General features: G+C 43.0%; 2 protein-coding genes and 1 long non-coding RNA gene across 5 annotated transcripts; 1 reads left to right on the top strand and 2 right to left on the bottom strand.

The window, feature by feature from the left end:
- Nucleotides 1-27,288: 27,288 nt before the first annotated feature.
- On the top strand, nucleotides 27,289-32,742 carry LOC115203525 (acidic leucine-rich nuclear phosphoprotein 32 family member A). Of its 2 annotated transcripts, none has more exons than XM_029768289.1 (7): nucleotides 27,289-27,501; nucleotides 29,724-29,873; nucleotides 30,018-30,140; nucleotides 30,453-30,648; nucleotides 30,939-31,051; nucleotides 31,332-31,380; nucleotides 31,541-32,742. In XM_029768289.1, the coding sequence occupies exons 1-7, from the start codon at nucleotides 27,448-27,450 to the stop codon at nucleotides 31,603-31,605; spliced, it is 750 nt and encodes a 249-aa protein (XP_029624149.1). In that variant the 5' UTR covers nucleotides 27,289-27,447; the 3' UTR covers nucleotides 31,606-32,742. The 2 variants fall into 2 exon arrangements, with proteins under 2 accessions (XP_029624149.1, XP_029624148.1); XM_029768288.1 differs by having other exon boundaries at nucleotides 27,290-27,501; nucleotides 31,538-32,742.
- A 286-nt stretch (nucleotides 32,743-33,028) lies between these two features.
- On the bottom strand, nucleotides 33,029-137,346 carry LOC115203524 (coronin-2B). Of its 2 annotated transcripts, none has more exons than XM_029768286.1 (12): nucleotides 137,203-137,346; nucleotides 57,168-57,368; nucleotides 46,549-46,665; nucleotides 43,827-43,976; nucleotides 42,066-42,230; nucleotides 39,984-40,100; nucleotides 39,592-39,696; nucleotides 39,160-39,256; nucleotides 36,913-37,025; nucleotides 36,560-36,650; nucleotides 36,095-36,234; nucleotides 33,029-35,290 (listed from the first exon to the last, which is right to left on the bottom strand). In XM_029768286.1, exons 1-12 carry the CDS (start codon nucleotides 137,215-137,217, stop codon nucleotides 35,150-35,152), a joined length of 1,452 nt encoding a protein of 483 aa, XP_029624146.1. In that variant the 5' UTR covers nucleotides 137,218-137,346; the 3' UTR covers nucleotides 33,029-35,149. The 2 variants fall into 2 exon arrangements, with proteins under 2 accessions (XP_029624146.1, XP_029624147.1); XM_029768287.1 differs by lacking the exon at nucleotides 137,203-137,346 and adding an exon at nucleotides 59,778-60,121.
- On the bottom strand, nucleotides 110,003-110,732 carry LOC115203526 (uncharacterized). The gene is made up of 2 exons (XR_003880185.1): nucleotides 110,701-110,732; nucleotides 110,003-110,508 (listed from the first exon to the last, which is right to left on the bottom strand). It is a non-coding gene; the product is annotated as an uncharacterized LOC115203526 (long non-coding RNA).
- Nucleotides 137,347-144,179: the final 6,833 nt, after the last annotated feature.

The raw sequence follows: 144,179 nt of genomic DNA, 5'->3' as shown, positions 1-144,179 counted from the left end.
AGTGGAGAACGACAGGGTGTTGTCCAGGATCATGCCAAGGTTCTTAGCACTCTGGGAGGAGGACACAAGGGAGTTGTCAACCGTGATGGCGAGATCATGGAACGGGCAGTCCTTCCCCGGTAGGAAGAGCAGCTCCGTCTTGCCGAGGTTCAGCTTGAGGTGGTGATCCGTCATCCACACTGATATGTCTGCCAGACATGCAGAGATGCGATTCGCCGCCTGGTTATCAGAAGGGGGAAAGGAGAAGATTAATTGTGTGTCGTCTGCATAGCAATGATAGGAGAGACCGTGTGAGGATATGACAGAGCCAAGTGACTTGGTGTATAGCGAGAATAGGAGAGGGCCTAGAACAGAGCCCTGGGGGACACCAGTGGTGAGAGCGCGTGGTGCGGAGACAGATTCTCGCCACACCACCTGGTAGGAGCGACCTGTCAGGTAGGACGCAATCCAAGCGTGGGCCTCACCGGAGATGCCCAACTCGGAGAGGGTGGAGAGGAGGATCTGATGGTTCACAGTATCAAAGGCAGCAGATAGGTCTAGAAGGATGAGAGCAGAGGAGAGAGAGTTAGCTTTAGCAGTGCGGAGAGCCTCCGTGACACAGAGAAGAGCAGTCTCAGTTGAATGCCCAGTCTTGAAACCTGACTGATTAGGATCAAGAAGGTAATTCTGAGAGAGATAGCAGGAGAGCTGGCCAAGGACGGCACGTTGAAGAGTTTTGGAGAGAAAAGAAAGAAGGGATACTGGTCTGTAGTTGTTGACATCGGAGGGATCGAGTGTAGGTTTTTTCAGAAGGGGTGCAACTCTCGCTCTCTTGAAGACGGAAGGGACGTAGCCAGCGGTCAAGGATGAGTTGATGAGCGAGGTGAGGTAGGGGAGCCCTGAGGTGCGTGTCTCCAGTCTGGTACCTCCACTACCAGTCCCACGCATCAGGCTTCCAGTGCGTCAGCCCAGTCCAGAACTTCCGGCAACAGTGCCTCATCCAGAACTTCCGGCAACAGTGCCTCGTCCAGAACTTCCAGCAACAGTGCCTCGACCAGAACTTCCGGCAACAGTGCCTCGTCCAGAACTTCCGGGAACAGTGCCTCGTCCAGAGTGTCCGGCAACAGTGCCTCGTCCAGAGCTTCCGGCGACAGTTCCCAGTAGAGAGACGGCCCACTGTCCGTCCAGAGTTGCTTCCAGAGTCGCCCTACAGTCCGGAGCTCCCAGAGTCGCCCTACAGTCCGGAGCTCCCAGAGTCGCCCTACAGTCCGGAGCTCCCAGAGTCGCCCTACAGTTCGGAGCTCCCAGAATACAGTCCAGGGTCTACAGTGACATGCTTCAGGCCGAGGTATTCAGTAGGGGTTGACTGGTCAGGTAGGGGACTAAGGCCTGAGCCTAAGCCACCTCCACTGTAGGAGGTTTGGGGAGGGGGGGTGTAGCACGGGAGCCGTCGGTGTCGGCAGCCACCCTCCCTTCCCTCCCTTTAGTAAGGGGTTTATTTTTGTAGATATTTTTTTGTTGTCAGGTGCATCCGGGGTCTGCACCTTTGGGGGGGGGGGGGGTACTGTCACGTCCTGACCAGTAAAGGGGTTATTTGTTATTATAGTATGATCAGGACGTGGCAGGGGGAATTTGTTTTATATGGTTTGGGGTGTGTATGTAGAGGGGTGTTTGATTTATGTATTCCGGGGTTTTGGTCATTGTTCTATGTTTGTATATTTCTATGTCTGTTCTAGGGTGTTTAGATCTGGGTTTAGGTAATTGGGATTGGGGCCTTCAATTGGAGGCAGCTGTCTATCGTTGCCTCTGATTGAAGGTCCTATAATTAGGGATTTGTTTGTCATGGGAATTGTGGGAGGTTGTTCTTTGTACTGTTGTGTGAGCCTACAAGACTGTTTGTCGTCCGTTCATTGTTTTTTTGTGTTTTATTTTGTAAATAAACATGAGCATTCACGTACCCGCTGCGCCTTGGTCCATTCACTACGACGACCATTACAAGAATCACTCAGTAAGAACAGTATAATCACTCAGTAACAACAGCATAATCACTCAGTAACAACAGTATAATCCCCTAGTAAAAACAATATAATCACTCAGTAACAACAGTATAATCCCTGAGTTACAACAGTATAAACCCTCAATAACAAAAGTCAAATCCTTGAGTAACAGTATAATCAGTCAGTAACAACAGTATAATCCCTCAGTAACAATAGCATAATCACTCAGAAACAATAGTAGAATCACTCAGAAACAACAGTAGAATCACTCAGTAACAACAATATAATCCCTTAGTAAGAACAGTATAATCCCTCAGTAACAACAGTATAGTCCCTCAGTAACAACAGTATAATTCCTTAGTAACAGTATAATCTCTTAGTAACAACAGTATAATCCCTCAGTAACAACAGTATAATCCCTCAGTAACAACAGTATAATCCTTGAGTAACAACAGTATAATCCCTGAGTAACAGTAGAATCACTCAGTAACAACAGTATAATCCCTCAGTAACAATACTATAATCCCTCAGTGAGAACAATATAATCACTCATTAACAGCAGTATATTCACTCAGTAAGAACAGTATAGTCAGTCAGTAGTAACAGTATAATCACTCAGTAAGAACAGTATAATCCCTGTAACAACAGTATAAGCACTCAGTAACAACAGTATAATGCCACAGTATCAACAGTATAATCACTTAGTAATGACAGTATAATCTCTCAGTAACGACAGTATAATCACTAAGTAACAACAGTTGAATCCCTCAGTGACAACAGTAGAATTGTTTCTGATTACGTTTATCAGATTTAATATTTTTGGGATAATCTGAAATCTCAGTGCTGCAAGGGCAGATCAATCTATAAAAAAATTGGTTGGGTGGCAAGAAAATATGAGCATTGGTATTTTTATTTCATTTGCAATGCTATGGTTCGGCTCCTTTTTTTCAATTTTCACCTAAAATGACACGCCCAAATCTAACTGGTCACGATAAAAACACCCACCTATAGCACACGCTCCAGCAGATATATCTCACTGGTCATCCCCAAAGCCAACACCTACTTTGGCCGCCTTTCCTTCCAGTTCTCTGCTGCCAGTGACTGGAACGAATTGCAAAAATCGCTGAAGCTGGAGACTTACATTTCCCTTACTAACTTTAAACATCAGCTATCTGAGCAGCTAACCGATCGCTGCAGCTGTACATAGTCCATCTGTAAATAGCCCACCCAATCTACCTACCTCATCCCCATATTGTTTTTATTTACGTTGCTGCTCTTTTGCACACCAGTATCACTACTTATACACCATCATCTGCTCATCTATCACTCCAGTGTTAATCTGCTAAATTGTAATTACTTTGCTACTATGGCCTATTTATTGCCATACCTCCTCATGCCATTTGCACACACTGTATATAGACTTTCTTTATTTTTTCTATTGTGTTATTGACTGTACGCTTGTTTATTCCATGTGTAACTCTGTGTTGTTGTTTCTGTCGCACTGCTTTGCTTTATCTTGGCCAGGTCGCAGGTGTAAATGAGAACTTGTTCTCAACTAGCTTACCTGGTTAAATAAAGGTGAAATAAAAAAAATTAAAACTGCCTGTAGCTCAGGCCCTGAAGCAAGGAAATGAGTTTTCTTGGTACCATTTGAAAGGAAACACTTTAGTGTTTGTGGAAATGTGAAAGGAATGTAAGAGAACATAACACATTAGATCTGGTAAAAGATAATACAAAGAAAAAAAAGAACCTTTTTTTCTCTTTTTTTGTACCATCATCTTTGAAATGCAAGAGAAAGGCCATAATGTATTATTCCGGCCCAGGTGAAATGTAGATTTTGGCCACTAGATGGCAGCAGTGTATGTGCAAAGTTTCAGACTTATCCAATGAACCATTGTATTTCTGTTCAAAATTTTGTATCAAGATTGCCCAAATGTGCCTAATTTGTTTATTAATAACTTTTCATATTCAAAACTGTGCACTCTTCTCAAACAATAGCATGGTATTCTTTCACTGTAATAGCTACTGTAAATTGGACAGTACAGATAGATTAACAAGAATTTAATCTTTCTGCCAATATATGTCTATGTCCTGGGAAATGTTCTTGTTACTTACAACCTCATGCTAATCGCATAAGCCTACGTTAGCTCAACTGTCCCGCAGGGGACCCACCAATCCTGAAGAAGTTTTAACAGGAAGCCAGAGGCTAGCACTGGAGTAATATGATCACATTTTTTGGTTCTAGTCAAGATTCTAGCCGTGTTGAGCACTAACTGACTAACTGTGCTTTGTCCGGGTAGCCAGAGGGTAGAGCATTGCAGTAGTCTAATCTAGAAGTGGCAAAAGCACGGATTAGTTTGTCTGCATCACTTTCGGACAAAAGGCTTAGGATTTTTGCAATGTCACGAAGATTGAAAAAAGCTGTCCTTGAAATATTCTTGATATGTTCGTCAAAAGAGAGATCAGTGTCCAAAGTAACGCCGAGGTCCTTCATAGTTTTATTTGAGATGACTGTACAACCAACAAGATTAATTGTCAGATCCAACCGCAGATCTCTTTGTTTCTTGGGACCTAGAACTAGGTTCTCTGTTTTGTCTGAGTTTAAAAGTAAAACATTTGCCGCCATCCACTTCCTTATGTCTGAAACACAGGCTTCCAGGGTAATTTCAGGGCTTCTCCATGTTTCATTGAAATATATAGCTGTGTGTCGTCCACATAGCAGTGAAAGTTGACATTGGGTTTCCAAATGACATCACCAAGAGGTAAAATATATAGTGACGAACTGATATCTTTCCGACAGATAAGATCTAAACCAGGCAAGAACCTGTCCGTGTAGACCAATTACGGTTTCCAATCTCTCCAAAAGAATGTGGGGTTCGATGGCGTCAAAAGCAGCACTAAGGTCTAGGAGCACGAGGACAGATGCAGAGCCTTGGTCTGCATCTGTTCTTATTCTCCTCAATTAGGTTGGAAAAATAGGATCATCGAGCAGCAGTGAGGGCTCTTTGATATTGCATGGTACTGTCTTTCCAAGCTAGTTGGAAGACTTTTAATTTGGTGGAGCGCCATTTCCGTTCCAAGCTTCAGGGCTCGGGTATTGTTTTGTATACCAGGGAGCAAATTTGTTGTGACAAATGTTTTTGGTTTTTAGGGGTGTAACTGCATCGGGGGTATTACGCAAGGTTAAATTTAGATCCTCAGTTAGGTGGTTAACTGATGTCCTTGGGTAGGTTGAGGGGGTTTGGAAGGGCATCTAGGAATCTTTGGGTTGTCTGAGAATTTAGAGCACTCCTTTTGATGATCCTTGTTTGAGGTCTGGGCAGATTATTTGTTGAGATTGCAAACGTAATAAGATGGTGGTCCGATAGTCCAGGAATATGATGAAAAACATTTAGATCCACAATATTTATTCCACCGGACAAAACTAAATCCAGGGTATGACCGTGGCAATGAGTAGGTCCGAAAACATGTTGGACAAAACCTACTGAGTCGATGATGGCTCCGAAAGCCTTTTGGAGTGGGTCTGTGGACTTTTCCATGTGAATATTAAAGTCACCAAGAATTTGAATATTATCTGCCATGACTACAAGGTCCGACAGGAATTCAAGGAACTCAGTGAGGAACCATATATAGGGCCCAGGAGGCCTGTAAACAGTAGCTATAAAAAGTGATTGAGTAGGCTGCATAGATTTTATGACTAGAAGGTCCAAAGACAAAAATGCAGTATTTTTTTAAAATGCATTTTTATTGAAATTTGCTGTCATTAATGTTAGCAACACCTCCGCAGGATGTGCGGGGGATATGGTCACTAGTGTAACCAGGAGGAGAGGCCTCATTTAACACAGTAAATTCATGTTTAAGTCAGGCCAATCACATCAAGATTATGATCAGTGATTAGTTCATTGAGTATGACTGCCTTGGAAGTGTTAAGTAGCCCTATTTTGAGATGTGAGATATCACAAATTCTTTCAATAATGACAGGAATGGAGGAGGTCTTTATTCCACTCAGATTGCTAAAGCGAACACCGCCATGTTAAGTTTTGCTCAATCTAGATCGAGGCACAGACACGGTCTCAATGGGGATAGCTGAGCTGACTACACTGACTGTGCTAGTGGCAGAATGTGGGGATAAGCTAATCTTTTGGGAGAGGCAGAAAAGTTTTCAACAAGAGATTGAGTTGTGAGAATCTTCTGTAGAGTTCATCGCTCCCCCTAACTGGGAGGGGGCCAGAGATAATTACTCGATGCTGACATCTTTCGAGCTAATTTACACGCAGAAGCTATGTTGCGCTTGCTTGGTGACCTCTGACTGTTTCATCCTGACATCGTTGGTGCCGACATACAGTAGATAACAATATCCCTATATTCTCAATGCTCACCAGTTTTAGCTTTAGCCAGCACCCTCTTCAGATTAGCCTTTACGTCGGTAGCCCTGCCCCCTGGTAAACAGTGTATGATCGCTAGATGATTCTTTTTAACTCTAATATTGCGGGTAATGGAGTCGCCAATGACAAGGGTTTTCAATTTGGGGGAGCTAATGGTGGGAGGCTTCGGCGGCTCAGACCCCGTAACGGGTGGAGGAGGGACCTGAGAAGGCTCGGCCTCTGACTCGTTGCTTATTGGGGAGAACCGGTTGGAAGTTTCTGTCCAACAGCATTTCTTTCCAGAAGGCTGCGAGGACTGTGCGGTAGGATTTATACTACTATCTGTACTTACTTGTGGCACAGATGCTGTTTCATCCTTTCCTACACTTAAATTGCTCTTGCCTAATGATTGCATCTGAAGCTGGGCTTGCAACAAGGTTATCCCCAACATAAGGCAATAGTTCTCCTGTATATTATGAGTACAGCGACTGCAATTAGATGGCATAGTGTTAATGTAACTACTTAGCTTCTTCGGCTGGTGGACGTCTCCAGAACCATGTCCAGATAAAGCGTCCGGGGAGAAAAAGTCGAACGAGGAAAAAACTAAGACGTTGGTAAATGTATTACATTTTGATTTTGATTAAACGGTTATTAAATGTAAAAAAGAAAAAAAAGAAAGTTTGGCAGGTAGCCAAGTAGCAACATGCAGCACGGAGACAATCAAAAAGTCAAACAGGAAGTACCAGTGACGAGCAGTCACCTAAATCACAATTATTTGTCCCAAATACAATGCTTTTAGTTTTTTAAATATTTAGTACTAACTTATTCCTTGCCACCCCTTCTGAAACTAACTGCAGCTCTTTGTTAAGTGTTGCAGTAATTTCAGTCGCTGTAATTGCTGACGTGTATAGTGTTGAGTCATCCGTATACATAGACACACTGGCTTTACTCAAAGTTATTAGGTTGTTACTTAAGTTATTTGGCCACTTTAGTTGTGATACAAACCTTATCAAAACATATAGGCCTATCTATGGGCTATGCTACATGAGGTGTGCGACTATGATTTGAAAAAGTCACACAAAAAAAAGCCATTGCTGTTTCTTGCTTTAAGCTGAGCATCATTCACAAGTGGTAATATATAATTCACAAGTGATAGCCTAATATTGTCACCCATCACACTATTCTTGATTTAATATTGTCTGTACATATACTAAATAATATAAGTATGAAATTTGTTTTGATTTAGAATGGACCATTATGATGCACCTGTCTCGATGTCATCTATGCACTTAAATAGCGAATGGAAGATGCTTTTCCAGCGGTTCATTTTCATGCCGGACAGGTAGGCTATACTCCTGTTGTAAAGAGAAGCAATGTGCTTAATATGAGGAAAGTTGAGAAATATATATTGTAGGCCTCAGCTGCTTCAGAGCTTGGAGAAGCCTAATTACCATAACTAAACGGTCATGTGGAATTTTACTGCCTTAAGAAGGTCACGGTAACAGCCCTACTCGTGACCACCGGTGTGGCGGTAACAGCCCTAGCCATAGCTAGGTGTTCTGCCAGTCACATTCTGTTAAAGGTCCCCAAAGCACAGACATCCCTGGGTCCCTCCTCTTTTCAGTTTGCTGCAGCTAGCGACTGGAAAGGGCTGCAACAAACACACAAACTGGACAGTTTTATCTCAATCTCTTCATTCAAAGACTCAGTCATGGACACTCTTACTGACAGTTGTGGCTGCTTTGCATGATTATTGTTGTCTCTACATTCTTGCCCTTTTTGCTGTTGTCTGTGCCATGTTTTGTGCTGCTACCATGTTGTCATGTTGTGTTGCTACCATGCTGTGTTGTCATGTGTTGCTGCCTTACTATGTTGTTGTCTTAGGTCTCTATTTATGTAGTGTTGTCTCTCTTATCGTGATGTGTGTTTTGTCCTATATTTATATTTTATATTATTTTTAATCCCAGCCCCCGTCCCCGCAGGAGGCCTTTTGCCTTTTGGTAGGCTGTCATTGCTACCTGTCCCAGACCTGCTGTTTTCAACTCTCTAGAGACAGCAGGAGCGGTAGAGATACTCTCAAAGATCGGCTATGAAAAAGCCAACTGACACTTACTCTTGTGTTACTGACATGTTGCACCCTCGACAACTACTATGATTATTATTATTTGACCATGCTGGTCATTTATGAACATTTGAACATCTAGGCCATGTGCTGTTATAATCTCCACCCGGCACAGCCAGAAGAGGACTGGCTACCCCTCAGCCTGGTTCCTCTCTAGGTTTCTTCCTAGGTTTTGGCCTTTCTAGGGAGTTTTTCCTAGCCACCGTGCTTCTACACCTGCATTGCTTGCTGTTTGGGGTTTTAGGCTGGGTTTCTGTACAGCACTTTGAGATATCAGCTGATGTAAGAAGGGCTATATAAATACATTTGATTTGATTTGATTGTAAATAACAATTTGTTCTTAACTGACTTGCCTAGCTAAATAAAGGTTAAACAATTTTTTTTCCATTGACTAAAAATGCCTCATAAAACTGACCTTATCCCTCCATAAATCCCCAGTTCCACAGTTGTCTCCTACAAGCCCTCTCCGAAATTCCCTAAATGCAGTCAGATTCAGATTGTGCCTGCCCCCTAAGCAAGCATCTCATCGCTTTCCAGCAAACACTCCAGTTTTCCTTGACACCAGAGGGTCTTCCTTCTCGTTAGCACCCAAACACACTAACACAGCACCCGGGGGGAGATATAGCGCTAGGAGAGACAAAGTTCAACTCAGCCCAGCTTGGCTTTCAACACACTGGGGCTGACAGCTGATTGATTCCAGTGTTGCCATGTGCTCACTGCTGCAACCCTCTGTTGTCTTTCATTTTATCTAGCCTCCGAAGGTCATAAAAGATTCATGCGCAGTGCTTACAGTGTTTGTTAATGTACTTTACGCAGAGCATTGCAGGGACCGAGAACAACGGTGTGGAGGCTTTATAAATATTTACAATGCCTCCCTTGTTCCCCTCAGATAGACCTGTTTACCAGGACAGCCCTTATAAACACTGTTGTGGAGACAAGATGGCAGCCAGGTGAGACAACTACAAGTAATAAAGAGGAAGGATGCTAAACTAGGGAGAAATATATGCAGTGGTGGAAAAAGTACCCAAATGGCTTACTGTAGTAAAAGTAAAGATACCTTAATAGAAAATTACTCAAGTAAAAGTGAAAGTCACACAGTAAAATACTACTTGAGTAAAAGTCTACAAGTATTGGGTTAACCCTCCTGTTGTTCGTTTCATGTTAATTAATTCTGTGTTCCCGGTCCAAAATCACCACCCCATTATAGCTGATTATAAATCCATAATAATACATATTATCACCTAATGTTGTATTAGATCTTTTTATCAACTTAAGTTCTTGTGAACATTACAAGTTTTGAACTTCTATTTGCTATTTTTATGGCCTGTAAGCCTCATTGAGCTGAGCTCATACAACTCAGGTTTGAGTTTTAAAAAAAAGCACAATGCATGGTTTATTTTGACTATAACAAATACTCAGAATAAACATATTGTGCTATTTATCAGACTACTTTGTGTCAAAGTTTAACAAGGACTTCCTCCTCACTAGTGTCATGATCAAAGATATGATCAAGAGCCTCACATACAGCATATCGTTTTGTCACGATTCTCTAAAGCTGAACCCAGAAGCAGACCAGGACAAGGTGAGTAAAATGAAGGTGAGTATTTATTTACAGTCTCGAGGTGAAAATAGAATAATCCAGGAGACGGAGCGGCGGTGAGTTGATGAGAGTGAATAGGCAGATCCAATGATGTCACTGAAACCACCGACGGCCAGGCAAGGGAGTTGAATGTTCCGGGAGGATGACTGTAGACAGAGTAAACGGGGGTGAGTAACCGGCAAAAAGTACAGAACAACAAAACTAACTCTGGTAACATGAGGCTTGATACGCTGACACAACATACTGTTCGTTGCTAACGATCCGGCAGGGAATGGATGTCAGATCAGAGCTTATGAAGAGAAGAGGTGATGATCAGGACCAGGTGTGCAGATGGCTGATGAGATGCAGGTGCGGGTAATCAAGAGTTCTCCCGCCTAGCTTCGTCGCCTGGCAACCAGACAGGGTGCGTTCAGGAACCTCAGGAAACAGACTCCAAAACAAAACAAAAGTCAGCTCAGGCAGAAAACAGACTCAGGAAGCGGGATTCCTGACACGTTTGGCCATTGTGCTGCCACAGAATGAATTGTGAGCAAGGCCTCAATAAAGCTTTTACATACCAGATCTGCGAGAAAAGTTCTATACATTATTGAAACAATGTTGCGATTGTTTGTGAGAATGCCAACAGGTGTGGTTCCCGTGGGGGAAAGATTCTATTGAGGAAAGGTTCCCGTGGGGGTTGCCATGGAAGCCAAGAAGGGGAGTGAGGTGTGTGTGTGTGTGTGTGCTCAAACACACATGCATGTGAGGATCTGGGAGAGTGTGTACATCTGATGAATGGGCATGTGCCTGAACTCAATTTTATACACTTATTGTAGTCTCACACATTAATTTCTATTGACCGGTCATTTTTGATCGGAACACCACAGGTGTACAAAAGTTAAATAAAACACCCAAAATGTTATGAAAATCATCTAAATGTATTTGGTGTGTTCAGATGCCCTGTGTGGACAAAGTCATGGAACCTTATGACAATCAGATTAAATTAACTAAATTTTTCAGAGAGAAAACTTGTAAATTGGTCCAATTTGACTGGAACACAGCAGGAGGGTTAAATATACTTAAGTATCAAAAGTTAAAGTAAAAGTATAAATCATTTCAAATTCCTTATAATAAACCAGACGGTATAATTTTCTTGTTTTTAAATTTACGGATAGCCAGGAGCACACTCCAACACTCAGACATAATTTACAAATGAAACATGTGTTTAGTGAGTCCGCCAGATCAGAGGCAGTAGAGATGACCAGGGATGTTCTCTTGATAAGTGAGTGAATTGGACCATATTGCTGTCCTGCCTGAGCATTCAAAATGTAATGAGTACTTTTGGGTAAAAGTAAATGTTGTCAAAAATATAAATAGTAAAGTAAAGTACAGATACCCCAAAAAACTACTTAAGTAGTACTTTAAAGTATTTTTACTTTACACTACTGAATACATGGGTGAATAAGTGGGCTACGCCTGACTGTGTGAGGGTGTTTGGCATCGCTGAATTCATACAAAGAAGTCTGGAAATGGCAGTATTCAGTTAACTGTTCTCCTGACTCGGAGCATCATAACCTTATTTGTTTCCCAAATGGTGGGCTCCCGAGTGGCGCAGTGGTCTAAGGCACTGCATCTCAGTGCTAGAGGCGTCACTAAAGACACCCTGGTTTGAATCCAGGCTGTATCACAACCGGTCGTGATTGGGAGTCCCGTAGGGTGGCTCACAAATGGCCCAGCATTTGGCCGGTGTAGGCCGTCATTATAAATAAGAACTTGTCCTTAACTGACTTGCCTAGTTAAATAAAGGTTAAATTTAAAAAATGACTGGTGTTGCAGTGGGTCGTGGCTTAAGCCAGTATTGTAGCCAATTCAGTGGGAACAGCTTGTCATTATTCTGATCACCTAGGGCCTAGTCCTCCTACTCATCTCAGTTTCTTCATTTCAGAATTGCTGAAGCAGCCCTTTGTGAGATCTGAACTAAGACCCTGCTTTATCGGACACAATCTCATCTCTAATCCACAGCATCAACCTGACACTCAAAAAGTCTGTGCCTGGGTCTCCTGCTTCTGTTCTGTCCTGTACCAGCGCAGTCCCTGTTGGGCTGCTGGGGAGTTGAAGTGAGTGGGTGTTTAGAATCAGTTCACATTCACTGCATGTTAAACCAGAGAGCTGCCTGCTACACTAGCGTACTCCATTAGTCTCTCCGGGTGATGCCTCTGAGATCCAGGCGTCAGAGTCAGCAGCGTCAGGGGGATTGGCTCCGCAGCCTCACACAACTCCTCAAAAGCCGTCTGTCCTCCTACTCCTCAGATCAGTCATCCTTTACCCTGCTGGGCCCACCCGCCTAACCCGCCCAGCCTGCCTGCCAGCGGGAGGAGGGCTGGGTCTCTGAGGACCACTGGCGTGTCTGCCTGAGGCTGTCTCCCTGATTCATGTTTATACGGAGAATTTAAAAAATGAAAAGAAGTGTTCTTCTATCACATCTACCATGCAAATGCTGCTCCTTGGTTTGTCTCCTCCGAGGCAGGCGGTAACCGGGGTGATGAAGTTTGTCTCCTCCGAGGCAGGCGGTAACCGGGGTGATGAAGTTTGTCTCCTCCGAGGCAGGCGGTAACCGGGGTGATGAAGTTTGTCTCCTCCGAGGCAGGCGGTAACCGGGGTGATGAAGTTAGTTTCCTCCGAGGCAGGCGGTAACCAGGGTGATGAAGTGGAAAGTGTGTCACACTGCTTGTGTACAGATGAGAGAGTTATCCATACTGTGTGATCCAGTGGAGGCTGCTGAGGGGAGGACGGCTCATAATATGGATTCATGCAGTGGACTCATGCAATGGATTCAATGGAATTGCATCAAACACATCAAAGACATGGTTTCCATGTGTTTGATACCATTCCATTGACTCCATTCCAGCCTTTAATATGAGTCGTCCTCCCCTCAGCAGCCTCCACTGGTGTCATCTCACTGCTGACGTTCACTGTTGTCAGTAGCTATGCAGACAGGCAGCGGGAGGAGAATGAAAGAATTTAACTAAAACATGGCCTCCAGATAGAAGAAGCTTTTCAGTCAGCTGACAATGAAAATATGAAATCCCCCTCACGTCTTTCAGATGAGTCCATCTGTGTCTCAGTGCTTCAAGCCTCAAACACAATCCATTCTTCCGCCCATTTTGTTGAATTACAGCAACATGAGTTTTAAAATAGATTCCCGAGCCCAGTAGGGAGTTAGCCTGGAGGACCATAAAATAGCTCTCTGATGAATTAGAACTATCTTCTATGGCAATGTTCCAAGTATTGTCGCCAAGATTCCTAACTGCACGTAAACTCAGAAACATCACTAAAGAAAAATAATAGCATGGTAAGCTTTTTAAAGACTATTGGATACTACTTAGAAGATGTAACTGTATTTTTGGAATAATTAATTCTATAACTTATTTAAATGTAAAAGGCTTGGTTAGTACTACTGTTAACTGAATCAACCTTACTCCACTGTGATATACAGTGCATTCGGAAAGTATTCAGACCACTTCACTTTTTCCACATTTTGTTACGTTACAACCTTTTTCTAAAATTGATTAAATTAAAAAAATCCTCATCTACACACAATACCCCATAAGGACAAAGCAAAAACTGTTTTTTTGAATGTTGCAAATGTATTTAAAAAATGAAAACAGGAATAGCTTATTTACATAAGTATTCAGACCCTTTGCTATGAGACTCGAAATTTAGCTCAGGTGTATCTTGTTTCCATTGATCATCCTTGAGATGTTTTTACAACTTGATTGGAGTCCATCTGTGGTAAATTCAATTTATTGGACATGATTTGGAAAGACACACACCTGTGTATATAAGGTCCCACAGTTGACAGTGCATGTCAGAGCAAAAACCAAGCCATGAGGTTGAAGGAATTGTCCATAGAACTCTGAGACAGGATTGTGTCGCGGAACAGATCTGGGAAAGGGTACCAAAAAATGTCTGCAGCATTGAAGGTCCAAAGAACACAGTGGCCTCCATCATTCTTAAATAGAAGAAATTTGGAACCACCAAGACTCTTCCTAGAGCTGGGCGCCCGACCAAAATGAGCAATCGGGGGAGAAGGGGCTTGGTCAGGGAAATTACCAAGAAGTCTTACAATTTTTTATTTATTTAACCTTTATTCAACTAGGCAAGTCAGTTAAGAACAAATTCTTATTTACAATGATGGCCTACCCCCAGGGTCTGTAGTGACGCCTCTAACACTGCAATGCAGTGCCTTAGATTGCTGAGCCACTCGGGAGGCCTCGATGGTCACTCTGACAGAGCTCCAGAGTTCCTCTGTGAAGATGGGAGAACCTTCCAGAAGGACAACCATCTCTGCAGCACTCCAACAATCAGGCCTTTATGGTAGAGTGGCCAGGCGGAAGCCACTCCTCAGTAAAAGGCACATGACAGCTCGCTTGGAGTTTGCCAAAAAGCACTTAAAGGTGGTGGCAGCGTCATGCTGTGGGGATGTTTTTCAGCGGCAGGGACTGAGAGAATAGTCAGGATCGAGGGAAAGATGAACGGAGCAAAGTACAAAGAGATCCTTGATGAACACCTGCTACAGAGCACTTAGGACCTCAGACTGGGGCGAAGGTTCACCTTCCAACAGGACAATGACCCTAAGCACACAGCCAAGACAACGCAGGAGAAGCTTCGGGACAAGTCTCTGAATGTTCTTGAGTGGCCCAGCCACGGACTTGAACCCGATCGAACATCTCTGGAGAGACCTGAAAATAGCTGTGCAGCGACGCTCCCCATCCAACCTGACAGTGCTTGAGAGGAGAAACTCCCCAAATACAGGTGTGCAAAGCTTGTAGTGTCTTACCCAAGAAGACTCAAGGCTGTAATCGCTGCCAAAGGTGCTTCAACAAAGTACTGAGTAAAGAGTCTGAATACCTATGTAAATGTGATATTTCAGTTTTTTTCCCCTAAATGTACAAAAAAAATCCAAAAACCTGTTTTTGCTTTGTCATTATGGGTATTGTGTGTAGATTGATGATAGAAAAAAACGATTTTATCAATTTTAGAATAAGGCTGTGACGTAACAAAATGTGGCAAAAAAGTGAAGCGGTCTGAATACTTTCCGAATGCACTGTACATTACACTAACAAGATTGAGAGTGGAATGTCTGTTTTTTTAGAGTGTGGGGGAATTAATCAATTAATTAAAAAGAGAAAGTTATTGTGGTTTGGCAAAGTTCAGCTCCTTTTAATAGAGGATAATTGAAATTATGCAAATTAAGTCTGTCAGTGAAAATATGACACAGGGAGAAGCCATGCAAATCAGGAAAGCCCCTTAAATACCAGAGAATTTGAATGGTGTTTACACCCGTGGCCCTCATTCCTATCATTATATTGATTAAAATATTAAAGGGAAGGTTTGGGGAAATGGTCACACCAAAAGAGGTGAGAGTAGGCCTCTTTCACACCGAAAGCAGTGAGAGGAGCAGGCCTCTTTCTTTCATGAAGTTGAAGATTTGATGCTTCCACGGCTGCAACTTCTGAGGACTCCCCCCCCCCCTCCACCTCATGAATCAGGCTGCTTATAAAAGTGAATCATGCCATCATGATTGTGCAGATTAGTACAGCTACTGTGAGGCTGAGACAGAGCCAAGGTATAAAACTGAAAGAGAACGTGTGCAAATGTTCCATAAGTCATATTTGTATTGGGTATCATTTGACACCCCCATTACACATCGATAGTACACATTCAACAATGGAATAGTATCCAAGACTTTAACAGCAGTTAGAGAAAGGGCCTATCATTCTTCATATTATAACTGTAGGATATTCACCCTGTCTTTTGACTCCTTGTGATGATGGTGGACCGAGCCTGGTCCCAGATCTATTTGTGCTGTCCAGTTAACTCCTATGGTCATTATCATGCCATGCCAAACACGCGAAACGACCATAGGAGTTGGCTATACCGAACAAACAGACCTGGGACAAGGCTAGATAGTGGTAGCTTGCTGCAGGGATTTGTTACCGGCCCTGTGCAGATGTCGGTTGTGACTACGCCACTCAACCCTCTGGTTAACATGAAGACGGTCCACTTAGTGATCGAAACCACTGCAGATCGGTGAGCAGTAAATATGTAATTATGTATTCCTCCTCCGCTCTAACACAATATGATTAGCTACAGGGCAGGGCAGGGTGTGTGTGTGTGTGTGTTTGGCATTCAGCTGAGCAGCCAGCTGAGCTTGATATAGAGGATCTCAGGAAGGTTAATGAATGTTCAACATTAGTCCCAGGGAGTTGGTCCACTGTTCTGGATAGAGCTCAGTGTGAATAGGATGAACCCTTGATGGGCAGGTCTGTGCAGTCATTTACAGAGGGGTGAAGGGATGCTGAGGGCCACATGGTTGGGGATTATCTTGAACAGTGGGAATCACATCATGGGCTGGTTTCCTGGACACAGATTAATCTCAGTCCTAGACTAGAAGGCATGTCCAATGGATATTCTCCATTTAAAGTGCTTCTTAGTCCAAGACTATGCTTAACCTGCTTCTGGAATTATTTTAAAGAAGAATCAGCTTTGGGGAGTCAAAATCCTAAAACAGCTATATATAACGTAAACAGTTCTGCACCAGATCCAGTATTTATATGAGAGTAGGTCAAAAAAACATCTTAACCATGAGAAGCCCTTTAATAACAATAGCACAACTAATGTTCCAACAATCATACTCTGAAGAGTATTCAGGAGACTGGGTGTTAGGGAAGCGAGATAAAGACAGGGGGAGACAGGGAGAGAGGCAGAGAGACAGTGACAGAGAGAGACAGGGAGAGAGCAACAGGGAGAGAGAGAGGCAGAGAGAGACAGGGTACATCTCTATATGCAACATGTTAGATGGCTGAGTTGGAATGAGTAAATCTCCATATACAACATGTTAGACCTTTGCCTCTCTCCTTAAAAACAAATCCATCTAGCCATCTGCTTTTTCCTGCTAAAACTTAAGAAAGGTAAAGGCTAATACAGCAGAGTAGCAGTAGTAGAGTCTATACTAGCTCTATACACACCTCTCCTACAATCACTGTTGCCCTCTTACAGTCCCCTCTTCGCCTTTCACTCTCTCAAGGGTTGCTTTCCTGTCTCTCTCTTTCTCCAACAAGAGTTGCTTTCCCGATCCAAAAAATACCTCACTCAACCAGAAATGAAACATCTTCTGAGTGGCACCTCCAATTCAACTTGGGCTGTAGTTTGATTGAAAATGTGGGTTGTGGTGCTTGTGTGCTACAGGCAGTTCTCCAGGGGCTGCTATTTGATTAGGTGAGAATATAACACTGGTTACCCAGATAGATGTGGGTGCTGCTGTATTGTAATGTCACCAGCAAATGACAAATGTTGCTCTGGACTTTTCAGTGATATGCCTGCCCACCGGCATCTAGCAAGAGGTGAGATGCCTGAGTGATGGGATGTAGAGGATTAATCAAAAGGCTTGCCTTCAATAGACTGAACACCGATATTCCCCAACATCCATATAACTGAGAGAGAAACGTGGTTCTACAAGGCCTTGTGCCCCCCATTCCCGAAAAGTACTGGGGGTATCCATATAATATGTAGACCTTGAATAACGACACAGGGCGAGACCCAGATGGTTAAGAGTCTGATATTTATTAGAATACAAGGGGCAGGCAATAGGCAGGTCGAAGACAGGAAGAAGTTCATTAACCAGGTCGAGTCCGAAAGTTACAGGGGGGTGGGCAAGCTGAATGGTCAGACAGGCGGGCTCAGTGTCAGGGCAGGCAGAACAGGTCAGAACTGGGAGGGCTAGAAAACAGAGACTAGAAAAATCAAGAGCACAGGGGGGAAACACGCTGATAGGCTTGACCAGACGAAATGGCAACAGACTGAGAACACAGGTATAAATACACTGGGGATAATTGGGAAGATGGTCGACACCTGGAGGGGGTAGAGACCAGCACAAAGACAGGTGAAACAGATCAGGATGTGACACCTTGGTAACATACAATAGATTATAATCAATGGTTTTGAATAATGATGCTATCAAAATAATGATTTACTAAACCTAATTGCAGCTGCTTTGGGAGTATCACACCCTGATCTGTTTCACCTGTATTTGTGTTTGTCTCCACCCCCTCCAGGGGTCGCCCATCTTCCCCATTATCCCCAGTGTATTTACACCTGTGTTCTCTGTCTGTCACCAGTTTGTTTTGTTTCATCAAGCCTACCAGTGGTTTTTCTGTGTGTCTGTCTTGCACTAGTTCCTGTTTTCCCAGGTTTTTGACCATCCTGCCTGCCGTTCTGTACCTTTCGGACTCTGTTCTGGATTACTGACCTCTGCCTGCCCTTGACCTATCGTTTGCCTGCCCCCGTTTCTGTAATAAACTTTTATTACTTCAAAACTGTATGCATCCGGGTCTTCTCCTGATGAGTGACAGGGAGATGTATAACCTTAAACAAAAAAGAAAACTGAACAACATTCACTGGGGTAGTGGGTTTATAACCATTGTACTATAAGATGTACATTTCCTTTCACTAGGGTCTTGTGTGCAAGTTTGTCGTGTGACTGTTAAATGGGCTCTTTAGTATGCATGTCAAAGGAAATTAGTGTGCATTTCTCATCCCTGTCCTCCATGGGTGTTGCATTACAAGGCACTGTCCTCAAAACTGCCAAAATCAATTAATATGAATAATGAATGTAGAGCAACTTGAGTTACCCTGTGAACCGTAGAACCTTCTCCTGGCTCCTACCATTGTTCTCACATCACTTGAATTTAGCAGAAGAGGATCCTCAGCTAATTATTTAGCAAAATAGGGGTCAGAAGATTTGTTGTCTTGGTATGACATTCAAATAGTTCAAATATAGGCTACCATACATGTGGTGGATGGAGAGAATGTTCTCCTCCACTTATAAGACAACTTTCTTAGTCCATTTTGCAACAGAAATGTCTATTGTATATCCCATTCTCCCAGGTGGACGTACACATACAGTACTGTATATACACACAGAGAAGTAGGGGTCAGAACCAGGGACAGACTGGACCAGTTTTGGGGTTAAAGGGCACAATGGCGGTAGTTAGCTCATGGGATTTTGAAGGACCCTCCAGATTCCCCCATCAGCTTGGGGATTCAAACAGGCAACCGCAGATTATCTTTGTGTCATTTAGTCAAACTCTGGTCCCCGCGTTGGTATGAGGAACAGTCCACTGATACTCCATCAAGATTACCCCCCCCCTCCCCACTCTGGTCCCCACATTGGTATGAGGAACAGTCCACTGATACTCCATCAAGATTACCCCCCCCCACTCTGGTCCCCGCGTTGGTATGAAGAACAGTCCACTGATACTCCATCAAGATTACCCCCCCTCCCCACTCTGGTCCCCACATTGGTATGAGGAACAGTCCACTGATACTCCATCAAGATTACCCCCCCTCCCCACTCTGGTCCCCACGTTGGTATGAAGAACAGTCCACGGATACTCCATCAAGATTACCCCCCCACTCTGGTCCCCACGTTGGTATGAGGAACAGTCCACTGATACTCCATCAAGATTACCCCCCCTCCCCACTCTGGTCCCCGCGTTGGTATGAGGAACAGTCCACTGATACTCCATCAAGATTACCCCCCCTCCCCACTCTGGTCCCCGCGTTGGTATGAGGAACAGTCCACTGATACTCCATCAAGATTACCCCCCCACTCTGGTCCCCGCGTTGGTATGAGGAACAGTCCACTGATACTCCATCAAGATTACCCCCCCTCCCCACTCTGGTCCCCACGTTGGTATGAGGAACAGTCCACTGATACTCCATCAAGATTACCCCCCCTCCCCACTCTGGTCCCCGCGTTGGTATGAGGAACAGTCCACTGATACTCCATCAAGATTACCCCCCCCTCTGGTCCCCACGTTGGTATGAGGAACAGTCCACTGATACTCCATCAAGATTACCCCCCCCCTCCCCACTCTGGTCCCCACATTGGTATGAGGAACAGTCCACTGATACTCCATCAAGATTACCCCCCCCCACTCTGGTCCCCGCGTTGGTATGAAGAACAGTCCACTGATACTCCATCAAGATTACCCCCCCTCCCCACTCTGGTCCCCGCGTTGGTATGAGGAACAGTCCACTGATACTCCATCAAGATTACCCCCCCTCCCCACTCTGGTCCCCACGTTGGTATGAGGAACAGTCCACGGATACTCCATCAAGATTACCCCCCCTCCCCACTCTGGTCCCCACGTTGGTATGAGGAACAGTCCACTGATACTCCATCAAGATTACCCCCCCTCCCCACTCTGGTCCCCGCGTTGGTATGAGGAACAGTCCACTGATACTCCATCAAGATTACCCCCCCTCCCCACTCTGGTCCCCGCGTTGGTATGAGGAACAGTCCACTGATACTCCATCAAGATTACCCCCCCACTCTGGTCCCCGCGTTGGTATGAGGAACAGTCCACTGATACTCCATCAAGATTACCCCCCCTCCCCACTGTGGTCCCCACGTTGGTATGAGGAACAGTCCACTGATACTCCATCAAGATTACCCCCCCTCCCCACTCTGGTCCCCGCGTTGGTATGAGGAACAGTCCACTGATACTCCATCAAGATTACCCCCCCCTCTGGTCCCCACGTTGGTATGAGGAACAGTCCACTGATACTCCATCAAGATTACCCCCCCACTCTGGTCCCCACGTTGGTATGAGGAACAGTCCACTGATACTCCATCAAGATTACCCCCCCCCACTCTGGTCCCCACGTTGGTATGAGGAACAGTCCACTGATACTCCATCAAGATTACCCCCCCTCCCCACTCTGGTCCCCACGTTGGTATGAGGAACAGTCCACTGATACTCCATCAAGATTACCCCCCACTCCCCACTCTGGTCCCCACGTTGGTATGAGGAACAGTCCACTGATACTCCATCAAGATTACCCCCCCTCCCCACTCTGGTCCCCGCGTTGGTATGAGGAACAGTCCACTGATACTCCATCAAGATTACCCCCCCTCCCCACTCTGGTCCCCACGTTGGTATGAGGAACAGTCCACTGATACTCCATCAAGATTACCCCCCCCCCTCTGGTCCCCACGTTGGTATGAGGAACAGTCCACTGATACTCCATCAAGATTACCCCCCCTCCCCACTCTGGTCCCCACGTTGGTATGAGGAACAGTCCACTGATACTCCATCAAGATTACCCCCCCTCCCCACTCTGGTCCCCGCGTTGGTATGAGGAACAGTCCACTGATACTCCATCAAGATTACCCCCCCCCACTCTGGTCCCCACGTTGGTATGAGGAACAGTCCACTGATACTCCATCAAGATTACCCCCCCCACTCTGGTCCCCACGGTGGTATGAGGAACAGTCCACTGATACTCCATCAAGATTACCCCCCCACTCTGGTCCCCGCGTTGGTATGAGGAACAGTCCACTGATACTCCATCAAGATTACCCCCCCCCCCACTCTGGTCCCCACGTTGGTATGAGGAACAGTCCACTGATACTCCATCAAGATTACCCCCCCCTCTGGTCCCCACGTTGGTATGAGGAACAGTCCACTGATACTCCATCAAGATTACCCCCCCCCACTCTGGTCCCCACGTTGGTATGAGGAACAGTCCACTGATACTCCATCAAGATTACCCCCCCCCCCTCCCCACTCTGGTCCCCACGTTGGTATGAGGAACAGTCCACTGATACTCCATCAAGATTACCCCCCCTCCCCACTCTGGTCCCCACGTTGGTATGAGGAACAGTCCACTGATACTCCATCAAGATTACCCCCCCTCCCCACTCTGGTCCCCACGTTGGTATGAGGAACAGTCCACTGATACTCCATCAAGATTACCCCCCCTCCCCACTCTGGTCCCCACGTTGGTATGAGGAACAGTCCACGGATACTCCATCAAGATTACCCCCCCTCCCCACTCTGGTCCCCGCGTTGGTATGAGGAACAGTCCACTGATACTCCATCAAGATTACCCCCCCTCCCCACTCTGGTCCCCACGTTGGTATGAGGAACAGTCCACTGATACTCCATCAAGATTACCCCCCCTCCCCACTCTGGTCTCCACATTGGTATGAGGAACAGTCCACGGATACTCCATCAAGATTACCCCCCCTCCCCACTCTGGTCCCCACGTTGGTATGAGGAACAGTCCACTGATACTCCATCAAGATTACCCCCCCTCCCCACTCTGGTCCCCACATTGGTATGAAGAACAGTCCACTGATACTCCATCAAGATTACCCCCCCTCCCCACTCTGGTCCCCGCGTTGGTATGAAGAACAGTCCACTGATACTCCATCAAGATTACCCCCCCTCCCCACTCTGGTCCCCACGTTGGTATGAGGAACAGTCCACTGATACTCCATCAAGATTACCCCCCCTCCCCACTCTGGTCCCCACGTTGGTATGAGGAACAGTCCACTGATACTCCATCAAGATTACCCCCCCCCCCACTCTGGTCCCCACGTTGGTATGAGGAACAGTCCACTGATACTCCATCAAGATTACCCCCCCCCACTCTGGTCCCCACGTTGGTATGAGGAACAGTCCACTGATACTCCATCAAGATTACCCCCCCTCCCCACTCTGGTCCCCACGTTGGTATGAGGAACAGTCCACTGATACTCCATCAAGATTACCCCCCCCCCCTCTGGTCCCCACGTTGGTATGAGGAACAGTCCACTGATACTCCATCAAGATTACCCCCCCTCCCCACTCTGGTCCCCACGTTGGTATGAGGAACAGTCCACTGATACTCCATCAAGATTACCCCCCCCTCCCCACTCTGGTCCCCGCGTTGGTATGAGGAACAGTCCACTGATACTCCATCAAGATTACCCCCCCTCCCCACTCTGGTCCCCACGTTGGTATGAGGAACAGTCCACTGATACTCCATCAAGATTACCCCCCCTCCCCACTCTGGTCTCCACATTGGTATGAGGAACAGTCCACGGATACTCCATCAAGATTACCCCCCCTCCCCACTCTGGTCCCCACGTTGGTATGAGGAACAGTCCACTGATACTCCATCAAGATTACCCCCCCTCCCCACTCTGGTCCCCGCGTTGGTATGAGGAACAGTCCACTGATACTCCATCAAGATTACCTCCCCACTCTGGTCCCCACGTTGGTATGAGGAACAGTCCACTGATACTCCATCAAGATTACCCCCCCCCCACTCTGGTCCCCACGTTGGTATGAGGAACAGTCCACTGATACTCCATCAAGATTACCCCCCCCCACTCTGGTCCCCACGTTGGTATGAGGAACAGTCCACTGATACTCCATCAAGATTACCCCCCCTCCCCACTCTGGTCCCCACGTTGGTATGAGGAACAGTCCACTGATACTCCATCAAGATTACCCCCCCCCACTCTGGTCCCCACGTTGGTATGAGGAACAGTCCACTGATACTCCATCAAGATTACCCCCCCACTCTGATCCCCACGTTGGTATGAGGAACAGTACACTGATACTCCATCAAGATTACCCCCCCCCCACTCTGGTCCCCGCGTTGGTATGAGGAACAGTCCACTGATACTCCATCAAGATTACCCCCCCTCCCCACTCTGGTCCCAGCGTTGGTATGAGGAACAGTCCACTGATACTCCATCAAGATTACCCCCCCTCCCCACTCTGGTCCCAGCGTTGGTATGAGGAACAGTCCACTGATACTCCAAGCTTTAGGTTATAACTATCAAAATATACAAGGAAGTGACATCTAGTGTTATGCCTCAAAATTATCAAGCAACTTTATCTACTGACATAGAACGTAATGTTTATATATGTATAGACTTGATCATATTAGAATATATAATTTACTTGGACATTTCTAAATGTACTGAATAATAATTTGCAGAACACTTCACTTTCACTGGTTACCAACATTACATGTTTGATAGTAGACTATACATAGTGTGTGACTTTTCTGTTTCCGTTAGTCAGCACCTCAAATACTTTTGGGTATGTGTCCACTCTATTTGTTTATAAGGACGCTTCACCATAATCTTGTTTTCTCATCAACACCCCCCTCTTCTGGTAAAATTATTTTACTACAACATTATACTTTGTCAGGTCTCAATATGTTCAAAACTATTCTCTACCCTAAGGTTCCATCTAGTGGATAGAAATACTACCTACATATGGTCTAGTGCAGTGGTTCTCAACCAAGGCTACTAGGACCCCTGGGGGTACATGGTCTATCCACAGGGGGTACTTGAGAAGACTCATGAGACCATAGGCTTACTGGTAAAATGCACATGAAAGGGTACTTCAGGGGTACTCCAGGCAGAGCAGAATTCAGTTAGTGGTACAGTAAGTGAAAAATGTCAGGAACCACTGGTCTAGTACATAAAAGAGGAAACATACTTTCAAGGTTGAACATACTTTCAAAGTGAAAGATAGTTCATTTTTAGACCTTATGTATGAAATGTCTCTGATTTCTTGATTAAAATGTTTCCGCTTTAGAGTTAAAAGTATTTTTTAAGCCAGCAGGTCAACTTCAAAACCTTAGGGTAGAGGAGAGTTCTGAACATATTTAGGCCTGATAAAGTATACTGTTGTAGTAAAATCATTTGACCAGAAGAGGGGCTCCCGAGTGGCGCAGCGGTCTATGGCACTGCATCTCAGTGCTAGATGCGTCACTACAGACCCTGCTTCGATTCCAGGCTGTATCACAACCGGCTGTGATTGGAAGTCCCATAGGGCAGCGCACAATTGGCCCAGCGTCATCCGGGTTTGGCCGTCATTGTAAATAAGAATTTGTTCTTAAGTGACTTTCCTGGTTAAATAAAAACACATGGCTGCATCATCCTCCAATAATTGCTATGTCACCCCCAACAATTTCAAGTTGTGCTCTTGCAGCCATACTGGGCTGGCACATTTCCTTCTGGTGTTTCCAGCTCTTATATAAGAAATCTCATACCCTGCTGATCTATAATAATTACATCATGCTGCCTGTCTGCTACATACTTAGAAATAAAGTAGGCAAGGCACTGTATCCACCACTAGATGGCAATGGTGTGGAGCTGTGCAGCTGTGACTGAACAGCCTAAATGAACTCAACAAAATGTGAATACATTAACTTTTTTTGATAGGCTTATTGAAGCAAAAGGTATCTAGTCAAGCTAGTTGCAACATGACAACTAGGCCGATGTAAAAACGAAATATCCCAAGCTCTTAGTATAGGCCTATAGGCTGCAAAACTGTCTTTGTGTAGGTCCTGAATCAACTTTAATCAAAACGACCACATCACACAGTTATATTACCTTCTAGGTAGGAGGAAGGACTGGAATGTATCTGGGCCTTTGGGATTTAACATTACGTTTGGGAAGTGGCATCTCATTCATACACACGTAGTACTCGTAAATGTTAATTTGTTAACTCTAGGCCACCATTCAACCTGTATTCATTTTGTGCCAGGGGGCTACTCCTGTAACGTTGTTTCAGTTCAAACCAAAATAGATGGGAGTGCCCTTAAAGATAGCATACAGGCTACATTATGTATGCCTGTGAATGCACTTTACATTTCCTCCAATTGTCGTATCCCTGTGTAGTAACAAGGTAATTCCTACAAAGTAGCCTACTGGAGTTATACTGTTTAGTAATATAAGCCTAGAATTTAGAATGTTTGGCTACAGTTTAGCTACATAAGTGGCCACTATATTAAGCAACATATTCCTCTTGTGTAACCAAAACCGGCCACTCCTCTTCATAGGCAAGTAGGCTTTTTTGTAATGCATTTACAAAAGTAGCCTACTATGAAACGGCATGATAATAATACGATGTTGCTACAAATGTACACATCATCAGAGCAACCTGACCTGGTAGTTACCTGGTTGCTATCTCCCTAGTCTCAAGCGGAAATGTTTGAGTTTGAGCTCGATTCGGAGCAAGGGAGGGAGAGATGGTTGCGGGAAAGGTCGAGCGACGTGGAAAACAGCTCTGCGCACAAGAAACACGCAGTATGCAGTTCTCTTCTCACATTCAAGGCAGAACAAGGGCATATAGTCAGAGGGACACACCCAGCGGAAATATGGTGCTGGCAAATGCGACAAACAGCAATACCCAAAAATGGTTCCAAATGATCCTGCAGGCACGGTGCGGAAACTGGCCAGGAAAGTGGAAGAAGACTGTCGAGAACGAAATTACCTGAAATGTACATGACATGAGCGACAGATTCTCATGAAATGTGTTCTCTCAAGCCAGCAAAGTCGGTGCATTTGAGAAAAAACAATTAGTAGCGCGCAAAGCTTTACGTTTTCCATGCTTTTTAAAGCAATGTCGGAGCGCCATACAGAACTGACCTCAATGATAGGTAATGTTAATGATTTTTGTTCGTTTTAATCATCAATAAATTACATTTCACTGTATTGCATTTTGCTGGCAAGATGGCGCCGGCGTAGCCAAGTCAGGTGACCTTGTTTTTCTCCATCACCAATGCATGATTGTTGGTTCATAAGAGATGCGGAAGTCAATGTAGCCTATTGTAGCCTACCTACACAATTGCGTAGCTGGTTGGGATATGTGGCGAGACCATTGTTTCAACCGTGCACATGTAATGGCGGCAATGGGGGTCTCTGATGCGACCACTTTATAATGTGTGAGTGGTTTCGGTGTCAATAAATTTTGGTGGCAACAATCCTGCATTCCACACATTCTTGGATATAAAAAACAGGAGTTTGGCCATGCATAACCACTATGGCTAGGCTTACATGTCACCAGATGTGCCGCAGTTGCATGCTGCTCGTTCTTCATTAGCATGTGTTGGGAAACTGCGCTTTGAGTTTTCCAAGGGTGAAGTGCATACAGGCGTACTTATATAATTATGATGTTGTGGCCAAGGCCCAATGCCAAAATGATGTTGGCAGCAGACTCGCCGACACAATGATAAAATGAAGAAGACGTCAAAAACGTCGATTGAAAGGTTGTAAGCACCGCACCTGCGTGCGTAATTAGCCCATCATTGAAGGTGTCCATAGCCTACTTCAAAATTAAGGCAACATTTTGACAATATCAAAATCAATTGCTAAGGAGAATATTCACTGTTAAGCCAAATTTCATTATTTAGTTGTGTGCTAAGTAAATCCTGATGGACAGAGTTCAATGTTGATGTGCACATACTTTGGATGTCAACTTAAATACTGAACATACAACCAAACATTGTGTAGAAAACCCCACCCAATTTTATAATCGCCTTTTATTGGTGGGTGATATTTTGTAAATCCTGTCCCCCTTTTTGTTGGCGATTGTAATTGGTCAATGGTGACGACAATCCCAACTCACATTCCCGCCTACCGAGGAGATCAAGTTTGAATGAACAACAGCAGTCTGTTCAAGGAGTAGTAGTTGCAATTTCAGTAAAAAATACTTTTACGTCTGTATACTTGGTTTAGAAAATCGGTGGACTGGTTTTCTCAAGATGGATATGAAGAAAAGAATTCATCTAGAATTGCGGAATCGCACGCCATCTGATGTAAGCTAACGTTGAGATCGTATTGTTTGCAATTGTTTTAATGATAGTGTGATATGCAAAGGGTTACAAAGTTTTTTCGCGAGTTAGCAATGTTGCCATTACCGGAGCAGTTCGTGTTACATTGTTGCTGATATTTATCACCGTAATTGCCGCTCTAGACTTCGTAGCCAACTTAAAACGATTAGAAGGTAGCATGTCTGAAAGTGCAGTTGGTGAGAATGCACCAATACACCTCATTTTCATATCTGTATTTAAAAGGCAAGCGTGAGCCATATTGCCTGATGGTAACTTTGTAGTCCTGAACGCGCCCTTTTCCTTCCCATCAACAAGGCGCATTCATAGCCTCTTTTCAGCTAATTCATTGTCAGTTCTCATACAATTAACGTTACTATTTTAGCGCATGCATAGGCTACAAAATGTCCTTGATTTTTGTACCCTGGCGATTGCTCGCTCACAACTTATTACGCAGCACAGGCTATACCTATTAGAAATGGTTTGGTAACCGATCAATGGTCTGTCTACGGATTGTTTATCCAAAGATAAATAGACGTGTATCGTTCGTTGGGTCGGCTATATTTACCGTGCATGGTAGGCTAGGCCTACTTTTTGTATGTGTTATAATAGCCTAGGTATTAGTAACGTTAAGTGCATAGCCTACACAACTAATTTAAAACCGCAATGAAAAGGTTTTGTCCGTCCTAGGATTTTAGTGCAGGTTATCACGTGTGAAGAAACATCTATCTCGGCTCATATTCTAAACAAGGTGCACATTCAGAGAATATCAGACTGTTGCCGAATAAAAATTTAAAAAAAACATGTTACAATATTTTACATTATGGCTCGTTTGGTTGCATAGGCTATACGCATGCTTGGATTCCCAGTTGAAAAACGATGAGTTTGACCCTGGTTTCAGTATCAAACAATACGAATAATTTTCTGTCAAGCTAAGCACATAAAAACCGACAGGCAATTTCGGGCTGCGGTGCTCCAGTTTCAAGATCTAGGACAAGCCGCCATTTTACCGAGAAACAAAGGCAACGGTTTCTATCGAAGATACCGTGTACATTGCTGTGCGTTCATTTAACACGAACGATAACAACTTTTTCCTTCATACCTTTAAACATATTGCAGTAGGCTACAATCCAAATCGTCAACTCTTTATGAGTAAGCCATAATGTAACGATTGGTTTTCTTGCGCCTGCTGCCAACTTCTAATCGGCAGCCCCTCCTACTCGCTTGATGACCCATTGCACGACTCGTAGCAGGTTGTTTTCGCTTTTAGAGCAAAGAAAATCGACAAATACACCCACACGTCGATCATTGTGCGTAGTTTACCCCTTATTTAGTCGAATTTGTTACGTGCGTAATACGTGCATAATTTGCGGATTTGGCTCTCACCAGCAGCACAGATGGTCTAATCCAGGGTATAATATAATGCCAATGGTGTCCACTCAGCATAATGTTCATTTCAACCGTGAACAGAAGTTGTTTTCATGCCAAATTTAATATACCAGAGGTGTCTGTGTTTTGCCTATGAGCTGGTTGGGTTAATTTGTGGGACTACGACAATGCAATACAAGAAGAAGCAGCACCACCAATTAGAAAATCTTAATATTGGTCTTTGTCCTCTACATACACTAATGAGAATCCTGGTCCTGTGCAAAACATTAGTCTGCATTCTGTCCCCAAAACGTGGGAATTACAGAGGAGTGTACAAGCTGGGTACTGTCATAATCATCAGATATGTTTAATGTGAGTTCAATCTAAATGTGTATGTATTACTACATGTACTTTCCTGTTAGAAATCAACTTTATGTATTTACAAAATAGTGATCCGTGGAACAACAAGTTACCTGAAACTACCACCCAGATTCTGAAGAATATGTTTAATAAATGATCAATTCATTAAATCCCAAGCAACACACCATCTGTTATGTAACATTTTCTGCACCAGACCAGTGTCAGAGGAGGCTGGTGGGAGGAGCTATAACAGGACGGGCTCATTGGAATGGAATAAATGGAACCAAGTCAAACATGTGGATTCCATGTGTTTGATAGCGTTCCGTTCCGGCCATTCCAATGAGCCCGTCCTCCTATACCTCCTACCACCAGCCTCCTCTGGTGTCAGATATGCCCTCCCTCAAATGGACTGACAGGCATACTATAGTTATAGATTTGGAGTAAAGAATCACTTTACATTTCCTATTCCTCTTGTTTTCCAGGTGAAAGAGCTGGTGCTTGATAACTGTCGCTCAAACGAAGGCAAAATTGAGGGCCTCACAGATGAATTTAAAGAGTTGGAATTTCTAAGCACAATCAACGTTGGGCTGACGTCGGTCTCCAACTTGCCGAAGCTGAACAAGCTGAAAAAAGTCGGTTTTCTATAAAAAAAAATGTAACAAAGTATTATTGTTGCCATGCTATTACCACTTTGTGCAGTAAAGTGAAAATCTGTTTTATGGATGTCCTGTTATGATTACTCTGCTCATACAGTTGTTGCATTATTTTCTCCTCAGCTTGAACTCAGTGACAACAGGATCTCAGGTGGGCTGGAAGTACTGGCGGAGAAATGCCCGAACCTCACACACCTAAACCTCAGTGGCAACAAAATTAAAGACCTCAGCACGATAGAACCTCTGGTATGCAGCGGGTGTCATGACAACGTAGTAGCTCTGTGTGTGTGTGTGTGTATATATATATACTATACTGAACTCTTGTCGCAAGGTGCTATTGGGTCTGAAAGGGAACCCTAAATGGACATAACATTGTCCAGAAAATACCTCATTCATCAAATGCACCTCCATAACTTATATGTAAAGCTTTGAGGTAAACAATTAGCAACTAAACCTCCATAGTGTATATTTTAATCTAGTTGGAGTAGTCAGTATTAAAGAAAACAAACGAAGCCTAAATATTCATATTTCATCATCAAGACTTCTCTTCTTTCACAGAAAAAATTAGAGACCCTGAAAAGCTTAGACTTGTTCAACTGCGAGGTGACCAACCTCAACGACTACAGAGACAACGTGTTCAAGCTCCTCCCCCAGTTGACGTACCTCGACGGCTATGACAAAGACGACAAGGAGGCGCCAGATTCGGACGCAGAGGCCTATGTGGAGGGACTGGACGATGACGATGACAGTGATGGTACGATTTAAGATCCATGCTATTGTATACTATATACAAATGTTGGTAAATAATAATCGGATTGGGCTGTGATTTAAAAGATGGATATGAACCCATAGAGCTCTGACATGACCTCTGTGTTTTTCTAATGGTAATTATGTTCATGATGTTGTTCAACGTTTCCTTTTGTAACAACGGTATTATACCAAGTGGCTGCAGTGAATGAGTTGCATTATAACTATTGTAACTTTGTAGTGGCCCTTATGCATTTTTTGATCACCTTAATAGGCTAATTCTATTTTCAACTGCAGAGGTAGACGAGGAGGAGGATGAGGATGAGGATGAAGACGCCCCACCAAGAAAAGCGGAGGATGATGACGATGAGGAAGGTGAAGAAGAGGAAGAGGAGGACCTAAGTGGAGAGGTGAGACTTTGAGGATGGGGCTGCAATGATACTTATATCTTGATCGACGCCTGCATGATAAGTTGAATGATTTACAATAAATGAATAAAGAGCCACACAAAATGATCTTATACCTACCTTAAAGTGATGCAGACTGGGCTGATGTTTGCTAAACCAGCAAATACCTGGTGCCCCCCCCCCCCCCCCAAGGTGCATCTCAACCACTGCACTGTGACATCATTATTTGAATATGACCCATGGCACATGACAAGGGAGATTCTGATCTGCATTTGTCTCTTAGGAGGACGAGGAGGAGTTGGACGGCAAGGAGAGTGATGAGGATAATGAAGGTGAGTGTGGTGGAATCTCACTGCTGTCACCAAATGTGCATGGTCACAGTATCGTGTGTAGCTTTAATGTTGGGACTGATTTTTAAAATAACACGTCTACTTAAACCAAACTCAATGCTTTCCTGTTGAACGTGACCATTGACTTTTGTTTTCCTAGAAGAGGAGCGAGGTCTGAAGAGGAAAAGGGATTTAGACGAGGAAGCAGAGGAGGAGGAAGACGACTGAAGATGTGCTCACCACCAAGCTATGTTCTGATCAGACTGTTTTAACCTTGTATTCCCTGTCTCCCCCACCCCTCTGTATTTGTCAGTTGTCATATATTGCAGTAGGCATGGTAGTGTCATGGGCCAGCTGGGTAAAGGGTTGGTGGAAGGAAACAGTTGTCATTTGATTCTTTTTTCTTTACATTTTTTTGGGGGTACTTTTTGATTCCTTGTATTCTACTCATATCTGTCCCCTGCAAACCATTGGAAGGGCAGAAGAGAACATTTTGTAAAAGTCCAATATTATTAGCTCTAACCTTTGTAAAGGTTTTGTTTTCTCTGTGATATTGATAGCTTCTGTGTATACAGATTTCTGATGATGATTTATGTATTTAAAGAGACAAGCTACCAAAAAAACTTTTAGAAATGCATGTCTGAAATAGATTTTAAAGTCGACTACTGGATTTCAAGTATGACAGTTTCCTATACCCTTTTCTTATTCAGTGTCTTTTTCTTTGTGTACATGAAGCGTTTTGTGGTGTCATCCGTATATCATTATATGCGCTGTTTTCATCATGGAAAGGGTGTTTAAACATTCATAGAATGGCCTGTATACAGGGCATCTTTTTAAGCATAGTAAAGAATGTCTGCCCTTGTCAGAATGTTTCTCCTTAACCCCTAGCTTTGATAGTTCGGAAATTACGTGTTATTTGTAAATACTGACCAAATCTATTTTTTTTCTATTACTCTTTGATAATGGCAGACATTTACACTTAATTAATTGTAACGATGAACTGTAGTAAGATATTGAATATCTGTGCAGCCGTACCTAAAATAGGCTAATTGAATCTGGTACACGATTTCCATTTTCACCAAATTATATTCACAGAAATACTCACTGAATCCAAATTTGTTATTGCTGTCCAACTCTTCAAGTACATATTCGTTCCCCACCTATATAATACACCGCTGGGCAATGTGCAAAGAAAACACCTTTTGCATTTTCTTTTCTTAAACCATAGGGCAGTTCATGGTCAGATAGGCCTACCTCAGTCATGTTCCCCTTACATGTTTAACCCACTGTCATCAAAGCTAATACCTTACCATGAGACAAACTTTTGATTTTCTCCCTTTCACTTCAATAAATATTTTTTTTTTATACAAGTTGTGGTTTGTGATCTTTTTGAATTGCTTACATCGTCATCTAATAGTTGACAGCATTTTTGATAATCCAGATGCTTGTGCTACGTTGTACCTGCTTCCTAATGTACTGTAGCTTACTACTGACATCATGTGGATAATCCAGGTAGTTCATGCTAAAAGGCAATAATCTGGTTTATCCACTCATTGCATTAACTTAACAAATTGATATTAGTTGTTGGGACTTGTGGATCAATGAGGTGAAACAGGATGTATTGTAGGCAAACTGACACAGTACAATGTTCTGTCTTTCTGAGAGAATTGTCATTCTGCAGTTTCATCAGCACATAGTACAATTAGGCATTTAGATGGTCGTCGATCAGTATTTACTACACCTATAGGCCATCATCATCATCATCTCCACCAAATGGTTAGTTATCCTCCCATTCAAAACAATACTGCAGCGCTGTTCACTCACCTTGCATACTGCTGCATCTTCACAGTGCAACACTGTGAATCCCCTCCTTTGGCCACTTGAGACCTCTGTCATTCTCTACGGGCTGACCTGACCTCATCCACCATGTTCACCTTCACTGTTGCCAGACTAGATGCCCACAGGGTGCTGTGCCTATAGTCTGGTGCTAGCCACCCACACCTGTAAGAGCTTAAGGCAACTTCTCCAATGTCCATATGGCATGACAACGAATGCCAGAGGAGTTGGCTAAAGCAAAATGTAACACCTGGCAACCACGCTACTGTACCTACATTTGTTTGCTTGGTGTCTTCATTGGATAAGGACACACTATTACAGTATAACATTTGAGGGGGGGGGGGGTCTTTACAAGGTATATGTTAGGGTTAAAGATGTAAATAATTACCTTGTGTAAGTAATATTGCTGTTTCATTCATTTAGTCAGTCAACCCCTGCAGAGTATGTTACCGATTATGACAATATTATGACAATGGTACAATTAATGATTCCTCTGTAGAGGTAAAGTATAAGTAACCAGAACTACAGGAAATCTCAGTCTTAACTTGAGTGGAATGGATCATGTGGAATACCACAGATTAACAATGTTGGTAACTTTCTTAAATAGAATATTCATAGCTGAAAGGTATAAAGACAAATATTGTATTAATTTTTCGGTTTGATGTACTGTTTTACATACATAACCTAATTTCATGTTAACTAATATTCCAATTTACCAGATTTAGTATTGTATCGATTCAATCAAGAAAATACTGGATATTTTTGAGTATACGGTCTCAGCCAAATTGCCACCATCTGTGTGAAAACATAATTCAATCACAAGTGTGTCAGCTATCATTTTCATGACCACGATTTCTCCCAAAGACATGAGATGAATGTTCTGCATAAAGAGTTAGCTAAAAACATCAAATATAACAAATAAATAGTAACAATAATACATTTTCCAACAAAACCTCTCCTAAAGATAATGACTGAGGCGACAGACAAACTGCCCGTTAAGACTACATTTGGGTTGCTGTATGCCAGTCTGAGCCAGAGCTGCAGCTTTTTACAGACAACACATTCTTAGGAGAGATGAAGAAAAAAAACTGTCTTGAAATACACCTCATTCATGTCCCTGTAAAACTCATCATCCTCATTCATGTCCCTGTAAAACTCAAACTCATTCATGTCCCTGTAAAACTCATCCTCATTCATGTCCCTGTAAAACTCATCATCCTCATTCATGTCCCTGTAAAACTCATCCTCATTCATGTCCCTGTAAAACTCATCCACATTCATGTCCCTGTAAAACTCATCCACAGTAGTTGGAACTAGTAGAAGACTTCCATTGGGAGGTTGAGATGTTGCAGCTTTGCTGTGAGTTGGTTTGCAGTGGGTAGACCATGGGGGAGGATTGGGGGAGAAGGGGGAAGTCAATCTCTTTCCCCAGGGTAGTCTCTGGTGATGGCAGGGTGGAGGTTGGAGGATTTGGGGGTGGCATTTCTGGGCGATGACAAAGGCTTTGCCACGTGGACTCAGAGGGGCATGGCATGACATGGCAGGTGGGGTGTGAGGATCCCTGGGATACACTGATGGTGCTCTGCAGTAGGGGGGAGGGGTGTATTGCGACTGATGATGTAATAACTAATCATAATGAAGCCAAACCGGATATCAGGATACATCAATGGAACAGAATAAAAAAAAATCTTATAACAATAAATTACATTACCAGTTTGTTATTATGTTATCAATTGAGGGATTTAACAGTGATGTCAATATGATTACATTATCGATAACAAAAACCTTTACACAAACATTATAATCAGTATTTACATTATCCGGTGGCTATTACATTATCAATTGCAACAGGAAGTACAAATGATACACGATGTAAGGGAGGGAGGACGCTGAACGTGGCGTGGTGGTGGTGGTGCCATAAGCTAGAGATCAGAGGTCAGACATTGTTTCCAACGGGGCTGACGTTCCTCAGGTTGTTGAGTTCCAGCTCCAGCTGGCGTATTTTAACGTCCTTGGTGTTCAGCTCCTCCTTCAGCTTTCTCAGCTCCTCCTGCTGCCTGAAGAACATCCTCAGTAGCTACAGAACAGAACAGAGGGATCAGGGTCATATAGCGTCCTGAAGAACATCCCCAGGAACTACAGAACAGAGGGATCAGGGTCATATAGCGTCCTGGAGAACATCCCCAGGAACTACAGAACAGAGGGATCAGGATCATATAGCGTCCTGTAGAACATCCCCAGGATCTACAGAATAGAGGGATCAGGGTCATATAGCAACCTGTAGAACATCCCCAGGAACTACAGAACAGAGGGATCAGGGTCATATAGCGTCCTGGAGAACATCCCCAGGAACTACAGAATAGAGGGATCAGGGTCATTTAGCGTCCTGTAGAACATCCCCAGGATCTACAGAATAGAGGGATCAGGGTCATGTAGCGTCCTGGAGAACATCCCCAGGAACTACAGAATAGAGGGATCAGGGTCATATAGCGTCCTGTAGAATATCCCCAGGAACTACAGAATAGAGGGATCAGGGTCATATAGCGTCCTGTAGAACATCCCCAGGAACTACAGAATAGAGGGATCAGGGTCATGTAGCGTCCTGGAGAACATCCCCAGGAACTACAGAATAGAGGGATCAGGGTCATATAGCGTCCTGGAGAACATCCCCAGGAACTACAGAAATAGAGGGATCAGGTCCACAAAGATAATAATTGTAATTGTGCTCAGGAAGTAATTTGAGCATTTGCCCCCCATTCCAAGTAGTGTTTAATACACTCACCACCCACCAACCAACCAACCTTCTTCCTTCTCTCCCTTTTCTTTTCATTCATCCATTCACCCACCCAGATCTCCATCCACAGTTATCTGATGAACACACCTCATTCTCTGTCCTGGGTGGCACATTTTCCAGCAGGTCAATGCCGTTGACCACCACACCTTTCTTTTCCTTCACCGGTGCCTTGAACACCAGCTGGTTGGGCTTCTGGTAGCCCTTCTTCAGGGACATTAACACTGGGTCTGCTCGCATGCATGCACACACGCACAAACACATACACACACACACACACACACACACACACACACACACACGCACACACGCACGCACGCACACACACACGCACACACGCACGCACACCCACGCGCGCACACACGCACACGCACGCACGCACACCCATGCACGCACACACACACACACACACACACAAACTTCATTAAAATGTGCTACGTACAACTACACACATACACTATATATTGATGTAAACATTTCCTCTCCCACTACTAGGACTATATCAGAAGGTGTACTGAACATTCAAACTAAAGACACATGTGGCGTGCACTGTACCTCGGTTGATACCACTCAACCAGTCATTGGCTGAGAGGGCAGGCTCGGTCCCTGCCGTCATTGGATAGATGTCCTCCTGGTACGTCTCTGACTGCAACACCAGGAGAGACAGAGTGAGAGCATGTTCCAATACTTTAAGATCTCTGTTTCTTCCCAAGGGTGCACATGTTTGTTCCAACCCTGCACTGATTCAACATTCAATCTGATTCAACTGCCCTGGATTAGATTAATGAGGTGTGTTAGTGCAGGGCTGTAACAAATATGTGCACACACCCTAAGGTCTTTCCGGGAATGGATTGAGAAACACTGCTATATGAAGTGAGAGGGAGAAGGGCATCCCCACTGACACTGACCCTCCTTGGTACTATCATGGAGATGGGCTCGATCAGCCCTTTCAGCGTCACCAGCTTGTAGAAGCGAAACACCTCGCAGGCCGTTACGTCCAGCCCATGTTTAGGCATCACACCTGAGGAGGGAATCGCCATAGTCTTGTTACTATAAAACATTACCTTAGATATCCCCATAGTCCTGTTACTGTAAAACATTACCTTAGACATCACCATAGTGATGTTACTGTAAAACATTACCTTAGACATCACCATAGTGATATTACTGTATAACATTACCTTAGACATCACCATAGTCCTGTTACTGTATAACATTACCTTAGACATCACCATAGTCCTGTTACTGTATAACATTACCTTAGATATCAACATAGTGATGTTACTGTAAAACATTACCTTAGACATCACCATAGTCCTGTTACTGTAAAACATTACCTTAGATATCACCATAGTGATGTTACTGTAAAACATTACCTTAGACATCACCATAGTCCTGTTACTGTAAAACATTACCTTAGATATTACCATAGTGATATTACTGTATAACATTACCTTAGATATTACCATAGTGATATTACTGTATAACATTACCTTAGACATCACCACAGTGATGTTACTGTATAACATTACCTAAGACATCACCATAGTGATGTTACTGTATAACATTACCTTAGACCTGTTACTGTATAACATTACCTTAGACATCACCATAGTCCTGTTACTGTAAAACATTACCTTAGACATCACCATAGTCCTGTTACTGTATAACATTACCTTAGATATCACCATAGTGATATTACTGTATAACATTACCTTAGATATTACCATAGTGATATTACTGTATAACATTACCTTAGACATCACCATAGTGATGTTACTGTATAACATTGCCTTAGATATCCCCATAGTCCTGTTACTGTATAACATTACCTTAGACATCACCATAGTGATGTTACTGTATAACATTACCATAGATATTACCATAGTCCTGTTACTGTATAACATTACCTTAGACATCACCATAGTGATGTTACTGTATAACATTACCTTAGATATCCCCATAGTGATGTTACTGTATAACATTACCTTAGACATCACCATAGTGATGTTACTGTATAACATTACCTTAGACATCACCATAGTCCTGTTACTGTAAAACATTACCTTAGACATCACCATAGTGATGTTACTGTAAAACATTACCTTAGACATCCCCATAGTCCTGTTACTGTATAACATTACCTTAGACATCACCATAGTGATATTACTGTATAACATTACCTTAGACATCACCATAGTCCTGTTACTGTATAACATTACCTTAGACATTACCATAGTCCTGTTACTGTAAAACATTACCTTAGACATCACCATAGTCCTGTTACTGTATAACATTACCTTAGACATCACCACAGTGATGTTACTGTATAACATTACCTTAGACATCACCATAGTGATATTACTGTATAACATTACCTTAGACATCACCATAGTCCTGTTACTGTATAACATTACCTTAGATATTACCATAGTGATATTACTGTATAACATTACCTTAGACATCACCATAGTCCTGTTACTGTATAACATTACCTTAGATATCCCCATAGACCTGTTACTGTAAAACATTACCTTAGACATCACCACAGTGATGTTACTGTATAACATTACCTTAGACATCACCATAGTGATATTACTGTATAACATTACCTTAGATATTACCATAGTGTTATTACTGTATAACATTACCTTAGATATTACCATAGTGATATTACTGTATAACATTACCTAAGATATTACAATAGTGATATTACTGTATAACATTACCTTAGATATTACCATAGTGATATTACTGTATAACATTACCTTAGATATTACCATAGTGATATTACTGTATAACATTACCTTAGATATTACCATAGTGATATTACTGTATAACATTACCTTAGATATTACCATAGTGATGTTACTGTATAACATTACCTTAGATATTACCATAGTGATATTACTGTATAACATTACCTTAGACATCACCATAGTGATGTTACTGTATAACATTACCTTAGACATCACCATAGTGATATTACTGTATAACATGACCTTTTAAAATCATTGATGACATTTCCATAGATTTTTCACTCAGAAAAAAAGCAACAACATTACCGAATGAAAGCTAAGATGTGGCTGAGCAAACGAACCCAAACCCTTGGTCTCTGTCTGTATGGGTCGGTCCCTGGTGAGTCTGTCACTTACCAAGGCCTTTCTGTGGGGCAGGGGAGCGGAACTCCATGAGATACTGCAGGTAGGGCTTCTCTGTGGTGATCTCATAGTAACGGATGTTGCCATCGCCCTGTGAATGGAATGGATGTGTTTGTTTACTATGTGACCCAGATGTCTTCCAATACATGTACATATATGTTTTACCTTCACTGTTACTGACGGGGGTTGTTGATGAAACAGAAAGCGAATACCATCATTGAATCAGGGAATGTAAAATACTATTTAAGAATATTTTTTGTTAACGAGTTAACGTTTTGCATACACAATGGTCTCACATCTACTTAAACTTATCAAATGACGTCTCACATCTACCTAAACCAATCAAAGGACTAATTTGTCTTTAAAAAAATAATCCACTACATGAGTCCACACTATTCATTGTGTTGTGTAAGGGGTAGTGCTCACCTTTCCTGCCAGGTACAGCATGTGTGTGTCTGCATCATAGAAAGGAAACAGCAGCCCTGAGAGACCGTCTATTTCCTCTTCTACCATGGGCATAGACAGGTCCTCCTGTGGGACCACACACACACACACACACACACACACACACACACACACACACACACACACACACACACACACACACACACACACACACACACACACAGGGATCAGACATTGTTCCTGAACACACACTAATAAGGACACACATAATCCTTAATTGAGGATATACACACAAGTGCAGCCGCACACACACACACACACACACACACACACACACACACACACACACACACACACACCCAAGGGGACACATACAGTCCCACATCTCAGCAGGGGGTCCCCGGCTGCCTCACCTGATCCCACAGTGCAATCTGTCTGGTGTTCCACCGGGACACACCTGTTGTCAGCAGCCGCTTCATGTTGCCCAGGAACACCACTCTGTTCACCCTGTGGTTCTTACAGCTGGCGTGCTGGTGGGGAACAATCACACAAAGACTCTACTGTAACGGGGCATTATACTCACTCTAAATGTGGGGAACAATCACACAGACTCTTCTATAATGGGGCATTATATTCACTCTAAATGTGGGGAACAATCACACAGAGACTCTACTGTAATGGGGCATTATATTCACTCTAAATGTGGGGAACAATCACACAGAGACTCTACTGTAACGGGGCATTATATTCACTCTAAATGTGGGGAACAATCACACAGAGACTCTACTGTAATGGGGCATTATATTCACTCTAAATGTGGGGAACAATCACACAAAGACTCTACTGTAACGGGGCATTATATTCACTCTAAATGTGGGGAACAATCACACAGAGACTCTACTGTAATGGGGCATTATATTCACTCTAAATGTGGGGAACAATCACACAGACTCTTCTATAATGGGGCATTATATTCACTCTAAATGTGGGGAACAATCACACAGAGTCTACTGTAATGGGGCATTATATTCACTCTAAATGTGGGGAACAATCACACAAAGACTCTACTGTAATGGGGCATTATATTCACTCTAAATGTGGGGAACAATCACACAGACTCTTCTATAATGGGGCATTATATTCACTCTAAATGTGGGGAACAATCACACAGACTCTTCTATAATGGGGCATTATATTCACTCTAAATGTGGGGAACAATCACACAGAGACTCTACTGTAATGGGGCATTATATTCACTCTAAATGTGGGGAACAATCACACAGAGTCTACTGTAATGGGGCATTATATTCACTCTAAATGTGGGGAACAATCACACAGACTCTTCTATAATGGGGCATTATATTCACTCTAAATGTGGGGAACAATCACACAGAGTCTACTGTAATGGGGCATTATATTCACTCTAAATGTGGGGAACAATCACACAAAGACTCTACTGTAATGGGGCATTATATTCACTCTAAATGTGGGGAACAATCACACAGACTCTTCTATAATGGGGCATTATATTCACTCATTTAGATGCACTCTGTAAAGGAGATACATAGTGAAACCTTGTCTCTGTAAAGGAGGTAAATAGTGAAACCTTGTCTCTGTAAAATAGATAAATAGTGAAACCTTGTCTCTGTAAAGGAGGTAAATAGTGAAACATTGTCTCTGTAAAGGAGGTAAATAGTGAAACCTTGTCTCTGTAAAGGAGATAAATAGTGAAACCTTGTCTCTGTAAAGGAGATACATAGTGAAACCTTGTCTCTGTAAAGGAGATACATAGTGAAACCTTGTCTCTGTAAAGGAGATACATAGTGAAACCTTGTCTCTGTAAAGGAGGTAAATAGTGAAACATTGTCTCTGTAAACAAAGTAAATAATGAAACCTTGTTTCTGTAAAGGAGGTAAATAGTGAAACATTGTCTCTGTAAAATAGATAAATAGTGAAACCTTGTCTCTGTAAAGGAGGTAAATAGTGAAACATTGTCTCTGTAAAATAGATAAATAGTGAAACCTTGTCTCTGTAAAGGAGATACATAGTGAAACATTGTCTCTGTAAAGGAGGTAAATAGTGAAACATTGTCTCTGTAAACAAAGTAAATAATGAAACCTTGTTTCTGTAAAGGAGGTAAATAGTAAAACCTTGTCTCTGTAAACAAAGTAAATAGTGAAATTTTGTCTCTGTAAACAAAGTAAATAATGAAACCTTGTCTCTGTAAAGGAGGTAAATAGTGAAACCTTGTCTCTGTGAAGGAGGTAAATAGTGAAACCTTGTCTCTGTGAAGGAGGTAAATAGTGAAACCTTGTCTCTGTAAAGGAACTAAATAGTGAAACCTTGTCTCTGTAAAGGAGGTAAATAGTGAAACCTTGTCTATGTAAAGGAAGTAAATAGTGAAACCTTGTCTCTGTGAAGGAGGTAAATAGTGAAACCTTGTCTCTGTAAAGGAGGTAAATAGTGAAACTTTCTCTGCCCGCTGTAAGACTGACCTGTAAGACTCTCCCGGAGCGGGGCTCGATGACACGCAGCTTCTTGTCCTTACAGCTGGTGGCCAGCAGGCTGCCGTCTGTGTTGAAGGACATACACACGATGACGTCAGAGTGACAGTCGATCATCTTCACCGGCTCACCTATCTCCAGGTTCCAGATCAGGATCTGGATGGGACGGGCAGGGAATCATATCAACTGTCAGATCTGATCTTATCTTAGATCAGATCTGATCTTTGAAGAAAAGGGAGTGAAATGAGGAAAGACTACCCCTGAACTCCAATAAAAACACATTTTATTTTTGTTTGTACTATTACAAACAGTTTTGTTACGTTGTGCTACGGTGTGCGCCAATGAATATGACCCTGTTGTGTATACCTTACAGTCATAGCCAGTGATCTGTGATGATACCTTACAGTCATAGCCAGTGATCTGTGATGATACCTTACAGTCATAGCCAGTGATCTGTGATGATACCTTATAGTCATAGCCAGTGATCTGTGATGATACCTTACAGTCATAGCCAGTGATCTGTGATGATACCTTATAGTCATAGCCAGTGATCTGTGATGATACCTTATAGTCATAGCCAGTGATCAGTGATGATACCTTACAGTCATAGCCAGTGATCTGTGATGATACCTTACAGTCATAGCCAGTGATCTGTGATGATACCTTACAGTCATAGCCAGTGATTTGTGATGATACCTTACAGTCGTAGCCAGTGATCTGTGATGATACCTTACAGTCATAGCTAGTGATCTGTGATGATACCTTACAGTCATAGCCAGTGATCTGTGATGATACCTTACAGTCATAGCCAGTGATCTGTGATGATACCTTACAGTCATAGCCAGTGATTTGTGATGATACCTTACAGTCATAGCCAGTGATCTGTGATGATACCTTACAGCCATAGCTAGTGATCTGTGATGATACCTTACAGTCGTAGCCAGTGATCTGTGATGATACCTTACAGTCATAGCCAGTGATCTGTGATGATACCTTACAGTCATAGCCAGTGATCTGTGATGATACCTTACAGTCATAGCCAGTGATCTGTGATGATACCTTACAGTCATAGCCAGTGATTTGTGATGATACCTTACAGTCATTGCCAGTCATTTGTGATGATACCTTACAGTCGTAGCCAGTGATCTGTGATGATACCTTACAGTCATAGCCAGTGATTTGTGATGATACCTTACAGTCATAGCCAGTGATCTGTGATGATACCTTAAAGCCATAGCCAGTGATCTGTGATGATAGCTTACAGTCATAGCCAGTGATCTGTGATGATACCTTACAGTCGTAGCCAGTGATCTGTGATGATACCTTACAGTCATAGCTAGTGATCTGTGATGATACCTTACAGTCATAGCCAGTGATTTGTGATGATACCTTACAGTCGTAGCCAGTGATCTGTGATGATACCTTAAAGCCGTAGCCAGTGATCTGTGATGATACCTTACAGCCATAGCTAGTGATCTGTGATGATGCCTTAAAGCCATAGCCAGTGATCTGTGATGATACCTTACAGTCATAGCCAGTGATCTGTGATGATACCTTACAGTCATAGCCAGTGATCTGTGATGATACCTTACAGTCATAGCCAGTGATCTGTGATGATACCTTACAGCCATAGCTAGTGATCTGTGATGATGCCTTAAAGCCATAGCCAGTGATCTGTGATGATACCTTACAGTCATAGCCAGTGATCTGTGATGATACCTTACAGTCATAGCCAGTGAACTATGATGATACCTTATAGTCATAGCCAGCGCTGAAGAGGATTCCACTGCTGGTGGGGTGCCACTCGATGAGGCCCACGCGCCTGCTGTGTCCATACAGCTCCATCATGGCCTCTGTCATATTTCGCCTCAGCCCTCCCTCTGGGATCTCCCATACTCGTACCTGGCACACACACAAGTGCACACACACAAGTGCACACACACACACACACACACACACACACACACACACACACACACACACACGCACACACACACACACATGCACGTACACATGAACACACAAACACAATTAGCATAATCTTTAGTAAGCAAATTCACAAAATTCATTTGAATTACTGTTTCATTCTTTGTTAGAGTACCTTTGATACTTCAATGTCAACCTAACGTTTAGACCTTTGATACTTTAGCCAGTCATACACTCGTCTCTCCAATGTAATCATGATCCTATTTGTGATCAGATTGACAGTTTGTATGTGTGTATTGAAGATGTCAGCATAGGGAGCTGCTGTATACTTGATGGGAAATAGACCATATAATCTGTGATGGAGCTCTGTGAGGGAGCTCTGTTATGTAGCTCTGTGATGTAGCTCTGTGAGGGAGCTTTGTGAGGGAGCTCTGTGATGGAGCTCTGTGATGGAGCTCTGTGAGGGAGCTCTGTGAGGTAGCTCTGTGAGGGAGCTCTGTGAGGGAGCTCTGTTGGGGAGCTCTGTTGGGGAGCTCTGTTAGGGAGCTCTGTGAGGGAGCTTTGTTGGGGAGCTCTGTTAGGGAGCTCTGTGAGGTAGCTCTGTGACGGAGCTCTGTGAGGGAGCTCTGTGAGGGAGCTCTGTTGGGGAGCTCTGTTAGGGAGCTCTGTGAGGTAGCTCTGTGACGGAGCTCTGTGATGGAGCTCTGTGAGGGAGCTCTGTTGGGGAGCTCTGTTAGGGAGCTCTGTGAGGTAGCTCTGTGACGGAGCTCTGTGAGGGAGCTCAGTGGTGGAGCTCTGTGATGTACTGAGGAGATTATCCTATAATAAGTGAAAGTACTACGGGACGCAGAACTAACATACAATTGTAGTCGGGGTTACATACACTTAGGTTAGAGTCATTAAAACTAATTTTTCAACCACTCCACATATTTCTTGTTAACAAACTATAGTTTTGGCAAGTCAGTTAGGACATCTACTTTGTGCATGACACAAGTCATTTTTCCAACAATTGTTTATAGACAGATTATTTCATTTATAATTCACTGTATCACAATTCCAGTGGGTCAGAAGTTTACATACACTAAGTTGACTCTGCCTTTAAACAGCTTGGAAAATTCCAGAAAATGATGTTATGGCTTTAGAAGCTTCTGATAGGCTAATTGACCTAATTCGAGTTAATTGGAGGTGTACCTGCGGATGTATTTCAAGGCCTACCTTCAAACTCAGTGCCTCTTTGCTTGACATCATGGGAAAATCAAAAGAAATCAGCCAAGACCTCAGGAAAAAATTGTAGACCTCCACAAGTCTGGTTCATCCTTTGGAGCAATTTCCAAATGCCTGAAGGTACCATGTTCATCTGTACAAACAATAGTACGTAAGTATAAACACCATGGGACCACGCAGCTGTCATACCGCTCTGCGAAAAGTGCAAATTAATCCCAGAACAACAGCAAAGGACCTTGTGAAGATGCTGGAGGAAAAAAGGTACAAAAGTATCTATTTCCACAGTAAAACGAGTCCTATATCGACATAACCTGAAAGGCCGCTCAGCAAGGAAGAAGCCACTGCTCCAAAACCGCCATACAAAAGCCAGACTACAGTTTGCAACTGCACATGGGGACAAAGATCGTACTTTTTGTAGAAATGTCCTCTGGTCTGATGAAACAAAAATATAACTGTTTGGCCATCGTTATGTTTGGAGGAAAAAGGGGGAGGCTTGCGAGTCAAAGAACAGCATCCCAACCGTGAAGCACGGGGGTGGCAGCATCATGTTGTGGGGGTGTTTTGCTGCAGGAGGGACTGGTGCACTTCCCAAAATAGATGGCATCATGAGAAAGGAAAAGTATGTCGATATATTGAAGCAACAGCTCAAGACATCAGTCAGGAAGTTAAAGCTTTGTCACAAATAGGTCTTCTAAATGGACAATGACCCCAAGCATACTAACAAAGTTGTGGCAAAATGGCTTAAGGACAAGAAAGTCAAGGTATTGGAGTGGCCATCACAAAGCCCTGACCTCAATCCTATAGCAAATTTGTGGGCAGAACTGAAAAAGCGTGTGAGAGCAAGGAGGCCTACAAACCTGACTCAGTTACACCAGCTCTGTCAGGAGGAATGGGCCAAAATTCACCCAACTTATTGTGGAAGCTTGTGGAAGGCTACCCAAAACGTTTGACCCAAGTTAAACAATTTAAAGGCAGTGCTACCAAATACTAATTGAGTGTATGTAAACTTCTGACCCACTGGAAATGTGATGAAAGAAATAAAAGCTGAAATAAATCATTCTCTCTACTATTATTCTGACATTTAACATTCTTAAAATAAAGTGGTGATCCTGACTGACCTCAGACAGGGAATTTTTACTAGGATTGAAAGTCAGGTATTGTGAAAAACTGAGTTTAAATGTATTTGGATAAGGTGTATGTTAACTTCCAACTTCAACTGTAGCTGCACAGTCAATGAGTCAGCAGAAACAGCAGTTTACTGTGTGTGTGTGTGTGTGTGTGTGTGTGTGTGTGTGTGTGTGTGTGTGTGTGTGTGTGCACTTACAGAGGAATCTTCAGAGCAGGAAGCTATGATGTTTTCAAAGAAGGGATTCCATTTGATGTCCAGGACATTGCCTTGGTGGCCACACACTTTGGGGTGGTGGGGGTCGATGCGGCCGGCCTGAAATGAAAGAACAAACATACTGATCATATATTGAGGAGAACAGACTTCAATGGCTCTCTATCACCATAATTGATATGTACATGACTATGTATTTTCCAAATGATGACATCACACATATATATATACAGGCCATATGTCAAGGTACATTTTTTTATACCTTTATTTAACTAGGCAAGTTAGTTAAGAAAAAAATCTTATTTACAATGACGGCCTACCCTGGCCAAACCAAGACAACACTGGGCCAATTGTGCACCACCCTATGGGACTCCCAATCACAGCCAGTTGTGATACAGCCTGGAATTGACCCAGGGTCTGTAGTGACACCTCTTGCACTGAGATGCAGTGCCTTAGACCGCTGCGCCACTCGGGAGCCCTCAGAGGGCACCATTGAGTAACACCAGCCATGTAAACAGTTAACACTGCCCTACATATGTCAAGGTCAGAGGGCACCATTGAGTAACACCAGCCATGTAAACAGTTAACACAACCCTACATATGTCAAGGTCAGAGGACACCACTGAGTAACACCAGCCATGTAAACAGTTAACACAACCCTACATATGTCAAGGTCTGAGGACACCACTGAGTAACACTAGCCATGTAAACAGTTAACACAACCCTACATATGTCAAGGTCTGAGGACACCACTGAGTAACACTAGCCATGTAAACAGTTAACACAACCCTACATATGTCAAGGTCAGAGGACACCACTGAGTAACACTAGCCATGTAAACAGTTAACACAACCCTACATATGTCAAGGTCAGAGGACACCACTGAGTAACACTAGCCATGTAAACAGTTAACACAACCCTACATATGTCAAGGTCTGAGGACACCACTGAGTAACACTAGCCATGTAAACAGTTAACACAACCCTACAAAATTGATTGGATAATTTGATGACCCCAGTCAAATAACGTCTCTTTTAAACATTCACCCTTACAGATAAATGTTGACTTAGTGTAACTGAAGATTTGGGGTGCTAAGAAACCATGATGAAAGTGTACTGATTCTGTAACAATGTTATCCCCGCTGATCCTTCAATTACCAAACAAACTCAACACTTGGCTGTTAAAGTCCACAATCAACATAAACACAATGCAGCGGAGAAATACACATTGAAGAACTAACATAATTTCCTTTGTTTAAGAACCAGGGCCAACCAAAGGATTGCTATTGCAATGTGCCTCTACGTCCACAGTGAGGCGCTGGATTAACAGACTTGGATGGATCATGGCTGAGACCTCTCAATGTTGGTCATGATGTCATGAATGTTTGATGTCACTTCAATCCACTGACCTCCTTCTTATTTCCTCAGAGACATATGGCTGAGAGCTTCAGGCCATGCCTGAGTGGAACTGGCTGTGTGTGTGTGTGTGTGTGTGTGTGTGTGTGTGTGTGTGTGTGTGTGTGTGTGTGTGTGTGTGTGTGTGTGTGTGTGTGTGTGTGCGTGTGCGTGCGTGCGTGCATGCATTTTTATATTTATATATACAGTGCATTCGGAAAGTATTCAGACCACTTGACTTTTTCCATATTTTCTTACATTACTGCCTTATTGATTCAATTATTTTTTCCCTCATCAATCTACACACAGTACCCCATAATGGCATTGCAAATGTATTAAAAAACGAAATCTTAAATATGACATTTACATAAGTATTCAGACCCTTTACACAGTACCTTGTTGAAGCACCTTTGGCAGTGATTACAGCTTTGAGTCTTCTTGGGTATGATGCTACAAGCTTGGCACACCTGTATTTGGGGAGTTTCTCCCATTCTTCTCTGCAGATCCTCTCAAGCTCTGTCAGGTTGGATGGGGAGCGTCGCTGCACAGCTATTTTCAGGTCTCTCCAGAGATGTTCGATCGGGTTCAAGTCCGTGGCTGGGCCACTCAAGGACATTCAGAGTCTTGTCTCGAAACCACTCCTGTGTTGTCTTGGCTGTGTGCTTAGGGTCGTTGTCCTGTTGGAAGGTGAACCTTCACCACAGTCTGAGGTCCTGAGCGCTTTGGAGCAGGTTTTCATCAAGGATCTCTCTGTACGTTGCTCCATTCATCTTTCCCTCAATGCCGACTAGTCTCCCAGTCCCTGCCACCGATCGCTGCCAAAGGTGCTTCAACAAAGTACTGAATAAAGGGTCTGAATACGTATGTAAATGTTATATCTCCGTTTTTTATTTGTAATACATTTGCAAACATTTTTAAAAAGCATTTTTTTCTTCGGCATTATGGGGCATTGTGTGTAGATTGCTAAGTTATTTCTGTATTTTTTTTATCAATTTAAAATAAGGCTGTAACGTAACAAAATGGGTCTGAATACTTTCCGAATGCACTGTATATACTGTATTTGTGTGTGTGTGTGTATGTGTGTGACAAACCAAGGCCAGCATTCATAACTTGGAGTATCCTTTTCATGGCAGAACAGATTTACAGCTAAAGTTCCTACCCAGGCTTTTCAGAAAAAGAGTCCAATCTCAACAGCTTCCCACAGTAAAACTTTACCAACTTTAGTCAATTAGTGTGTCATTTTCTAATGTAGACTTTCTTCCAGAGATTTCTTCTATTGGCTAAACTCATCATCTCCTGTTTGATTTCCCATAGGTCCTCAATACTCAACAGACATGACAGATGTCACCGTTTTAATCAGAAATATTCATTCCTCATTAGCTGAGGGAAAGTGGGGAACACATCTGATAAAATATTAAAACAAAGCTTGATATCATTTTGTAGAAGCATATTGGGCCTCAGTGTAAGTCTTACAGGATTATGCCATTATTAAATTGGTTATGGAAATCGAAGTCTTTGAATATGAATAAATAGAGGAGAACAGGAGGGCATCAGGCAGAAGCCAGGGTGAATCTGGATCACAATTCTGAGATGGTGTGAATGAGACCTTGGGTTGAACCAGGTCCTCTGGGCATTCAGTACACTGGTTGGCTCCCTTTAAGGGTTAAAGACAAAAGACTTCCAATCAAAGACATTCTCATGATGTCATCTGGCAACAGCCACACAACACATTATCACCAGAGACTCTCTAACACAGGGCTGTTATACCCTGCTGTGTTCACCAGAGACTCTCTAACACAGGGCTGTTATACCCTGCTGTGTTCACCAGAGACTCTCTAACACAGGGCTGTTATACCCTGCTGTATTCACCAGAGACTCTCTAACACAGGGCTGTTATACCCTGCTGTGTTCACCAGAGACTCTCTAACACAGGGCTGTTATACCCTGCTGTGTTCACCAGAGACTCTCTAACACAGGGCTGTTATACCCTGCTGTGTTCACCAGAGACTCTCTAACACAGGGCTGTTATACCCTGCTGTGTTCACCAGAGACTCTCTAACACAGGGCTGTTATACTCTGCTGTGTTCACCAGAGACTCTCTAACACAGGGCTGTTATACCCTGCTGTGTTCACCAGAGACTCTAACACAGGGCTGTTATACCCTGCTGCGTTCACACTTAGACACACAGCAGCTCTACACACTGATAGGGAAACACATGCACGCACACACACACACACACACACACACACACACACACACACACACACACACACACACACACACACACACACACACACACACACACACACACACACACACACACACACACACACACACACTCACACATTCACACACACACTGATTGGTGAGAAACACACACACACTATTACTTGATAAGTACATTCTCCTTATACAGGTCTACATCATATCTGTAGGACCAATACCTCAGATTCACCTGAAGGTTACATCATATCTGTAGGACCAATACCTCAGATTCACCTGAAGGTTACATCATATCTGTAGAACCATAATACATAATATCTGTAGGTTTAATATCTCAGTTTCACCTGAAGGTTCCATAATATCTGTAGGTTTAATATCTCAGTTTCACCTGAAGGTTACATAATATCTGTAGGTTTAATATCTCAATTTCACCTGAAGGTTACATAATATCTGTAGGTTTAATATCTCAGTTTCACCTGAAGGTTCCATAATATCTGTAGGTTTAATATCTCAGTTTCACCTGAAGGTTACATAACATCTGTAGGTTTAATATCTCAGTTTCACCCGAAGGTTCCATAATATCTGTAGGTTTAATATCTCAGTTTCACCTGAAGGTTACATAATAGTTCACAACTCAACCAAATGTAAATCAAAAGTAGACGTTGAAATGACATCTGTGCTCAGTGGGATATCTCTCTCCACAACGACTGCATCTACCCAGCATGGCAGTGGGATATCTCTCTCCACAACGACTGCATCTACCCAGCATGGCAGTGGGATATCTCTCTCCACAACGACTGCATCTACCCAGCATGGCAGTGGGATATCTCTCTCCACAACGACTGCATCTACCCAGCATGGCAGTGGGATATCTCTCTCCACAACGACTGCATCTACCCAGCATGGCAGTGGGATATCTCTCTCCACAACGACTGCATCTACCCAGCATGGCAGTGGGATATCTCTCTCCACAACGACTGCATCTACCCAGCATGGCAGTGGGGTATCTCTCTCCACAACGACTGCATCTACCCAGCATGGCAGTGGGATATCTCTCTCCACAACGACTGCATCTACCCAGCATAGCAGTGGGATATCTCTCTCCACAACGACTGCATCTACCCAGCATGGCAGTGGGGGTGGATTTTCCGATGGTTAAACTGTGACTGGTGACATCATTTTGCATACCATACTTCTTCTACTCATGTTTTTTCCCTTCTTCACTGAACGAGAGTCATAGCCTCTGTATGCTATTTCCATTCCACTACTCCAGCCCTACTGTCATATAACGTATAGTATTTCCTAAAACAGGGCAAAGTTCAGGTGATGCACACAATATTGTTCCTGTGTGTCTGTGTGTAATGCTGTGAACATATTCATAGACTCAAAATCAACACCAGATTTTTAAGCCAATGAATAACAGCCAACAAAAGTTATTCCAACCATAACACAGAATTTTCAGACAGGTGTGAAGGGATTGTGTATCAAACAGGTGGTTGTTTAGTTTTTCTTTATAGCTAGCTTAACCGTTAGATGACTATACCGTAGTCAATAACCAGAATGAATGTTGACTGAATTATTTGTCTTTTGCTTTTTAACGAAAGACAGGACCTGTTCTGACAGAAGAAGACTATTTTAATTCTACATTTCTTAACTAACTCATCAAAATGCTTCTTTGAAAAGATATAGTAGCTTTTTGTAAATTCAGATGCCCAGATATTTATAAGCGTGGACACGATCAATGAGGGCACTGTCCAAAGTAGGTATGCATAAATCATCAGATACATTTTTACATGATTTGGAAAATAATAATAATAATAATAACTTGGTTTTACCTGCATTAAGTAACCATTTCAGTTCAACAAAAGCTTTCTGCAGGGCAATAAAGACAGATTAAAGCTCTGATAGAGTCTGGTCAGCTGTGGGGGCAATAGCATGCACCACAGTGTCATCTGCATACAGGTGACATTTTCTTTTCTTCTTCTCCAGATAAACAAATATTGTTAATGTAAATAGTGAAAAGAACAGGACCAAGAATCAATCCCTGTGGGACACTCTATGTTAAATCCAGAAAACCTGATTTAACACCATCAGTATATACACACTGTATTCTGTCCTTTAATATAGTTTCAAACCAGCCTGGTCATGATCAATTGATGAAAGCCTTTGAATAAGTAATGCGAAATCCACAGTGTTGAAGGCTTTAGACAGGTCAATAAAAAGGTCTGCATAATGTTTTTTCTCATCCAAACAATTAAGAACATAATTTAAAACCAAAGAAGTATCAGAGATGGTGCTATGACCTGGTCTGGAACCTGACTCCTGTACATTTTGAATACATTTCATAGTTATAAAATAATCTTTGCTAGGCATTGGAGTTTGGAAATGAGGCTATAATTATTTAGGTCATACGGGTCAACACATTTGTGAAGGGGGAGTATATGAGCCGCCTTCCAGACCCTGTGGATGGTACTAGAAATAAATGTAGGGTTAAAAATATGTGTTGAAGATTCTGCAATCAGACGAGCAGAAAGCTGCTTTGAGGAGGGCTGTGAAAGTAGCCCAAGTCTTACACCGAAACACATGAGCCAATTATGAGGCAATCGAACAGATAAAAGCCATGAGCTCAGCCAGATGAATTACAACACAGTAAGCTGAATGACTCTGGATACCCATGACAAAAGAGCCATTGATGCCTGATCCAAGTGAAAGCTGTAGAATGCTTTGGGATCATGACAGGGACAGGGTGGGGCATGCTAGGTAGTGTAGTATAACTTGGCATGAGGTGGAAAAAGAGGGATCATGGCAATAAAGAATGGAAGATCTTGGAGGAGAGCGGTATTGTTCATAGCTTGTCCCCTCAAAGACCATCGTTCATGGAAGTGCCAAGTCAACTAACGGCAATGAGAAATCCCTCAAAACTTTGAATATGGTATTAATACGATATATCTGCAACATTTTAATTGAGTGGCTTTCATATTTCACCATATTTCACGTGGTGAAAATGCAGAAACTGATGAAACTCTGAGAAACTCTCCCATTCAATAAATAGCTGTAAAATACTAGAGCAGAAAATTCCCCACAGTGGTTTTCTATTATAGTGTGTGTCCTACCCATTTCATTCCTATAACTGCTTTTCCTAATTAGAATATTGGTTCCGCAGAGATGTATATTTACACCCTGTAGCAGCTGCAGATCTTCTTGTACCCTGGATTGGACTCTATTCCACTACTTCAAATGAAACATCAATGGGGGAAATGTAAAATGTAACTGCTTTAGTTGATTAGAGCATAGTGCTGCCACACCAAAGCTGGGCTTTAAGTCACTCATGGAACATATACTGTATGTTTACAGAGAGTTGCTTTGGATAACAGCATCTTGCTGAATTACCATATCAAGGCTTGAACTCAGATGTGCACTGCCCTCTGGTAACAGTTTGATTTGGCCTGCACACAGGATAAAAGGCTTTGCAGCCAGAAGCAGTGGAAATATCTTGGCAAAGTCTGTCTTGAAGAGACAGGACTCAGTAAATAGTAGTTGGTCTTTTATATCCCAGGGTGCAGATGGGTTTCATACTATTTACAGCCATTCGGGCTAATAACCATTTTGATAAGTCTCAAAGAGAGGATGTGATTGAGTACAAACATCTACTTAAACGATGATGCCAGAGAAGCCAGTGTTTGGAGGATATATTGGCACAGGTGTTATTAGGCCAGAGATGAAGTCGAGGGCCGGCAAACCGTGTCAATATCCTCCAAACTCCTGCTTCAAGGGCATTATCACATTTATACAACATTCAAATAATGATTGACATATTTTCATACAAATATATATTTTTTATTAATTTATTCATACTGTTTCATCCTTCCACGAGATATATCCCCAACACAAATCTAGGGTTGCTACCCAAACCGGCTGGTCCTTCGTTCTATCGGTTCGGTTGCCAGAGACGCGACCCAGTAGTTAAGTCTTTTTGTTCTAAATCTATGGACGCGACTCAGTCGTTTGTTGTAAATGTTCTGTTGCCATGATGGCTGGCAACGTTCTTATCCCTTGCTTGCTAACTAGCCAACTTTTGCTACCACAGTCACATCAAACAGTGTAGCCAGAATAACAACAAAGTAGCCGCATTTGCATTTGTTTAAGCTGTTTTCTCGTGATTGTTTTTGGGATACATCCATAACAATGAGCTAATGATGTGAGATTTCACCTGGCATAGAACATTTTCTCTCTTGAAAACTAGCTGCATTTTGTGTTTTTCTATTGACATTTGTTCCAATATATCCCTAAAAATTGGTCTGATTCATTATTTCGACTGGCTGAGGAAAGCTGCCAGCTTGTCTGTCTCGTCCCGACTCCCGACACGTTCAGTACCATAGGACACCTGGAGGTCAAATTTCTATATTGAAACAATGTTACAAATGTCGGCAAGACAGACAGCAAGGTTATTACAGATCTCTGCTGTTGAACACCAAATGTTAGTCTAAAAGAAATGTGAGATAACGTCTAGATGCTTTTTATATTGGAGATCAAGTTTATAACTTCCCTGCCTGGGCTGATGAGACATACTGGTGTGCAAAAGAGCAAAAACAGTCAATAAAAACAATATGGTGATGAGGTAGTTAGTTGGATGGGCTATTTACAGATGGGGTATGTACAGCTGCAGCGATCGGTAAGCTGCTCAGACAGCTGATGCTTAAAGTTAGTGAGGGAGATATAAGTCTCCAACTTCAGCGATGTTTGCAATTCATTCCAGTCATTGGCAACAGAGAATTGGAAGGAAAGGCGGCCAACGAGGTGTTGGCTTTGGGGATGATCAGTGAGATATACCTGCTAGAGCGCGTGCTACGGGTGGGTGTTGTTATCGTGACCAGTGAACTGAGATAAGGTGGAGCTTTACCTAGCAAATACTTATAGATGACCTGGAGCCAGTGGGACTGGCGTCGAATATGTAGTGAGGGCCAGCCAATGAGAGCATACAGGTCACAGTGGTGGGTGGTATATGGGGTTTTGGTGACAAAACGGATGGCACTGATAGACTGCAACCAATTGATTGAGTAGGGTATTGGAGGCTATTTTGTAAATGACATCGCCGAAGTCGAGGATCGGTAGGATGGTCAGTTTTACGAGGGTATGTTTGGCAGCGTGAGTGAAGGAGGCTTTGTTGCGAAATAGGAAGCCGATTCTAGATTTAATTTTGGATTGGAGATGCTTAATATATACAATCACACAACACAGTATTATCATAACTCCACGTTAAACCTAAAGGTGAGTGTTTAAAGATCTCCAGAAAAGGTATGCTTTGTAGAACAGTAAAACATAAATATCATATGTCATCCAAATGTATTTCCAGTAATCACTGGAATCATTAATGAAAACCAGACTCCTCTTCAGGTAAAATCAACATTTTCCCACCACAGTCCATACTGTTAAGGTCTTTGAAAGCTACACATTTTCCATTACAACAATGTCCTTCAGGATATTTAAGTGCAAGTCTTGCGTACCATTGTTAGCTACATTGTTGGATTTGGTATCTGGTTGAGGAGTATGAGGTTGGCACTGGTCTTTACAGGGTTAGGGTTGGAACTGGTCTTTACAGGGTTAGGGTTGGAACTGGTCTTTACAGGGTTAGGGTTGGCACTGGTCTTTACAGGGTTAGGGTTGGAACTGGTCGTTACAGGCTTAGGGTTGGCACTGGTCTTTACAGGGTTAGGGTTGGAACTGGTCTTTACAGGGTTAGGGTTGGCACTGGTCTTTACGGGGTTAGGGTTGGAACTGGTCTTTACAGGGTTAGGGTTGGAACTGGTCGTTACAGGGTTAGGGTTGGAACTGGTCGTTACAGGGTTAGGGTTGGAACTGGTCTTTACAGGGTTAGGGTTGGAACTGGTCGTTACGGGGTTAGGGTTGGAACTGGTCGTTACAGGGTTAGGGTTGGAACTGGTCGTTACAGGCTTAGGGTTGGCACTGGTCTTTACAGGGTTAGGCTTGGCACTGGTCTTTACAGGGTTAGGGTTGGAACTGGTCTTTACAGGGTTAGGGTTGGCACTGGTCTTTACGGGGTTAGGGTTGGAACTGGTCTTTACAGGGTTAGGGTTGGAATTGGTCGTTACAGGGTTAGGGTTGGAACTGGTCGTTACAGGGTTAGGGTTGGAACTGGTCTTTACAGGGTTAGGGTTGGAACTGGTCTTTACAGGGTTAGGGTTGGAACTGGTCTTTACAGGGTTAGGGTTGGAACTGGTCGTTACAGGGTTAGGGTTGGAACTGGTCTTTACAGGGTTAGGGTTGGAACTGGTCTTTACAGGGTTAGGGTTGGAGCTGGTCTTTACAGGGTTAGGGTTGGAACTGGTCTTTACAGGGTTAGGGTTGGCACTGGTCTTTACAGGGTTAGGGTTGGAACTGGTCTTTACAGGGTTAGGGTTGGAACTGGTCTTTACAGGGTTAGGGTTGGAACTGGTCGTTACAGGCTTAGGGTTGGCACTGGTCTTTACAGGGTTAGGGTTGGAACTGGTCTTTACAGGGTTAGGGTTGGAACTGGTCTTTACAGGGTTAGGGTTGGAACTGGTCTTTACAGGGTTAGGGTTGGAACTGGTCGTTATAGGGTTAGGGTTGGCACTGGTCTTTACAGGGTTAGGGTTGGCACTGGTCTTTACAGTGTTAGGGTTGGCACTGGTCTTTACAGGGTTAGGGTTGGCACTGGTCTTTACGGGGTTAGGGTTGGCACTGGTCGTTACAGGGTTATATTAGAAGTCAATCACACCTCACCACATGTGTGGTGATCGTTATTACGTAAAATGGCTGCCGTGGCACCACCCAAATGGGTGCTATACATTGGTGGTGGAAGGAGTGAAAGAATGTCATGTGCTTTGACTTTGAGAAAAGGACAACCTAATGTGAAAACATACAAATCATTCTCAGAGTAGATGTTTCAGAGAGATATGCAGCCCAGAGAACGTAATGCCTCACTGTTGGCCTGCTGCCATGGTTACCTGGGAGACAGGGATAACGATAAAGGACCCTCCACCGGCACTCTCCGTGACGATGGCCAGGAACTTGGCATTGACGGCACAGAAGTGGTTGTCATGGACGTTCTTGGTGATGGGAATGCCGTCAAAGCAGTGCTCTCGGTTGGCCACTTTGCCGTAGACGTTTCGAAACTTGGAGCTTCGGTATGTCGGACGCCATGACATCTGATGGAGAAGAAATAGAGAGATTTTAAAGAGGGAGGTTCAGAAAGGAGTTTCTGCAATACCAGCACTGGGCTATATTGAAGGCACCAGTTAGTTGCTGTTTTATCATGTTCAATGTGCTGACATGGTGGTTTTCTGGTTAATGTATATGCTGGTCAATGTCAGCTGTTTAGTTGACAGGTTAGTGGGCATTCATGGTTAATAGCTTAGATCAACCGGCTTGTTGAACATAATTGGATTATTTTAGATTTAGGGAAAAAAACACAAAATGATCATACCACATTAGAGAATTAAAGGAAAACGCCACCAAAAAACAATATTTTGGTATTTTGGTCCATTGTTGAAATAGTCCCAAAATGTTTTGATTGTCAGCAATCAACTTTCAAAATATAGAAATCATCTCTTTGTGATGCATTTTGTATCACATGACGCAAAAAACATCATCATATGGTGAAGATTTCTGTATTTTGAAAGTTATATATCTTGAAAAATTGATTGCTGACAGGTAAAACATTTTGGGACTACATCAACAATGGACTAATGAAACAAATACCAAAATATCGTTTTTGGGTGGATTTCTCATTTAACTTTGAGATTGCTGATCTAAAATCCCTAGAGAATCCCCCATTAGTAAAGATATTAAAGAGGAGTGTTGCTTTCTTCAAAATCCCTTCTGTCCGCCCCTGTAGTTCAGAGGAATTTTGTCAGTACTGTCATGGCAATTCAAATCCCATGTTAGTCAGAGTGTGAAATGTTTGCAGTGTGGCAAACGTTCAATGCCACAAGAAACTATTTCACATAAAATAGCGAGTAAGTAAATAATGATAGACAAGAGCAGTCCCTCACAAGTGATTTGAGTCTGAAATCACCAACTACTAACAAGGAGGCGGCTCCATGAAATGATTCCTCTCTGACACGTATGTCCTGGGCTTGGACCCACCAAGTGGTTGACTCCATCATAAAAACACTCAAACCACTTATTTTGTTTGTCGTTACCCACAAGCATGTACTGACCGAATTCCTGCCTTGCAGCGTGAGATACATCTATCTTCTGGGTCACACTAGACCTAATCACAGGTGTAGAGCTGGATGGCCCTTAGACACTAATCCAAGGCCAGTTTGGAGGTTTGTCCCACTAACGATTGATGATACATCAGGGATGGTGAATAGATCCTAGGTTTGTGGTAAAGGGGAACTTCTGCTAGCAGACAGCGGCAGGTAGCCTAGTGGTTAGAGCATTGGGCCAGTAACTGAAAGATTGCTGGATCGAATCCCCAAGCTGACAAGATAACAATCTATCGTTCTGCCCCTGAACAAGGCAGTTAACCCACTGTTAGGCTGTCATTGTAAATACGAATTTGTTCTTAACTGACTTGCCTGGTTAAATACATATATTAAAAAAAAACAGACAGGAAATCCTTCTGGAAAGGAGATTTATGACACTGTCAGATCAGTGACAAGATGACATCACCACACCCACAATTCAGCATTGTTCGAGGATGGGAACAGTCACAGTGCTGTGTGCAAATAGAGACGTCCCTGTTGCCATGCTGCTATGGTCTCTTCCTGTCCTACAGACTACAGTACATCTGGTCTTCAGCCGGTGGAGACCAAGCGATGCACACAATCCAGTTAGCACACCCATCCCACCCACAGGCAGGCCAGTAATCACTCTCACCCATCCCACCCACAGGCAGACCAGTAATCACTCTCACCCATCCCACCCACAGGCAGACCAGTAATCACTCTCACCCATCCCACCCACAGGCAGACCAGTAATCACTCTCACCCATCCCAACCACAGGCAGACCAGTAATCACTCTCACCCATCCCACCCACAGGCAGACCAGTAATCACTCTCACCCATCCCACCCACAGGCAGACCAGTAATCACTCTCACCCATCCCACCCACAGGCAGGCCAGTAATCACTCTCACCCATCCCACCCACAGGCAGACCAGTAATCACTCTCACCCATCCCACCCACAGGCAGACCAGTAATCACTCTCACCCATCCCACCCACAGGCAGACCAGTAATCACTCTCACCTATCCCACCCACAGGCAGGCCAGTAATCACTCTCACCCATCCCACCCACAGGCAGACCAGTAATCACTCTCACCCATCCCACCCACAGGCAGACCAGTAATCACTCTCACCCATCCCACCCACAGGCAGACCAGTAATCACTCTCACCCATCCCACCCACAGGCAGACCAGTAATCACTCTCACCCATCCCACCCACAGGCAGACCAGTAATCACTCTCACCCATCCCACCCACAGGCAGACCAGTAATCACTCTCACCCATCCCACCCACAGGCAGACCAGTAATCACACACACAGCCAGCCATAGTATATCTGAATTACTCTGCGAAAACAGTCTCCTCAGTGAAACCAATATCTTACCTTAGTGCTGAGTAGAGTAGTGACACTATAACCACGATCTGTCAGGCCCTCTCAAATTACAACCCCCCCCCTTTCCTGCTTTTTATAGACCGGCTGCAGTCTGCCAGTTTCTCCTAGCTTCTCCACGATACATCCAGTCAACCGGCCTACTATGCTCCGCTCACTCTCATCTGTTTCTCTCCTCCCCTCTTCTTACCCCGTCTCTCCTCTTTCTCCCTTCAAGTCCTCTCCTCCTCCTATGAGCTACCCCTCCCTCTCTCCTGCTCCCTCTCAGCCCCAGACCAGACAGCTGCATGCAGCCCTGGAGCAGCAGTTAATGCTCCCTCTATCTCTCTCACTGCTCTGTACTCCTCTAGATGTGGGCTGCACCACTCACTCTCTCTTCCCCTCTCTCTCTCTCTCTCTCTCTCTCTCTCTCTCTCTCTCTCTCTATCCTCTTGCTCTCTCTCCTTCCCTCTCTATATACATCCATATATCTCTCTTTCTCGATGTGTCTCACTGTGGCAGACCTATCACTAGCTGGGACTGTTGATAGCTGTTGATAACTATTGAAATACGTTCTTGGTATTGGATACTTCATACTCTCTTGTTTGCAAATAGAGAGGTCTACGACTATACAGAGTATAAATGTTTCCCTACTCATGTTTCCCTACTCATGTTTCCCTATTCATGTTTCCCTACACATGTTTCTTTATACATGTTTCCCTATGCACGTTTCCTATGCACGTTTCCCTTTGCATGTTTCCCTACGCATTTTTCCCTACGCATGTTTCCCTACGCATGTTTCCCTATGTCTGTTTCCCTACGCATGTTTTTCTGCCTTTGTTCCCTGGCTTTCTTCTCGAAGTTGAATTGTATGTATTTTCACTTGAATGTCCAGTGGGAACTTGGGTCAGTATTTGGTCTGTGATAACACCATGAGGAGAAGTAGGGGACATATTCCAACCATATTGTGTTTTCATCCATTTACATTTCCTGCAAATGGGTGTTGTGAGTCATTCAAGGTCCTACCAAGCAAAAAGGCAGTAACTGCTCATTTGGTCGAAAATGAGTTAATGTAGTTTTTGCAACATTAAATACATGCTTAATCATGTGGAAAAGTATCCTGCCTATATTGTATTGTGTTTTGGAGAAAATGGGGGTCATGTTAGCAGTAACTGGATAAAGTTACTGTGAAACCAAGGTAAATAAAAGCCATTTTTCTCAGTTCCACGCTATGAGCAGTTACTGCCTTTTTGCCTGGTAAGGCAGCGTAGTGCTATTGAACAATGGGGATAGAAGAGGTGAGGGGTGCTATTTCTGCTGTGAAAAGTGAGCAAACTTTTCCGTGCTAAGCTGTTTGGGTGTCATAATCATAATCCAGTAGGAATACAATCAATCTTTTGTGTGAAACATCTGTGATAAGTACTGTCGTTCCAAACATCTCAACCGTAGCAGCTTTCACAAAAGCCCATGTTTTCCTTCCAGGAGATTGCTCTGATTGGGATTTAGTGAAACTAGTCAGGAGGTAAGTTTGGGTCTGTACGCAGGAAAAGGTCATTGCTGGGCAGAGAGAGAGAGCGAGAGAGCGTGAGAGAGAGTGAGTGAGAGAGAGAGAGACAGAGAGAGAGAAAGAGAGAGAGAGAGAGTGAGATAGAGAGTGTGTTTCGTGTGTTTTTGTTGCATTTGTGCGTCTTTTCTCTTCTGCCCTAACGCCTGAGTGGAGCTCAAAGACAGCTTGGACTCAGCAGCCCCTGGTCTCCCACCTCCCGCCTCCTTGGGATCATAAGACCCTCCTGGCTATTACCCAGAACCCCCTGTGGCTCCATCCCTCTCTCTGCCCCTCCCCTCACTCCCTTCCTCCCCCTTTCTTCTCCTCCCTCCTTCTTCATCCCTGCTCTCCTCACAGGCCTTACAACCCTCTTTCCCATACTGAAGTTCCCCCATTTGATAATGTGCATTCTTCCCAGTCTGACATCAAATCAAATCAAATTCTATTGGTCACATACACATATTTAGCAGATGTTATTGGTCAACAAAGTACTGTAATAAAGAGTACCTAGTCATTAAATACAACAGATTACTGTAATAAAGAGTATCTAGCCATTAAATATAACAGAGTACTGTAATACAGAGTACCTAGTGATTAAATATAACAGATTACTCTAGTACAGAGTACCTAGTCATTAATACAACAGATTACTGTAATAAAGAGTATCTAGCCATTAAATATAATGGAGTACTGTAATAAAGAGTGCCTAGTCATTAAATACAACAGATTACTGTAATACAGAGTACCTAGTCATTAAATACAACAGATTACTCTAATGTTGAGTACCTAGCAATTTGTAAGTCGCTCTGGATAAGAGCGTCTGCTAAATGACTTAAATGTAAATGTAAATGTAGTCATTAAATACAACAGATTACTCTAATGCAGAGTACCTAGTCATTAAATACATACAGATTACTCTAATACAGAGTACCTAGTCATTAAATACAACAGATTACTCTAATACAGAGTACCTAGTCATTAAATACAACAGATTACTCTAATACAGAGTACATAGTCATTAAATACAACAGATTACTCTAATACAGAGTACCTAGTGATTAAATACAACAGATGACTGTAATACAGAGTACCTAGTCATTAAATACAACAGATTACTCTAATGTTGAGTACCTAGCAATTTGTAAGTCGCTCTGGATAAGAGCGTCTGCTAAATGACTTAAATGTAAATGTAAATGTAGTCATTAAATACAACAGATTACTCTAATGCAGAGTACCTAGTCATTAAATACATACAGATTACTCTAATACAGAGTACCTAGTCATTAAATACAACAGATTACTCTAATACAGAGTACCTAGTCATTAAATACAACAGATTACTCTAATACAGAGTACATAGTCATTAAATACAACAGATTACTCTAATACAGAGTACCTAGTGATTAAATACAACAGATGACTGTAATACAGAGTACCTAATCATTAAATATAACATATCCAAATGGAGATTTCGATTATATCTCTGACAAGATGGATGACTTATCTTTCCACTAGCATGCCTGTGTGATTTTGTCGCTATTCCTCAACTGGTTGCCATGTACTCTGGACTCAAGACTATCAGAATCCTATTGGTCCTGAATCATCCCAGTAAAACCTCAAGACTATCAGAATCCTATTGGTCCATGTACAATACAATCCATGCTTGTGGTTGATTTACATTTTGAATACTATATTTATACTACTATATTTACTCATAAACCCTATCTGTCCCAGACTGTATTCTCTTGGTATGTTGGCCTCCAGTCAAAAGGCTTTGATTGTCTGAGATCTTTGATCCTGGGTGTATTGAATGTATGCCTACAGGTCCAACACCTCGTGACACCTGGCCTCTCAGGACCATTTTGTGGACGTGACACCTGGCCTCTCAGGACCATTTTGTGGACGTGGCACCTGGCCTCTCAGGACCATTTTGTGGACGTGGCACCTGGCCTCTCAGGACCATTTTGTGGACGTGGCACCTGGCCTCTCAGGACCATTTTGTGGATCTTGGTCTGTTTGAGGGGAGGTGTGTGCGTAGGGGAGCGGCTTTCACCATAGCTACAGGTCATGATGCTGGGGAAGGCGTAGGGCTCACACCGTCTGCAACCTTACATTGTCTGGTATTTGAATGTGTGATTCCTCTGTGCTATTATAGGCAGGTAGTGTAGAGACAGCTCTCTCTCCCTGGGTCTGTAGGGAAGATGGGTATTGGGAGACCTCCAGTATAGGATACCCACAGCTTCACAGTGGGTTTTTCTCTTGGCTTTGTTCTGTTGTGTTTATGTGTGTGTGTGTGTGTGTGTGTGTGTGTGTGTGTAGGGGGGGGGGGGGGGGGCTCCAGAGAGCACTCTGTGTTAATAGAGTTTTTGCCTGCAGTCACTGTTTCTCTTTTACTGTACTCTCTGTTCCTTCCTGAAAAACCTCAAGACTATCAGAATCCTATTGGTCCTGAATCATCCCAGTAAAACCTCAAGACTGTTAGAATCCTATTGGTCCTGAATCATCCCAGTAAAACCTCAAGACTGTTAGAATCCTATTGGTCCTGAATCATCCCAGTAAAACCTCAAGACTGTTAGAATCCTATTGGTCCTGAATCATCCCAGTAAAACCTCAAGACTATCAGAATCCTATTGGTCCTGAATCATCCCAGTAAAACCTCAAGACTGTTAGAATCCTATTGGTCCTGAATCATCCCAGTAAAACCTCAAGACTGTTAGAATCCTATTGGTCCTGAATCATCCCAGTAAAACCTCAAGACTGTTAGAATCCTATTGGTCCTGAATCATCCCAGTAAAACCTCAAGACTGTTAGAATCCTATTGGTCCTGAATCATCGCAGCAAAACCTCAAGACTGTTAGAATCCTATTGGTCCTGAATCATCCCAGTAAAACCTCAAGACTATCAGAATCCTATTGTTCCTGAATCATCCCAGTGTTACTCCAATGGCTGACAGTTTCCTGCTATGACATCCTGGCGAAGGAGGTACATTTCTCCATGAATTTCCAATCCAATATTACTCAGCTGCAGTCAACGTGATATTGGCAGCTCTACTCGCCAGGTCCAAAGACTGTATGACAGTTTCCAGAGGCTGTCGCTTCACAATTCATCGGGAAAATTGCCACAATTCAACTGAATGGCTAAGGATATGCTGATCAATCCTCTCTATGCTGTTGCCAATAGAGGAAGTGGGTCTGTCGGAAACCAACAAGCTGAGTGTAAAAAGAGAGACAGAGATCCCCCCAGGGCTGCTGTCGCTCTCCTCACCCTGCCCGTCGAGCCGTCTTTGTGAAGCTCGCTAAGGGCTATTAACTATTCCTCCCTTCCCCGGGCCACATGGGTGTTTAGTTGGTTCCGATGACATTCACTCCTCGTCACATGGACTAAATATCACAGAACAGTGACATCCCCGCTGGTTCTTTTGGCTGCCACCTCAGTCAGTGACTACATAGGGCCATTCACTGGAACTACAGGTGCAGGATCATACTTTGAGCCAGTTTGCTACAGCAGGAAAATAATCCTGCAGCAACAGGAAATGTGAATTATGATGTGGATTATAATTAATGGACATTTTTGTAGGGGTTGATACATTTTTCCGAGTGAAAATTACAAACTTCAGAAGCCTTTTTTAACCTAAAAAACACTACAAGTTGTATATTTCCTGCACTGCAGGAAAGTTCTCTTGCGACAGGGTGATCAAATTAAGATTGTACATCTGTAGTATCTGGTATGAATGCTGTAAATGGTGCAATTCTTTGATATGGTGAGCATGACAGAGCATGACAAGGCCACAATGGGTTTATGTAAAGGCCATTTGAGCCAATGCTGACAGTAGGGCTTTGTTGTGAGGTCCATGGACTTATTCTACTTAGTAGGCATACTCTGTTCATACTCATCTTTGTCTGGGTCGGGGAAATACACGTGTCCATGCCCGCGTGTGTTTATCCACGGATGGATTCTAATCAACCTCTTTGAAACACATCCATCTATCCCAAAATCCCAACACTTCATAGCACGAGCTGTTATGACCAATGATGAAATTGCCATATAAATCCCCATGACAGTGTCAAGAAGCCCTCTGAACATAGCGCTACCTTGACCCATACACATGAAATATACCCCAACTGTCCTGCATATCTCCATATGACTGCTATCTTTATATAGTCACCCCACACTTGAGTATGTTATAGTTGACCCTGGGCCTGGGGGTAGACAGGACAGGAGCCAGGTCTGTAGTGTGTTATAGTTGACCCTGGGCCTGGGGGTAGACAGGACAGGAGCCAGGTCTGTAGTGTGTTATAGTTGACCCTGGCCCTGGGGGTAGACAGGGCAGGAGCCAGGTCTGTAGTGTGTTATAGTTGACCCTGGGCCTGGGGGTAGACAGGACAGGAGCCAGGTCTGTAGTGTGTTATAGTTGACCCTGGGCCTGGGGGTAGACAGGACAGGAGCCAGGTCTGTAGTGTGTTATAGTTGACCCTGGGCCTGGGGGTAGACAGGACAGGAGCCAGGTCTGTAGTGTGTTATAGTTGACCCTGGGCCTGGGGGTAGACAGGACAGGAGCCAGGTCTGTAGTGTGTTATAGTTGACCCTGGGCCTGGGGGTAGACAGGACAGGAGCCAGGTCTGTAGTGTGTTATAGTTGACCCTGGGCCTGGGGGTAGACAGGACAGGAGCCAGGTCTGTAGTGTGTTATAGTTGACCCTGCGCCTGGGGGTAGACAGGACAGGAGCCAGGTTTGTAGTGTGTTATAGTTGACCCTGGGCCTGGGGGTAGACAGGACAGGAGCCAGGTCTGTAGTGTGTTATAGTTGACCCTGCGCCTGGGGGTAGACAGGACAGGAGCCAGGTCTGTAGTGTGTTATAGTTGACCCTGGGCCTGGGGGTAGACAGGACAGGAGCCAGGTCTGTAGTGTGTTATAGTTGACCCTGGGCCTGGGAGTAGACAGGACAGGAGCCAGGTCTGTAGTGTGTTATAGTTGACCCTGGGCCTGGGAGTAGACAGGACAGGAGCCAGGTCTGTAGTGTGTTATAGTTGACCCTGGGCCTGGGGGTAGACAGGACAGGAGCCAGGTCTGTAGTGTGTTATAGTTGACCCTGGGCCTGGGGGTAGACAGGACAGGAGCCAGGTCTGTAGTGTGTTATAGTTGACCCTGGGCCTGGGGGTAGACAGGACAGGAGCCAGGTCTGTAGTGTGTTATAGTTGACCCTGGGCCTGGGGGTAGACAGGACAGGAGCCAGGTCTGTAGTGTGTTATAGTTGACCCTGGGCCTGGGGGTAGACAGGACAGGAGCCAGGTCTGTAGTGTGTTATAGTTGACCCTGGGCCTGGGGGTAGACAGGACAGGAGCCAGGTCTGTAGTGTGTTATAGTTGACCCTGGGCCTGGGGGTAGACAGGACAGGAGCCAGCTCTGTGGGTGTTTCTGCAGCCATGTGCTGTAACTGTATGTTGAGAAGACAGAGCCACTCCTGCTGTTATGTGATATGGCAGGCAGGAAGTGACTCATCAATAATGACAGCAGATGGAGCTGCTCTGGCTAATGCTAATGGCTGCTCTCAACAGGAGAGGAGAGGAAAGCCCCCACCTCCCACACAGCCTCCCAGAAACGGGTGTTAATGGAGATCAAAGTACCCACAGCCACATGTACAGGACACAGGAAGGAGCCACGGAGACACCCGATTGCACTTCACAGTGCAGTTGTGCAGTGAGGAGTGGGCTGAACAGGCATCCACTACCCACTGCCTCCAGGGACAGTCCTGGCTGGTTATCCTACAAACAGTCCTGGCTGGTTATCCTACAAACAGTCCTGGCTGGTTATCCTGCAAACAGTCCTGGCTGGTTATCCTACAAACAGTCCTGGCTGGTTATCCTACAAACAGTCCTGGCTGGTTATCCTACAAACAGTCCTGGCTGGTTATCCTACAAACAGTCCTGGCTGATTACCCTACAAACAGTCCTGGCTGGTTATCCTACAAACAGTCCTGGCTGGTTATCCTACAAATGCATCATACACCATACCTTTGGGGAATGTTAATTTAATATATAGGTGGGTTTATTTCATGTCATAGTATAGCTGTGTAATGCCAGTACTATGCTAAGTAAGACAGAAATGTGTACACACACACACACACACACACACACACACACACACACACACAAGGTATTTTATCAGTCCACACATCAGTTCTGCCATCCAAAAACCACAGGAGGAGTGGTCTCAATTAATAATGATCTTTGTGCATGTCTCTCTCCCAGAGGATTTCCAGCCTCCTGCTTTTTGGAGCATACAGAGATTGGCTGGCTGGCTGTAAGGGGGAGAGAGAGAGGGAGAGGGAAAGAAAGAGAGTGAGATTGTGTGTGAGAGAGAGAGAGAGAGAGAGAGAGAGAAGGATAAAGACAGCGTGACTCAGACACAGAACAGTTCTCTTCTCTGACCAATCAGAGTGGCTCAGACAAAGAACAGTTCTCTTCTCTGACCAATCAGAGTGACTCAGACACAGAACAGTTCTCTTCTCTGACCACTGACAGACACAGAACAGTTCTCTTCTCTGACCACTGACAGTGACTCAGACACAGAACAGTTCTCTTCTCTGACCACTGACAGAGTAACTCAGACACAGAACAGTTCTCTTCTCTGACCACTGACAGACACAGAACAGTTCTCTTCTCTGACCACTGACAGTGACTCAGACACAGAACAGTTCTCTTCTCTGACCACTGACAGAGTAACTCAGACACAGAACAGTTCTCTTCTCTGACCACTGACAGAGTGACTCAGACACAGAACAGTTCTCTTCTCTGATCAATCAGAGTGACTCAGACACAGAACAGTTCTCTTCTCTGACCACTGACAGAGTAACTCAGACACAGAACAGTTCTCTTCTCTGACCACTGACAGTGACTCAGACACAGAACAGTTCTCTTCTCTGACCACTGACAGTGACTCAGACACAGAACAGTTCTCTGCTCTGATCAATCAGAGTGACTCAGACACAGAACAGTTCTCTGCTCTGATCAATCAGAGTGACTCAGACACAGAACAGTTCTCTTCTCTGACCACTGACAGTGACTCAGACACAGAACAGTTCTCTTCTCTGACCACTGACAGTGACTCAGACACAGAACAGTTCTCTGCTCTGATCAATCAGAGTGACTCAGACACAGAACAGTTCTCTTCTCTGACCGCTGACAGAGTGACTCAGACACAGAACAGTTCTCTTCTCTGATCAATCAGAGTGACTCAGACACAGAACAGTTCTCTTCTCTGACCACTGACAGAGTGACTCAGACACAGAACAGTTCTCTTCTCTGACCACTGACAGAGTGACTCAGACACAGAACAGTTCTCTTCTCTGACCACTGACAGAGTGACTCAGACACAGAACAGTTCTCTTCTCTGATCAATCAGAGTGACTCAGACACAGAACAGTTCTCTTCTCTGACCACTGACAGAGTGACTCAGACACAGAACAGTTCTCTTCTCTGAACACTGACAGAGTGACTCAGACACAGAACAGTTCTCTTCTCTGATCAATCAGAGTGACTCAGACACAGAACAGTTCTCTTCTCTGACCACTGACAGAGTGACTCAGACACAGAACAGTTCTCTTCTCTGATCAATCAGAGTGACTCAGACACAGAACAGTTCTCTTCTCTGACCACTGACAGAGTGACTCAGACACAGAACAGTTCTCTTCTCTGATCAATCAGAGTGACTCAGACACAGAACAGTTCTCTTCTCTGAACACTGACAGAGTGACTCAGACACAGAACAGTTCTCCACAGGCTTCAGCAGAGAGAGAACAGAATCCATGCCCTCTGTCTAACTACCAGCCTGTTGTCCAGGAGACAGACTCCTTTCACCCAGACACACAACACAGTCTTTAGACCCAGATTACCTCTCAACTGGCTGTCATCTCTAGATCAGTCTAACCACCCTACCTCCCACTATCCTAAAGGTACAATCTCACCTCCACTACCAGCAGGGATGTCAATGAAAAACAAGCAGAATTCGCTATACTTGCCGTATTGTGCTGGATGAACTATGTGGTAGACAGGGTATGGCTGTTTGATGTTTGCAGCTCGGAATGTAGCTTATTCACAGACTCCTCTGTGTGGATAGTACACCTTGTCTCACAAAGCGTCAAAGTGAACACAAGAGAAAATATTATAGTACAGAGTCTTCATTAGAGGATTATAGTACAGTCTTCTTTAGAGTATTAGAGTTCAGAGTCTTCATTAGAGAATTGGAGTACAGTCTTCATTAGAGGATTAGAGTAGAGAGTCTTCGTTAGAGGATTAGAGTACAGAGTCTTCATTAGAGGATTAGAGTACAGAGTCTTCATTAGAGGATTATAGTACAGTCTTCTTTAGAGAATTAGAGTTCAGAGTCTTCATTAGAGAATTGGAGTACAGTCTTCATTAGAGGATTAGAGTAGAGAGTCTTCGTTAGAGGATTAGAGTACAGAGTCTTCATTAGAGGATTAGAGTACAGAGTCTTCATTAGAGGATTAGAGTACAGTCTTCATTAGAGGATTATAGTACAGTCTTCATTAGAGAATGCGAGTACAGTCTTCATTAGAGGATTAGAGTACAGCCTTCATTAGAGGATTAGAGTACAGCGTCTTCATTAGAGGATTAGAGTACAGAGTCTTCATTAGAGAATTAGAGTACAGTCTTCATTAGAGAATTAGAGTACAGTCTTCATTAGAGGATTAGAGTACAGTCTTCATTAGAGGATTAGAGTACAGCGTCTTCATTAGAGGATTAGAGTACAGAGTCTTCATTAGAGGATTAGAGTACAGAGTCTTCATTAGAGGATTATAGTACAGTCTTCTTAAGAGTATTAGAGTTCAGAGTCTTCATTCGAGAATTAGAGTACAGTCTTCATTAGAGGATTAGAGTACAGAGTCTTCATTAGAGGATTAGAGTACAGTCTTCTTTAGAGGATTATAGTACAGAGTCTTCATTAGAGGATTAGAGTACAGAGTCTTCATTAGAGGATTGGAGTACATAGTCTTCATTAGAGGATTAGAGTAGAGAGTCTTCATTAGAGGATTAGAGTACAGCGTCTTCATTAGAGGATTAGAGTACAGAGTCTTCATTAGAGGATTAGAGTACAGTCTTCATTAGAGGATTATAGTACAGAGTCTTCATTAGAGAATTAGAGTACAGAGTCTTCATTAGAGGATTAGAGTACAGAGTCTTCATTAGAGGATTAGAGTACAGTCTTCATTAGAGGATTAAAGTACAGTCTTCATTAGAGGATTAGAGTACAGACTCTTCATTAGAGGATTAGAGTACAGTCTTCATTAGAGGATTAGAGTAGAGAGTCTTCATTAGAGGATTAGAGTAGAGAGTCTTCATTAGAGGATTAGAGTACAGCGTCTTCATTAGAGGATTAGAGTACAGTCTTCATTAGAGGATTATAGTACAGTCTTCATTAGAGGATTAGAGTACAGAGTCTTCATTAGAGGATTAGAGTACAGTCTTCATTAGAGGATTATAGTACAGAGTCTTCATTAGAGAATTAGAGTACAGAGTCTTCATTAGAGGATTAGAGTACAGAGTCTTCATTAGAGGATTAGAGTACAGAGTCTTCATTAGAGGGTTAGAGTACAGTCTTCTTTAGAGGATTAAAGTACAGTCTTCATTAGAGGATTAGAGTACAGACTCTTCATTAGAGGATTAGAGTACAGTCTTCATTAGAGGATTAGAGTACAGAGTCTTCATTAGAGGATTAGAGTAGAGAGTCTTCATTAGAGGATTAGAGTACAGCGTCTTCATTAGAGGATTAGAGTACAGCGTCTTCCTTAGAGGATTAGAGTAGAGAGTCTTCATTAGAGGATTATAGTACAGAGTCTTCATTAGAGGATTATAGTGCAGTCTTCATTAGAGGATTAGAGTAGAGAGTCTTCATTAGAGGATTAGAGTACAGCGTCTTCATTAGAGGATTAGAGTAGAGAGTCTTCATTAGAGGATTAGAGTACAGAGTCTTCATTAGAGGATTATAGTACAGCGTCTTCATTAGAGGATTAGAGTACAGAGTCTTCATTAGAGGATTAGAGTACAGAGTCTTCATTAGAGGATTAGAGTACAGCGTCTTCATTAGAGGATTAGAGTAGAGAGTCTTCATTAGAGGATTAGAGTACAGAGTCTTCATTAGAGGATTATAGTACAGCGTCTTCATTAGAGGATTAGAGTACAGAGTCTTCATTAGAGGATTAGAGTACAGAGTCTTCATTAGAGGATTAGAGTACAGCGTCTTCATTAGAGGATTAGAGTAGAGAGTCTTCATTAGAGGATTAGAGTACAGTGTCTTCATTAGAGGATTAGAGTACAGAGTCTTCATTAGAGGATTACAGTACAGCGTCTTCATTAGAGGATTAGAGTAGAGAGTCTTCATTAGAGGATTAGAGTACAGAGTCTTCAGTAGAGGATTAGAGTACAGCGTCTTCATTAGAGGATTAGAGTACAGAGTCTTCATTAGAGTGGAACTGTGTGTGAATTGGTGAAGGACAGAGCTATCTTCAGGCTATAGTTTTCACTCCCATCCCCATTCACTCCCATCCCCATCATTAGAGGATTAGAGTACAGCGTCTTCATTAGAGGATTGGAGTAGAGAGTCTTCATTAGAGGATTATAGTACAGTCTCATTAGAGGATTAGAGTAGAGAGTCTTCATTAGAGGATTAGAGTACAGAGTCTTCATTAGAGGATTATAGTACAGTCTTCATTAGAGGATTATAGTACAGTCTTCATTAGAGGATTACAGTACAGCGTCTTCATTAGAGGATTAGAGTAGAGAGTCTTCATTAGAGGATTAGAGTACAGAGTCTTCATTAGAGGATTATAGTACAGTCTTCATTAGAGGATTAGAGTACAGATTCTTCATTAGAGTGGAACTGTGTGTGAACCGGTGAAGGACAGAGCTATCTTCAGGCTATAGTTTTCACTCCCATCCCCATCCCCCCACTCACACACAACCCCCACATCCCCTCCACACACACAACCCCCACACCCCCTCCACACACACAACCACCCCACACACACAACCCCTGCACCTCCCTCCACACACACAACCCCCCACCATATCGCCCCCTCCAATACACACAAACACACTGATGTGTACTAACATCCTCTTCCTCCCTGCCTTGCCCTGACCACTTTAGTGTCCTTGTTTATCTAATTGACAGAGATGTGACCCGGGGGAGCTGTTTGTCTTTGTGTGGCTCTTCTCCTCTCCTCCCTGGTTGGCCAGGGTCATTAGTGTGCTCAGGGTAATGAGCATAGAGAGTTCAACAGATGGAAGGATAGAAGGATGGATGGATTAAAGGTAGGGAGGCTCTTAGAGGATGGACAGAGCAGGTGTGGAGAGGAGGCCTGGATGGATTTATTAATGGAATATTGTACTTGCATTGAGTAATTGTTTTTGAAAACAAATCTAAAAAAATTGCAGAAGTAAGGAAAAGTGTGTTTATACTTTATTAAAACATATAGGTTTCAGTGACCCATCCCAATAGATTGTTAGTGGTTGTTTTTCATACTCATAGTGGATGAGTTTAGGTGGGTTAACACTAGACTTAACATAGTGCCAACTATACCGCAGTGCCACACCACCAGGTCCAACCAAGGATAATCTGGTGTGAAATGAAAACCTTCTGGGCAGCCGTTCAAACTGAGAAAGCCCTGTTGGTGGCACAGTGCCCAAGACGCAAATAGAGGAAGCAGCTTTTTCATCAGCTATAATATCTTGACATCCATCATTGCTATTGGAGTACCGGGACAACTGTTAAGTACCATGAGCTATAACATCAACAAAGAACCTGGATCCTAGATCATGGATCAACCTTGACGCATATGTTCTTCAAATTGGTACATGGGTGTTTGCCACCACAAGGGTGGTATTCCCATATCGCCATCACCTATTCTAGTGAAGCCAGCTGTCACAACTATAATGGACACGCACAACATTGACTAAGACTAATATTGATGATTCATACTGATTTGACGTACATCATCCTCCTCTCCTCTCCTCTCCTCTCCTCTCCTCTCCTCTCCTCTCCTCTCCTCTCCTCTCCTCTCCTCCACTCCAATAGCCCTCAGCTCTCTCTTCAGCAGTTCAGCCCATCTTTTCTAACGTTATGAAAAGCTCCTCAGCAGGCTAATTCACATCCACATCTCTAACAGCGCCTTTCCACAAGCCTGGAAAAATAAGGAGCCATTTCCAAACGGGACGAGACAATCTGCTTTGAAGTGTAGTGTAGTGGGGACTTTGTATGCCAGGCATTCCTGCCTGTCTGTGTCAATGGACAGCCTGAGCCTGACTCTACATGCTGGAGTGGATTGGTATAGGAGGAGGAAGAGGGGGGAGTAGGAGGAAGAGGAGTGGAGGGAGGAGGAAGAGGAAGAGGGGTGGAGGAAGCGAAAGAGGAGTGGAGTAGGAGGAAGAGGAGTAGGAGGAAGAGGAGTGGAGTAGGAGGAAGAGAGGGGGAGTAGGAGGAAGAGGAAGAGGAAGAAGAGGAAGAGGGGTGGAGTAGGAGGAAGAGGGGTGGAGTATGAGGAAGAGGGGTGGAGTAGGACGAAGAGGAGTAGGAGGAAGAGGGGTAGAGTAGGAGGAAGAGGGGTGGAGTCGGAGGAATAGGGGTGGAGTCGAAGGAAGAGCAGTGGAGTAGGACGAAGAGGGGTGGAGTAGGATGAAGAGGGGTGGAGTATGAGGAAGAGGGGTGGAGTCGGAGGAATAGGGGTGGAGTCGGAGGAAGAGCAGTGGAGTAGGGAGGAAGGGAAGAAGGAAGGAAGGATTAAGGGGGTCCAGACGTGGACAGACTCTAGCCCAGCTTCGGACCATCTGCCTGGGCACAACCGCCAATGACCACACCGTACCGTACCCTCACACCCTTACCCATGGCTTCCAGGGTTTGTCCTGAAAAACAACTCTAGCTAGTACATCTACTGTGCTGTTTGGTCTTAGAACAGAGAGGGGCAGAGAAAGAGGGAGAGACAATTTAATTACACTGAACAAAAATATAAACGCAACATGTTTCATGAGCTGAAAGAAAACATCCCAGAAATGTTCCACACGCACAAAAAGCTTATTTCTCTCAAATTTTGTGCACAAATTTGGTTACATCCCTGTTAGTGAGCATTTGTACTTTGCCAAGATAATCCATCCACCTGACAGGTGTGGCATATCAAGAAGCTGATTAAACAGCATGATCATTACACAGGTGCACCTTGTGCTGGGACAGTGAAAGGCCACTCTAAAATATGCAGTTTTGTCACACAACACAATGCCACAGATGTCTCATGTTTTGAGGGAGACCAACCACCCAGACAGCTGATGAAACTGTGGGTTTGCACAACTGAAGAATTTCTGCGCTGATGTCAATGTTGTAAACAAAGTGTCCCATGGTGGAGGTGGGGTTATAGTATTGGCAGTCATAAGCTACGGACAATGAACACAATACTGTGACGAGATCCTGAGGCCCTTTGTCGTGCCATTCATCTGCTTCCATCACCTCATGTTTCAGCATGATAATGCACAGCCCCATGTCGCAAAGATCTGTACACAATTCCTGTAAGCTGAAAATGACCCAGTTCTTCCATGCCCTGCATACTCACCAGACATGTCACCCATTGAGCATGTATGGGATGCTCTGAATCAACGTGTACGACAGCGTGATCCAGTTCCCGCCAATATCAAGCAACTTTGAACAGCCATTGAAGAGGAGTGGGACACCATTCCACAGGCCACAATCAACAGCCTGATCAACTCTATGTGAAGGAGATGTGTCGTTCTGCATGAGGCAAATGGTGGTCACACCAGATACTGACTGGTTTTTTGATCCCCGCCCCTACTTTTTTTTTAAGGTATCTGTGACCAACAGATGCATATCTGTATTCCCAGTCATGTGAAATCCATAGATTAGGGCCTAATGAATTTATTTCAATTGACTGATTTCCTTAAATGAAGTGTAACTCAGTAAAGTCTGAAATTGTTGCATGTTGCACCTATATTTTTGTATCGTTTATATTTTGACAGTGTATGAAATCAATACATTTTTCTGCACTCTGGTACAAATCACCTAAAACATGTTTCTAATTCTAAACTCTCTATAACCAATCCTGTTACTACACCATTCTAAACTCTCTATAACCAATCCTGTTACTATACCATTCTAAACTCTCTATAACCAATCCTGTTACTACACCATTCTAAGTTCTCTATAACCAATCCTGTTACTATACCATTCTAAACTCTCTATAACCAATCCTGTTACTATACCATTCTAAGTTCTCTATAACCAATCCTGTTACTATACCATTCTAAACTCTCTATAACCAATCCTGTTACTATACCATTCTAAGTTCTCTATAACCAATCCTGTTACTATACCATTCTAAACTCTCTATAACCAATCCTGTTACTATACCATTCTAAACTCTCTATAACCAATCCTGTTACTATACCATTGTCTATAACCAATCCTCTTACTATACCATTCTCTATAACCAATCCTGTTACTATACCATTCTAAACTCTCTATAACCAATCCTCTTACTATACCATTCTCTATAACCAATCCTGTTACTACACCATTCTAAACTCTCTATAACCAATCCTGTTACTATACCATTCTAAACTCTCTATAACCAATCCTGTTACTGTACCATTCTAAACTCTCTATAACCAATCCTGTTACTATAGCATTCTAAACTCTATATAACCAATCCTGTTACTATACCATTCTCTATAACCAATCCTGTTACTATACCATTCTCTATAACCAATCCTGTTACTATACCATTCTAAACTCTCTATAACCAATCCTGTTACTATACCATTCTCTATAACCAATCCTGTTACTACACCATTCTAAACTCTCTATAACCAATCCTGCTACTATACCATTCTCTATAACCAATCCTGTTACTATACCATTCTCTATAACCAATCCTGTTACTATACCATTCTATATAACCAATCCTGTTACTATACCATTCTAAACTCTCTATAACCAATCCTGTTACTATACCATTCTAAACTCTCTATAACCAATCCTGTTACTATACCATTCTAAACTCTCTACAACCAATCCTGTTACTATACCATTCTAAACTCTCTATAACCAATCCTGTTACTATACCATTCTAAGTTCTCTATAACCAATCCTGTTACTACACCATTCTAAACTCTCTATAACCAATCCTGCTACTATACCATTCTCTATAACCAATCCTGTTACTATACCATTCTAAACTCTCTATAACCAATCCTGCTACTATACCATTCTAAACTCTCTATAACCAATCCTGTTACTATACCATTCTAAACTCTCTATAACCAATCCTGTTACTATACCATTCTAAACTCTCTATAACCAATCCTGCTACTATACCATTCTAAACTCTCTATAACCAATCCTGTTACTATACCATTCTAAACTCTCTAGAACCAATCCTGTTACTATACCATTCTAAACTCTCTATAACCAATCCTGTTACTATACCATTCTATACTCTCTATAACCAATCCTGTTACTATACCATTCTAAACTCTCTATAACCAATCCTGTTACTATACCATTCTAAACTCTCTATAACCAATCCTGTTACTATACCATTCTAAACTCTCTATAACCAATCCTGTTACTATACCATTCTAAACTCTCTATAACCAATCCTGCTACTATACCATTCTAAACTCTCTATAACCAATCCTGTTACTATACCATTATATACTCTCTATAACCAATCCTGTTACTATACCATTCTCTATAACCAATCCTGTTACTATACCATTCTAAACTCTCTATAACCAATCCTGTTACTATACCATTCTAAACTCTCTAGAACCAATCCTGTTACTATACCATTCTAAACTCTCTATAACCAATCCTGTTACTATACCATTCTAAACTCTCTAGAACCAATCCTGTTACTATACCATTCTAAACTCTCTATAACCAATCCTGCTACTATACCATTCTATACTCTCTATAACCAATCCTGTTACTATACCATTCTAAACTCTCTATAACCAATCCTGTTACTATACCATTCTAAACTCTCTATAACCAATCCTGTTACTATACCATTCTAAACTCTCTATAACCAATCCTGTTACTATACCATTCTATACTCTCTAGAACCAATCCTGTTACTATACCATTCTATACTCTCTATAACCAACCCTGTTACTATACCATTCTAAACTCTCTATAACCAATCCTGTTACTATACCATTATATACTCTCTATAACCAATCCTGTTACTATACCATTCTAAACTCTCTATAACCAATCCTGCTACTATACCATTCTAAACTCTCTATAACCAATCCTGTTACTATACCATTCTAAACTCTCTATAACCAATCCTGCTACTATACCATTCTAAACTCTCTATAACCAATCCTGTTACTATACCATTCTAACCAATCCTGTTACTATACCATTCTAAACTCTCTATAACCAATCCTGTTACTATACCATTCTAAACTCTCTATAACCAATCCTGTTACTATACCATTCTAAACTCTCTATAACCAATCCTGCTACTATACCATTCTAAACTCTCTATAACCAATCCTGTTACTATACCATTCTAAACTCTCTATAACCAATCCTGCTACTATACCATTCTAAACTCTCTATAACCAATCCTGTTACTATACCATTCTAACCAATCCTGTTACTATACCATTCTAAACTCTCTATAACCAATCCTGCTACTATACCATTCTAAACTCTCTATAACCAATCCTGTTACTATACCATTCTAAACTCTCTATAACCAATCCTGTTACTATACCATTCTAAACTCTCTATAACCAATCCTGCTACTATACCATTCTATACTCTCTATAACCAATCCTGTTACTATACCATTCTAAACTCTCTATAACCAATCCTGTTACTATACCATTCTATACTCTCTATAACCAATCCTGTTACTATACCATTCTAAACTCTCTATAACCAATCCTGTTACTATACCATTCTAAACTCTCTATAACCAATCCTGTTACTATACCATTCTATACTCTCTATAACCAATCCTGTTACTATACCATTCTATACTCTCTATAACCAATCCTGTTACTATACCATTCTAAACTCTCTATAACCAATCCTGTTACTATACCATTCTAAACTCTCTATAACCAATCCTGTTACTATACCATTCTAAACTCTCTATAACCAATCCTGTTACTATACCATTCTCTATAACCAATCCTGTTACTACACCATTCTAAACTCTCTATAACCAATCCTGTTACTATACCATTCTAAACTCTCTATAACCAATCCTGTTACTATACCATTCTAAACTCTCTATAACCAATCCTGTTACTATACCATTCTAAACTCTCTATAACCAATCCTGCTACTATACCATTCATCATCCACACACACTCTTTTCCAGGATGGAACAGAGGCAGTGCATCAACCGTAGCCTCCAACAACAGGTCAGAACCAATCAGAGTTGATGAAAACAGCAGGCTTCAGTGTGGCCAGCTACTTCCTATAACGTAGTTACCCGGAGCATTGATGTGATTTCTGTCCTTCCACAGTGACATCACAGACGTCAATGTCATATTAGGTTGCAGTGTCTGTGTTCTGTAATCCCTTTAGGCCCACTCCTTACGTACCCAAAGTCCTGCTTCAGTCTGGAGGAGAACTACAGACACAACCACCATGGAGACCCGTTTTGACAATGTAAAAAAGCTGCCGTTACCGTCTTGCACCGAAAAGTGCAGTAGCATTCATCTGAATACCTGGTCATACTATTTCAACAACAGCGCCATCAAAATATCCTCCAAGGTGGCTCACTCCATTTTGTCTCGAGCAGACAGCTATGATCTCATACTTATTGTCAATCCTGCCCAACAACAGGGGGCTGGCTGCGCCCAAGTGTTTTATGAGAGCCTGAATGTACAGTAAATAAAGCCAAATAGAAGCTGACAAGCTGTGAAAAGGGAAACAGATTGTGGAAATTCTAACACCTTTCGACTTAACAGCTACCGACTGGTAGGTGGAGAATCTCTTGTCTGTTAACAGCACATGCAGGGAGCCTTTGATCCCCAGATGGCACTGTTTATTCAATGAAAGTGGATGGAGGAGAAGCAGAGAGACTTCATGGGTTTTTCTACTAAGGTAAGCATGTTCCACTAAAACCACTAAAACACTAATGGCCCAAGGTTGTTTTCATATGCTGGAGAGACGTGGAGGGGAAATGGAGCTGGGCTTAAGTCATATGTGTAGTCAGCCAGTGTCTGGGTTAAATCCGTGGCTGCCCGGTCAGCAGAAAGCTGTTTTATGGAGGGACTTTGCTTTTTCCCCTTCATTTCACAACAGAGTCAGGGAAGAGACAGCAACATCTGCCGTTGCTTCCATGTGTGTCTGTTATGGTTCATTTCAAATGACACTATTCCCACAGGGAGGTGAAGGTTATTGCACTGTGAATTTGACCTATTTTAAATGGCCCCAGTCAATGAGATGAGCTTATCCCAAGGGAAAACAAACCACATGGCTAATATGCTAATACTAGCTCTTTGTTTCTTCATATTAACGATCGCCTTGTGTTTATTGTAATTTCCTCCACGTTAAATGTCACATTTTAACATGGAGGAAAGGGACGTATGAATGCACCACTTTAACTTTAAGCGCCAAATGCTAACTCTGTCTCCACTCATGTGTGGCGGTGCTAGCCAGCTACATGTAATTGTCTGTCTGGTGTGGGTCGTTCATGCATGTTCCCAGTCAGTTGCATTGATCGCCTCACTGACGACATGTCAATTCTACTTGTGCAGCGTGTGTCCTAGTTTCGCTGCCAGTCATGCGGCACAGTCCTCTTTTTAGTACTCTCCAGGGTGAGAAATGTGTAATCTTGGCACTGATTCCTTGAATAGGGATTCTTACACAACTCCACTGGCACCTGCCCCGCTCTGCCTCTGCTACTCTGTAAGCCTAGCCCAGCATAGTCAAGCTGCATCACCTCATTGGTCTGTTCGTTAACTTGTCTCATTGAAGAACAGAGTTTAGGCTATACAGTAACTATTTACAGGTCAAGGATACAGCAACTGCAGAGTAATGGGGATATACAGAAATGAAGAGACAGAAATGTCTGCATGCTGGCATTTTTGCCAATACATCTCAATGTCTGTTCCGATGAGCAGAATATCTATTTGAAATGCTAATAGAAGCTAGCGCTGACATGCTGAGTGTTTTACAAGAACCTGAAATGTTTGCTCTTCAAAACAGGCTTAGCCATTGGGTTAACTTCTCCAGCTCTTCCACAGGAGGGCTACCGTTGAAGCTGCAAATGCTACGCCGGTACGAGAAAATGCTTTTTGTACTTTAGTGCTACCCTCAGAACTCCACTGCTACCCTCAACACTCCCCTGCTACCCTCAGCACTCCCCTGCTACCCTCAACACTCCCCTGCTACCCTCAGCACTCCCCTGCTACCATCAGTACTCCCCTGCTACCCTCAACACTCCCCTGCTGCCCTCAGCACTCCCCTGCTACCATCAGCACTCCCCTGCTACCCTCAACACTCCCCTGCTGCCCTCAACACTCCCCCCACCTTAGTGCTACCCTCAGCATTCCCCCCATCTTTAAAACTTCTCTTCCCCCTGACAATGTAGAATTGGCCCTTATTTGCCGAGCTCAGGATTGAAAATAAATCAAATCAGGTTTGAAGCTATTTCCTATTGTCAGGAGGATTACCAGTATATTACACAATGGATTCTAGTTCTATGATATTAGCCAATAGATTATATTTCTATGGTATTACACTATGGCATTACCCTCGCTCAACATGGGGGTTGGAGGATGCAGACACACGGAGAGAGATAAAATCTGTGTTAGCATAGTAGCACCTGGCTAGCAGTCTGGTCAGAACTCAGGGCTTGCTTATGCAGGTCTGGCATGCAGACAAACCAATCATCTGTGAATTTCTCAAAGTGGTAAATTAACATGGGGTGAGAGAGACAGAGCAAGACAGAGCGAGACAGAGCGAGAGAGAGCGAGACAGAGCGAGACAGAGCGAGACAGAGCGAGACAGAGAGAGCGAGACAGAGCGAGACAGAGCGAGAGAGAGCGAGACAGAGCGAGACAGAGCGAGAGAGAGCGAGACAGAGCGAGACAGAGCGAGAGAGAGCGAGACAGAGCGAGACAGAGCGAGACAGAGCGAGAGAGAGCGAGACAGAGAGAGACAGAGCGAGACAGAGCGAGACAGAGCGAGAGAGAGCGAGACAGAGCGAGACAGAGAGAGACAGAGCGAGACAGAGAGAGACAGAGCGAGACAGAGCGAGACAGAGCGAGACAGAGCGAGAGAGAGCGAGACAGAGCGAGACAGAGCGAGAGAGAGCGAGACAGAGCGAGACAGAGCGAGACAGAGCGAGACAGAGCGAGACAGAGCAAAAGAAAGAAAGAAGGGGGTTGTGATGGCTGAAGGTCCTGGTTTTGACATGTCAACATGGATGGATCAGGTATCACATTCTCTTAAGAGTCTATTCACTGTCCACTGGTCATAAACTGTTTGAATCAACGTTGTTTCCATGTAATTTCAACAAAAGCATTGAACGTGATGATGTTGAATCAACCTGTAAACTGATTGGATTAGCAAAAAGTTATCAACGTAAGGGAACTTCATCTTTTTTTAACCTAATTCCAATGACATGGCCACATGTTTTGTTTATTTTACATTTAATTCACAGTTGACAACTCAATCAAATGTAAATCAAAACTAGACGTTGAAATGACGTCTGTGCCCAGTGGGTGATGTTGTAACATATAGCTTCCTCTTCTTCCTGCCACAATCTCCTGTTCTGACGAGAAGGGAGGCTGAGGGCTTGATGCTCTTGAAATCAGTATCAACCCCCCACTACCTCCAACCTCTGTCAGTCCTCTCTGACCGCAAACAACTCTCTTCCCTCTGGGGAACAGAACATTACAAATGGAAAGTGACACTTATGGTGCAGCCACTGTCGCAAGAGTAGACCTTCCAAAAAATCATCAACTCAAATAAAATAATATTGCAATGCCTCCCAGTGTGACTGTCTGAGCACGATGTATACCCCAGTGATCGCTTATGGGGGGTTGGTTTCATAACTTGTGAATGCTCTCTCTCTCCCTTTCAATCTCTCCTCTTTCCTGCAGTCGCCGTTGTTCTAATACAGTCCACTCACTTACTTTCTCATACAGTACACAGCTTAGTATTCTTAGAACTGTACATAGCCTATTGTCTCTTCATCTGTCTATCTGACATTTATTTTATTTCCCTTTCTCTAATGCCTCTCTCTCTCTCTGAACATTCCCTCTCCTTCTCTCTCTCCTCTTCTCCCTCCTTTTCTGCCTTCTCTATTCTCTTCTCCCTCCTTCTCTAAGCAAATAAGGGACCTGGCACAGCTATCACCTCATGTGAACCCTCTCCCTTGCTGGACCCGGGGCCAAGAAGCACTGGGCTGGAATGTGAGGCCCAGCTGCCTCTCAGCTGGCTCATCCCTGGTCGCCTCGGCACTGATGTTGTCTCTATTTCGCTTTGGATAAACAATAACACGGAGGGAAACCGCTCAGGTCCTTTTGCAACCGAGGGGTGTCTGAAGTGTTTGCCCGAGTGGCAGGGATTGTTTTTCCCCATGTGAAGTGTCTGAGTCTACATATCAAACTGTTGGTGGGATTAGAAGAGGGCCAGAGTTGTTTCCCACACTATTTTGGATCCTTTCGCGAATAAGAAAAAGGGTCAGAAATGTGTTTCTAGTAAAAGTCCAGGAAGGAATGTATCAGTTACTACACAAACTGGCCCTGGTCACATGGAAAAGAGGACAAAACAGGGCTTTCTTTTCAGTTGAGAAATTCTGGGAATGCGTGGATGGGGCGTTGATTCCAAGTAACGCTTCAGTCGGAGGGAGGAATTAGAAAAACTAAAAACATTCAATAAAAATCATGTTCAATAGCGTCAGTCTCAGCAATATTAGTGGACGTATTTATGCTTTTGAAAACTGTAGTGGCATACATTTTAATGTCCAATAATCTCAAAATATATTTTGCAGGATTCTAATGTCTCTGTGCTGTTGGCTTTGTGACAGTCCGACATCCTTTCTGTGACATCATAGGGACGTTGATTGGAATCCAGATGACTGCAATCAGTGGCAAGTACTCAGCTCCCATTTGAACAGTCACAGCAAGGGAAGTTGTCTCAAACATCTGTGCAAGTCTCAGACAATCCTGCCCAATAAAAACTCTCTCCAGTTTGTTGACATACGGTAATCATTTCATAATAATACAATCTGCTGCTGTGTTGTCTATCAACATGAAGTATCATGAGACTGGACCATTCTGTGTTGATCTGAGAGAGGTGTCAAAGGGGTGTGGGAGAAAGGTAGACTTGCTGAGGGAAAGAAAAATAGAAATACATTAGCTAGCGAAAGAGGAGACTAGCAGCAGGCCCTGAGTGGAAATAACAGATGGCTATACATCCCCAAGCAGGAACCACGCAAAGGCCAGGCAAGCTGTATGTATGGCCATGACTAAATATATGCCAAGCGTAAGCATGCAATGCATGCATTATTTTCATATCCATATGAGGAGAGACTAGCCCCTACTATGTTAGAGCTAAAAGCAGATATGGGCGTTATCCATTGGGTTGAAAGAAAAAGGTGGCAGAACGCATAGGGGGTTTTACTTCATTTACATAAAGGATGGATTTATGTATTGTATATGCATAAAAGCAGAGCCGGGGCCTAAGGAAGGCAGTTGTTGTCCGCGGACCGGCTCGGCTTTATTACTCTGTATTAAAGTCTATATTGAATTTACAAGTTCTTGTAAGAAGTGTTATTCTTAAGACAATTTTCCACGACAGGGGACACATGGCTCGAACATCTAACTTGTTGTTTACAGTGTATTGTTTTGCTGGCCTTGCAAGATTGACAGCACAAGAATGAGTCACAAGTCTTGATGGCTATTTCTATAAATCAGTCTATTATGAGGCTTACTGACGATGTAGAAAACACGTCACTTTGTTGTTCTTCCTGTGCTGTTCACTGCAAGTGCTTAACTGCTCCCAATTTTACATTCTAATGAAAACCAGGGGGCTGTTTGGCATCCTATCACTGTCCCACACCCAGTGAAAATTCTTTCTTGGGAATTACAATTCTCTAGAGCTGGCACTTTCACAATGTATGATTTACTACAAGGAGCTTATGTGTTTATGTGCAACAGAGTAGGCTATGAATTGAGTCAGGCAATGTCTGGGTTACCCTGACTGACTCTCCTCTCCCTGACTGACTCTCCCTGACTGACTCTCCCTGACTGACTCTCCCTGACTGGCTTTCCCTGACTGACTCTCCCTGACTGGCTCTCCCTGACTGGCTCTCCCTGACTGGCTCTCCCTGACTGGCTTTCCCTGACTGACTCTCCCTGACTGACTCTCCCTGACTGGCTCTCCCTGACTGGCTCTCCCTGACTGGCTCTCCCTGACTGACTCTCCCTGACTGACTCTCCCTGACTGACTCTCCTTGACTGACTCTCCCTGACTGGCTCTACCTGACTGACTCTCCCTGACTGACTCTCCCTGACTGACTCTCCCTGACTGACTCTCCCTGACTGACTCTCTCTGACTGGCTCTCCCTGACTGACTCTCCCTGACTGACTCTCCCTGACTGGCTCTCCCTGACTGACTCTCCCTGACTGACTCTCCCTGACTGACTCTCCCTGACTGGCTCTCCCTGACTGGCTCTCCCTGACTGAGCAGGCATATACTACACTTGAATTAGGATTATTCCGTCTGAGAGGCCGTCTATTTCAGTTTGGTCCACTAGATGATTAGCAATTTCACTATTATCAGCGAGAGTTAGAGGGAGGGATGGAGAGAGAGAGAGATAGACAGATGGAGAGATAGAAAGAGAGAAGTAGAGAGAGAGAGAGCTAGAAAAACAGAAATAGAGAGAGCTAGAAAAAGAAAGAGAGAGAGAGAGAGAGAGAGAGAGAGAGAGAGAGAGAGAGAGAGAGAGGTCTTCCTCCTCCTTAACTAGCCTACATGGTATGTGATGGGTTGGCATTGACTCTTTATCAGTGCATCTGTCTGCCCTGCAAGACAACCTCTATGGTGTAGACACACTGAGATCACTGTTTCATACAGACAGCAGACCAAGACAACCTCTATGGTGTGGACACACTGAGATCACTGTTTCATACAGACAGCAGACCAAGACAACCTCTATGGTGTGGACACACTGAGATCACTGTTTCATACAGACAGCAGACCAAGACAACCTCTATGGTGTGGACACACTGAGATCACTGTTTCATACAGACAGCAGACCAAGACAACCTCTATGGTGTGGACACACTGAGATCACTGTTTCATACAGACAGCAGACCAAGACAACCTCTATGGTGTGGACACACTGAGATCACTGTTTCATACAGACAGCAGACCAAGACACCTCTATGGTGTAGACACACTGAGATCACTGTTTCATACAGACAACAGACCAAGACACCTCTATGGTGTGGACACACTGAGATCACTGTTTCATTCAGACAACAGACCAAGACACCTCTATGGTGTGGACACACTGAGATCACTGTTTCATACAGACAGCAGACCAAGACAACCTCTATGGTGTGGACACACTGAGATCACTGTTTCATACAGACAGCAGACCAAGACACCTCTATGGTGTGGACACACTGAGATCACTGTTTCATTCAGACAGCAGACCAAGACACAGATGTTCATAGATGCAACATGATAGAATAGATTAAAGTGAAATAAAGGTTAAATCAAAAAAATAAAGATGTAATGTCTGGAAACAAAAAGTCTACAAAGCAAAAATGTTCTTATTGAGGTTTTCTATTCAGGTTAATCTCAAGTGAATGTACAATATGTACCTCCATTGGTTTTAAAAGCCCAGTATGTTCACTGTACCACAGAGCAGAGCAAACAGACTGTTGAATAAAGTGCTATTGATATTGTGTAGCAGCAGAGACAGTCTACTGCTATATTTACCCTGTAGTGAAGAAGAATCCCGAGCTGAGGCAGACCCCTAGTGCTTCTCTGGATGGATGGGAGGTGTGGGCGGAGGCATTGCCCTCCCTGGGTGTGCTCGGTACAGTCCACCCACTCCCCACACAGTGCTCTGAAGCACACACTCATCTCCATCCCATTCACTGAGGACTCTCTTACTGTAGAAGCCCTCCAGTTACACAATGCAACACTATTATACACACAGCCAGACATTTTATAGGCTATACCTTCAAAACTGTAAATAATATGTAACACAATCTAAAACCAGCAAACCTCAGAGTAGTACAACACAACACAACCCTACAATTCACCCAGCAACCTGGCATAACGCTATTCCATTCACAACTCACAGCTTCACCCAACACAACCCCAGGAGAACACAGTGCTGTCAGCCCGCTGCATCACAACACGCTGAGGCATAACACTGCTTAACTAAATTCCATGTTGCTTAGCACCAGCTGCTGTTCCAGTGAGAAACCCAACCAATCCAATGCATGCTGCCTGACATGGTTCTCACGTACGACACACGGCTGTACGAGGCATGACTCTGAACTGGCTACAAGGCTACATTATGATTTACAAACAGATTACTAACTGTTAACTAGGGGATTGAGTCTTTTATAAGCTCTCAATTAAATTAAGTGTTATTAAATTCATGCTACTAAACATGGCACTTACTCAACCCTAAACCCCTCCCTCCTCACACACACACTAACACACACACACACACACATACACGCACACACACACATACACACACACACACACTCACGGCACGCAAACACACACGCTGCATGCACACTCACACACAGACACACACACGCAACATTTACACTCTATATGAGACACCAATGATTTCAACAGGTCAGGATAATGTAAGGCCCACATCCGTCTTCCTCCATCATGTCTCTGTGTTTCATCCTCAACAACTGTTTCTAATGACATTGTGTATAAAGCCCCCAGGTGACTAAGCCTTGCTTCCTCTCTCTATAGGACCATGGGTCTGTCAACCTACTCAGTCAGTAATACATGACTGTCTTCCTACTCTGTCAGTAATATATGACTGTCTTCCTGCTCTGTCAGTAATACATGACTGTCTATTTACTCTGTCAGTAATATATGACTGTCAACCTACTCTGTCAGTAATACATGTCCGTCTTCCTACTCTGTCAGTAATATATAACTGTCTTCCTACTCTATCAGTAATACATGACTGTCTTCCTACTTTGTCAGTAATACATGACTGTCTATATACTCTGTCAGTAATACATGACTGTCTATATACTCTGTCAGTAATACATGACTGTCTTCCTACTCAGTCAGTAATACATGTCCGTCTTCCTACTCTGTCAGTAATATATAACTGTCTTCCTACTCTATCAGTAATACATGTCTGTCTTCCTACTCTGTCAGTAACATTTGTCTGTCTTCCTACTCTGTCAGTAATATATGACTGTCTTTATACTCTGTCAGTAATATATGACTGTCTTTATACTCTGTCAGTAATATATAACTGTCTTCCTACTCTGTCAGTAATACATGACTGTCTTTATACTCTGTCAGTAATATATGACTGTCTTCCTACTCCGTCAGTAATATATGACTGTCTTCCTACTCTGTCAGTAATACATGACTGTCTTCCTACTCTATCAGTAATATATGACTGTCTTTCTACTTTGTCAGTAATAAATGTCTGTCTTCCTACTCTGTCAGTAATATATCACTGTCTTCCTACTCTGTCAGTAACATATGTCTGTCTTCCTACTCTGTCAGTAATATATGACTGTCTTCCTACTCTGTCAGTAATATATGACTGTCTTCCTACTCTGTCAGTAATACATGACTGTCTTCCTACTTTGTCAGTAATATATGACTGTCTTCCTACTCTGTCAGTAATATATGACTGTCTTCCTACTCTGTCAGTAATACATGACTGTCTATTTAGTCTGTCAGTAATATATGACTGTCTTTCTACTTTGTCAGTAATAAATGTCTGTCTTCACACTCTGTCAGTAATATATGACTTTTTTCCTACTCTGTCAGTAACATATGTCTGTCTTCCTACTCTGTCAGTAATATATGACTGTCTTCCTACTCTGTCAGTAATATATGACTGTCTTCCTACTCTGTCAGTAATACATGACTGTCTTCCTACTTTGTCAGTAATATATGACTGTCTTCCTACTCTGTCAGTAATATATGACTGTCTTCCTACTCTGTCAGTAATACATGACTGTCTATTTACTCTGTCAGTAATATATCACTGTCTTCCTACTCTGTCAGTATTACATGGCTGTCTTCCTACTCCGTCAGTAATATATGACTGTCTTCCTACTCTGTCAGTAATACATGACTGTCTTCCTACTCTATCAGTAATAAATTACTGTCTTCCTACTCTGTCAGTAATACATGACTGTCTATATACTCTGTCAGTAATACATGACTGTCTATATACTCTGTCAGTAATACATGACTGTCTTCCTACTCTGTTAGTAATATATAACTGTCTTCCTACTCTGTCAGTAATATATAACTGTCTTCCTACTCTGTCAGTAATATATAACTGTCTTCCTACTCTGTCAGTAATATATAACTGTCTTCCTACTCTGTCAGTAATATATAACTGTCTTCCTACTCTGTCAGTAATATATGACTGTCTTCCTACTCTGTCAGTAATAAATGTCTGTCTTCCTACTCTATCAGTAATATATAACTGTCTTCCTACTCTGTCAGTAATAAATGTCTGTCTTCCTACTCTGTCAGTAATATATGTCTGTCTTCCTACTCAGTCAGTAGTATATAACTGTCTTCCTACTCTGTCAGTAATAAATGTCTGTCTTCCTACTCAGTCAGTAATATATAACTGTCTTCCTACTCTGTCAGTAATAAATGTCTGTCTTCCTACTCTGTCAGTAATAAATGTCTGTCTTCCTACTCTGTCAGTAATATATGACTTTCTTCCTACTCTGTCAGTAATATATGACTGTCTTCCTACTCTGTCAGTAATACATGACTGTCTTCCTACTCTGTCAGTAATACATGACTGTCTTCCTACTTTGTCAGTAATATATGACTGTCTTCCTTCTCTGTCAGTAATAAATGTCTGTCTTCCTACTCTGTCAGTAATATATGACTTTCTTCACACTCTGTCAGTAATATATGATTTTTTCCTACTCTGTCAGTAACATATGTCTGTCTTCCTACTTTGTCAGTAATATATGACTGTCTTCCTACTCTGTCAGTAATATATGACTGTCTTCCTACTCTGTCAGTAATACATGACTGTCTATATACTCTGTCAGTAATATATGACTGTCTTCCTACTCTGTCAGTAATACATGACTGTCTTCCTACTTTGTCAGTAATATATGACTGTCTTCCTACTCTGTCAGTAATAAATGTCTGTCTTCCTACTCTGTCAGTAATATATGACTTTCTTTATACTCTGTCAGTAATACATGACTGTCTTCCTACTCTGTCAGTAATATATGACTGTCTTCCTACTCTGTCAGTAATACATGACTGTCTTCCTACTCTGTCAGTAATATATGACTGTCTTCCTACTCTGTCAGTAATACATGACTGTCTTCTACTCTGTCAGTAATATATGACTGTCTTCCTACTCTGTTAGTAATACGTGACTGTCTTCCTACTCTGTCAGTATTACATGACTGTCTTCCTACTCTGTCAGTGATATATGACTGTCTTCCTACTCTGTCAGTAATACATGACTGTCTATATAATCTGTCAGTAATATATCACTGTCTTCCTACTCTGTCAGTAATATATGACTGTCTTCCTACTCTGTCAGTAATACATGACTGTCTATATAATCTGTCAGTAATATATCACTGTCTTCCTACTCTGTCAGTAATATATGACTGTCTTCCTACTCTGTTAGTAATAAATGTCTGTCTTCCTACTCTGTCAGTAATACATGACTGTCTTCCTTCTCTGTCAGTAATACATGACTCTCTTTATACTCTGTCAGTAATATATGACTGTCTTCCTACTCTGTCAGTAATATATGACTGTCTTCCTACTCTGTCAGTAATAAATGACTATCTATACATGACTGTCTATATACTATGTCAGTAATACATGACTGTCTTCCTACTCTGTCAGTAATATATGACTGTCTTCCTACTCTGTCAGTAATACATGACTGACTTCCTACTCTGTTAGTAATATATAACTGTCTTCCTACTCTGTCAGTAAGATATGACTGTCTTCCTACTCTGTCAGTAATATATGACTGTCTTCCTACTCTGTCAGTAATACATGACTGTCTTCCTACTCTGTCAGTAATACATGACTGTCTATATACTCTGTCAGTAATATATCACTGTCTTCCTACTCTGTCAGTAAGATATGACTGTCTTCCTACTCTGTCAGTAATATATGACTGTCTTCCTACTCTGTCAGTAATACATGACTAACTTCCTACTCTGTTAGTAATACATGACTGTCTTTATACTCTGTCAGTAATATATGACTGTCTTCCTACTCTTTCAGTAATACATGACTGTCTTCCTACTCTGTCAGTAATATATGACTGTCTTCCTACTCTGTCAGTAATACATGACTGTCTTCCTACTCTATCAGTAATACATGACTGTCTTCCTACTCTGTCAGTAATACATGACTGTCTTCCTACTCTGTCAGTAATATATGACTGTCTTCCTACTCTGTCAGTAATATATCACTGTCTTCCTACTCTGTCAGTAATATATCACTGTCTTCCTACTCTATCAGTAATACATGACTGTCTTCCTACTCTGTCAGTAATATATCACTGTCTTCCTACTCTGTCAGTAATATATGACTGTCTTCCTACTCTGTCAGTAATACATGACTGTCTTCCTACTCTATCAGTAATACATGACTGTCTTCCTACTCTGTCAGTAATATATCACTGTCTTCCTACTCTGTCAGTAATATATGACTTTCTTCCTACTCTGTCAGTAATACATGACTGTCTTCCTACTCTATCAGTAATAAATGTCTGTCTTCTTACTCTGTCAGTCACATATGACTCTCTTCCTACTCTGTTAGTAATACATGACTGTCTTCATTCTTCTGCTGTAAACCAAGGAACTTTCATGATGCATTGCTCAAAACAATTGGGAATAGCGTTTTCCCAGCAGGTTCTGATCAGGTGGAAACAGATGACGTATGCTTCCTGGTCTACCTCTATGATCTACGCACATAAAGAAAGCCGGATCAATCATGGGAGATGTGTTTAACAGAACTGGTCCTCTCTGGTGGTGACACATTCCCATTGATGCCTCAAAACCAATGCTATTGTTAAATACTGTACATGTCTTACACACTCTAACTCTGAGTCAGTCATAAGGCTCTGTTCATATTTACCTCACAGTCAGGAGTCAGATACAGCTAATGTTCTCCAGATTTATGATAAAAACATCCTAAAGATTGATTCGATACATCGTTTGACATGTTTCTACAAACTGTAATGCAACTTCTTTGACTTTTCGTCTGGACTTAGTGCCTGCGCCTTGTGCATTTGGAATAGTGAACTGAACGCGCAAACAAAAAGGAGGTATTTGGACATAAAGATTAACTTTATCGAACAAAACAAACATTTATTGTGGAACTGGGATTCCTGGGAGTGCATTCCGATGAAGATCATCAAAGGTAAGTGAATATTTATAACACTATTTCTGACTTTTGTTGACTCCACAACATGGCGGGTATCTGTATGGCTTGTTTTGGTGGCTGAGCGCTGTACTCAGATTATCGCAAGGTGTGCTTTCGCCATGAAGCTTTTTTGAAATCTGAGACAGCGGTTGCATTAAGGAGAAGTGTATCTATAATCCTATGCATAACACTTGCATCTTTCATCAAAGTTTATGATGAGTATTTATATAAATTGATGTGGCTCTCTGCAAAATCACCGGGTGTTTTGTTGGCAAAACATTACTGAACCTAACGCGCCAATGTCAACTGAGATTTTTGGATATAAATATGAACTTTATCGAACAAAACATACATGTATTGTGTAACATGAAGTCCTATGAGTGCCATCTGATGAAAATCATCAAAGGTTAGTGATTACATTTATCTCAATTTCTGCTTTTTGTGACTCCTCTCTTTGGCTGGAAAATGGCTGTATGTTTTTTTGTGACTAGGTGCTGACCTAACCTAATCGTATGGTGTGCTTTCACCGTAAAGCTTTTTTGAAATCAGACACTGTGGCTCGATTAACAAGAAGTGTATCTTTAAAATGGTGTATAATACTTGTATCTTTGAGGAATTTTAATCATGAGATTTCTGTTTTTGGCGCCCTGCAATTTCACTGGCTGTTGTCGTGGTGGGACGGTAGCGTCCCACATATCCCAGAGAGGTTAAATGCAGTTTTTGTTATAATATGTCATGATATTTCGACCATTGAAGTATTACATTCTAATTCACCAAGTAAATTGGAAGAAGTAAATATAATGTTTGATTAATTTAGCGTAAAGCACACAACTATGTTTGGCCCCAAAACCAACCCCCTAATTATGTCCCAATGCAATGACCTGATTATGATCAATAGGTCTATGAGGGTAATCGTATGATATTATGCAATCACAATAAAGCCCAGCCTGTTCCATTGTGGCAGGAGCTTCTCACACAAAGTTATAGATTACTGCCCCAGTCATGATGACCATTAGAGCTTTAAGGCTCCCCTGGGGACAGGGTCAAAGAGAGGGATCAAGAAGAAGAAGTGTGTGTGTGTGTGTGTGTGTGTGTGTGTGTGTGTGTGTGTGTGTGTGAGCAGGTGTGTGGAACAGTAAATTAAGTAACACATGGGAGGGGTGAGAGAGAAAAGGAAAACACAAGAGAATGACAGGAGCAGACAGAGACAGAGAACAGTGATAGAGATAGACAAAGTGGAGGAAGAGAGAGAGAGAGAGAGAGAGAGAGAGGCAGAGACAGAGACAGATAGGGGGTCTTTGGAGAGAGTGTGTAGGAAAGAGTCCCCCCAGCTGCTGTTTATCCCCGTTGTCTCAATGCTCTCATCCACCAGAGCCCTAGTGATACAAACAGGAAGTACATCCTGTGACCTGATAGCTGGAAGACACAGGAACACACACGCACACATGGACAGATGGACACACAGACAGACACATGGACAGACTGACAGACAGAGACACACACCACCACAGGAACATGGAGTCTGGAATCTCAGCTGGAGGGGAAATGGCACAATCATAAAACAGCTGCTTTCTCCTCCGTCCCTTTTCCACATGAGGGTATTTATAAATGACATGGTCCCCTGATCTTTCTTCCTGTAGGGTCCCCATGGGCACTCCGAAAAGGACTACAGTCTTTTAGAAGAGGGAGTGGAATGGTTTCCCTTGTGTTACCAGAATGCACTTTGTCCATCCTTCTGTAGAAGTCATACTTTAGGACGATGAATTATATGTAAACAAAGTTCTTAGAGGAATGGAGAATCACACACTCACACAAACACTCCCTGACTTTTTACACAGACACAATACTGTATCTCTGTCTTCCTCTGTCTCACGCACATAAACACACACACACACTCACACACATACACACATTCACATACATATTCACACTCACGCACATACACACAGAGAGTGCTGTGAGGCAACGCTCAGACAGGCAATGAGCTCATCAGATCTGAATGTCTTCTCAGAATTAATGCACTTCTCGTGACCTCTATTCCTCTCTCTCTTTATCCATCCTCCTCCGTCTCTCTATCTCTCTCTCTCTCTCTCTCTCTCTCTCTCTATATATATATATATATATTTTTTTTTTCTCTATCAATTCAATTCAATTGACTTTATTGACATGGCAAGTTAAATGACTTACATTGTCAAAGTATACATACTTGGTGGGACCAACAGCAATAACAAGTAGTAGTGGACATGTGATTACCATTAACAGCAACTACAACAACAATATTAATGAGAATAATAATACATTAATGCAATAGTAGTAGACCAGTCTCAACATGACTGAGAAGACACATGACATGGTATGAATGCCAAAACAAAACTAAATGGGGAATATTATTGACATTACATTGCACTTTTCACTGGCTGTCCATCAGGTTGTGGCAGGAGGACACATATTTTGCTGCCAAAACTGCACATTTTGGCTTTTCACCCAATAAATATTAGATTTTGGATTGATCTTTTACAGTTTAGAATTCTTTGTATTGAATTATAATTTTGTGAAAGAAATATTCTCTTAGGTCTGAGTATTTGTCAGTGGTGTAATAGGAAATGCAGCTCTGTCTCTACCTCTCCCCTGGAGCAGAGTGAGCACAGCCTGTCCTCTCTGGGCAGCCAGGTTGCCTGTGACGACCGGTCTCTATTTGTATTTGTATTTTTGTATTTATTAGTGATCCCCATTAGTTCCTGCCAAAGCAGCAGCTACTCTTCCTGGGGTTTATTATGAATCCCCATTAGTTCCTGCCAAAGCAGCAGCTACTCTTCCTGTGGTCCAGCAACATTAAGGCAGTTTATACAATTTCAAAACATTACAATACATTCACAGATTTCACAACACACTGTGTGCCCTCAGACCCCTACTCCACCACTACCACATATCTACAGTACTAAATCCATGTGTATGTATAGTGCGTATGTTATCGTATGTGTGTGTGTGTGTGTGTGTGTGTGTGTGTGTGTGTGTGTGTGTGTGTGTGTGTGTGTGTGTGTGTGTGTGTGTGTGTGTGTGTGTGTGTGTCAATGTTTGTGTTGCTTCACAGTCCCTGCTGTTCCATAAGGTGTTTTTTTTATCTGTTTTTTAAATCTAATTTTACTGCTTGCGTCAGTTACTTGATGTGGAATAGAGTTCCATGTAGTCATGGCTCTATGTAATACTGTGCGCCTCCCATAGTCTGTTCTGGACTTGGGGACTGTGAAGAGACCTCTCGTGGCATGTCTTGTGGGGTATGCATGGGTGTCCGTGCTGTGGGCCAGTAGTTTAGACAGACAGCTTGGTGCATTCAACATGTCAATACCTCTCATAAATAAAAGTAGTGATGAAGTCAATCTCTCCTCCACTTTCAGCCAGGAGAGATTGACATGCATATTATTAATATAAGCTCTCTGTGTACATCCAAGGGCCAGCCGTGCTGCCCTGTTCTGAGCCAATTGCAATTTTCCTAAGTCCTTTTTTGTGGCACCTGACCACACGACTAAACAGTAGTCAAGGTGCGACAAAACTAGGGCTTGTAGGACCTGCCTTGTTGATAGTGTGGTTAAGAAGGCAGAGCATCACTTTATTATAGACAGACTACTCCCCATCTTAGCTACTACTGCATCAATATGTGTTGACCATGACAGTTTACAATCTAGTGTTACTCCAAGCAGTTTAGTCATCTCAACTTGCTCAATTTCCACATTATTTATTACAAGATTTAGTTGAGGTTTAGGGTTTAGTGAGTATTTTGTTCCAAATACAATGCTTTTAGTTTTAGAAATATTTAGGGCTAACTCTGAAACTAACTGCAACTCTTTGTTGACTGTTGCCGTCATTTCAGTCGCTGTAGTAGCTGACGTGTATAGTGTTGAGTCATCCGCATACATAGAAACTGTGGCTTTACTCAAAGTCACTGGCATGTCAGTAAAAATTGAAAAAAGCAAGGGGCCTAAACAGCTACCCTGGGGAATTCCTGATTCTAACTGGATTATATTTGATAGGCTTCCCTTAAAGAACACCCTCTGTGTTCTGTTAGACAAGTAACTCTTTATCTACATTATAGCAGGGGATGTAAAGCCATAACACATACGTTTTTCCTGCATTAGACTATGAGCTATAATGTCAAAAGCTGCACTGAAGTCTAACAAGACAGCCCCCACAATCATTTTATCATCAATTTCTCTCAGACAGTCAACAGTAATTTGTGTAAGTGCTGTGCTTGTTGAGTGTCCTTCCCTATAAGCATGCTGAAGTTCTGTTGTCAATTTGTTTATTGTAAAAGAGCATTGTATCTGGTCAAACACAATTTTTTCCAGAAGTTTACTAAGGGTTGGTAACAGGCTGATTGGTCGGCTATTTGTGGCAGTAAAGGGGGCTTTACTATTCTTGGGTAGCGGAATGACTTTAGCTTCCCTCCAGGCCTGAGGGCACATGCTCTCTAGTAGGCTTAAATTTAAGATGTGGCAAATAGGAGTGGCAATATCGTCTGCTATTATCCCCAGTAATTTTCCATCTAGATTGTCAGACCCTGGTGGCTTGTCATTGTTGATAGACAACAATAATTGTATATAGCCAGACTGTGCTCACTGAGTCTGTACCCAGTCAGTGTTTTCCTCAGTTGTCTATCAGTCACAGTGGTCAGATAGTCTGCCACCATGTACTGTCTGTTTAGAGCCAAATATCATTGAAGTTTACTTAGATTTTTAGTGGTTTCTTTCCAATAGGCGATATATTTTACTTTTTGCTTTGTGATGATTTGGTTTGGCCAGATTTTCTGAGTTCTGTCCTGATGTCACGACACCGACGGATGGTGGCGCCCCTCCTCGGCCGGGCGGAGCTCGGCGGTCGTCGTCGCCGGCCTACTAGCTGCCATCGTTCCTTTTTTGTTTCACTTTCTGTTGGTTAGGTCTAGGTAGGCACGCACCTGTTTTGGGTTAGTTATTAGTAGGGGGGGTTATTTAGTTTAGCGTAGGATGTCTGTGTTTGTGCGTGATTATGTTTCTTGTCTGTTTTGTGTACTCGAGGAACGTGTGCTGGTTTTCCTCTGCCTGTGGTTGGTTTCTTTGTGTTCACCACCGCAGAAGTATTTAAGGGCTGCGTCCCTATTTTTTGGCGACCACATCTATTTTCTGGAATAATGAAGTGTGGTCAAGAATTCTCTGTCTCCTGCGCCTGACTCTACCTCTCCTGCTTTCTTGAGCCAGCTCGTGACAGAAATCACGCACCAAACTTGATGGAGTCAGCAGGAGCTTCAGCGCCAACCCTGTCCATGGAGGAAAGAGTTGACCAACACTCCACCCTTCTCCACCGTCTGGGGAACGCCATGGATCAGGTGTTGGCGCGCATGGAGAGCTGGGACCGAAGCGCTCTCGGCCCCCTGAACGCGGCAGGTCAACAGCCTGCGCCCCCACCAGCACCCACAGCACCCAGTACCAGTGGGGTGAAACTCGCTCCCCCCAGGGAGTACGATGGGACGGCCGCTGGGTGTAAGGGCTTCTTACTCCAGTTGGAGTTATACCTGGTGACCGTTTGTCCCTCTCCCTCGGGGGAGGAGAGCGTCAGCGTCCTCGTCTCCTGTCTCACGGGTAAGGCCCTGGAATGGGCAAACGCCGTGTGGGACAGTCCGAACTCAGCCAGGGACAACTACCCAGAGTTCACCCGCCGCTTTCGGGCAGTATTCGATCATCCCCCGGAGGGGAGAGCAGCGGGTGAGTGGCTGTTTCACCTGAGGCAGGAGACGAGGAGCGCGCAGGATTTTGCTCTCGAGTTCCGGACCCTGGCCGCGGGAGCAGGGTGGAATGAGAGGGCCCTTATAGATCACTACCGTTGTAGTTTGAGGGAGGACGTCCGCCGGGAATTAGCCTGTCGGGACACGACCATCACCCTGGACCAAGTGGTGGATCTGTCCATCCGACTGGACAATCTGCTGGCCGCCCGCGGACGTCCGACCCGGGCCCTGCTCATTCCACCCTCCAGCCCTCCTGCTCCCACGCTTATGGAGATAGGGGGGGCAGCAGCCAGGAAGACTGGAGGGGGAGTTCGCTGTGGCACACTGTGGACCGGTGCTGGAGAGACTCACCTGGGAGTCCAGAAGGCAGGCAGAGCGCTCCTTTGACACCTCAGGTGAGTCAGCACCAGCCTCACCCAGAGCCCCCTGTCCGTCACATGTATGTGTCAGTGTCTTTTCCTTGTTTCTCCCCTAACTCCCGGTTTAAGGCGCTAGTCGATTCAGGTGCGGCGGGGAGTTTTATGGATCGTGGGGTCGCGGCTAAGTTAGGGATTCCCCTGGTCCAGTTGGACCAACCCTTCCCCGTGCACGCCCTAGACAGTCGACCACTAGGGTCAAGGCTGGTCAGGGAGGTCACTGTGCCACTGGTCATGGTAATGCGGGGGGGTCATGAGGAGCGGATTAGTCTTTTCCTCATTGATTCCCCAGCGTTTCCAGTGGTTCTAGGGATTCCCTGGCTAGCCACTCACAACCCTAAGATTTCGTGGGGACAGAGGGCTCTTAAGGGGTGGTCAAATGAATGCTCGGGCAGGTGCATAGGAGTTTCCATCGGTGCGACTACGGTGGAGAGTCCAGACCAAGTCTCCCCCGTGCACATTCCCTCAGAGTATGCCGATTTGGCTATCGCCTTCAGTAAAACGAAGGCGACCCAAATACCACCTCATCGACGAGGAGACAAATCTCCAGGTGGGCGCTGCACTTCCTCGTGGTCACGTTTATCCCCTGTCTCAGGAGGAAACAGCGGCTATGGAAACATACGTCACTGAGTCTTTGAGGCAGGGATACATTCGGCCATCTAACTCACCCGTCTCCTCAAGCTTCTTTTTTGTGAAGAAGAAGGAGGGAGGTCTGCGCCCGTGCATTGACTATAGAGGTCTAAATGCCATCACAGTGGGTTTCAGTTACCCACTACCTCTCATCGCCTCGGCGATAGAGTCATTTCACGGTGCGCGCTTCTTCACGAAATTGGATCTCAGGAGTGCATATAATCTGGTGCGTATCCGAGGAGGGGACAAGTGGAAAATGGCATTTAGTACCACATCTGGCCATTATGAGTACCTCGTCATGCCGTATGGGTTAAAGAATGCTCCCGCAGTCTTCCAATCCTTTGTGGACGAGATTCGGTCAGGGTGTAGTGGTGTACATCGATGACATTCTGGTCTACTCCGCTACACGCGCCGAGCATGTGTCTCTGGTGCGTAAAGTGCTTGGGCGACTGATGGAGCATGACCTATACGTCAAGGCTGAGAAATGTGAGTTTTCCAAACCAGCCGTCTCTTTCTTGGGGTATCGCATTTCCACATCAGGGGTAGTGATGCAATGTGACCGCATATCAGCCGTGCGTAATTGGCCGACTCCCACCACGGTGAAGGAGGTGCAGCGGTTTTTGGGATTTGCCAATTACTACCGGAGGTTTATCCGGGGCTTTGGGCAGGTGGCGGCTCCCATTACCTCACTGATGAAGGGGGGCCCGGTGCGGTTGCGGTGGTCTGCGGAGGCGGACAGGGCCTTTAGTCATCTGAAGGTTTTGTTCACCGACGCTCCGGTGCTGGCGCACCCGGACCCCTCTTTGCCCTTCATAGTGGAGGTGGATGCGTCAGAGGCTGGGGTAGGAGCCGTGCTGTCCCAGCACTCGGGCGCACCCCCCAAGCTCCGCCCCTGCGCCTTCTTCTCTAGGAAGTTGAGTCCGGCGGAGCGTAACTATGATGTGGGGGACAGGGAGTTGTTGGCTGTGGTCAGAGCCCTGAAGGTGTGGAGACATTGGCTTGAGGGGGCGCGTCACCCTTTTCTCATCTGGACTGACCACCGCAATCTGGAGTACATCCGGGCGGCGAGGAGACTGAACCCGCGCCAAGCCAGGTGGGCGATGTTCTTTACTAGATTTCAGTTTAACATCTCATATATCCCAGGTTCCCGGAACACTAAGGCCGACGCACTGTCTCGTCTCCATGACGCCGAGGAACGGTCCACCGATCCCACTCCCATACTTCCAGCCTCCTGCCTGGTGGCACCGGTGGTCTGGGAGGTGGACGCGGACATCGAGCGGGCGTTACGGACGGAGCCTACTCCTCCGCAGTGTCCAGTGGGTCGTAAGTACGTTCCGCTCGGTGTTCGCGATCGTCTGATTCGGTGGGCTCACACGCTTCCCTCCTCGGGTCACCCAGGGGTTGAGCGGACAGTGTGTGGTCTTAGTGGGAGATACTGGTGGCCCACCTTGGTGAGGGACGTGAGGCACTATGTCTCCTCCTGTTCGGTGTGCGCTCAGAGTAAGGCTCCCAGGCACCTGCCTAGAGGGAAATTACAGCCCCTCCCGGTTCCACAACGACCATGGTCCCACCTGGCGGTGGATTTCCTGACCGATCTCCCGCCGTCTCAGGGCAACACTACGATCCTGGTCATTGTGGACCGGTTCTCTAAGTCCTGCCGTCTGCTTCCGTTACCCGGTCTTCCTACGGCCCTGCAGACCGCGGAAGCCTTATTCACCCACGTCTTCCGGCACTACGGGGTGCCCGAGGAAATCGTCTCAGATCGAGGCCCCCAGTTCACGTCCCGACTGTGGCAGGCGTTTATGGAGCGACTGGGGGTTTCGGTCAGTTTGACCTCGGGGTTTCACCCCGAAAGTAATGGGCAGGTAGAAAGGGTAAACCAGGAGGTGGGCAGGTTTCTGCGGTCCTACTGCCAGGACCGGCCAGGGGAGTGGGCAAGGTTCGTGCCATGGGCCGAAATGGCTCAGAACTCTTTGCGCCACTCCTCTACCAACATGTCGCCATTCCAATGTGTGTTGGGTTATCAGCCGGTCCTGGGGCCATGGCATCAGAGCCAGATGGAGGCCCCTGCGGTGGAGGAATGGGTTCAGCGCTCAAGGGAGACCTGGGACGCTGTGCAGGAATCCCTGGAACGAGCCAAGGAGCGACAAAAGGCGAGCGCTGACCGGCACCGCAGCGAGGCCCCCGTGTTCACCCCAGGGGAGAGAGTCTGGCTCTTGACCCTCCGCCTGCCCCTCCGCCTGCCCTGCCGGAAGCTGGGTCCGCGGTTTGTGCGGCCATTTAAAGTCCTGAGGAGAATAAACGAGGTGTCTTACAGATTACAACTTCCTTCTTATTATCGTATTAACCCCTCGTTTCATGTGTCTCTCCTCAGGCCGGTGGTAGCTGGTCCGCTGCAGGAAAATTAGGTACGGGAGGTCCCTCCACCCCCCCTGGACATCGGGGGGCCCCCGGCGTACACAGTCCGGTCCATCTTGGACTCCAGACGCCGGGCGAGGGGCCTGCAGTACCTCGTGGACTGGGAGGGGTACGGCCCGGAGGAGAGGTGCTGGGTACCGGTGGAGGACATATTGGACCCAGCGCCCATCCGGGAGTTCCACAGCCTCCATCCGGATCGCCCTGCGCCTCGCCCTCCGGGGCGTCCTCGAGGCCGGCGTCAGCACGCTGCGGGAGCCGCGCGTCAGGGGGGGAGTACTGTCACGACACCGACGGATGGTGGCGCCCCTCCTCGGCCAGGCGGAGCTTGGCGGTCGTCGTCGCCGGCCTACTAGCTGCCATCGATCCTTTTTTGTTTCACTTTCTGTTGGTTAGGTCTAGGTAGGTGTAACAGATGTATATCGTACTCTCCTTGCGTTGTGTTTTCTCCTAATAAATCACATCAGCCAGTGGTCCCAGTTGAGCATCATTTATTCCTGTTGTTAAATGAGAAACAGCACGGTAGTTGTGCAGGGCTTAATGATACTGATGGCTGTCGATGGCAAAAGCCCTTGCATCACATTTTCATACTGGGCTCACAAAATACAAAAATACAATACAAAATATAAAATGTGTAAATACCTGTTGTTAAATGAGAAACAGCACGGTAGTTGTGCAGGGCTTAATGATACTGATGGCTGTCGATGGCAAAGCTGTAGCATGAAGACAACTGTGTTAGCAGTGGGCTTATGTGACCATTACAACGGTGTATGCTAGCTAACACTTATCTACAGCAATCATATGCCAAAGCACATTCCAGAAAGCCCCTCAATCCCTAACAGGTACCATATACCCACACATGTATAAATCAGTAACGTACAGCAAACTTGTACACATTGTAAAATATAAAATATAAAACAGTATTCAGAACGTGACCTACCCCTTGCATCACATTTTCATACTGGGAAGACCTGACGTTCGCGATCTCCCCCTATCTGCAAGCGGGGCCAATCACAACACACCTTATTGTCATCAGTTGAACCAACCAATACGAATGCTTGAACATTAACCTGTTAGGGTATAGGGGGCAGTATTGAGAATTTTTTGAAAAAAGATGTGCCCATTTTTAAATGCCTCCTACACCTACCCAGTAACTACAATATGCATATACTTATTATATATGGATAGAAAACACCCTAAAGTTTCAAAAACTGTTTGAATGGTGTCTGTGAGTATAACAGAACTCATTTGGCAGGCAAAACCCTGAGACAGATTCTGACAGGAAGTGGATACCTGATGTGTTGAATTGACTTTGAGCCTATGCCATTGAAAAACAAAGGGGGTGAATTATATTCTGGCACTTCCTATTGCTTCCACAAGATGTCCCCAGCCTTTACAAAGTGTTTTGAGTGTTCTACAGTGAGATCTGACCGAATAAGAGCCATGGAACGTGATGGTCCATCATTCACCCTGGCGCGCGATTTGATGGTGGGTACTCTCATTCCGAAACGTTTTAAAAGAAAACCCAATGGTCCGCCTTGAATTTTATTCATGTTCTGGTTAAAAAAGGCCCTAATGATTTATGCGATACAACGTTTGACATGTTTGAACGAACGGAAATATATTTTTTCCGTTCTTGAAGTGAAGTGAAGTCCGGCTGGCTTAGATCATGCGCTACAACACGGAGGTTTTTCGACATAAATGATGAGCTTTTTTGAACAAAAATACATTCGTTATGGACCTGGGACTCTTTGGAAGTGACATCTGATGAAGAGAATCAAAGGTAATGGATTATTTATATAGTATTTTCGATTTTAGATTCCTCCAACATGGCGGTTAGTCTGTATCGCGATGCGTATTTGTCTGGCGCAGTGCTCAGATTATTGCAAAGTGTGATCTCCCAGTAAGGTTAATTTAAAATCTGACAAGTCCATTGCGTTCAAGAGATGTAAATCTATAATTCTTTGAATGACAATATAATATTTTAGCAATGTTTTCTAATATTAATTAATTATTTTGTCGTCATGACTTGACTGCCGGTATTGGAGGGAAACGATTTCCTGAACATCAACGCCATAGTAAAACACTGTTTTTAGATATAAATATGAACTTGATAGAACTAAAAATGCATGCATTGTCTAACAAAATGTCCTAGGAGTGTCATCTGATGGAGATTGTAAAAGGTTAGTGCATAATTTTAGCTGATTGTATGGTTTTGGTGAGGCATGTCTTTGAATCGACAATGCATTGCACACAGCTATTGTCAATGTACTCTCCTAACATAACCTAACTTTATGCTTTCCCCGTAAAACCTTTTTGAAATCGGTAAACGTGGTTAGATTAAGAAGATGTTTATCTTTCAAAGGCTGTAAGTTAGTTGTATGTTTGAGAAATTTGAATTTGTACATTTATTTGGTTTCAAATTTGCCGCTCTTGAAATGCACCTGCTGTTGATAGGGTGCGCCACAGGTGGCACGCTAACGTCCCAGGTAGCCTCAAGAAGTTAAGTACACATTTCTTTAGAGGCAAGTGGAAACATAACCAACCCTGTTACATTCTCCCCTGCTGAATTACACTTGCACACTATAAAGAAACAAAATGAGGTATGCAATACCTTGCAATACATATGTCACCAAATATTCCAGTGCAAAGACTCTTCTCCAAAGAGAATTAGGGGAATTCAAAGACCCCGTAGGAAAACATGCCTGTTACATGTTCAGCACACTCAGTGACAATAAGAACCTCACAGAAAAACCTTGGTCTACTTGACCTCTGACCCATGACCTCCATGGGGTCTCTTGAATGAGAAAAAAAAGAAAAAAAAGAAAAAAGAAATGGGCTACAGACTTGGATTCTAATCCTACACCCACACAGGTATTCTAATGAATTCTGTATGAAAAACCCTCTGTGTCTGCATAGTCTCTATGAGTCTCACTGGGCGTTTCTTAACCCGACCAGCCTCTGACCTGACAGGCCTAACAGAGTTATTACGTTTAACCTGTTCACCTACAACCACCACTGGTGGGTCACTTTCCACAGTCGGTGGATAGTCAAGGTCAAGGGTTCTGTGACTGTTGCTGGAGCTTGTGCTACCAGCGGCATCTTCAGAATGCCTTTCTTCTTCAGAGGGTTCGGACATTTCTGACACGCTTGTGCCACCAGCGGCACCCTCAGAATGTGGTGAGTTCTGAGGGTCCCTCGCCAGTGGCCCATCTTCCAGCACATCTGGGGTTTCTTTTTCAGAGTGCTCCGGCTGTGCTTCCCCCGAGGTCTGTTCTGATACCCACACACTAGTCCTCTCACCAATGTCCATTTCTGGTATATCGTTCACGGATGAGTCCTCCATCTCCTCACTCAGATCCTCACGGTCTCCCATATTAGGTGTCTCCAAGGCAGTGTCAGGTAGAGGCAAGAAGTTTACAGGCATTATCAGATTACGGTGGACCGTTTTCTCCTGGCCAGTCGACATGTTCTGTATATTGAAGATGTGGATGTCGCTATTCTTTTCCGTAACAATATAGAGGTTGTTCTCCCAACGATCCGCCAGCTTCCTCTTTCCAAGTTCACCCTTATTCGCCAGCAGCACCCGATCACCGACCTCCACTGGAGCCCCTCTGATCTTCCTGTTGTAGAGGCCCGCATGCCTCTTCAGCTGTTTGGTTGCCGACACCTGTACCATCTCCATGGCCTCCCTCAGGTCTCTCGTCAGGGACTTTATGTACTCGTCATAGTCTACAACCTCTGAGTCTTGCAGCACCGTACCAAACATCATGTCGACAGGCAGACGTGGGATTCTCCCAAACATCAACTGGAAAGGGGCGTAGCCCGTGGTTTCATGGACCGTACAGTTGTAGGCGAAGGTCAACGACTTCAGCTTCTGGGGCCACCTGTGCTTCGCTCTTGTAGGTAAAGCCCTGATCATGTTTCCCAGCGTTCTATTGAACCTTTCGACTCCCCCGTTCCCCATCGGATGGTAGGGAGTTGTGTGTGACTTCTGGACTCATGCAGCACTCAACAACTCAGCAATCAATTTACTTTCAAAGTTGGCCCCTTGGTCAGAGTGGATACGACGAGGAAAACCATACACACAGAAGATGTTGTTCCATAGCTGAAGGGTCACTGCTTTAGCTGATTGGTTCGGACACAAGAAGGCATGGGCCATCTTAGTAAAATGATCAGTGACGACCAGGACATCCAAGGATTTGTTGTTGGAGTCTTCAGCAGACCAGAAGTCCACGCACACCAACTCGAGGGGCTCAGTCGTGATGATGTTCTCCAGTGGAGCTCTGGCCTCTGGCTCGGGGGCCTTACTGAACACACACCTCTTGCAGGTCTTGACATACTCTCTGACATCCGACTCCAGACCATGCCAGAAGAACCTCTGTTTCGTCAAGTACAACGTCCGCTGTTGCCCCTGATGACCGGCTTCATCGTGGACACCCTTCAAAACTGTCGCCCTCATTGAGGTGGGTACTACATACTGGTACGTCTTCTTCTTTGACAGCAAACTTTTGGTAACGCGATACAGTACACCCATTTTCAGAGTGAGCTTCTCCCAGGTCTTCAGAATCCGCAGAGCCTCGAGTGGTTCATGGCTACGTTCCCTCCTAGAAGGTCTACGGCCCCTGTCCACGTAGAAGACAACTCTGGCGAGAGTGTCATCCTGGCGCTGCTTTGATATCAGGTCGTCACGGGATAGCACTCTCACATCTGACATCTCAGACGGCACCCGTGACTGAGTGAGCTGAGGCAGTAGCAACGCACAGTTCTGTAGACCAGCCTCCCCTTGCGACCTCAGGACTGCTGACACCGCTTCCTTTGACAGAGAACCAGGAGAAGGATAGGAGGAGGTTTGGCAGTCCATGACAATTTCACAGGCATCTGCCTCAATTGACGGTGAGCAGCTTTCGAGGTCGAATGGGTGGGTCGACCAGCGGAACACATCTTGCACCTTCTCAGCACGTACTCCCGCAGCTTCTTCCAGCAAGGCCTTGTATGGAACCCTTGTGATGCGGTGGAGAGCGCTCGGCTGCACAAATGGCTGTCTACTGAGTGCATCAGCAATGACATTTTTGGGACCGGGAATGTACTTGATGTCAAACTCGAATGGAGCAAGTTTAGCAACACATCTCTGTTCACAGGCGTCCAATTTGGGCTTGGACAGGATGTACGTTAATGGGTTGTTGTCTGTCCATACAGTAAAAGGCTTGCCCCTTAGCCAAAGACTAAATTTCTCACAGACAGCCCACCGTAAAGCAAAAAACTCTAACCTATGGGCAGGATACTTTGACTGTGCATAAGTAAGTGATTTGCTAGCGAATGCTACCGGTCTGTCTGCAGACCCATCCTCTGGCACCTGGGAAAGGACAGCACCTAATCCATTACTAGATGCGTCTACAGACAGCAAGAAAGGTCTACTAAAATCAGGGTGGGCTAGCATGACCTGATCGAGGAGAGCTTGTTTCAACTGACTAAAGGCCTGTTTGCACTCACCAGTCCAGTCTGCTGCTGTGAGTTTCCTATGTATTCCTCTTTTCCTCTTGCCTTTCCCGTGGCGTGGTGCCTTCGTCCCCGTTGTCAGCCCATGCAGCGGCTTAGCGATGGTGAAGCACCCCTCAATGAACTGCTGGTAATAGACTATCATTCCGAGAAAGGACCGAATCTTCCCCTGGGAAGGCACGTCCGTGTTATCCTCCATGAGATCCTTCTCTGTCATCCCTGTAATAGCTGTCACTTTTTCTGGGTCTGTGGCCACACCTCCTTCACTGATGACATGCCCCAAGAACCGCACTGACCTCTTCATGAAATGGCATTTCTTTGGAGACAATTTCAGATTATGGGCTTTGAGACGCTCAAAAACTGACTCCAAGCGTTGCAATCCAAGTTCTTCAGTCGGGGCAAAAACCAGCACATCGTCCAGGTAGCATAGGAGGCTAGAAAAATTTTGATCCCCAAAAATGCTCAACATCATCCTCATGAATGTAGCTGGGCTGTTGCATAGTCCTTGTGGAAGACGGTTATATTCATATAACCCAAAAGGAGAAGTGAAGGCTGTAAACTTCTTGTCGTCTTCATGCACCTCCACATTGTAGTAGCCGGAGGTCAAATCCATTGTAGAGAAGAAAGCATTGCCACCCAGGGCCGCCAGAGCATCAGCTTGGTGAGGTAGAGGGTGGGCATCCTTTACGGTGCGAGCATTGAGCCATCGGAAGTCTGTACACAGTCTCAGATCACCAGACTTCTTCCAGACCAGGACGAGTGGGGAGGCATACTCACTGCTGGATTTCCTGATTATCTCTCGCTCTTCCATCTCATCCAAGGCCTGCCTGAGCTTGTCATAATGGTTAGGGGAGAGCCTACGGTAAGGTAGCCTAAAAGGCTTAGTGTCACTGAGTCTGATGCGATGGACATATCCCGTAGCCTTCCCGCAATCTAGTTTGTGCCGGGAGAAGATAGACTCGTAGCGGGCTATAAGCTGAACTAGCCTGGCCTTACACTGTTGCGACAACTGAGTGGACTCAATGTCAATGTCACCTAACCCTAACTCGTGCAACACCTCACTTGTCACTCTGTGCGGGTTGACGGTACTGTCAACGGTCAAGCTATCTCCACTACCATTGTCAAAGTCTGGATTGTCATCCATTTTGTGTACCTGCTGCACCAGGGGGACCGGTTTGACAGTGGGCCCATCCATATAGTCAGTGTCAAAGTCCTCTAATGCCATGCAAGGAAAAACATCCGCTATCTTGACATTCCGTCTCACCGTTACTGGCTTTGGTGAGGGATTGATAACTTTGACAGGGACCCAGCCATCGCTCCACAATGTCGCTACTGTTCTCCCCACTAGAATGTTTTTTGGTCTTGAGCTCAATAACAACAGCACTGCCCGCGGATACATTTTGCGGCGTACACAGCCTGCCCCAGACTAAATGTTCCTGCATAGGCTCCAATGTGACCGCCCGCTTCAGCCTTACTGTGCCCACTCTTTCTGGCACTTCAGTCCCTTTCCATCTCTCTACATTAGCCAGCAGACGGAACAGTTTGTCATCTCCATTGTGTTCAGATGATGACATCTTCTCCCAGAAGTCACCAGTCGTCTTCAGCTCCCTGATGAGGTGTTTAATCACGTTGCTGCCTAGGATAAGCTCATCACGTTGGCCATCCACTACCTGAACAGGGACAGAGACACTGCTGCCATACACAGACAGATTCAATTCACACACACCTACAGGCTTGGTCTTCAACCCCCCGCAGCCAACCAACACCACTTCAGTTGGACTGAGGGAGCCACTCTTGAGCACACCTGCTTTCTCAAGGCGTGGCACCACTGTTGAGCTCAATGTGCATGCCATAGAACCGCTGTCAATCATAGCGCTCACCTCTATAACATCCCCCAGTAACACACTAGTATAGAAGAGTTCATCGTTGTGGAGCACTCTCTGTGTATTTTGCATAACGACTTTTTCGTTCGACTTGACTTCATCACAAACATTTGAATATACTGACTCTAGATCTACACCACTAACTGATTGGGGCACCTCACAAGGCCCAGCACTTCCCCCCATCCCGTGCGGGCCAGCTAGTTTTCCTGCCGCTGTGTCGTGTTGCTGTTTGATGGAGCGACGGGAGTTACCGATGAAGTGCGAGGGCATTCTTGATGTGTGTGCCCAGCTGCATAACAGAGGAAGCATAGGTGGTTAGAATAACAATGATCCATTGTGCTGTGATTCGCATCACCACACACTTTGCATTGCAAAGACGGGTTCACCCTTTTCCTGGGCCTCCCCTGGAAACGGTTATCATAGCCGCCTACAGGTTGCTGTGGCCTCTGCTCCAAGACCCGTTCAAGCATGCCAATCACCCGATCCAATTCCTCGGATGAGCCAGTTGTGGGCTGTTGCAAGGGGTCCGGACAGTCCGGACAGCTCTGGGTTCGGACAGTGCTTGATGAACATGACAGTCAGAACACGTGATGGATTGTCTAGCTCCTTGTTCTGCCTCTTCAAACAGTCCTCTGCCACCTCTATAGCCCTGTTCAGTCTGATCCAGTAGTCAAATGGAGTCTCCCCTTCCATTGGCAATGTAGAATAAACATCAGCTAGGGGCATGTCGGAGTTGACTGTGTCGCTAAAGTGACGCTTCAGAATGTCAAAAACTGGTCTAGGGCCCTGGCTTAAGTCAACTGGGTTACTGCGTAGGCTTACTCTTACCACGTCACGTGCCCGTCCTGACAGTTTACCCAAAACTTCATCTGACCTCTCCTGCCCATCATAGCCCTTCCTCTGCATGTACGCTAACATGGTCTCCTCCCACTCATGCACTGTGCATTTCTCTGAACCATCCCCCCTGAAACACACTGGTTCCCTGACATCATTTTTCACCACTACATTTAGACTAGAGCTGGCCCCAGCCATGGTACCACCAACATAATCGACCTTCTGTCCTACCCCATCTCCCATAGCCTTTGATTCCAAACAAGAGGCAATATTTTCACCTATGGAGTGACCTATCTGCTTAACAATGTCTGCCAGGAAATCCATAGACACATCCTCCTTCCTAGGACTAGGTGAAACTGGCTCGAATGCACTGAGTTGAGGTAGCTCTAAATCACGTGGAAAGCGCACACTTGCCTGTGCAGTTGGCCTGGCCAGAGGTGTGGAAGCAACTGGAGAAATAGCTGCCCCCCTACCCACTGGCGGTGAAGGGTTAAACATGAAAACTCCCCTACCTCTCCCAAAACCTTCCATTTTTAAAATAAAATAAAAATAAAATATATTGTTTTTTTTAATGTAAATATTTAGACAAAAAAAAAAATTCACAATCAATATGAACAATTCTATCAAATCAAAATGAACATAATCCACTCAAAACAAACGTTCAGTAGTAGATGTCTAACAAGACCAAGAATCAACACAGAAAAGTAACAAGAAACGCCATCATAAATAGCTGTCGCCACCGTGTGGTAGAAAATGGCGTTGCCCTCACGTTAATTGGCTTCGGAAGGTTACTAGCATAACAGCACAATTACATCACTAAATAATCATAGCATGACCACATACAAGTAATAACCAGTACATTATATTTCCCCCACTCACTCATGCTACCAGGAGCTCCCTGAGAATTCCACATGTGCAGACTGCGAAACCTAGGCCTCTGGCGTGCATCAGCAACCACAGTACTTCTTCGTAGCCGGGTCTCGGATCCCTCCACGTGACGTCCGGCGAAGACAAGAAGACGAGTCACGGCACCAGTGTAACAGATGTATATCGTACTCTCCTTGCGTTGTGTTTTCTCCTAATAAATCACATCAGCCAGTGGTCCCAGTTGAGCATCATTTATTCCTGTTGTTAAATGAGAAACAGCACGGTAGTTGTGCAGGGCTTAATGATACTGATGGCTGTCGATGGCAAAAGCCCTTGCATCACATTTTCATACTGGGCTCACAAAATACAAAAATACAATACAAAATATAACATGTGTAAATACCTGTTGTTAAATGAGAAACAGCACGGTAGTTGTGCAGGGCTTAATGATACTGATGGCTGTCGATGGCAAAGCTGTTGCATGAAGACAACTGTGTTAGCAGTGGGCTTATGTGACCATTACAACGGTGTATGCTAGCTAACACTTATCTACAGCAATCATATGCCAAAGCACATTCCAGAAAGCCCCTCAATCCCTAACAGGTACCATATACCCACACATGTATAAATCAGTAACGTACAGCAAACTTGTACACATTGTAAAATATAAAATATAAAACAGTATTCAGAACGTGACCTACCCCTTGCATCACATTTTCATACTGGGAAGACCTGACGTTCGCGATCTCCCCCTATCTGCAAGCGGGGCCAATCACAACACACCTTATTGTCATCAGTTGAACCAACCAATACGAATGCTTGAACATTAAGTACACATTTCTTTAGAGACAAGTGGAAACATAACCAACCCTGTTACATAGGCATGGAATTTCAATTTTAATGTTCCTTTTAATGGCATAGAATGCTCTTCTTGCTTTGTCTCTCAGTTCATTCACAGCGTGAAAGCTATCTGTGTTGCTAATATTTAGTCCTAGATACATGCCAAATTGAATTAAATGCTTTCTTGAAATCTACAAAACACGGGTAGATTGTGCCCTTGTTTTGGTTTACTTGTTTGTCAATTAGAGTGTGGAGGGTGTAACCGTGGTCTGTTGTACGATTTTTTTTTAAAATCCAATCTGTTGTGTTCATCAAGGAAATGATGTAGTCTACTATTTATGATACCGCAGAGAATTTTCCCCAATTTGCTGTTAACAAAAATTCCTCTGTATTTACTTGGGTCAAATTTGTCTCCATTTTTATAGATTGGTGTGATCAATCCCTGGTTCCAAATATCAGGGAGAATACCTGCAGTGAGGATAATGTTGAAGAGTTTGAGTATAGCCAATTTGAATTTGTGGTGTGTATATTGATCATTTCATTTAAAATACCATCAGCACCACAGGCCTTTTTGGGTTGGAGTGTGCACAGTTTTTCCAATAATTCTTCTTCTGTATTTGGGGTATCAACAGGATTCTGATAGTATTTGACTGCTGATTCAAGGATTTGTAATTTTTCTTGAATATCTTCTTGTTCTGGGCTTTTTGTTATATTGCTGTAGAGGTTTGCAAAGTGATTTCTCCACATATCCCCATTTTGGAAAGCCAATTCCTCATGATGAGGAATTCCTCCCTCTCTCTCTCTCTCTCTCTCTCTCTCTCTCTCTCTCTATCATAATCTTGGCTCTATCATTGTCTTGGCTCTATCATCATCTTGGCTCTATCATTGTCTTGGCTCTATCATCGTCTTGGCTCTATCATTGTCTTGACTCTATCATTGTCTTGGCTCTATCATCGTCTTGGCTCTATCATCGTCTTGGCTCTACCATTATCTTGGCTCTACCATTGTCTTGGCTCTATCATTGTCTTGGCTCTATCACTCAGCAGGTTATCAGAGAACGGTGGCCTACAGTTGCTAGGCTGGCCCATCGAAGCTCCAGTATAGTGTGTCTGCCTTGCTACCAGTGGGTGTATCAGACATTAAACTTGACAAATGGCCCATCGTCTGAATCAGACTCAATTAAGATTTATTATGTGGCTGACGAGCCCTTAGCAAAGGGTGGGAATATATTCTGCTTCATTTATTTGGACAAATTTGCCCAGTAAATCCTGCTACTGGCATGAGAATATATCATTCTGTCAGATTATTGGGATGTCCAGATGAGCACATATTTGATTATGCCATAAGATTCCATTGGATATACAAAACACAACTTCCAGTTGAAGCTATGTCATAAACAGCCTGCAGCTGTCAGACTCTACGTCAGGTGTGCTCCCTCTCTGGCCTCTAGGTCACCAGGCTGCTCGTTATGGCGCACACCTGTCACCATTGTTACGTGCAACAGTGCATTATGACACTCACCTGGACTCCATGACCTCCTTGACTACCTGCTCTATTTATGTCACTCCCTTTGGTTCCTTCCCCAGTCGTCATTGTTTCTGTTTCTGTTTCTTGTCTGTGTGCTGTTTGTGTTTCTTGTTATGTTTCGTTTATTCATTAAATGTATTCACTCCCTGAACTTGCTTCCCGACTCTCAGCGTTACACAGGTTACACTCTAACCACATGGGTGCTTTAGACCAGATTATCATGTGACAATCCCATAATTGGGATGTTTGCAGACGCTGAATTGTAAACACAAGCTAAGTAAAGATGAGAATTGAACGCCACTCAGGGTTAAATGTTGACTGTAACGGCTGTTTTCTTCATTAGAAAAGGCACAAGTATGTGTGTGAATTTTTCCTGAATCTTTTCTGTATTTCTGTACTTCGGTGTGTGTGTGTGTGTGTGTGTGTGTGTGTGTGTGTGTGTGTGTGTGTGTGTGTGTGTGTGTCCAGAAGTTGTTAGGGACACTTAGAATCAGTGATCACTATGCTGACTCCCTTGAGTGTTGGTTTGGTGGGTTGTATTGATGTCTAACTAAACAATAGAGCTCTCCAAATCTGTGACCGACCCCCCAGCTAGCTTTCCCTCCCTCCCTCCCTCCCTCCCTCCCTCCCTCCCTCCCTCCCTCCCTCCCTCCCTCCCTCCTCCACCCTCCCTCCTTCCAAATCCTGGCACACAGCTGTGTCTGTTGTATCCAACCAAAAACAAGTATAGTGTTTTAGCTTTCTCTGAGAATCGCAGCAGTTGGAGGAACAGGGTATTCAATATCAACACACAAGAGGTCCATATCACTTCTAGCGCTTGCCTTTTGGGTTGCCTAGTGTGCCACTGCACATTTGAACACTTTGTTTATTTGAATAAATCTCTCCAGCTTGGATTCTGCTTTGAATTTCAAACAGCACTCAAGCCCCCCAAGCCACGGTCTCCGCAAGTTGGCAGTGGGACTGAACGACCTCAACCTTCTGGAAGGGTCAGTTTCCTGTGCTGAGCGGTCTCATGGCGGCCATTACGTGTGTTCCCCAGAGCCCTCAGAGATTCCAAGCCAAGCAGGAACTCACGCAGGGTAACGCTGGGCAACGATTGATGGAGAAGCTAGCATCTATCCCCGTGGTTGGAGGGCATCTCAGTGGGTGATTGAGAAGCAGAACACTACAGATACTATAGAGCTGATTCTTCTTTCAACTTTCAACTGTGAGACGGGAGCAGCTGCCAGCTGCAGTGTTTTCCTTGAGAACTAACATCAAGTTGAATGTGCTCATTAGTGAAAATGTTGAGGATTCACTCACACAGACATGAACACACAGACATGAACACACAGAAACGAACACACAGACATGAACATACAGACATGAAAACACAGATATGAACACACAGCAAGTAGCCTAGTAGTTAGAGCGTTGGACTAGTAACCAAAAGGTTGCAAGATCGAATCCCCGAGCAGACAAGGTAAAAATCTGTTGTTCTGCACCTGAACAAGGCAGTTAACCAACAGTTCCTAGGCTGTCATTGAAAATAAGAATTTGTTCTGAACTGACTTGCCTAGTTAAATAAAGGTAAAAAAAACAGACATGAACATTTAGACATGAAAATACAATGTTTGCACAGACGAACAAACACACACACATTTGCTTACGTTCAAAGGCCATCCGCATTACCCCCCACACACACCTGTACCTACATACATTTACTGATATACGGTCATCCTCATCTTTCATCCTTGACTTAGCTACCGATCTACACACACACACACACACACACACACACAGCAGGTTAGAACACAGTCCCCCATCATAAAAGTGTTTTATCACCCTGAGTCATTGATGACAAATGTTATACGGAACCAAAAAAGAATACATGAAATTCTTTTTTAAATGTTTAAGGATTTTTTTTGCCATTTCTCGAAAAATATACACTGATACTGTTAAGTACACCAGAATATGTTAGAGGCTTATTTCAACTGTCACGTCCTGGCCAGTATAAGGGTTAATTGGTATTTTAGTTTGGTCAGGACGTGGCAGAGGGTATTTGTTTTATGTGGTTAGGGGTGGTGTTTTTCTAAAAAGGGCATTTGATTTAAGTTTTCTGGGGGTTTTGGGCACTGTTTCTTGTTTAGCGTGAGTGAGCCTAACAGGACTGTCTGTAAATCGCGAGTTCGTTTTTCGTTATTTTTGTATGTTCGTTTTTGAGTTTATTAAATGTTCAAAATGAACTATCACAACTCTGCTGCATATTGGTCATCTTTTTCCGACGATGATTTCGCTATATCGTCAAACGACGAAGAAATCCCTGACAGAATCTCCCACCAAACCAGGACCAAGCAGCAGAGGAAGGAGCAGAGGAATTTTGATTTGGACAAACGGGAGAGATGGACATGGGAGCAGGTTATGGCCGGAGAGAACCCATGGAGTATGGCTGGTAAGGACCGGGAACGTTTCCGAGGATCACGACTGGCGTTGAAGCACGAGAGGCACCCCCAAGAATTCTTTTGGGGGGGGCACACGGGTAGTTTGGCTAGGCCTAGGAAGAGCCGGAAGCCAGCTACCCGTGGTTATATGGAGGAGCGTATGAGGTGGAGAGCGCCATGTTTCGCTGAGGAGCGCACTATCTCACCCATACGCACGCACAGACCGGTGCGCGTTATTCCAGCCCCTCGCAGGTGCCGTGCTAGAGCGGGCATCCAGCCTGGTAGGAGGATGCCTGCTCAGCGCATCTGGTCGCCGGTACGCCTCCGAGGACCAGGCTACCCAACTCCCGCTCTACGCACGGCTACCATCAGGCCCCTGCACAGCCCAGTCTGTCCTGTACATGCACCCCGCTCGTGCAGGGCTACTAGTTCCATCCAGCCAGGACGGGTTGTGCAGGAGGTAAGATCAAGACCGCCTGTGCGCCTCCATAGCCCTGGGTTTCCAGCTCCTGTCTCTCGTGCGGACCCGGAAGTGCGTCAGCCCAGTCCGACTCGTCCTGTTCCCGCACTAGCCTGGAGGTGCGTGTTCCCAATCTGGTACGTCCAGTACCAGCACCACGCACCAGGCTTCAAGTGCGTCATCCCAGTCCGACGTCGCTAGAGCTGCCCGTCAGTCAAGAGTCGCCAGAACTGCCCGTCAGTCAAGAGTCGCCAGAACTGCTCGTCAGTCAAGAGTCGCCAGAACTGCCCGTCAGTCAAGAGTCGCCAGAACTGCCCGTCAGTCAAGAGTCGCCAGAACTGCCCGTCAGTCAAGAGTCGCCAGAACTGCCCGTCAGTCAAGAGTAGCCAGAACTGCCCGTCAGTCAAGAGTCGCCAGAACTGCCCGTCAGTCAAGAATCGCCAGAACTGCCCGTCAGTCAAGAGTCGCCAGAGCCGCCCGTCAGTGAGGAATCGCCAGAGCCGCCCGTCAGTGAAGAGTCGCCAGAGCCACCCACTAGTCAGAAGCTGCCAGAGTGGCCAGACTGCCCGGAGATGTCAGAGTGGCCAGACTGCCCGGAGATGTCAGAGTGGCCAGACTGCCCGGAGATGTCAGAGTGGCCAGACTGCCCCGAGCTGCCAGAGTGGCCAGACTGCCCCGAGCTGCCAGAGTGGCCAGACTGCCCCGAGCTGCCAGACTGCCCCGAGCTGCCAGAGTGGCCAGACTGCCCCGAGCTGCCAGAGTGCCCAGACTGCCCCGAGCTGCCAGAGTGGCTCGACTGCCTGGAACGGCCAGAACCGGAGCCACCTCCAGATATAGGTGGGTTGGGGAGGGGGGGTGTAGCACAGTGCCGTCGTTGACGGCAGCCACCCTCCCTTCCCTCCCTTTAGTAGGGGGGAATTTTTGTTTTGTTGTTGTTGTTTGGGGTTGTTGTTTTTTTTAGTTTTTTTTTTAAAGGTGCTTCCAGGGTTAGCACCTTTAAGGGGGGGTACTGTCACGTCCTGGCCAGTATAAGGGTTAATTGGTATTGTAGTTTGGTCAGGACGTGGCAGAGGGTATTTGTTTTATGTGGTTAGGGGTGGTGTTTTTCTAAAAAGGGCGTTTGATTTAAGTATTCCGGGGTTTTTGGGCACTGTTTCTTGTTTAGCGTGAGTGAGCCTAACAGGACTGTCTGTAAATCGTGAGTTCGTTTTTCGTTATTTTTGTATGTTCGTTTTTGAGTTTATTAAATGTTCAAAATGAACTATCACAACTCTGCTGCATATTGGTCATCTTTTTCCGACGATGATTTCGCTATATCGTCAAACGACGAAGAAATCCCTGACATCAACGTTACACATATAATGTGTAATGCCCAACATCTGTAACCAGTGTGGCTGTTTAACCATGTTCTTTGTGCCAGTGTGTCCATCTAGACTGTCCCCAGGTGTGAGTGTTTATAACACCAGTGTTGTTCAGGTTTGGCCGGTGTAGGCCGTCATTGTAAATAAGAATTTGTTCTTAACTGACTTGCCTTGTTAAATAAAGGTTAAATAAAGGTTAAATGAAGGTTAAATAAACAAACAAAAAAAGAAAAGAAAAGAAAAAGTGATTACTGTCCCGGTCAAAGCAATGCAGCAGGATATCCTGTCCTCTCTATCCTGAGTGGCCACCTGACACAACAACTCTAAGGGATGTCTATGGTAAGACTTGAAGGTCTGCTTATAAACTCTCTATAGACATGATCACATGGTTTGTTAAAGAGAACTAAACACCTGTAGTAAACCTGATGGTCTGGATTGATAAACTGTATTACAGGTCTGGACGATAAACTGTATTACAGGTCTGGATTGATAAACTGTATTACAGGTCTGGATTGATAAACTGTATTACAGGTCTGGATTGATAAACTGTATTACAGGTCTGGATTGATAAACTGTATTACAGGTCTGGATGATAAACTGTATTACAGGTCTGGATTGATAAACTGTATTACAGGTCTGGATTAATAAACTGTATTACAGGTCTGGATTAATAAACTGTATTACAGGTCTGGATTGATAAACTGTATTACAGGTCTGGATTGATAAACTGTATTACAGGTCTGGATTGATAAACTGTATTACAGGTCTGGATGATAAACTGTATTACAGGTCTGGATTGATAAACTGAATTACAGGTCTGGATGATAAACTGTATTACAGGTCTGGATTGATAAACTGTATTACAGGTCTGGATTGATAAACTGTATTACAGGTCTGGATTGATAAACTGTATTACAGGTCTGGATGATAAACTGTATTACAGGTCTGGATTGATAAACTGTATTACAGGTCTGGATGATAAACTGTATTACAGGTCTGGATTGATAAACTGTATTACAGGTCTGGATTAATAAACTGTATTACAGGTCTGGATGATAAACTGTATTACAGGTCTGGATTGATAAACTGTATTACAGGTCTGGATGATAAACTGTATTACAGGTCTGGATTGATAAACTGTATTACAGGTCTGGATGATAAACTGTATTACAGGTCTGGATTAATAAACTGTATTACAGGTCTGGATTGATAAACTGTATTACAGGTCTGGATTGATAAACTGTATTACAGGTCTGGATGATAAACTATATTACAGGTCTGGATGATAAACTGTATTACAGGTCTGGATTAATAAACTGTATTACATGTCTGGATTAATAAACTGTATTACAGGTCTGGATGATAAACTATATTACAGGTCTGGATGATAAACTGTATTACAGGTCTGGATTAATAAACTGTATTCCAGGTCTGGATTAATAAACTGTATTACAGGTCTGGATGATAAACTGTATTACAGGTCTGGATTAATAAACTGTATTACAGGTCTGGATGATAAACTGTATTACAGGTCTGGATGATAAACTGTATTACAGGTCTGGATTAATAAACTGTATTACAGGTCTGGATGATAAACTGTATTACAGGTCTGGATTAATAAACTGTATTACAGGTCTGGATGATAAACTGTATTACAGGTCTGGATTGATAAACTGTATTACAAGTCTGGATTAATAAACTGTATTACAGGTCTGGATGATAAACTGTATTACAGGTCTGGATTGATAAACTGTATTACAGGTCTGGATGATAAACTGTATTACAGGTCTGGATTGATAAACTGTATTACAGGTCTGGATTAATAAACTGTATTCCAGGTCTGGATGATAAACTGTATTACAGGTCTGGATGATAAACTGTATTACAGGTCTGGATTAATAAACTGTATTACAGGTCTGGATTAATAAACTGTATTACAGGTCTGGATGATAAACTATATTACAGGTCTGGATTAATAAACTGTATTACAGGTCTGGATTAATAAACTATATTACAGGTCTGGATTGATAAACTGTATTACAGGTCTGGATTAATAAACTGTATTCCAGGTCTGGATGATAAACTGTATTACAGGTCTGGATGATAAACTGTATTACAGGTCTGGATTGATAAACTATATTACAGGTCTGGATTAATAAACTGTATTACAGGTCTGGATGATGAACTGTATTACAGATCTGGATTAATAAACTGTATTACAGGTCTGGATGATAAACTATATTACAGGTCTGGATTAAGTAACTGTATTACAGGTCTGGATTAATAAACTGTATTACAGGTCTGGATGATAAACTATATTACAGGTCTGGATTAATAAACTGTATTACAGGTCTGGATTGATAAACTGTATTACAGGTCTGGATAATAAACTGTATTACTGGTCTGGATTGATAAACTATATTACAGGTCTGGATTAATAAACTATATTACAGGTCTGGATTGATAAACTGTATTACAGGTCTGGATGATAAACTGTATTACAGGTCTGGATTGATAAACTGTATTACAGGTCTGGATGATAAACTGTATTACAGGTCTGAATTGATAAACTGTATTACAGGTCTGGATTGATAAACTATATTACAGGTCTGGATTGATAAACTATATTACAGGTCTGGATTAATAAACTGTATTACAGGTCTGGATTGATAAACTGTATTACAGGTCTGGATTGATAAACTGTATTACAGGTCTGGATGATAAACTGTATTACAGGTCTGGATTGATAAACTGTATTACAGGTCTGGATTGATAAACTGTATTACAGGTCTGGATTGATAAACTATATTACAGGTCTGGATGATAAACTGTATTACAGGTCTGGATCAATAAACTGTATTACAGGTCTGGATTGATAAACTATATTACAGGTCTGGATTAATAAACTGTATTACAGGTCTGGATGATAAACTGTATTACAGGTCTGGATTAATAAACTGTATTCCAGGTCTGGATTAATAAACTGTATTCCAGGTCTGGATTAATAAACTGTATTACAGGTCTGGATTAATAAACTGTATTACAGGTCTGGATTAATAAACTGTATTCCAGGTCTGGATTAATAAACTGTATTACAGGTCTGGATTGATAAACTATATTACAGGTCTGGATTAATAAACTATATTACAGGTCTGGATTGATAAACTGTATTACAGGTCTGGATGATAAACTGTATTACAGGTCTGGATTGATAAACTGTATTACAGGTCTGGATGATAAACTGTATTACAGGTCTGAATTGATAAACTGTATTACAGGTCTGGATTGATAAACTATATTACAGGTCTGGATTGATAAACTATATTACAGGTCTGGATTAATAAACTGTATTACAGGTCTGGATTGATAAACTGTATTACAGGTCTGGATTGATAAACTGTATTACAGGTCTGGATGATAAACTGTATTACAGGTCTGGATTGATAAACTGTATTACAGGTCTGGATTGATAAACTGTATTACAGGTCTGGATTGATAAACTATATTACAGGTCTGGATGATAAACTGTATTACAGGTCTGGATTAATAAACTGTATTACAGGTCTGGATTGATAAACTATATTACAGGTCTGGATTAATAAACTGTATTACAGGTCTGGATGATAAACTGTATTACAGGTCTGGATTAATAAACTGTATTCCAGGTCTGGATTAATAAACTGTATTCCAGGTCTGGATTAATAAACTGTATTACAGGTCTGGATTAATAAACTGTATTACAGGTCTGGATTAATAAACTGTATTCCAGGTCTGGATTAATAAACTGTATTACAGGTCTGGATTAATAAACTGTATTCCAGGTCTGGATGATAAACTGTATTACAGGTCTGGATTGATAAACTGTATTACAGGTCTGGATTAATAAACTGTATTACAGGTCTGGATTGATAAACTGTATTACAGGTCTGGATGATAAACTATATTACAGGTCTGGATGATAAACTGTATTACAGGTCTGGATTGATAAACTGTATTACAGGTCTGGATTAATAAACTGTATTCCAGGTCTGGATGATAAACTGTATTACAGGTCGGGATTAATAAACTGTATTACAGGTCTGGATTGATAAACTATATTACAGGTCTGGATTAATAAACTGTATTACAGGTCTGGATTGATAAACTGTATTGCAGGTCTGGATTGATAAACTGTATTACAGGTCTGGATTGATAAACTGTATTACAGGTCTGGATGATAAACTGTATTACAGGTCTGGATTGATAAACTGTATTACAGGTCTGGATGATAAACTGTATTACAGGTCTGGATTGATAAACTGTATTACAGGTCTGGATGATAAACTGTATTACAGGTCTGGATTGATAAACTGTATTACAGGTCTGGATTAATAAACTGTATTCCAGGTCTGGATGATAAACTATATTACAGGTCTGGATTAATAAACTGTATTACAGGTCTGGATTGATAAACTATATTACAGGTCTGGATGATAAACTATATTACAGGTCTGGATTGATAAACTATATTACAGGTCTGGATTGATAAACTGTATTACAGGTCTGGATTAATAAACTGTATTACAGGTCTGGATTGATAAACTGTATTACAGGTCTGGATTAATAAACTGTATTACAGGTCTGGATGATAAACTGTATTACAGGTCTGGATTAATAAACTGTATTCCAGGTCTGGATTAATAAACTGTATTCCAGGTCTGGATTAATAAACTGTATTACAGGTCTGGATTGATAAACTGTATTACAGGTCTGGATGATAAACTGTATTACAGGTCTGGATGATAAACTGTATTACAGGTCTGGATTGATAAACTGTATTACAGGTCTGGATTGATAAACTGTATTACAGGTGTGGATGATAAACTGTATTCCAGGTCTGGATTAATAAACTGTATTACAGGTCTGGATGATAAACTGTATTACAGGTCTGGATTGATAAACTGTATTACAGGTGTGGATTGATAAACTGTATTACAGGTCTGGATGATAAACTGTATTACAGGTGTGGATGATAAACTGTATTACAGGTCTGGATGATAAACTATATTACAGGTCTGGATTGATAAACTGTATTACAGGTCTGGATTGATAAACTGTATTACAGGTCTGGATGATAAACTGTATTACAGGTCTGGATTAATAAACTGTATTACAGGTCTGGATTGATAAACTGTATTACAGGTCTGGATTGATAAACTGTATTACAGGTCTGGATTGATAAACTGTATTACAAGTCTGGATTAATAAACTGTATTACAGGTCTGGATGATAAACTGTATTACAGGTCTGGATTGATAAACTGTATTACAGGTCTGGATTGATAAACTGTATTACAGGTCTGGATTAATAAAATGTATTCCAGGTCTGGATGATAAACTGTATTACAGGTCTGGATGATAAACTGTATTACAGGTCTGGATTGATAAACTATATTACAGGTCTGGATTAATAAACTGTATTCCAGGTCTGGATGATAAACTGTATTACAGGTCTGGATGATAAACTGTATTACAGGTCTGGATTAATAAACTGTATTACAGGTCTGGATTAATAAACTGTATTACAGGTCTGGATTAATAACTGTATTACAGGTCTGGATGATAAACTATATTACAGGTCTGGATTAATAAACTGTATTACAGGTCTGGATTGATAAACTGTATTACAGGTCTGGATAATAAACTGTATTACAGGTCTGGATTGATAAACTATATTACAGGTCTGGATTAATAAACTATATTACAGGTCTGGATTGATAAACTGTATTACAGGTCTGGATGATAAACTGTATTACAGGTCTGGATTGATAAACTGTATTACAGGTCTGGATGATAAACTGTATTACAGGTCTGAATTGATAAACTGTATTACAGGTCTGGATTGATAAACTATATTACAGGTCTGGATTGATAAACTATATTACAGGTCTGGATTAATAAACTGTATTACAGGTCTGGATTGATAAACTGTATTACAGGTCTGGATTGATAAACTGTATTACAGGTCTGGATGATAAACTGTATTACAGGTCTGGATTGATAAACTGTATTACAGGTCTGGATTGATAAACTGTATTACAGGTCTGGATTGATAAACTATATTACAGGTCTGGATGATAAACTGTATTACAGGTCTGGATTAATAAACTGTATTACAGGTCTGGATTGATAAACTATATTACAGGTCTGGATTAATAAACTGTATTACAGGTCTGGATGATAAACTGTATTACAGGTCTGGATTAATAAACTGTATTCCAGGTCTGGATTAATAAACTGTATTCCAGGTCTGGATTAATAAACTGTATTACAGGTCTGGATTAATAAACTGTATTACAGGTCTGGATTAATAAACTGTATTCCAGGTCTGGATTAATAAACTGTATTACAGGTCTGGATTGATAAACTATATTACAGGTCTGGATTAATAAACTATATTACAGGTCTGGATTGATAAACTGTATTACAGGTCTGGATGATAAACTGTATTACAGGTCTGGATTGATAAACTGTATTACAGGTCTGGATGATAAACTGTATTACAGGTCTGAATTGATAAACTGTATTACAGGTCTGGATTGATAAACTATATTACAGGTCTGGATTGATAAACTATATTACAGGTCTGGAATAATAAACTGTATTACAGGTCTGGATTGATAAACTGTATTACAGGTCTGGATTGATAAACTGTATTACAGGTCTGGATGATAAACTGTATTACAGGTCTGGATTGATAAACTGTATTACAGGTCTGGATTGATAAACTGTATTACAGGTCTGGATTGATAAACTATATTACAGGTCTGGATGATAAACTGTATTACAGGTCTGGATTAATAAACTGTATTACAGGTCTGGATTGTTAAACTATATTACAGGTCTGGATTAATAAACTGTATTACAGGTCTGGATGATAAACTGTATTACAGGTCTGGATTAATAAACTGTATTCCAGGTCTGGATTAATAAACTGTATTCCAGGTCTGGATTAATAAACTGTATTACAGGTCTGGATTAATAAACTGTATTACAGGTCTGGATTAATAAACTGTATTCCAGGTCTGGATTAATAAACTGTATTACAGGTCTGGATTAATAAACTGTTTTCCAGGTCTGGATGATAAACTGTATTACAGGTCTGGATTGATAAACTGTATTACAGGTCTGGATTAATAAACTGTATTACAGGTCTGGATTGATAAACTGTATTACAGGTCTGGATGATAAACTGTATTACAGGTCTGGATTAATAAACTGTATTACAGGTCTGGATTGATAAACTGTATTACAGGTCTGGATGATAAACTATATTACAGGTCTGGATGATAAACTGTATTACAGGTCTGGATTGATAAACTGTATTACAGGTCTGGATTAATAAACTGTATTCCAGGTCTGGATGATAAACTGTATTACAGGTCGGGATTAATAAACTGTATTACAGGTCTGGATTGATAAACTATATTACAGGTCTGGATTAATAAACTGTATTACAGGTCTGGATTGATAAACTGTATTGCAGGTCTGGATTGATAAACTGTATTACAGGTCTGGATTGATAAACTGTATTACAGGTCTGGATGATAAACTGTATTACAGGTCTGGATTGATAAACTGTATTACAGGTCTGGATTAATAAACTGTATTCCAGGTCTGGATTATAAACTATATTACAGGTCTGGATTAATAAACTGTATTACAGGTCTGGATTGATAAACTATATTACAGGTCTGGATGATAAACTATATTACAGGTCTGGATTGATAAACTATATTACAGGTCTGGATTGATAAACTGTATTACAGGTCTGGATTAATAAACTGTATTACAGGTCTGGATTGATAAACTGTATTACAGGTCTGGATTAATAAACTGTATTACAGGTCTGGATGATAAACTGTATTACAGGTCTGGATTAATAAACTGTATTCCAGGTCTGGATTAATAAACTGTATTCCAGGTCTGGATTAATAAACTATATTACAGGTCTGGATTGATAAACTGTATTTCAGGTCTGGATGATAAACTGTATTACAGGTCTGGATGATAAACTGTATTACAGGTCTGGATTGATAAACTGTATTACAGGTCTGGATTGATAAACTGTATTACAGGTGTGGATGATAAACTGTATTCCAGGTCTGGATTAATAAACTGTATTACAGGTCTGGATGATAAACTGTATTACAGGTCTGGATTGATAAACTGTATTACAGGTCTGGATTAATAAACTGTATTCCAGGTCTGGATGATAAACTGTATTACAGGTCTGGATGATAAACTGTATTACAGGTCTGGATTGATAAACTATATTACAGGTCTGGATTAATAAACTGTATTCCAGGTCTGGATGATAAACTGTATTACAGGTCTGGATGATAAACTGTATTACAGGTCTGGATTAATAAACTGTATTACAGGTCTGGATTAAAAAACTGTATTACAGGTCTGGATGATAAACTATATTACAGGTCTGGATTAATAAACTGTATTACAGGTCTGGATTAATAAACTATATTACAGGTCTGGATTGATAAACTGTATTATAGGTCTGGATTAATAAACTGTATTCCAGGTCTGGATGATAAACTGTATTACAGGTCTGGATGATAAACTGTATTACAGGTCTGGATTGATAAACTATATTACAGGTCTGGATTAATAAACTGTATTACAGGTCTGGATGATGAACTGTATTACAGATCTGGATTAATAAACTGTATTACAGGTCTGGATGATAAACTATATTACAGGTCTGGATTAATAAACTGTATTACAGGTCTGGATTAATAACTGTATTACAGGTCTGGATGATAAACTATATTACAGGTCTGGATTAATAAACTGTATTACAGGTCTGGATTGATAAACTGTATTACAGGTCTGGATAATAAACTGTATTACAGGTCTGGATTGATAAACTATATTACAGGTCTGGATTAATAAACTATATTACAGGTCTGGATTGATAAACTGTATTACAGGTGTGGATGATAAACTGTATTCCAGGTCTGGATTAATAAACTGTATTACAGGTCTGGATGATAAACTGTATTACAGGTCTGGATTGATAAACTGTATTACAGGTGTGGATTGATAAACTGTATTACAGGTCTGGATGATAAACTGTATTACAGGTGTGGATGATAAACTGTATTACAGGTCTGGATGATAAACTATATTACAGGTCTGGATTGATAAACTGTATTACAGGTCTGGATTGATAAACTGTATTACAGGTCTGGATGATAAACTGTATTACAGGTCTGGATTAATAAACTGTATTACAGGTCTGGATTGATAAACTGTATTACAGGTCTGGATTGATAAACTGTATTACAGGTCTGGATTGATAAACTGTATTACAAGTCTGGATTAATAAACTGTATTACAGGTCTGGATGATAAACTGTATTACAGGTCTGGATTGATAAACTGTATTACAGGTCTGGATGATAAACTGTATTACAGGTCTGGATTGATAAACTGTATTACAGGTCTGGATTAATAAAATGTATTCCAGGTCTGGATGATAAACTGTATTACAGGTCTGGATGATAAACTGTATTACAGGTCTGGATTGATAAACTATATTACAGGTCTGGATTAATAAACTGTATTCCAGGTCTGGATGATAAACTGTATTACAGGTCTGGATTGATAAACTGTATTACAGGTCTGGATGATAAACTGTATTACAGGTCTGGATTGATAAACTGTATTACAGGTCTGGATGATAAACTGTATTACAGGTCTGGATTGATAAACTGTATTACAGGTCTGGATTAATAAACTGTATTCCAGGTCTGGATTATAAACTATATTACAGGTCTGGATTAATAAACTGTATTACAGGTCTGGATTGATAAACTATATTACAGGTCTGGATGATAAACTATATTACAGGTCTGGATTGATAAACTATATTACAGGTCTGGATTGATAAACTGTATTACAGGTCTGGATTAATAAACTGTATTACAGGTCTGGATTGATAAACTGTATTACAGGTCTGGATTAATAAACTGTATTACAGGTCTGGATGATAAACTGTATTACAGGTCTGGATTAATAAACTGTATTCCAGGTCTGGATTAATAAACTGTATTCCAGGTCTGGATTAATAAACTGTATTACAGGTCTGGATTGATAAACTGTATTACAGGTCTGGATGATAAACTGTATTACAGGTCTGGATGATAAACTGTATTACAGGTCTGGATTGATAAACTGTATTACAGGTCTGGATTGATAAACTGTATTACAGGTGTGGATGATAAACTGTATTCCAGGTCTGGATTAATAAACTGTATTACAGGTCTGGATGATAAACTGTATTACAGGTCTGGATTGATAAACTGTATTACAGGTGTGGATTGATAAACTGTATTACAGGTCTGGATGATAAACTGTATTACAGGTGTGGATGATAAACTGTATTACAGGTCTGGATGATAAACTATATTACAGGTCTGGATTGATAAACTGTATTACAGGTCTGGATTGATAAACTGTATTACAGGTCTGGATGATAAACTGTATTACAGGTCTGGATTAATAAACTGTATTACAGGTCTGGATTGATAAACTGTATTACAGGTCTGGATTGATAAACTGTATTACAGGTCTGGATTGATAAACTGTATTACAAGTCTGGATTAATAAACTGTATTACAGGTCTGGATGATAAACTGTATTACAGGTCTGGATTGATAAACTGTATTACAGGTCTGGATGATAAACTGTATTACAGGTCTGGATTGATAAACTGTATTACAGGTCTGGATTAATAAACTGTATTCCAGGTCTGGATGATAAACTGTATTACAGGTCTGGATGATAAACTGTATTACAGGTCTGGATTGATAAACTATATTACAGGTCTGGATTAATAAACTGTATTCCAGGTCTGGATGATAAACTGTATTACAGGTCTGGATGATAAACTGTATTACAGGTCTGGATTAATAAACTGTATTACAGGTCTGGATTAAAAAACTGTATTACAGGTCTGGATGATAAACTATATTACAGGTCTGGATTAATAAACTGTATTACAGGTCTGGATTAATAAACTATATTACAGGTCTGGATTGATAAACTGTATTATAGGTCTGGATTAATAAACTGTATTCCAGGTCTGGATGATAAACTGTATTACAGGTCTGGATGATAAACTGTATTACAGGTCTGGATTGATAAACTATATTACAGGTCTGGATTAATAAACTGTATTACAGGTCTGGATGATGAACTGTATTACAGATCTGGATTAATAAACTGTATTACAGGTCTGGATGATAAACTATATTACAGGTCTGGATTAATAAACTGTATTACAGGTCTGGATTAATAACTGTATTACAGGTCTGGATGATAAACTATATTACAGGTCTGGATTAATAAACTGTATTACAGGTCTGGATTGATAAACTGTATTACAGGTCTGGATAATAAACTGTATTACAGGTCTGGATTGATAAACTATATTACAGGTCTGGATTAATAAACTATATTACAGGTCTGGATTGATAAACTGTATTACAGGTCTGGATGATAAACTGTATTACAGGTCTGGATTGATAAACTGTATTACAGGTCTGGATGATAAACTGTATTACAGGTCTGAATTGATAAACTGTATTACAGGTCTGGATTGATAAACTATATTACAGGTCTGGATTGATAAACTATATTACAGGTCTGGATTAATAACCTGTATTACAGGTCTGGATTGATAAACTGTATTACAGGTCTGGATTGATAAACTGTATTACAGGTCTGGATGATAAACTGTATTACAGGTCTGGATTGATAAACTGTATTACAGGTCTGGATTGATAAACTGTATTACAGGTCTGGATTGATAAACTATATTACAGGTCTGGATGATAAACTGTATTACAGGTCTGGATTAATAAACTGTATTACAGGTCTGGATTGATAAACTATATTACAGGTCTGGATTAATAAACTGTATTACAGGTCTGGATGATAAACTGTATTACAGGTCTGGATTAATAAACTGTATTCCAGGTCTGGATTAATAAACTGTATTCCAGGTCTGGATTAATAAACTGTATTACAGGTCTGGATTAATAAACTGTATTACAGGTCTGGATTAATAAACTGTATTCCAGGTCTGGATTAATAATCTGTATTACAGGTCTGGATTGATAAACTATATTACAGGTCTGGATTAATAAACTATATTACAGGTCTGGATTGATAAACTGTATTACAGGTCTGGATGATAAACTGTATTACAGGTCTGGATTGATAAACTGTATTACAGGTCTGGATGATAAACTGTATTACAGGTCTGAATTGATAAACTGTATTACAGGTCTGGATTGATAAACTATATTACAGGTCTGGATTGATAAACTATATTACAGGTCTGGAATAATAAACTGTATTACAGGTCTGGATTGATAAACTGTATTACAGGTCTGGATTGATAAACTGTATTACAGGTCTGGATGATAAACTGTATTACAGGTCTGGATTGATAAACTGTATTACAGGTCTGGATTGATAAACTGTATTACAGGTCTGGATTGATAAACTATATTACAGGTCTGGATGATAAACTGTATTACAGGTCTGGATTAATAAACTGTATTACAGGTCTGGATTGTTAAACTATATTACAGGTCTGGATTAATTAACTGTATTACAGGTCTGGATGATAAACTGTATTACAGGTCTGGATTAATAAACTGTATTCCAGGTCTGGATTAATAAACTGTATTCCAGGTCTGGATTAATAAACTGGATTACAGGTCTGGATTAATAAACTGTATTACAGGTCTGGATTAATAAACTGTATTCCAGGTCTGGATTAATAAACTGTATTACAGGTCTGGATTAATAAACTGTTTTCCAGGTCTGGATGATAAACTGTATTACAGGTCTGGATTGATAAACTGTATTACAGGTCTGGATTAATAAACTGTATTACAGGTCTGGATTGATAAACTGTATTACAGGTCTGGATGATAAACTATATTACAGGTCTGGATGATAAACTGTATTACAGGTCTGGATTGATAAACTGTATTACAGGTCTGGATTAATAAACTGTATTCCAGGTCTGGATGATAAACTGTATTACAGGTCGGGATTAATAAACTGTATTACAGGTCTGGATTGATAAACTATATTACAGGTCTGGATTAATAAACTGTATTACAGGTCTGGATTGATAAACTGTATTACAGGTCTGGATTAATAAACTGTATTACAGGTCTGGATTGATAAACTGTATTACAGGTCTGGATGATAAACTGTATTACAGGTCTGGATTGATAAACTGTATTACAGGTCTGGATGATAAACTGTATTACAGGTCTGGATTGATAAACTGTATTACAGGTCTGGATGATAAACTGTATTACAGGTCTGGATTGATAAACTGTATTACAGGTCTGGATTAATAAACTGTATTCCAGGTCTGGATGATAAACTATATTACAGGTCTGGATTAATAAACTGTATTACAGGTCTGGATTGATAAACTATATTACAGGTCTGGATGATAAACTATATTACAGGTCTGGATTGATAAACTATATTACAGGTCTGGATTGATAAACTGTATTACAGGTCTGGATTAATAAACTGTATTACAGGTCTGGATTGATAAACTGTATTACAGGTCTGGATTAATAAACTGTATTACAGGTCTGGATGATAAACTGTATTACAGGTCTGGATTAATAAACTGTATTCCAGGTCTGGATTAATAAACTGTATTCCAGGTCTGGATTAATAAACTGTATTACAGGTCTGGATTGATAAACTGTATTACAGGTCTGGATGATAAACTGTATTACAGGTCTGGATGATAAACTGTATTACAGGTCTGGATTGATAAACTGTATTACAGGTCTGGATTGATAAACTGTATTACCGGTGTGGATGATAAACTGTATTCCAGGTCTGGATTAATAAACTGTATTACAGGTCTGGATGATAAACTGTATTACAGGTCTGGATTGATAAACTGTATTACAGGTGTGGATTGATAAACTGTATTACAGGTCTGGATGATAAACTGTATTACAGGTGTGGATGATAAACTGTATTACAGGTCTGGATTGATAAATTGTATTACAGGTCTGGATTGATAAACTGTATTACAGGTCTGGATGATAAACTGCATTACAGGTCTGGATGATAAACTGTATTACAGGTCTGGATTGATAAACTGTATTACAGGTGTGGATGATAAACTGTATTACAGGTCTGGATGATAAACTGTATTACAGGTCTGGATTAATAAACTGTATTACAGGTCTGAATTGATAAACTGTATTACAGGTCTGGATGATAAACTGTATTACAGGTCTGGATTAATAAACTGTATTACAGGTCTGGATTGATAAACTGTATTACAGGTCTGGATTGATAAACTGTATTACAGGTCTGGATGATAAACTGTATTACAGGTCTGGATTGATAAACTGTATTACAGGTGTGGATGATAAACTGTATTACAGGTCTGGATGATAAACTGTATTACAGGTCTGGATTGATAAACTGTATTACAGGTCTGGATTGATAAACTGTATTACAGGTCTGGATGATAAACTGTATTACAGGTCTGGATTGATAAACTGTATTACAGGTCTGGATTGATAAACTGTATTACAGGTCTGGATGATAAACTGTATTACAGGTCTGGATTAATAAACTATATTCCAGGTGTGGATGATAAACTGTATTACAGGTCTGGATTGATAAACTGTATTACAGGTCTGGATTAATAAACTTTATTACAGGTCTGGATGATAAACTGTATTACAGGTCTGGATTAATAAACTGTATGATTACAACTCCTCAGAGATTTTGTTTTATACAGATACATTGTATTTGCAGATGTTGATACAGTAACTAATGATATGTAATGACTAACCGGTTACCAATGGTTACCTAACTATGTAATCCTTTGACTTCAGGTGTAAACCTCACCCGGCTAAAGGAATGTCCTGTCTCCCAGAGCCCAGACTGCTGTGTGTCCTGACAGGGCTTTATAAGAACATGACCACAGCAAACGGCTGCTGATTTAACTGGTTTCATTTGAATGAGCAGCCTTTGGGTGAGATTTCAAAAACAACCACAATTATAATGTAACTCTTTCCATGCCTTGTCCCGCTCTTTTTAGTGAGCGTGTGTGTGTGTGTGTACATGATGATGTGTATGTGTGTGTGTGTGTGTGTGTGTGTGTGTGTGTATGTGTGTGTAAATGTCTGTGTGTGTATGTGTGAATGTCTGTGTGTGTAAATGTCTGTTTGTGTGTGTAAATGTGTGTGTGTGTGTGTGTGTGTGAATGTCTGTGTGTGTGTGTGTGTGTGTGTGTGTGTGTGTGTGTGTGTGTGTGTGTGTGTGTGTGTGTGTGTGTGTGTGTGTGTGTCTGAGCGCTTGCAGGACATTATGGCTACCGCCACCCTCCACACCCTCTCTCTGCCTGATGTGCACTTATCACTGTCTCTGGGCACCCAGGCTGTTTAGCCCAGTCAGGAGATAATACTCCCCTGGATCCTCAAGGTCACACACACACACACACACACACACACACACACACACACACACACACACACACACACACACACACACCCCTCCACAAAGTGACTGTCACTGGGCAGAACCACAGAGACACACCACATCCTCCCCATTCCTCCTCTCGGGCTTCCTCTCTCCCTCCTTTCTCCACTGTTTTCCTCTCAGACTTCCTCTCTCCCTTCTTTCTCCACTGTCTTCCTCTCAGACTTCCTCTCTCCCTCCTTTCTCCACTGTCTTCCTCCTCTCAGGCTTCCTCTCTCCCTCCTTTCTCCACTGTCTTCCTCTCAGATTTCCTCTCTCCCTCCTTTCTCCACTGTCTTCCTCCTCTCAGGCTTCCTCTCTCCCTCCTTTCTCCACTGTCTTCCTCTCAGACTTCCTCCCTCCCTCCTTTCTCCACTGTCTTCCTCCCTCAGACTTCCTCCCCCTCTCCCTTCTCCACTGTCTTCCTCTCCTCAGGCTTCCTCCCTCCCTCCTTTCTCCACTGTCTTCCACCTACTCTCCCTTTCTTCATCTCCCTCCTCCTCTCATTCTCTGACAGGGATTACCCACAATCCCTCCTGTAAGTGTGTGACTCTCACCAGAACCCTTCTCAGCCTCTAGGCTACACAAATGACTTTTCACATTTCACTGTGAACAACCACCCACACTGAATAAATTCACTGGAATATGGGATCATTATCTGGGTCTAGGGATGATGCTAGGGCTTCTCTACAATGGAATTCTGACACAAAACCTTCAAGTGGTGTGTGTGTGTGTTGTCCAGAGTTTAGGTGATCTATTTTGGCCCAGGTTTTAATTCCCTGCATGGGAGTTGGCCTGCTAATTTTACTGTAACGTCTCTCTCTCTCTCTCTCTCTCTCTCTCTCCCTCTCCCTAGCTCTGTGTCTCTCTCTCTCTCTCTTTCTCTCTCTCTCTCTCTGTATCTTTCTCTCTCTCTCTCTCTTTCTCTTTCTCTCTCTCTCTCTTTCTCTCTCTCTCTCTGTCTGTCTGTCTCTCTCTCTCTCTTTCCTTAATTGATTAAGACTCTAACCTGCTGATGACTCTAAGCCACCGACCAGCAACACACACATCCAACAAACAACTTGACTGTCAAACAAACACTCACCCACCCAGACACTAACGCATATGGATGCACACAGACACACAGACACACACACACACACACACACACACACACACACACACACACACACACACACACACACACACACACACACACACACACACACACACACACACACACACACACACACACACACACACACACACACGCACACACACACACAAACTCGATAATCAATACTAATCTCGCAAAACAATATTAATCTAATTAACAACTAATCAACATTGATGCTGCACACAGACAAACATTTCAGGAGTACACTGATGTTTACACACAGGGAAATACATTGATGTTAACACACAGGGAAACACATTGATGTTTACGCATAGGGAAATACACTGATGTTTACACACAGGGAAATACATTGATGTTAACACACAGGGAAACACATTGATGTTTACACATAGGGAAATACACTGACGTTTACACATATGGAAATACACTGACATTTACACATAGGGAAATACACTGATGTTTACACTGACGTTTACACATATGGAAATACACTGACATTTACACTGATGTTTACACTGACGTTTACACATATGGAAATACGCTAACGTTTACACTGACGTTTACACATAGGGAAATACACTGATGTTTACACTGACGTTTACACATATGGGAATACACTGATGTTTACACATATGGAAATACACTGACGTTTACACTGACGTTTACAGACAGGGAAATACACTGACGTTTACACACAGAGAAATACACTGATGTTTATACATATGGAAATACACTGACGTTTACACTGATGTTTACACTGACGTTTACACATAGGGAAATACACTGATGTTTACACACAGGGAAATACACTGATGTTTATACATATGGAAATACACTGACGTTTACACTGATGTTTACACTGACGTTTACACATAGGGAAATACACTGATGTTTACACACAGGGAAATACACTGATGTTTATACATATGGAAATACACTGACGTTTACACTGATGTTTACACTGACGTTTACACATAGGGAAATACACTGATGTTTACACTGACGTTTACACACAGGGAAATACACTGATGTTTACACACAGGGAAATACACTGATGTTTATACATATGGAAATACACTGACGTTTACACTGATGTTTACACTGACGTTTACACACAGGGAAATACACTGACGTTTACACACAGGGAAATACATTGAAGTTTACACACAGGGAAATACATTGAAGTTTACACACAGGGAAATACATTGAAGTTTACACACAGGGAAATACATTGAAGTTTACACACAGGGAAATACATTGAAGTTTTACACACAGGGAAATACATTGAAGTTTACACACAGGGAAATACATTGACTTTGAAACATAGGAAAATACATTGATGTTTACACACAGGGAAATTCATTGACGTTTAAGATGACAGTGTGTGCTTTCCGCAGACACATGCATGTGGGAGGCAGACTGAGTTTATCTCTGTCCCAAACGCTGAGAGACTGGCAAGTCACTGAAAGTTCACTCAGTTCACTTTTTGACACGTGATAAGATTTCCTACCAAGTGACCATTTGACAGGCAGATAAAAAGCACAGCCTCAGCACCAGCCTGGACAGTCCTTGATTAAGGCTTCTAATCACATGGTTGAACCTCTCTGATTCAGAGGGGTTGGGTTAAATGCGGAAGACACATTCAAGTTGAATGCATTCAGCTGTACAACTGACTAGGTATCCCCCTTTCCCTTTCTTTCAAGTTTTACACACAGAATCCTCCAGGCTCTGACCTACCTGGCAACTACCAGAGTTTCAGCATCCAGTACAAGCACAGCCTACAACAGGTCCTCTAACCTGCTCCTCTTTCTACAATACTGAACCTCACAGAACTAACTAGATCTACAATACTGAACCTCACAGAACTAACTAGATCTACAATACTGAACCTCACAGAACACCAACTAGATCTACAATACTGAACCTCACAGAACTAACTAGATCTACAATACTGAACCTCACAGAACTCTAACTAGATCTACAATACTGAACCTCACAGAACTCTAACTAGATCTACAATACTGAACCTCACAGAACTAACTAGATCTACAATACTGAACCTCACAGAACTAACTAGATCTACAATACTAAACCTCACAGAACTCTAACTAGATCTACAATACTGAACCTCACAGAACTCTAACTAGATCTACAATACTGAACCTCACAGAACTAACTAGATCTACAATACTGAACCTCACAGAACTAACTAGATCTACAATACTGAACCTCACAGAACTAACTAGATCTACAATACTGAACCTCACAGAACTAACTAGATCTACAATACTGAACCTCACAGAACTCCAACTAGATCTACAATACTGAACCTCACAGAACTAACTAGATCTACAATACTAAACCTCAAAGAACTCTAACTAGATCTACAATACTGAACCTCACAGAACTCTAACTAGATCTACAATACTGAACCTCACAGAACTAACTAGATCTACAATACTAAACCTCACAGAACTAACTAGATCTACAATACTGAACCTCACAGAACTAACTGGATCTACAATACTGAACCTCACAGAACTCTAACTAGATCTACAATACTGAACCTCACAGAACACTAACTGGATCTACAATACTGAACCTCACAGAACACTAACTAGATCTACAATACTGAACCTCACAGAACTCCAACTAGATCTACAATACTGAACCTCACAGAACTAACTAGATCTACAATACTGAACCTCACAGAACTCTAACTAGATCTACAATACTGAACCTCACAGAACTCTAACTAGATCTACAATACTGAACCTCATAGAACTAACTAGATCTACAATACTAAACCTCACAGAACTCTAACTAGATCTACAATACTGAACCTCACAGAACACTAACTGGATCTACAATACTGAACCTCACAGAACTAACTAGATCTACAATACTGAACCTCACAGAACTCTAACTAGGTCTACAATACTGAACCTCACAGAACTCTAACAGGATCTACAATACTGAACTTCACAGAACTAACTAGATCTACAATACTGAACTTCACAGAACACTAACTGGATCTAGAACAGTCAGCTAAATTCAAACCCTGCTGTATCTTGCTACAGCCCAAGTTTCAACCCTCTAGTCAACTCACACCAGATCCCCATCCCTCTCATGTGTCTGTAGTACAATACTGTATGATATAAACTGTCAGCTAAAGTCAAAGCACTGCTGTGTGTCCCTGTTCTGACCTGCAACTGTGGTACTGACTTTCACCCCCAGTAGACACACGCAAGCTCTTCCACCTGCTCCTCTAGCTGTACAGCAGTGCATATGTCCATAGTACAATACTACACCATAAGAAGCTATCCCAGGTAGAGCGAAACTGAAACCCTCTGTCCCAGTCCTGCCTGGTAACAGGACTGTTATTGTGAAGTACACGTATTTACATTTACATTTAAGTCATTTAGCAGACGCTCTTATCCAGAGCGACTTACAAAATGGTACAAGACAACAAAAACTGCTGCAACCCATGTAGTGCTGAGCCCCAAACCAGCGGTGTCCTGTCTCGATTGTCACCCCCCCACCCCACCCCCACCCACACATCTCTCCTCCTTCCCAGGTTTGTCCTCTTACCTTTGTGACAGTCATGCAGAGGCAGTGGGCGAGGAGCGAGCCGGTGTCCACTTAAACCAAAGCTGTAATACGCCGCAGGAGTGAGAGAGAGGAGAGCTCTGCTGAGTACGCACACAGAGAGAGAGGGAGAAAGAGAGCTCTGCTGAGCACGCACAGAGACAGAGAGAGAGAGAGAGAGAGGAGAGCTCTGCTGAGCACGCACAGAGAGAGAGAGAGAGAGAGAGAGAGAGAGAGAGAGAGAGAGAGAGAGAGGAGAGAGAGAGAGAGCGAGAGAGAGAGAGAGAGAGAGAGAGAGAGAGAGAGAGAGAGGAGAGAGAGAGAGAGAGCGCGAGAGAGAGCGAGAGGAGGGGAAAAGCCGGGTTACTGTGTGTCTCCCGCTAAGTGGTGCTGCTGTTGCCCAGTGCTGCTGTTGCCCAATGCTGCTGTTGCCGAGTGCTGCAGTGAAGTAACAGGAGGGAGGCAGCGTGTGGTTACTACAACAGGAAAACGCTCTGCTCTGCTCCGTTCAGTTTCCCTCCCTCTCCCCCTCCTGTCCCCCCTCTCAGCCCTCCTACACACCCACACTGGCTGCACTCCTCTCTCTCTCTCCCTCATCCTGTTCTTTTTCTGCCAATCTGATTACAGACTAGCTAATGAAGCTTATTAATGTGCAGAGGGATGGAGGGATTGGTGTTGCCTGGGACAGGAGAAGGCTGCAGTGGAAGAGAGAGAGAGGGAGGCAGAGCCCAAAGAGCTGTGTGCTGTGTCGCAGTCTACTGCCCGGGGTGTGAGTGCCAAAAGGCTGCACGTCAGCTAGTGCGTGTGTGGGGAAGAGAGTGTGAGAGAGGGAGTGATGGAGAGAGGAGTGATGAGAGAGAGGAGTGATGGAGGGAGAAGAGAGAAGAGTGATGGAGAGAGAGGAGTGATGGAGGGAAAAGAGAGAGGAGTGATGCAGAGAGAAGAGAGAGGAGTGATGGAGGGAGAAGAGAGAGGAGTGATGGAGAGAGGTAGTGATGGAGAGAGGAGAGAGGAGTGATGGAGAGAAAGATGGAGGGCAGGATTCAGTTCACTTTTAACCTTGTTCTGGAAATGTATAGTGGGTAAGAAATATTTAGATAGAATCATTAAGTGGCACAACACACACACACATGTACTCAGACACGGTACTGAACTTCTTAATCTGAAATGCTGACATTATTGAGAGCCAGCAACATACACATCACTTCACTTAACTTCACTACCCATAGTTTAGAAAGGAAAGTGTGTTTCACCATTTATTCAAAAATATTATAATGCATAGTGTTGGAGTTAGGGCTCTGCTCCTTCAGGGCAGCTCACTGCCAGAGCCAAGAGTTAGGACTCCGCTCCTTCAGGGCAGCTCACTGCCAGAGCCAAGAGTTAGGACTCTGCTCCTTCAGGGCAGCTCACTGCCAGAGCCAAGAGTTAGGACTCTGCTCCTTCAGGGCAGCTCACTGCCAGAGCCAAGAGTTAGGACTCTGCTCCTTCAGGGCAGCTCACTGCCAGAGCCAAGAGTTAGGACTCCGCTCCTTCAGGGCAGCTCACTGCCTCAACCAAGAGTTAGGACTCTGCTCCTTCAGGGCAGCTCACTGCCGGAGCCAAGAGTTAGGACTCTGCTCCTTCAGGGCAGCTCACTGCCAGAGCCAAGAGTTAGGACTCCGCTCCTTCAGGGCAGCTCACTGCCAGAACCAAGAGTTAGGACTCTGCTCCTTCAGGGCAGCTCACTGCCAGAGCCAAGAGTTAGGACTCCGCTCCTTCAGGGCAGCTCACTGCCAGAGCCAAGAGTTAGGACTCCGCTCCTTCAGGGCAGCTCACTGCCAGAGCCAAGAGTTAGGACTCTGCTCCTTCAGGGCAGCTCACTGCCAGAACCAAGAGTTAGGACTCTGCTCCTTCAGGGCAGCTCACTGCCAGAACCAAGAGTTAGGACTCTGCTCCTTCAGGGCAGCTCACTGCCAGAACCAAGATTTAGGAATCTGCTCCTTCAGGGCAGCTCACTGCCGGAACCAAGAGTTAGGACTCTGCTCCTTCAGGGCAGCTCACTGCCAGAACCAAGAGTTAGGACTCCGCTCCTTCAGGGCAGCTCACTGCCAGAGCCAAGAGTTAGGACTCTGCTCCTTCAGGGCAGCTCACTGCCGGAGCCAAGAGTTAGGACTCCGCTCCTTCAGGGCAGCTCACTGCCAGAGCCAAGAGTTAGGACTCTGCTCCTTCAGGGCAGCTCACTGCCGGAGCCAAGAGTTAGGACTCCGCTCCTTCAGGGCAGCTCACTGCCAGAGCCAAGAGTTAGGACTCCGCTCCTTCAGGGCAGCTCACTGCCAGAGCCAAGAGTTAGGACTCTGCTCCTTCAGGGCAGCTCACTGCCGGAGCCAAGAGTTAGGACTCCGCTCCTTCAGGGCAGCTCACTGCCAGAGCCAAGAGTTAGGACTCTGCTCCTTCAGGGCAGCTCACTGCCGGAGCCAAGAGTTAGGACTCTGCTCCTTCAGGGCAGCTCACTGCCAGAGCCAAGAGTTAGGACTCCGCTCCTTCAGGGCAGCTCACTGCCGGAGCCAAGAGTTAGGACTCTGCTCCTTCAGGGCAGCTCACTGCCGGAGCCAAGAGTTAGGACTCTGCTCCTTCAGGGCAGCTCACTGCCAGAGCCAAGAGTTAGGACTCTGCTCCTTCAGGGCAGCTCACTGCCAGAGCCAAGAGTTAGGACTCTGCTCCTTCAGGGCAGCTCACTGCCGGAGCCAAGAGTTAGGACTCCGCTCCTTCAGGGCAGCTCACTGCCAGAACCAAGCATCATATGATGATAATAGAACTACAGACAGTCAGTATGATATGCTACATCAGATCCCCTGAAGGATGAAACCCAGAACCCAGACAGGTGGAGGCGGGGCTGGGATATCAGAAAACAACAAGCATAGTGAGTAACAGCTAGTTACAGCAGCAACGGCAGCAAGACACACCAGCGAGTGTGTGAACGTAACATCCTGCATTGAGGAATCATGTGTAGAACTGGTCAACTTAAATAGACTGCATGTAAGTAGATGGTGTGATATCCGCTGATGAGATCAGCTGATGCCCCTACACTGGGGTTCCCCTTCTAAACTGGCTCCTCTTCATTTCCCTGAGACTTTGTTGAATGTGTGTGTGTGTGTGTGTGTGTTTGTTTGTGAGTGAGTACCAGTCTACGTCCATTCGTACAGGAAGTCTTACTTGAGGATGGGTGTCAAATCAATGGACACACTAGGACTACTTCCTGTTAAGAACAATGATCTTTCCTCAAAACACTGTAAGACACTTCACAGTCGCTTTTATTTAGATAAGGGGAAACATAACTGTAAAACTCACTGGACATTAAGAACCTCAACATTCAACTTCATATGTGAATCAATGCTGTAGCCTCAGATGTTTGCAGAGGAACTATTCACATTGGAATAAGGATGTTGTGCAGAATGCTACAGTGTCAAGGACATCTACGAAATACCTAAAAGAACGGCTTGCAGAATACCATTGGTGTTAACCATGTATTATTAACCATTTCATTCCCCTCTGCAATATCTCAAAACAAATCATAAATACACTGTCTGACCTCTATATGATCACACTGTACTGCCTGGACTGTCTGACCTCTATATGATCACACTGTACTTACTGCCTGGACGGTTTGACCTCTATATGATCACACTGTACTGCCTGGACTGTCTGACCTCTATATGATCACACTGTACTGCCTGGACTGTCTGACCTCTATATGATCACACTGTACTTACTGCCTGGACGGTTTGACCTCTATATGATCACACTGTACTTACTGCCTGGACGGTTTGACCTCTATATGATCACACTGTACTGCCTGGACGGTCTGACCTCTATATGATCACACTGTACTGCCTGGACTGTCTGACCTCTATATGATCACACTGTACTGCCTGGACTGTCTGACCTCTATATGATCACACTGTACTGCCTGGACGGTTTGACCTCTATATGATCACACTGTACTGCCTGGACGGTCTGACCTCTATATGATCACACTGTACTGCCTGGACGGTCTGACCTCTATATGATCACTGTGATAACAAACATACTCATATGTGATTGGTATTGGAGTCAATGCATCTTCACATAGCTGTACGAAAGTCCTCCATTCTATGTAATAGGGTCAACCCGATCTAGGTTGAGCTAATTAATAGATATCATTTCATTAAGACAGTTCAACTGGGGAATAAAAAACGTTTCCCTGTGTATTAATGTTATTTTTGTTCAGAAACCATCTGCCTATATTCATCCACATCTGGGGTACGACTGATTACACCAACAAACTACAATGTATTGAAGACATTCAATATGGGTGGCATAGGTCAACTTTACATTTTAGAATACATGGCACAGTGTTGTAAAATTACTTTGATTCTTTATTAAGATTCTGTACACTTTTACAAAAAAAGGATTCCAAAAGGGTTCTTTGACTGTTCCCATAGGAGAACCCTTTTTGGTTCCAGGTAGAACCCTTTTGAGTTCCATGCAGAACTCTCTGTGGAAAGGGTTCTACATGGAACCCAAAGGGTTCTACGTGGAACCAAAAAGTGCTCTTCAAAGGGTTCTCTGACGGGGACAGGCGAAGAACCCTTTCAGGTTCTGGATAGCACCTTTTTTCTCCAAGAGGTCTGAAATGAAATGAATATGAAATGAAATGAATCAAATCTGGAAAAGTCTGAAAGCAGAACAACTTATTTTTCACCCAACATTTTTCCAAGCACCAAAGAATCGCAGCATCTTTGTTTTTGTCACTGGTGACTTTGGTTTGTAACACTGATGTATCTGATTCTCTGACGGGATTATTCATGCTGTATGTTGGAAGCATTCTCACATTCCATTCCACACTGTTAAAAGGCAGGGGCAGACTGGGAGGACACAAGGGGGGTGGGGGGCGGAGTGGAATAGGATCAGGAATAGGAGCTGGGGGCTTGTGTGACTGGGTTGAGGACTGGAGAGGAGTAACTCAGGCCCAGAGGTTACAGAGCCCCGGGTCTGGCCGTTTCCAAGCTCATCTGTCCAAAGTAAAGAAACAGAATTCTTCCGCTGATCGTGTTCCTCGACCCTGGATTTTATAATGTGTGGTGAGTCATTTATTAAAGTGAGTTGACATGCTCAGACTTTGAGACCCTTGGTTGTGTACAGTGGTATCTAATTGAAATGTTCTATTTTTCTATGGGGAAACTGATGGAACCAAATGACTGGGTGTATTCTGTGTTTTTCAGATTGCTGGGTTTCCTGCTTTAACTCAGACTAAATAAAACATTCAAGATCCTCTATTTCTTTTCTTTTAGCTAGAATCCTTAGTTGATACATTACATTTTGGGATAATAAATTAATCATATATACTCATAGATTTTTGAAGAATATTACTTATTAATGAGCTTAGTTCAACTGCAGTAACAGTAACATCAGAACCCCAAATATAAGCTTGTTTTACTCCTATGTTTATAAACAATGTACATGTAACCAAACACTTTATAGCATCAAAACATTGTCTAAAACTATATTTCTGATATCATGGATAGTCAGTCCTTGCATTCATACCTCTGTCTGTGAATTTGAGAATGGTTACATTTCTCCAACCCCATCCTTCAGCTTTCTACCAAAACATAGGCATGGTGGTTGCTTTGTTATTGTTTCAATTAAGGATTCTACCTTTAAAGACCATTCAACACCACATAATTTCTCTGGTTTTCAGAACTACCAAACCAAAAAACTATTGTTCATCTTAAAACTCATCTGAATTTGCAGCATTTCCTCTGATGCATGCAAGCCACAGAAGGTTGTTATGAGCCGTCCTCCCCTCAGCAGCCTCCTGTGATGGAAGCCAGTCTTCCTGCAAAATTGAGACGTCACAGAAAGGCCAAAGCTACACTATCACAAAAATATCCGTTATGGGAGACCACCCTCTGGTGGCTGTAAGTAGAACTGCGGCAAAAAGTATTTTACATTTTTCACTGTAGTATTGCAACAATATTCCATACTTCCGTCTATGAGACGGTTCCAGTGTGTGTCTGGGTTAACCGTATTTATGCCACTGGATATCCTGGTTAAACCGATGTGGTTTAAATGCTTCTCTGTCTCAACTGGCCCTCAATGTCAAGTCTACCGTCATAGTAGGCCCGCCTAGACTAGGCCTACACTAGACTCTTGCACTACAATATATCTCAAATCCAATAACGACCTTTATATTCCACCATTCTATCAAGTGCACAGAGTTTGTAGCTGCCCTTATGATATGAAATCAGCCCCAGACTCTCTATGTGAAGGTAAGTCACTGGGTGGAGCAGGCTGTTAATAGTACTGATAACAAGCCCTTTGAAGTTCACAGGGGCCCTATTATCAAGTATTTCCCATATCAACAAAGTAGTCTGGAATTTTCCGCATATTTTCAGTGATAAATTCGGTACATTGTGTTTGGCTTGCTGGTCGGTGACATGGCATAAGTGCATAAGGAGAACTCTATGCCCAATCCAAGGTACGTTGCTCAGTTGTATGCATAATGGAAACTATCACAGTTGTAATGTGTATCTACATCAGAAGTACATTGCAGCTGTTTATGTAAATACATGGTTTTAGTGACACGTAATGGTTTAACAATAAAAAACATGTTCATCAAGTTTCAACATCGATTTTGCAAATGTATTTCCCCTGACACCACTTCTCTATCAACAGGAGGCAGTGTCTCCCTCTGTCCCATCTGGCTTTGCCAGCGCATCAACACAGGCACATGTCTCTCTCCCGGTAGAGTCCCCTCCATTCCAAACACCGGCCCACCGCAAAATCCTTCCATGCAGAAACTGTTACTCCAGTGGAACTTTTAATGCGCTAGGCTCGAGTTACAGCTTCCCATGCACACTGCATGGTGTTCTAGTCAGCCACAGTCTGCACACAAACCGCTTCCTTTAAGGGGGAGAGAGAGTCGGGGGACTAGGAGAGGACTGTGGAGAGAGAGAGAGAGA

The sequence above is a fragment of the Salmo trutta genome, chromosome 12 (genome assembly GCF_901001165.1).
Source record: "Salmo trutta chromosome 12, fSalTru1.1, whole genome shotgun sequence".
NCBI lineage: Eukaryota > Metazoa > Chordata > Actinopteri > Salmoniformes > Salmonidae > Salmo > Salmo trutta.
This window is presented reverse-complemented; position numbering and strand designations above follow the sequence as displayed.

Excerpts from the sequence above, each read along its gene's own strand:
- LOC115203525 (XM_029768288.1), top strand. The coding sequence starts at position 27,448 with ATGGATATGAAGAAAAGAATTCATCTAGAATTGCGGAATCGCACGCCA. Across the intron at positions 30,141-30,452 it reads TCAGCACGATAGAACCTCTG|AAAAAATTAGAGACCCTGAA; the intron begins GTATGCAGCGGG and ends CTTCTTTCACAG. Across the intron at positions 31,052-31,331 it reads AGGAGGACCTAAGTGGAGAG|GAGGACGAGGAGGAGTTGGA; the intron begins GTGAGACTTTGA and ends TTTGTCTCTTAG.
- LOC115203524 (XM_029768286.1), bottom strand. Across the intron at positions 36,235-36,559 it reads GTTGAGTGGTATCAACCGAG|ACCCAGTGTTAATGTCCCTG; the intron begins GTACAGTGCACG and ends GCATGCGAGCAG. Across the intron at positions 35,291-36,094 it reads CACCCAGGACAGAGAATGAG|CTACTGAGGATGTTCTTCAG; the intron begins GTGTGTTCATCA and ends TCTGTTCTGTAG.